This window comes from Microcaecilia unicolor, chromosome 6 (genome assembly GCF_901765095.1).
Source record: "Microcaecilia unicolor chromosome 6, aMicUni1.1, whole genome shotgun sequence".
NCBI lineage: Eukaryota > Metazoa > Chordata > Amphibia > Gymnophiona > Siphonopidae > Microcaecilia > Microcaecilia unicolor.
Genome location: NC_044036.1, coordinates 283,479,352 through 283,623,530, shown reverse-complemented (window position 1 = coordinate 283,623,530; position 144,179 = coordinate 283,479,352). Strand labels below are relative to the sequence as shown.

At 40.5% G+C, this 144,179-nt stretch overlaps 1 protein-coding gene across 2 annotated transcripts; it reads left to right on the top strand.

Annotated features, from left to right (window-relative positions):
* The first annotated feature begins 29,183 nt into the window (after positions 1–29,183).
* Positions 29,184–116,242, top strand: OLFM1 (olfactomedin 1). 2 transcript variants are annotated; one of them, XM_030207657.1, is made up of 6 exons: positions 29,184–29,610; positions 66,918–67,067; positions 78,439–78,594; positions 92,163–92,382; positions 106,240–106,346; positions 114,569–116,242. In XM_030207657.1, the coding sequence occupies exons 1-6, from the start codon at positions 29,545–29,547 to the stop codon at positions 115,241–115,243; spliced, it is 1,374 nt and encodes a 457-aa protein (XP_030063517.1). In that variant the 5' UTR covers positions 29,184–29,544; the 3' UTR covers positions 115,244–116,242. The 2 variants fall into 2 exon arrangements, with proteins under 2 accessions (XP_030063517.1, XP_030063516.1); XM_030207656.1 differs by lacking the exon at positions 29,184–29,610 and adding an exon at positions 63,871–64,502.
* Positions 116,243–144,179: the final 27,937 nt, after the last annotated feature.

The following is a 144,179-nucleotide window of genomic DNA, read 5'->3' as shown; positions in this document are numbered from 1 at the left end:
TCCCGAGCAAAATAAGCCAGATGCCTCAACATTCCCCTTGACCTGGGCGGGAAACAAGATTAAATACTTGGGCACTTATATAACGCAAGATTTATCGAAATTGTACCAAGAGAATATTACTCCATTGCTGGCTACCACAAGCTTGAAACTCAACCAGTGGGAAACCCTACCAATGTCTCTAATGGGTCGTATCTCCCTATATAACATGATGATAGTGCCGAAATGGCTGTATGTTTTCCAAACCCTGCCCTTGTACCTGCGCAAAGAAGATGAACAATCATTAAATAATAAGTTACAACGATTCCTCTGGAGAGGAAAGAAACCTCGTATAGCGATTTCAACATTACAGATACCACGCGAGTTTGGAGGACTCGGGCTGCTGAGCGTACGTCAGTTTTCGGTAGCCTGTGGCATGAGACATATCTCGGACTGGTATAGAACCACCTCAGAGTTTTCGGACACTGAACTAGAAACTGCTTTAATGAATGGAGTACACTTTAGTAGCCTACTACATGGAAAAAGTGGGGAACAATTAGAGATTTTGGACCAATCGCATATACTTCCCACCGCTAAAGCAGTGTGGAGGTGGATTTGCAGATACCACAGATTTTCAAACACCACTACTCCCTTCCTGGCCATATGTGGAAATCCAAAATTTCCCCCTGGGGATTTGCACCGAGCGTTTCGGAACTGGCAAAGTAAAGGCCTAATATATAATATACAGGTCTTAACGGAAGAGGGCAGGGTGAAAGCCTACAAAGACTTACAAAGGCAATATGATTTACCCAACAGAGACTATTTTCACTACATACAACTCAGACACTACATAAATAGCCTGCCTAGGGAACACATCACGGAGGATGTGCAAGAAGAACTGTCATCAGCATATTCACTGCAGGCCCAAAATAGAGTACCAATGAAAATGCACCACAGACATATAAGAGACATGATCATGGAAGTAGACTATCAATTATTGGCTAAAGCATGGAGCTTAGAACTATCAGTCGAGATAACACCCCAAACTCTCACGGATTACATATATTCACTCCAGAGATCCTCAAAATTACTAACATACAGTGAAATGGAATACAAATTTGTGCTACGAACTTATATACCACCAAGGAGGGCATTTCATATGGGGGTTTCCCCAGATGGGGCCTGCCCTAAATGCGCAGCCCCAGGAGTACGTTTAGGCCATATGTTCTGGCACTGCCCAGAAATTCAAAAATTCTGGAGAATGATACAGCAATCCACAACAGCGATGTGGAGGACGACATGGAGAACAGATGCTAAATTACTATTTGGCCAAACTACAACGAGCAGGCCCTGTCCAGTGGGATTTAAGAGCTTTTCATATAGAGCCACAGCAGTGGCAAAGAAAGCGATACTAAGAGAATGGATTACAAATAAATCACCAACGTTACAACAATGGCGAAGTGGTATGATGGATTTCATGAAATTTGAACGACAAATAGCAGAAAGCAACCATGATCCCAGTTTCACAGAGAAAGTTTTTTTCAAAATCTGGCATCCATTCTGGCAGACAATCCCTAAAGGGGGCAGATCTCGAATTCTCAACCTCTAAGAACTGACAGCAAGAGACTAAGACAAAGATGTTGATTAATATCCTCCTAGGGTGGGGTAGTTAGTGGGGGGGTTTTAAGGGGGGGGGGAGGGGGAGGAGTAGAATTAGAATAAGGAAATAATAGAAGAAGTTGTTAAGATTAAGGTTTCAACAGAAGTAAATGTTATGAAGCGAGAGTAGTGGACGCAATTCTAGACATGTTTAGATCAAGTAGAGAAGACTAGTTGTAGAATAGGGAAGGAAGAGTGTGAATTACAGCAGGAAGTAAGACAATAGTGGGGTGTAGCCCACCTGTGAATACTTAAAGCATTATAACTCTAGTAAACAAATTTTGGAATAAATAACATGGTTGGAGCATAAGGTATAATAGGGAGGGGGAGGGGGGGAGAAACTGAGAAAACAAATCTCTACAAATGCAATATGTACAATGATGGTAGTTTCATAAATGACATCGGATTTTGTACGCTATGATAGAAATTGTACCAAGTTTATAATGTTGATTATCAATAAAACAGATTCAAACATAAAACATAGCTATGAGCTTTGCATCCAGTCAGCACATAGTATGCTTCTTCCAATGTCAACACAACACACAGTAAAACATCTTAATATACAGTATAGGAAGTAAGTGGAAGTGGAACATTCAGACACATCATTTAAATTAACAGGAGTTTAGTAAGTGTGACTAACTAAAGGAAAAAAATTACACATAGAGTCATAAGAAGTGTATGTGTCATAAGCAAGTCCTGTTATAGTAAGTGCAGCAAATGTTAGTCCTTGTGTTTATGTGTGACTATCTAGTAACTTGCTTCTTCTATCAAAGGCTTTGGAGAAGAACCAGGCTTTCACCTGCTTCCTGAAGTAAAGGTAGTCTTGCATTAGTCAAAGCCTTTCTTTGAGTACATTCCAGAATGTGGGGGCTACTCGAGAAGGTTTGTTGGTGGATGTCACATTATTTGATTTCCTTTGCAGATGGTGTGGTTTGAGATATCCTTGGGAGGATCTTAGGGACCTTGGAGGTACGTAGAGGGAGAGCCTGTTCATCAAGTATTCTGGCCCATTTCCTTTAAGAGCCTTCAAAATCAGGGATAGACTTTTAATATTTAGCCCTCTAACTGGTAGCCAATAGGGTTCTTGCAGAAACGATGTGATGTGATGTGATCACATCACTCAGAACCTTTTACCAGTCATGCTACAGCACTCTGAATCAATTGGAGCTGGTGCAAACCGTTTTTGGTCACACCAATGTAAAGCGCCTTACATTAATCCAACCTTGATGTTACAGTGTGAACTCTGTGGCAACCCTTGTCTTCTTGATGTATGGCAAGAGACTGTGTAATTGTCATAGATCTTAGAAGCAGCTTCTGAAGGTTGTTTGGATTTGGGGGGATTAGTGTGCTGTTCAAGCTCTTTATAAACCCAGCTGGGCTAGATGTCTTGATCATACCCCCTGATAACAAATTCCACAGCTTAACTGTGCACTGAGTCCAAAACTGCTTCCTCCAGTATCTTTTAAATCTGCTCCCTGCTAATTTCATAGATTGTACCCTAGTTCTAGTACTATTTGCAAGGGTAAATAACTGTTCCTCTATGTCCCTGTTTCACATCACTCAGGATTTGATAAATCTCTACCATTTCCTCTTTCAGTCATCTCTTTTCCAGGCATAAAGGAGCACTTCCATTTCCTTCATCAATTTTGTCACCCTTTTCTGTACCTTTTCTAGTTCTGTTATATATCTTTTGAGATAGAGTCACCAAAACAGCACACAGTACTCAAGGTAAGGTCTTGCCATGGATGAATACAGAGGCATTATGATATTCTCCATTTAATCCTCTACCCCTTTCTAAAGAATTCTTCACATTCTATATGTTTTATGGACTGCTGCACTGAGTTGAAGAGTTCAACTTTTTGTCCAAGCTGCATGCTCTCCAGCAAAACATTTCTTAGTATATAGTGTACAAAATCCTACATATTGCACATGATATTTAGTTTTCATGTAATTGTTTTTTCTCTGCTGTAGAAGTACAAAATACAGATGTTCTACACACAATTATTGGGTTATCTTCTGGAAACAAGAATGAGTAGCTCTAGCATTTGCAATATTAAATTCTTATGGCACTTGATTGTGCCCTGTAACTGCAAGGCTGCTGATGTTGTAGAAGCTACAGATGGGGAGTTTGGGCTCATTGACATTATTGCATGAAATTAAATCAACAAGTTCTTTCTATATTCATATAATGCAACACAAACTGTGCCTAGAGAACTATCCCAGTGGTTTGCAATCCCTTCGAAACCAGAGGATCTGAAGGTTAAGTAAAGACTGGACCATGTGAGGGAAAACTGCAAATGGCAAATAGAGCTTGAATCAGCTTGAAGATGGTCAATACCAATTACAATGCAAATAGAGAAGAATTATGAAGACATTGATGGCAGCATCTTTTAACCGTATCAAACTGACTACTATAATATGATATAACTTGAGTAGATGTGATCCATAGTAAGTGTGTAATTTTATGCAAGCTGTCAAAGAATATGTGCAAAATCTTATCATGTTAAAAAGTCAATTTCTAAATGCTGCCTCAGCATAACCAGTCCTAATACTGTATTCTAGAATCTCATTCTGTTTGAAACAAATACAGATGACTGGATCTGTCCATTCTTCCGAGAACTGGAAAATGATTGATGCTATTCAAGCTTTAGAACAATGAGAAGAACCAGTTGAGAGCAGGAGAAACAATGAAAAGAAATCATTCACACTCAAAGCAGATTCTAATTAAGATGAACACATTTTTTGTTCTAATGTAGAATCATGAACTACTGTTTAACTGATGTCTCTTTCCAAAGTGCTGCTGCAAAGTAAATACTTTTACATTGGTTGATATTTTATAAGAGGCCACATACTTGTGTATACATTCATGTTTTATAAAATGCATGTAATGCCCTTGTATAAGTCATTGGTAAGGCCCCACCTGGAGTATTGTGTTCAGTTTTGGAGGCCGTATCTTGCTAAGGATGCAAAAAGAATTGAAGCGGTGCAAAGAAAAGCTTCGAGAATGGTATGGGATTTGCATTACAAGACGTATGAGGACAGACTTGCTAACCTGAACATGTATAACCTGGAGGAAAGGAGAAACAGGGGTGATATGATACAGACGTTCAAATATTTGAAAGGTATTAATCCGCAAACGAACCTTTTCCGGAGATGGGAAGGTGGTAGAACTAGAGGACATGAATTGAGATTGAAGGGGGGCAGACTCAAGAAAAATGTCAGTAAGTATTTTTTCACGGAGAGAGTGGTGGATACTTGGAATGCCCTCCCGCGGGAGGTGGTGGAGATGAAAACGGTAACAGAATTCAAACATGCGTGGGATAAACATAAAGGAATCCTGTTCAGAAGGAATGGATCCTCAGAAGCTTAGCCAAGATTGGGTGGCGGAGCTGGTGGGGGGAGGCGGGGCTGGTGGTTGGGAGGCGGGGCTAGTGCTGGGCAAGACTTCTACGGTCTGTGCCCTGAAAATGGCAGATACAAATGAAGGTAAGGTATACACAAAAAGTAGCACATATGAGTTTATCTTGTTGGGCAGACTGGATGGACCGTGCAGGTCTTTTTCTGCCGTCATCTACTATGTTACTATCGTTACTACTTTATGTAAGTATTACATTCTGTTCACCAATAAAGAGATTTAAAAAAAAAAAGCTGTGTACATCTCAACTCCATTCCAAATCTCCCCAAACTATACTCCCAAGAATACCAACATAGAGATCACACAAAAGTAGACGTTATCTGCCATGTGCATACTTAGAAGAACCAGTTTCCATGTAAAACATACTTTATATGTGGAAAACGCTTTTCAAAATTAACCTCTTTACCATAGACTACAGCATGGTGATGGCAGAAGGCCTGTATACAGAAGGACATAATAAGGTAGCATGGTTAATCCACTGGAAAGTGTATAAGCACTACAACATGGCTATGCCAGAAAAAACACTGGAATAACAACCTAAACAGGGTAATGGAGAATGAAGAAATTGTGATCAGGTGGGACATTCCCATTACTGAATGAAGACTTCTCACAAAAAGTAGCAGTGCTAATCACCAAAATAAAGTAAGTAATACTCAATACAAATCTTTGTGCAACGTCACTAGTGGTCAATAGATCTTATTATAATATTTGTTCTTACTTCTTCTTATATTTTTTTACTTTATAATAAAAATGGAGGAAAAGAACCAGGCACACCCATTAAAGGGGGGCTGACCACAACCGGGCTGAAGGCCAGCGAAGACAGAAGTGTGGGGGAGGGTACAGGGAGGGCCAGCTAGAGAGCAGAGGTAGTAGTGGGAGGGAAACAAGGGGTAGCAAGGGGAGGGGGCAGGAAAGAAGGGGAGGAGCAAGGGAGGAGGAGAGAGGAATTTGAACTGCACAGGAAGTCCTTTTGAATTTGGAGGCAGGAGAAAAGTCCTCATCAGTAAAAGACTTCCTGCTGCTTCAGTGATCAGCACTCTTTCCGTCAATCAACATTTCTGTTCAATATGAACACCACGGCACCTTTTAACTTAGACCAGTCATCGGCCAAAAAACTTCCTTTAATTTTTGTTCAGTTATTTACTTCTGAAACGATCATCTGTATTTATCAGTGTTACAACTGGCATTTCCCAATACACAATATTGCCTTTATGAACAATCATGCAGCAAGCGGAGAAAATTTATAATTGAAACTGCAACTTAGCTTAGTGAGAAATTCCAGGCCTGGCTTCATCAGGGGATTTTTTCACATTCCTTCTGCAAACAAGAGAATTAAATAATGGCATCAGAGTGTTTTCATTAAAAAGTCACAACAATAAGCAAAACACGAACTTACTTTTTATGCTTCAAACAGAGCTAACACCGTGCTGCAGGGCAATAAAGATCCAAATATGGCAGTCTATAAAGTTGGTTTTTTTTACAACACCGCCAATGACTAATGTAATAGAACTGGGCTAAAACAAGATGCACCAAAGAGTTCTGCATTAGTTTTGCCGTCTGTGTACACTAGCAGGTGGTAATTATTTTTATGGGTGGGGGAGTGCCAGGGGTGGAGAATGGGCATGGATTTGCAAATCAGTTAATGCACGTATATTACCGCCACACTAACCAGTTAGCATGTCCTTAACATGGGAAACCTTAATGCCACCTAAATAGGAGGTGGTAAGTGATCCTGTGATAATTTATTTTACTGGGTGTGCACTAATGAAAACAAATTCAGGGCTCCTTTTACAAAGCGGTGGTAAGCTCAAAGCGGGCTTACCACTCGCTAAAAAGGAAGTACCGCCAGGCTACCACAGCAGCCCAATGGAAGTTCCCACCCCCAGTGTGCCATCATATCTGGTGCTACAAAATATATTTATTTTTGTTTCCAAATATTTTATTAATTTCCAAGAATACAAATAACAGGAAAACAATGATGGAAAAACATAGGAAGCAAGAAACACAACAGGTGGGAAAGGAAAAAAGAGAAAGGAAAGAAGAGAAAAAAGGAGGGGAAAGCATCCAGGTGTTTATCAAATAAGTCCTTTGTACTGGTTTAAGGTGTGGCCTGAATAGTTTGGAGGTAGTTGTCCAAAATAGACCAAATTTTTTTCTTAGATACTATCATCCGACTTTTTGCAGCCATGGCGAGCTCAAACTTCTGATGCTGCAGGACTGTATTCCACCAGAAATGAATATTCAGCAACTGTGCGTTTTTCCAGTTTTGCAAAATATGCCGTTGAGCAATAGTGAGGAGAATGTCCAATAGTTTTGATTGCGGGGAAGTCAAATCAAAAGTTGCATGAACGGACTTAAAAATTACAATTGAATAAGTCAGGTGTGTACCCGGCGGAAATTGGGCAGTGTCGCGCGATGCCCGGTTACTGCCCTATTACCACCGGATTAGTGTGGAAGCCCTTACCACCACTGAATGGGTAGCAGTAAGGGCTCTGCCCCCCTCCTCCCAGAATGGCTGCATGGCAAGTGCTTCACTTGCAGTATGGCCATTTCTTTAGAAAGAGAAAGACCTACTTTTTACCAGCTGCGGTAACTGGGGGCATCAGCGTGCATCAAAAACATATGCTGATGCCAGTGCAAGCTCCCTTTTGTCACATCGTGGTAAAAGAGACCCTCAAATAATACAAAAATGACCTTTTGCCAGCTGTGCTAACAATGGGCTTAGTGTGCGGGAAAGTCCTGTGTAAGAGCAAGCTATGCCCATTTCTTAGTTCAGCTTAGTAAAAGCACCCCTAAATCTCTTAAATCCCATTTCCCAAAATGTCCAAAATAGTATGCAGCACTATAAAAACATGAAAATATAGCAAAACTAAGTCTAAACTATATCCCATAAAAACCCAACACTCACTACCTCACTCTCCCATCTCCATTCTTTAACCATAGAGTGAAAAAAACTACATGAAAACTTGAATATTCCGGATCAGAATTTACCACCATTTTCTCAAGCCTATTACATCCCAGGGAGAGACTTGAATCCTGTGACTGATCAGCCTATAGATGTTTCTCATTTGCTTGAAACTTCCGACACTGAAATGCAACGGCCGCCACTCTTGTGGCGAAAGTTGCAGTATTGCCTGACAGAGATTGGATCTTCCGTCTGTTTTTTCGAAATAAAGCAAAGCCTTTTTTAGGTTTGAATATGTTTCTTTTTCCTGATGTCTCTAAAGAGACTAGACGACGGAGGAAACAATTTTTGCTCCTCAAGCCTGAAGTTTTGCACTTGGGGGGGGGGGTACCTTTTCTTTAAGATAGCCCTGCAAGTGCATAATAAGGCTTGAGGGGAAAAATATGTGTTTACAGAGCCTGCTCATGTCTCAGCGCTTGTAACCTCAGCGAAATTGGAACAGCGTAAATGAAAAGTTGTTAACTCAACCTAACAGAAAATGTCAAATCCTTTATGTTTTCCTTGTTTTTCTATGCTCCCTTTTTCTGAAGTCTTGGACCTTAATTTATGGACTTGAGTATCATTTTTCCTAGTGAAATTTCTTTAATTTCATTTGTTATTGTGATTATTATAATTGATTTCTTTATTGATGGATGCTTTTCAAACAAGATGTTTCTTGTATAATATGTTTAAATCAATAAATTAAAAAAAAACTCAGCAGAAAGTAGCAAAAAATAGATTTCCCCTCTCATCCGCAATTTATTGAGGACAGAACCACGTCATTTTCATCTTACCATAGCTCATCTTATGTTATAGGGGGGGAATAGGATGTCAGCCTCATTATTAATCTTAATCTTAGACTGCATAATCCCCTACAATAGGGTCCAAAGCGGCTAGCAATAAGACAATAAAAAATAACAATTATTATGCATGATCAATAAATGGATAACAAAAACTTTTGAAACAAATGGGATTTCAGATGTTTGTAATAAACCAAATAAGAGGACAGCTGCTTAATCAATGGTGGTAAATTGTTCCAGATCTGAAAAGCTTGATAAGAAAAAGATGATTCAAGCATTTCCTTGTGACAAACTGATTTAAAAAAAGGGAAATTTGGAAGTTGAAGGTCTCTAATCTGGAACCCATATCAAAGGGGAATAATATCAAGTTAGACAATTAGTCAAGAGCCAAATCATTTAAAACTTTAAAAAATAAAACATGTAAGCTGAAAAGTGATTCAAGCTTGTATTGGGAACCAGTGAAGATCAATCAATAGTGCAGAGATATGATCAAACATTTTCTTTTTAAAGATCAATCTAGCCACTGTATTTTGCAAAAAGTGAAGTTTTTCCCAAAATATGGTGGGAAAAATGTCAACTTCTGCAAAAAATACAATGGTTAGAATGATCTTTAAAAGATTCACGACCTTAAGAAATGTTTCAGCTAAAGACTGCATGATGGTGAGTGAAACTAATCAGTTAAAAATAACACAAGGGATGCATTGTACCTGGATTATTTATAATGGTGTGTCTCAGGCAGCATCTGCCACATAAAATGGCAATTTGTACACCAGCATATGTAGGCAGTATAATGCGTATTCAAATCAGAACAAAACATATTTCAAAGGATATATTTAAATATGTGAGCATGGCCTTGGGTAACATTAGTGCCTGTGTGATATTTTTCTTTAGCAGTTAGCTGATGAATGTGTCTCACAGCAGTGCAAAGATGTTCAATTTAAGGAGCATAAGGTGTGATCAATCTACGCCCACCTTTGAAAATTGCATACAAAATAATATTAGTACTGTATAGTCATACATTATGTATAATGCAACACATCATCAGGGTAATTTTCAGTATGTCACCCACTAGCAAGTACTTGGGTACCTTTGCACTCATGTAACATGGATATTTGACTACTTTACATAGCAACTTATTTCCTTCTAGCCCCCAAATCACCACATGAACCCCTGGATTCTATAAAGGTTTTCCCACATTTGGGCAAGGATCCCAGATCTATGTGCAAACTAATTAGCTAATGAATCATTAACAATCAGTTATTACCACTAAGGCCCTAAGTGACTTGACAAGGTCACAAAGAGCTACAATGGGAATCAAACCCTGGTTGCCAGGATCAAAGCCCACTGCACTAACCATTAGGCCACTCCTCAATTATTGACATTACTTGGCACTAATTAGGACTTTCGTATGGATTTACCTATGCATTATTTTATAATACTGTGCATCTAAATTGTCTTGTGCGCAATTCAGAAGCAGTCGTGGCCAGGGAAGGGGCATGGGTGGGTTGGGGCATTCCCAAAATTTAGGTGCAGTGTTATAGAATAGGGTCATTTACATATCAAACTGCCTTTGGTTGAGCGCCAGTATTTACGCCAGGTTTCAACAAGCATAAGTCCTCACGGCCAAAGTTGGGTGCAGGAATCTGCACTAATCCCCGGATTCTATATAGTGCGCCTACAGATCAGCACAAACATTAGCGCATTCTATAACAATGTGCGTAATTTAACAAGCTAATGAGTGCTGATAACAGCATTTAACAAGCAATAATGAACACTAATTGGCACTGATTAGAATTTAGGCACACAATTCGCTAAGCATATTCTGTAATGATATGCGCCGAACTTCTAATCCATGCAGGGAAAAAGGGGTGTGGTTATGGGTGGGGAAATGGGCAGTCCAAAATTTACATCTAGTTACAGAAATTGACCCAGTGCACATAAATCTATGCCCTGGGATTTACACCACATTTTCGTTGGTGTAAATGGATGCACTTAGATTTAGGTGCTAAAATATCAATTAAGCATATTCTATAATCGGTGCCTAAATCTAGGCACCGATTATATAATATGCTTAGTCGGCACTGATTTCAGCACCAATTTTTTAGGTGTCATATAGAGAATCTCTCCCTAAGGGCTGTTCTATAAAGGTTGCTTAGTGCTAAGTGACCTTTATAGAATTGGTGCTTAGGGTGGATCTTCCCAGCACCAAACTTTGGGTGCCATTTATAGAATTCCCCCCCCCCCCCATCCTAATGTCCAGTTTTGAGATGTAGCGTGTTTCTAGAGGGGCCAGTCTAGTTGCTTATCTCTATAGTTGGCCAACTAGATCATACAATTTACCCTTGGAGGTTCTATGTATGAGTACCTCCTTCCATAGGCTAGCAATAATTAACTAATAAGGAGACTAAAGAGATCTTGCTTCCTCCCTACCATGCAGACAGGTCAGAGTAAATGTTTTAGTCCACTTCTGTTTGATATTACCCGATGTCACAAGCAAGCTCCTGAACAAGGCAGCTACAAGTCTACAACTGAAGTGATTTCCCTGAAAAGGGAAGCTGCTAGCCTTCTCTTCCAGCATACAGTCATTACTTGCTGTTTGCCAGCTGGGTAGTTTGCTAGCTGCGTTGCATTACATGTGTGCCCTTGGTAAACCTTTTATACATTAGCTTTTTCACAGTGAACTCAGATAAGGCTTGGAGTATGAAGCTAGCATCTTAGGTGTGATCCACACTGATTTACCTCTTCAAGCAGCAGTTGGAAGGTGTGTGAAATGACATAGACTGCCCTACCATTTGTTCTCTTTACATCTGTGCTATTTTAAAAGCACAAGATCACATTTGTGCCTGTACTAGAAAACATTTTTAGACTGCTAAAATATGTATGCCACATTTTTATTTTTAAAATAACAAGGTGTTGCTTAGCAAGATGTTAAAAGACTCGCACAACACTTGCTAACATGAGGGTTTATTCTTTAAGAAGCAATCTTGGGATAATTGGGGGCTCCTTTTACTAAGCGGCGGTAAGCCCAATGCAAGCTTACTGCTCACTATATAGGAAGTACCGCCGGGCTACCATAGCAGCCCAGCGGTACTTCCAATCCCTAGCACGTTGTCATTTCCGGAGCGACAAAAATGTATTAATTTTTGTAGCACCGGTGTGTACCTAGTGGTAATCAGGCAGTGCTGCATGCTGCCTGGTTACTGCCGGGTTAGCACGGGAGCTCTTACCGCCACCTCAGTGGGTGGCAGTAAGGGCTCCCTCCCGAAATGGCCATGCGGCAAGTGCTTTACTTGCCGCATGGCCATTTCCTGTAGGAAAGCGAGACTTCCCTTTTACCAGCTGTGGTAAAAGGGGACCTCGGTACGTGTGAAAAACATACACTGACGCCAGAGCAGGCCCCTTTAGACGCAGCTTGGTAAAAGGGGTCCTGGGTGCCTACTGGTATCGCCTAGAAATGCCTGATCAGATTGACTTCCCACGTCATTTGAGAAGAACTTGCCCTCTATTATTGGATAAGGTAGGTCTATTTTATGTTTATCAGTAAATTTACTGTATTGTTCGTCCACAAAAATCAAAGTGGTTTACAATAGTATAAATCAAAATTATTAGCAAGAAAACAAATGCATGTAATATAACTTTACCCACATCCTTTTCTTAATCTCATTTCTTCCAATTTTTCCCCCGTCTAGTCCAGCCTAATTATGCTGTCACCTATACACCCTTAATTATTTCTTTGTCCTTGAGATAGTCTAAATCCCTGGTTACTTACTGCACATGTATTAATTTGCTTTTTGAAGTTATTGTAATTTGTGCTATATTCTGTAAATTATTATGTTTTATTCAGTTAGGGGTCCTTTTACTAAGGTGCACTGAAAAATGGCCTGCGGTAGTGTAGGCATGGGTTTTGGGTGCGTATAGAATCATTTTTCAGCGCACCTGTAGAAAAGGCCTTTTTAAAATTTTTGTCGAAAATAGATGTGCGGCAAAATGAAAATTGCTGCATGTCCATTTTGGGTCAGACCTTACCATCAGCCATTGATCTAGTGGTAAAGTCTCATGCGGTAACTGGGTAGTAATGACCTAAGTGCACCAAATGCCGCTTGGCGCGCGTTCGATGTGCATGGCAGAAAATAAACATTATTTTTTGGCTGTGCATATCAGACGCATGGCAAAAATGAAATTACTGCAAGAGCCACATGGTAACTCCATTTTGGTGCACGTTGGGCATGAGTAGATGCTTACATGGCTTAGCAAAAGGGTCCCTTATTGTTTGTTTGTAAGCCACACTGAACTTGGGTCTATTTCAGGCTAATGTGGGGTATAAATGTCATGAATAAATAAATAAATTATGACAGAGGAAAACAAGACAACAAAAATTCCGGTTTGCTGCCTAACTCCCCAGAACCCCCCAGTTGACTCCTACTGGCATTCGGGCTAAATATCACTAAAAGCCAAGGAAAAAGTAGTGGATTTTCAACCAAGACATTTTGTTTCTGTTCTAAGGCACTGTGACAGAGAAGTCCAAAGTGCTGGAGTCAGAAAAATACTGTTTGGTGGGAGTTGTCTAATCTGGTCTTTACCAGAGGAGGGACTGAGAAGTGATTTTGAGACAGAGACTGCAATGCCCTAGTTGGGATAGAAGGAATTAACATATCAGTTAGATAACAAAGTTCTTTGTCAAAAGCCATGTGAGCCAAAACCTGAAGTTCTTAAGCCCTGCATTACATTTTCCTTCAGTGGTATAAACTCCTTTTGCCTAGGGGTAGCCTAGTGGTTAATGCAGCAGACTTTGGTGCTGGGGAACTGGGTTTGATTCCGACTGCAGCTCCTTGTGACTCTGGGTAAGTCACTTAACCCTCCATTGCCCCAGGTGCAAATAAGTACCTGTATATACTATGTAAACCGCTTTGAATGTAGTTGCAAAACCCACATAAAGGTGGTATATCAAGTCCTATTCACCATTCCCCTTTCCCTTTATTGTCCTTCTGGGATGCTGTTTACATATATTGTTAAGCCTAGGGCAGAACATCATGGGACATGCTTCATTTTGTTTTGATTTATTTGAAATTATTTATAGACTCAATCACTGGTTGTTTGAAGTAGTTATACAAGGTTCCTTAATTCTATTTTTCTGTTTTGTTTTCTCCTTGTGTCTTAGGGGGTCTTTTACAAATGCGTGCTAACAATAAACGTACACTAAACGCTAGAGATGCTCATATATTCCTATGGGTGTCTCTAGCATTTAGCATGTGCTAATCATTAGTGTGCACTAAAAATGCTACCACACCTTTGTAAAGGACCCCCTTAGTGCATGCTAAAATAAAGAAATCAAATTTTGTGGTTTTGGAAATCAAATGAAACAGCCAATGCTGTTGGTATTTTCAGAGTTGATTTAAAGGACTCCACATCCCTAGGGCTCCTTCTACCAAGCTGTGGCAAAAGGGTGCCGGCGCTGGCATCGACGCGTGTTTTACATGCACGCTGAAGCCCATTTTTACTGCAGCTGATAAAAGGGAAGCCTCGCCTTCCTGCAGGAAATGGCCATGCGGCGAGTAAAGCACTTGCCGAGCAGTCAGTTCAGGGGGGGGCCCTTACCACCACCCATTGAGGTGGCAGTAAGGGCTGCCGCGTTAACCTGGCGATAACTGGGCAGTACGCAGTGCTTCCTGTATAGCGAGCAGTAAGCCCGCGTTGGGCTTACTGCTACTTTGTAAAAGGAGCCCCTAGTGAAGTCCATCATGAAAGCTTTTTCTCATTTTTGCTCAGTCCCAGAACCTTCAGGTCTTGAGTCGCAGAAGCTCCATTTTCAAGCAGACTCTGGCTGCCCTGGAGTCCTATCTTCTCCTGCCACACTTCTGCAAGTTATTAATAAAGCCCCACCAGTGCACACAGTACTGCATGAGACCGTTTACATGAAAACCTTTTCAGTACACGTTTCAAGACACTTGCTCAAATAACACAGAGATCCTAATCTATAATCTATCATTTTTGAGCTTAATGTGCAAAATGGTATGTAACGGTTATAGAAAATTGACAGTTACACATGTAAGTTTATTGGTAAATTAGGAGCTATTTGGCGCTAAGAACCAATAATAGGAAATAATTGGAATTTGCAGTTCTTCGTTAATGATTTTACAGTTTTTGAATAATGAAGCTCTACATACACTGTATCGTGCCTATGTTACTACATGACTAGACTATTGTAATGTCATCTATGCTGGTTTAACCCTCACCAGCCTTAAATGGCTACAGTCCTTACGGAATACCGCTGCCCTCTTCCTCTGCAGGGCCAGATGTCAAGATTTGGTTACCCCCCTTTTTCTATGCCTACACTGGCTCTTGATACAATTTTGAATTCAGTTCAAGATTTCAGTTTTAACTTTTTAAGGCTCTCTGCAATGGCACTCTGGACTATTTCATATCACTGTACCTTATGTTCCTGCATGACTCCTGCAAACTCTCAATGGTCACAGATTAATATTCCTTTTGCCTTTTCAGGCACATTGGGAAATTATATGATCCTCTGCTTTCTACTTTTTTCATCATACCTTTGCAACAATCTACCCTTAAATTTATGCTCTGAGTCTTCCTTGAAACAATTTAAAATTAACCTAAAGGCACATCTTTTCACTCTAGCCTTTAATCTGGGTTAGCACTATTGACTATTGCAGCAGTTGTGATTAGAATTTAAATTGATAAGGAGGGGCATTTTTGGTATGATAATGTTGGACTTTGGATGTTTTGTGCTGAATGCCCAAAATCCAAATAGGAAGTATGGCCATTTTCAAAACCACAAAACGGCTATCTTTTTTTCAAAAATACCATTTGTAAGAAGATTTTATGCTCAGTGTGTCTATTTTTTTCAGGCCATTTTCAAAAAAAAATGTACAAGTGAAAAATGTAGAAAATCAAGCCATCGAAATGTGGGAGGGGGGCAGCATTTTTAGCAGACTGGTCCCCAGGAGAGCAATGACAAACCCTAGAGGGCACTGCTATGCACTTCATATAAATGCTTCCAGGTACACATATTACTGTTGCTCCCTTGTATGCTCAGCCCTCCAAAACCCACTACCCCCAAAGGTACATCATTACAATAGCCCTTATGGGTGAAGGGGGCACCTATATATGGGTGCAGTGGGTTTCTGGTGAGTTTTGGAGGGCTCACAGTTTTTACCACAAGTGTAACAGGTAGTGGGAGGTATGGGCCTGGGTCCACCTGTCTACAGTGCACTGCATACACCACTACACTACTCCAGGGAACTGCATGCTGCTCTAGTGGACCTGGCTATAACATCTGAGGCTGTCATAGAAGCTGGTGAGTACCATTTTTATTCACATTTTGGGGGGTTGAGAGGGAATCAGTGACCACTGAGGGAGTGAGGGGGGTCATCCTTGAATCCCTCCAGTGGTCATCTGGTCATTTAGGGCACCTTTTATGTCTTATCCTCTATATAATAATTTTTCAATCTGCGTCCCTGGACGGCTGGCTGGCTAGGTTCGTAACCGTATGCAAATGAGCTACTACGTAATTGGCTCACCACCAGTCTTCCCTCCTCTGACGTAATTTTCTCTTTCCGTGAGGGCGGGACACTGAGAGTGAAGGAAAGGGAAGGCTGGAGGCGAGCCGAGCCTGCCGGCGCTGCGACTTGAGGTAAAATAAATGTTTTTAAGGCAGGGCAGCAGGAAGGAAAGGAGGGCTGTTGTGGTAGAAGAGGGCGGACAGGTGAGGGCTGGGGTTGAACTGGAACTTGGGTGCTTAAAAGGGAGGAAGGTGGGGGCTGGGGCGAGTCACTGGACATGTATGGGAGGGGAGGGGAAGGCAGAGGAGAATCGCTAGACATGGATGGGAGGGGAGGGAAGGGGACAATCGCTGGACATGGATGGGAGGGGAGAGCAGAGGGATAATCGCTGGACATGGATGGGAGGGTAGGGGAGAAAGGAGATATCTCTGGACATGGATGAAAGGGAAAAAAAACATCCATGTGGAGCAGAGGGGTAATCTATTGTTTAGAGCAGTGGGCTAGGAACCAGAAGATCCATATTCAAATTCCACCTCAGATGTTTTAGATTTTTTTTTTCTTATACATTGTGAGCCCTCCAGGGACAGAAAAATGCCTACTGCTTCAATAGCCTTCAGGATTGCAGGGTTGTTGTTTTTTTTTAAATACATTCAGGTACTATATTCAGATAAAGTAAGTATTTTTCTGTCTCTGGAAGGCTCTCAATTTAAGAAAAAAAATCACAAAGAACTGAAGAGGAATTTGAATCTGGTCCCCCAGTTCTCAGCCCACTGCAGTAACCATTAACTTTGCATGGAGGTCCATGAACAATGTAAAAAAAAAATAATTAAGGACCATGAACATCCAAAGTTCCTGAACCTATCATAGAGCCTAATATCCCTTGCTAGTTTCACATTCATAGGGAGGGAGGAGGACAACAACCACAGGGGAGGGGGGAGGCTAAGGAGTTGACTTGCCTTAATTTCTCCACTGGAGCACCTTTCTGTAACCTAGATGTGTCAAGTAACAGGTCTAACAATGCCCATCTTTTTTGGACATGGACTTCCATGCAATACAGATGTCTAAATGCTGATTTTCTGACAACCAAAACATGAATACAGCTTGTAAAATAAAGACCATGGCGCAATGGGACGTGCATGGGGGATGGGCATGGGTGGATCATGGCCATGCCTGGCACCTATGTGCTAACACTTAAATTCTATATATGATGCCTTAAGTTGTGCGCACTAATTTGGCCACATGGTAAATTGCACATATAACTTAATTGATTAACAAGCCAATCAGCACTGATAATTGGTACTTAACAACCAATTAGCGGTAGTAATTGGCTTTAATTAGAATTAATGCACACAACTTTCTAAGCGTATTTTATAATGCAGTGCCCATAAATTTTAATGTGCACAATTGAAAAGGGGGCATGCCCATGGGTGTTGAATAGGCAGGTTGTGAGCATATCAAAAAAACTATATGCACTATTATAGAATACACCCGATCTTCATCTAAGTTAGGCGCAAGTATTTAGGTCTGGTTTTAGGTGGCCTATATGGGTGCACCTAAATTCTAGTCATTGGAATGGCATGTGAGCGTATTCTATAAATTATGCCTAACTTTAGGCGTAGTTTATAGAATTATATAAGAGAAGCCATACTGGGACAAACCAATGGTTTAACGGCTCCAATTTTTAAGGCGCCATATATGGAATTTCTCCTTAACATTCTAGAATGCTGTCATTTATGTGCACAATTGCAACATTTAGTTGTGGACATTTACACCAGCCATTGATAGGATGTAATCAGCCACACCTAAATGTTGGTCGAAACGAAAGATGGACGCCCATCTTGTTTCGATAATACGGGTTTCCCCACCCCTTCGCGGGGCTGTCCTGCGAGGACCCCCTCAGGAAAACTTGAGCGCTCCGTTCGATTATGCCCCTCCACGGGGCCTGTTTGCAAAACTCTACTACTCTAAGTAGTCAACGCACATGAGTTGCAAAAATTAGTGTATAGTAACTGTTGAGACATGGCCAGCATCTTCCCATGCAGTTACCACACAGGGCAGACATTTACCGCATGCTACATGTATTGCCTATAGTGCAGCAACAATCGCACTATCAGCAATGCACTAAGGTCTTTTGCCATTAACACCTCCTCCCCCCACCTCCTAGGACCCTCCTCCATGACATTCATAACAAAACCACCTGACATTACACCTACTCTTAACACCTAAAATAGTAGCCCAGCACCCCTCTGGCATCCTTAAGAAAAGCCTAGGGGTTTCCCTGGAGTCTAGTGGGGAGCAGGAGCGATCCCAGTCACTCTGGCTCTGTCAAATACTTGGATTTGAAATGGTGCCTCTGACCACTGTTGGCATGTGTAACCATTCATAGAATGTTGCATGGCTGTGATGCGGCTTTTAACTCCTAACCCTTATTCACTTATTCAGAACCCTTATTTTATTATCCTCACTTTAATATTCCCTTATCTCTTGTTTGTCCTGTTTGTCTGTCCTAATTAGATTGTAAGCTCTGTCGAGCAGGGACTGTCTCTTCATGTTCAAGTGTACAGCGCTGCGTATGTCTAGAAGCGCTATAGAAATGATAAGTAGTAGTGGTAAGGTAAAAGCCCACTTACATTAGTATTCTATAACAGGAATTTGGGTCATAATTACCGATATAGAATTTCTGTTTAGCATGCAGCATCCTAGCACCTAAATTTTGGTGACCCTTTCTGAATTATCCCCACAGAAAGAAAATGAATAGATCAATATGCCCACATATCGTAGCAATGTTATTTCGACACTGATTCTATCTCTTGTATTATATAGTGTACAGGGGCGGTCCACTTCCTCCTCCTGGGTGGAGCCAGCAAGCCTGCGGGGCTCCCAGGGTTCCAGGACAGAATGCTGCTGATACTGGGACTCAGGGCCCAAGTATTTTATTATCAAGGCAATTTCATACCAAAAATCTTAATATAGTCTTCAAAACAAAAGGTACAGCCCTCTTAATATAGTCTTCAAAAGAAAAAGGCACAGTCCTCATAAGATAATCTTCAAAAGAAAAAAAGGTACAATCCAGGTCCCCAAATCCCTCAACAAACGCTCAGGTCCTCAAGACCTCAGATCTTCTATTAGGGCATTAGCTTTCCCTTCCCCCTCCTTCAGAAGGGTTTAGTAAGAGTTCAGCACACTTCCAATATAGCACAACAGTTCATAACAAATCTTCATGGACAGTCTTTGCACATCAAACCAATACCACAAATCACCTGCCTTTTCACTGCACAGAGGGAACCCTGTAAGGAGCAGGGCTGGCAGTTTCTTCCACCTCTTAGCATCATGCCCGGTGTTGCCTCCTCCACTGCCTTCAAATGTTGGGCAGGGCAACCTTTGAATTCTCCCACTCCATGGTAGCTGGCTCCTCTCCCTTAGGCAGCTCTAGTGGCAGGCTACTTCTTTCCTCCACATACTCCATGGAATCTCTCCATTCATCTCCCCTCTCTCTTGGTGACTGAGAGCCTCCAGGAAATCTGCTCTCCCCTTCTTTCAGCTGGGGGGAATTATATACTGATGGCAAAGCCAGGGAAACTGAGCTTCATCCTTCCCTTTCCCTCTAGTGGGGAAGGGAGTAACAGGCTTACCCTGCCTCGAGCCACCATGCCATCTTTTTAGGACTACTCTCTTCTCTCATTCTTGCAAGGACTTCTGGGACCCGTAGTTCTGGGCTCAACTACTTCACTGGGGAATTTCTGGAGCTTGCCTTGTCACAATAGTAGCTGAGGAAACTCACTCATTAGGGTTTTTTTTTTATACAGCATCACATGAGTGCACTGAAAATGAATACATAGCTAGAATCCTGAAGACACACACCAGTGATAACTGAGAGGTTTAGCAATGCTCAATATTAACAGTGGATGCTCAGACCAGTCTCATTGAATTTTAACTGAAACTGTTGAAAAGATAGTGATAATAAATTGAACGGTTAATCATTATAATAGCATGCTTCCTTTCTAGTTCTATGACACCTATTAAGTACATGGTATGCAGTCAAGGATCTGAACATCACAGTCCACATGCTGAAAGCAGGAGGTTCTTGGCATGTGTCTCACTATACTTAAGGTGTACATAGATATTTGCCAATCTGAATATCCCTCAAAATATGATTCCTTCAACCTGGAAGCCTCCTTCCCTAATCAAGGCCCCCAACCTATAAGCATCACCCCCTAATCAAGGTCCCCAACACAGAAGCAACCCCCAATGGAAGGCCCACCACAAAGGAAGCACCCCTTAAATAGCCCAAACCCCCTAGAGCTTATCTTGTAAATCCCTGGTATCTAGTGGAGTGGAGTCCAGGCAGAAGTGATCCTCAGTCATTCCTGCCTTTGCTGGCACCAGGTTCAAAATGGCACAGGTGACTCCTAGCAGTAGTCTCATGGTACTACCACTAAGGGACATGTTGCCAGATAAGGGCCTTTTATACAGCAACATGACCCCTAAAAGTAATATACTCAGACTACTGCTAAGGATTACCAGTGCCATTTTGAACCTGGCACCAATGAGGGCAGGAGCAACTGGAGATCACTCCTGCCCACATCATTCTAGACACCATGGATTTACAAGGTAGGCCCAGGGGGGCTACAGCTAGATTGGGGACCTTGGGCTATTTGAGGGGGGGGGGGTTGGAGAGGGACCTTCTATTGGGATCACTTCTGGGTCAGAGACATTGATTGGAAGGATGCTTCCAGGTCGGGGGCCTTGATTGGGGTTGATGATTCCAGTTTGGTGGTCTTGATGGGGGGCCTTCCAAGTTAGGGGCAAGTATTATGAATATTATCACAGTATTCAATAAACAGTGGTACTGAGCTACCGACGGCTGGTGACTCAGTGATAAATCAACGTGCGGTAAAAGACCAACTTTTACCATACCTTGATAACTGCCTCCCTTATTGTCTTAGAAGGGGCCCATATGTGCTTCACTGAAAATTTTCTTTTCCATGCTGTGCCTTTAGGATCAGTTTTAATGATTTTATTATCCTTTTCAGTAACCCTCCTCTGCATTTTAGAAGTGTGGAGCATGGAGCGGGACCACTTCTGTATGTCGGAAGCGTCAAGCATGAAGCATGAAGCAGGAGTGTCTAGATGATTTACTACAAGGCTACCCATTCATTAAGGTTCTCACAAATGGCTTTGCTTATGTTATCCCCCCCCCCCCTTACAGTTGCATGTCACTTTGTCTAGAAATTCAGGGCCTGATATTTAGCCCTCCAGTGATACGTGGCTTGTAATCTGTTCACGGCCATAGGTTGAATTAACCCCAGGTATTGAATGCCAGGTCATGTCCAGCCTCTGGCATTGAATATCCAGGTTAGTGTTGCAACCCTATATTCAGACCGGTTAACTTGGTGGATAAAGTTAGGACAGCCTATTTGCTGTCCTATCTATCCACTTACTTAACTGATTAGCAGAGTGTATATTGCCTCTAACCGGCAAAGTAGTGGCTTCACCCATACTCCACCGCTGAACCATCCCTAAGCTAGCCAGTTTCTCAATGGCTGGTTAGAGCCACTATTCAGCAGCACCACCCGGTTAAATGCTGCTGAATATTGGCAGGCAGCCAGCTCACTACCTCCTTTGAATGTTGACCCCTCTGTGTATTCCTATTTAGGACCCTGTCTCTGGAACTCACTTCCTTATCTACTTCACCAAGAGGAAAACTCAGAAATGCACCAAAGACCTGGTTTTTTTTATAATCTTTTTTAAACTCTTGAAGTGAATGGTCTGGCAACTGGTCCTTCCTCTTGTTATCCCCCCCCCCCCCCCCCCCCACACACACACACCCAGTTCCTCTCCACCCAATTTATTGTACCATGTCCCTGCTCTTCTAACTTTTTGGTCTTCCATCACGTATTGGTGTTTCCTCTTGCTGTGTTTTTAGTTTTGTAAACTGCTATGATATGCACACCTAAACATCTATAGCAGTAGAGCAAACCTCTGTAATAAACACATACATATTTTTATTTTTGTTACATTTGTACCCCGCGTTTTTCCCACTCATGGCAGGCTCAATGCGGCTTACATGGGGCAATGGAGGGTTAAGTGACTTGCCCAGAGTCACAAGGAGCTGCCTGTGCCTGAAGTGGGAATCGAACTCAGTTCCTCAGTTCCCCAGGACCAAAGTCCACCACCCTAACCACTAGGCCACTCCTCCACGTCCATAGACAGATAGACAGATAGATACACACACACACACAAACACACGCACACACATGTTTTAAAATCACTTGGCTGGGTACTCCAGCAGTGATTAGAAAGGTACCTTATAGGGTGATGGGCTTCTGTATTTGGGTTTTTCCATTTACCTTTTTAACAATCATGTTACTCACTTTCCCCAATCTTCTAACTGCTGCCGTCCATTTTATCTTATTGAATAAGACAGCAGGTGTGGCCTCAGCTGAAAAATCAATTTGGAACGTAATGATCAGAGCACATAATTATCCAGGCTATCATCCAAGAGAACTTGGTTGCCAGTGACTGAGTAGTGAATAAATGACCTTAGGAAGGACATTCGGTTTCTCAGAGACCCGTTATCTCACTGTATCCGGCTCAGACTAATACAGACTTTGTTACCTCTTTCTTTATAGACTCTCAGATGGTGGGCAGAGCAGGAATAAGATGTGGAATGATTTATTTGACAGGCAGCTGCAGATCTATTTCTGAAATGAGCAGGAATCCTGATTAGATAAGCAGCAGGGCTTCTCTATTGTGAATTAACAGCAGGAAACTAGAGCAAATCTAACACAACCTTGTGTTGGTGCATTAAGCCATGTAACTAGCTCTTCAGCCTGCAAACCATCCTGTTCCCAGCACCATCATTCAGTAAGTGGAAGACCGCTGCCTAGTCTCAGATGGAAATATCCAGTTCCCATCCCCATCTTTCCTTGGTATGTGTTGCTGTACAGCAGTGCCTCCCTCCCCCTTTTCTAAACCTTTTGATTGCTTGCTTTCTGGCCACCATATTTACATCTTTTCCTTCTAGTTTCTTTGTTCTTTATTTTATTTTTAGCCTCTGATTAGAGAACTCTGTGCAATCTCCAGGTTATATAACGAGTGGAGGAGTAGCCTAGTGGTTAGTGTGGTGGACTTTGATCCTGGGGAACTGGATTTGATTCGCCTGACATCTGCTTGTGACTCTGGGCAAGTCACTTAATCATCCATTACTCCAGGTACAACTAAGTATCTGTTTATAACATGTAAACTGCTCTGAATGTAATTGCAAAAACCACAGAAAGGTGGTATATCAAGTCCCATTCCCTATCCCCGTCCACTGAATTGCAGGTTATGTTTGCACTGAGGTTATTTAAATTAAAAATTCACCTGGCATAACTCACTAGCCACTGAACGATCCTTATGAAAGGCAGGGAGGAGTCCTGGATGGAGAAACAAATCTTGACTCTGTCACCCACTCCCTGTGCTTTTAGGCAACTCAATTCACTCCCCCAGTTCCTCATTTACTTAACTTGAAGTGGGAGATCACTCCACATTCCCATTGGTCGAGTTCAGTTGCCAGATACATGCTGTCATTCTCCTCACAAATGCTTCATGAAAAATTCAAGCTTGTTGAAAATCCTTTATTTATGAAAAAGACACTGCATAATTCCAAATTATTTATTATGAAACCAGCTGTGCAAATGAATTCTTTAGGGTGCATTTGATCTTTGGGTTTAGTCATGTCAGACACTCAGTCCCAAATTATAATGTTATTGTGCAGTATAAAGGAATAAACTGCTTCATTATTCATGAAAAGGGTGTTATTATAGTTACCATGGTAACTGTCAAATTACATTGTAATTGTCCTACTATATGCCTGAGGAATATAACACTTCTTTAAAAATACATACACTTTATTAAGCAGAAAATAATAATTTTTTTTAGAATGTAAGTACTCTAAATGTAAGTACAACTACATTGGTAACCCGTGGTGTACGGTATACAATACAATGTTTTGACACTGCTTTACCAGACTCTATGTTGTGCTGCTCCCTGGTATTTGAAGCAGGTAGTGACACTGCATACATGGGATTGAGATCTGGCACTAATTGTTGTTTGTGTGGGTAATGAGTACCATAAAATGGTAGCCAGTGCATTTTCAGCAGCAGGCCCGTTATTATGGAATAAGATTCCAAGTCCTATTTGATTTTGCTGCACAATGTTGCGTTTTAAGGTGGTGTTGAAAACCCATTTATTTTTACAGGCCTTTCCTGGTTTTTAAATGTTTGCAGCTCCTAATGTCGATGGTGGGTGGGGAACTCCCTTTCTTTAGGGAGATTATGGGTATTGTTTATGGAGATGAAAATGGTAACGGAATTCAAACATGCGTGGGATAAACATAAAGGAATCCTGTTCAGAAGGAATGGATCCTCAGAAGCTTAGCGGAGATTGGGTGGCAGAGCCGGTGGTGGGAGGCAGGGCTAGTGGTTGGGAGGTGGGGCTAGTGCTGGACAGACTTCTACGGTCTGTGCCCTGAAAATGGCAGATACAAATCAAGGTAAGGTATACACAAAAAGTAGCACATATGAGTTTATCTTGTTGGGCAGACTGGATGGACCGTGCAGGTCTTTTTCTGCCATCATCTACTATGTTACTCACGTTACGTTTGTGTTTTTTGGGGAAGTTAATGCATGTTTTTATTGTAAGCCACGTAATGTTAAATGGAGTATAAGTTTTTAAAACAAATAAAAAAATAATAATACTCTTACATCCAGAAGAGTCTCTCTCATTTTGATGCCAATATCGCAATTATTTGACATGAAGGGGAAATGATTTCTGGGATCTACTGCTGGAGAATTACTGGAAGAGGTACCCACTGTATAACATTGTATAGTGCTGTATTTTCCTCTGGTGTGTGTGTGGGAGGGGGGGGGGGGGGGACTGTGTTTTTTTTTCTTGAGGGAAGAGGTTAGGGGTAAGGGGCCATGGCATGTTGCATGGCGTGCCTTTTTTTAAACATTAACTTTCCTGTCAGTGCCTGAGCCAATCAGCGCTCAGGTACTGACAAGAAAGTGCAGAATACTGAGCAGCTAATTAAAGCTGCAATTAATCAGCATGCTCAATACTCTCAGCATGTTGCGGCAATTTTCCTGCACTAGTTTCTCAGTAGAATTTTATTCTACTGTGAACCTTTGAGCATCAGCCCCTAGGTATATATACACCTCAGACACCTAACCTGTGCAGGTGTTTTTACACCTCAGTCAGCTAATCTGTGCAGGTATATTTACAGCTCAAACAGCTTGCCCTGTGCAGGTGTAATATACTTACACCTCAGTCAACCAATCTCTGCAGGTATATTTATAGCTCAGACAGTACACCTGTACAGGTATATTTACACCTTGGTTACCTAATCTGTGCAGGTAAAATTACACTTCAGACACTTCATGCTGTCTAGGGCCCTGATGTTCAGAAGCAAATGAGGGTGCTAGAAGCTATTACTGCTGGACTAGTGCCCACATTAGTGAGCACGGAATGCTCAGAGGCTGTAGTGCAGAAAACAAGTATGCTAAAGATTAGTGCAAATAGCACGGCAATATAGTGAAACAGATGTTAATAAGGTCATTCCCTATTCCTTCCCAATGCTCAGAGAACAACACACAAAACAAAGTCGCCCTTATCGCTGAAAAAATAACGCCAGCTCAGAGCAGGCATTCGGGCGTTTGAAGAGAGGATTTCTCATGATTCTTTACTTAAAATCTGCTGGTTTATCTTCAATTTGGAAGCAGAAAGAAGCATGTGCAAGCCCCTAAGAGCCAGTAGTTAGAAACAAATGTGTGTGAGTCCAAGCAAACCCGAAAGTGAAAGCACACATTGATGCCTGTTTACTGCATTTAAATACAAGGCTTCCAATTTTTAAAGAATTTGAAAAGCTTATATTTAAAAGCACAGAAAACAGACATCAATGTTTGCTTCATGTTTGGGTTTATCTGGTGCACACGCACAGGAGCTGGGCTTACCACAAAACTCTTCTGTGCACATGCCAAGCACATCCCCCTTGTCATGGAACACCTAGCACCTACCTGGAGATAACCCTGTGGCCACTTAGAGGGTTTGCCCTCAGAACTTCTCAGGTCTGCCTGCACCTGCCGCTTGTGCTCTACATTGGCACCCTCCTCCCACCGACTGGGTTCTACTAGCCTATGGGCGAGTCTCCTACTCTCAAGTCATTGCCTGGTGATTTCTAGATTGCTGGGACCATACTCTCAGGGGTCTCACAGTTCCTAGAAAACACCCACAAACCCAACACACAGTCAGTCCAAGACATCAGAGCTAATAAACTAACAGGTTTATTATCACAGAATTAGAACAGTGAACCATATAAAACAGGTGGAAAAACAACAAGCAATAAGAGGTAACTGAATATGGATCAATATTAAAACTAATACTTGTTACTGCCTGTGTAGCACCTGGGGAGTTTCAGAAAATTAACTGCTCACAAGTCTTGAACAGGGTCTCAGGACAGAGAAGTTTACCCTCTGCTCTCCCCATCTGAGACTGGGGAAAATCTAGTACCTCCTGGCTAGATTTGAAAACAAGGGCCAATCAGAGCCCAGGGCACCAGCTTTGAAAGTATCTGGCCATTGGTACTACAGATTGCCTTTCACCAAGCTTAATCTGAAAAAGAAAAAGTCACTTCTGCAACAGCTTTAAAACACAAAACAAACATCATCTGCTGGCTAATTAGGATAAATACACTTCCTGAAATAAATAATACAGTTCACAGGCTTAAAAACCTACTGCTTCGTCACACCCCTCTTTGCTTTTGCTTTATCAGCACGCATATAATTTGCATACCATTTCCTTTGAGCGTTGGCCAGCTAATTTTCTGTGCTGTTCCAGCAGTATAGTTTCTGCACTGTTGGCTTACTGTGGGAGTTCTGTGCATCGGGCCATAGGTATTTGTACACCTCAGTCAGCTAATCGGTGCAGGTATATTTCACCTCAGATAGCTCACCCTATCTAGGTATATTTAAATCTCAGCTAATCTGTGTAGGTATATTTACACTGTGCCTTTTCTGGCACAGGTACACCTCAGAATGTTATATGACATGTTCCTTTCTGCAGTTCATAACCAGAGTACACATCAAGGACTTGAATCAAACTGTAGTTAATGTTTTATATATTTGGTGGGAATGTGAGTCATCCTATTAACAGTCATTAAGGAGGTAAATTTAATTAAGCCTTTTTTAAAAATCTGTGTGGAAAGCCTTTTTACATATGAAAATTGTGCTGCAAATGAAGGATTACGGTACCATAATCAATAGATTCAGGTTTCATAAGAATATAAGAACATAAGAATAGCCATACTGGGTCAGTCCAATGGTCCATCTAGGCCAGTATCCTGCTTCCAACAGTGGACAATCCAGGTCAAAAGTACCTGGCAGAAACCCAGTAATTAGCAGCATTCCATGCTACCAATCCTGGGGCAAGCAGTGGCTTCTCCCATGTCCATCTCACTAACAGACTATGGACTTTTCCTCCAGGAACTTGTCCAAACCTTTTTTAACTCCAGACATGCTAATCACTGTTACCACATCCTCTGGCAGCAAGTTCCAGAGCTTAGCCATTCTTTGAGTAAAAAAGTATTTCCATGTAATTTCATTGAGTGTCCCTTGGTCTTTGAACTTTTTGAAAGAGTGAAAAATCGGTTCACTTCCACTCATTCTACACCACTCAGGATTTTATAGACCTCAATCATATCCCCCCTCAGCCGTCTTTTTTCCAAGCTGAAGAACCCTAACCTCTTTAGCCTTTCCTCATATGGGAGGAGTCCCGACTCCCATCTCTTTTATCAGTTTGGTCACTCTTCTTTGAATCTTTTTGTAATACTGTATCTTTTTTGAGATCCGGCAACCAGAATTGAACACAATTCAGCCCAAAGGAGCTGGAGGAAAATGAAGGGGAAATTGTTTCCCATTTTACCTCCTCTAATCTCTCTCTCTCTCTCCCCCCCCCCCCCCCCCCTCTCTCTCTCTCTCTCTCTCTCTCTGAATAAATTGATTTGAGGTTGCTATTTTATGTGTCATGCCCCCAAATCATGTTTGCATTGTATGTTGGGATATTTCATGATTGATTTTGTTTCATTAGGTGACTTGTTGGCATCCTATCCAAAATTAAGTCATAATAACTCTAATTAAAAGAGAAATGAAATAAAGATGATTTTTCACATGGGAGGTGGATTTGTCTGCAATACATTCAGGTGTTAGAGGATATGTATATCCACATAAAACACACTTTGGAATACTGTCCAGCCTCTGTAAAACGAAGCATAGGGCATACAAAAGCACATGCACTTCTCCCCTGCTGTGAAAGATACCGCCTATTTCATGTACAGTTGGGATAGGCAGCTTTTCTAGTCCCAGGGATGGGTCTGCACACCTGCATGCATTTTTAACGACGTTTTTGTTATTATTAATATCTTCATATAAAAGCCGATGCTTAAAATACAAGGAAGCAACTGTTGAAATCTCATTTGTTACTGACATCCATTTGGAAGATCTGAGGTTTGAAACTGGTGATAGATTTGCCAGCTACTTGCTGTTTTCGCTTGGAGGAAAGCAACTAAACCTGCTGCAGAAATGTAACAATGAGACTCTTCCTCCCCATTGTCCTGAGACAACAAAGCAATCCAGACAGAGAAATTAGGGCGACCAATCAGAGGACAGTGCCGCCTCTCGGGGTGAGCCGGAAAATAATATCGGGCTGGGTGGGCGGGGCACGGAGGGACCAGTCAGGAGGCGACTTCCAGTGACAGCAGGAAATTAGTCCTGGAAGGGAAAAATTCTCGCTGCTCCCCTTGCCCCTCCCTTTTTAAGCTCGCTGCAGCCTTGCAAGCCGCTGCCTACGATTTTCTGCCCTTTTTCTCTCACTGCCCTTCCTTTTCAAAGCAAACTTTTACCAGCAGAAGCATCATTTTGCGCTCTGCTGAACCCTCTCTTTGCAAATGCTTCTCGATCAGGGGAGCCATTAACAAAAGGAAAAAAAAAAATCCTCCTATCTATCTATACAAGCAGTGAAGAGAGAACCTGGGATACAATAAATATGCTAAGTGAGGCTTTTGCAAAGCAGAGCTCTCGTCTTGCCTTCTCGGGTTGCTGAAAGCTACTGCAAACACTTGAGAGGCAGCCACAGGAGAAGAAAAGAAGAGCTGGGAAAATAAAGAGCAGGAGGGGACCCGTGTGATACCTAGACATGCAACCTACAAGCAAGCTTTTGAGCCTGTTCCTCCTCATTCTGACGGGCACAGAACTCACTCAAGTAGGTTTCCTAATGCCATTTTTCTCTTTTAGTTCCAAGCCCCCTCCCCCTACCCATCCCCCGGGAAACATTCGGTGCCTCCCTTTCTGCTTTCTCTCTCTTCTGTCTGCAATAGAGGTCACTCACCTTGACTTTGGCGAAGACGTGGTGCCCGGTGAGCAGGGTACACATTTTATCCCCAGTCTCCCAAGTCCTGCTAAGCTTGAAATAGTCACCTTCCAAACAGATTATAGCAAGTCTTTCCCTCACTTTTAATTCAAATTTAAGAGGCAGGTGGTGGTAGATTGTAGCTTTTTCTAATATTTATGTTATGAGGACTGTAATATTTCTCTAAGTAAACCAGTAGGGGATAGTGGGGTAGCAGTTCCTGTCTCTGATGTGGTTATTTCTAGATCAGTATCCCTCTGTCTATTCCAGAAGGGTAACAGATTCAGTGTTTCTATAAGACTTCAAATTTAGGACTAACAGAAGCTGTACCGAGGGAGGAAAGGTTTGCTATTGACAAGTTTTGGGTGCGTAGTTTGCATTTAATAAGATGTTTTCATTTCTCTCCCTGTTTCTACTGTTTCCTTTCAGATACTTGCAAAGTCACTTGTAATTTATGTTACTGTGAAATGAGTATTTTTAGTCCAATTTTGCTAATTTTCTGAAATTTTTAAAAATATTCTTTCAGGTTTCTTTTCCAGGGTGTTGAAAACCTATTAGTATTCTGTAGCTTTTTTCGGAGGCAAGTAGGGTTTGGGGGAGGGGGAGTTTGGAGAACTGAAAAACAACGTGAGCCGAGAGAGGGGGAAGGGAAATAGGTTGTTTGGCCACCTTTCATGCACTTGGCATTATAAGTGTGTACAACTTATCTATTGTGTCGCCAGGGAATAGGATATCCAGTAAACATTATACTTCTCTTTCCAGTAATCTACTTCTCTGACAGGCATCAGGGGCAGCTGGTGTAATCAGTTCCCTGCTGATGATGGCTGTAAAAGAAGGTTTTATATCGACAAATAAAGAGGAAAGATCCACTGGTGCTTCCAGCCCTTAACAGCATTCTTTCTTAGGAAGATTAAAGCTCAAACTTTAAAGAGGGACAGGTTCTAAAGAACTTTATTTAGTAGAGTGAGTACCTCTCAGAACGGAGAACTTGAGAATGATAGGTACATAGGGTGCTGGACTAGCTGAGATGCACACAGAGCTGACATTTACAACCAGCCAGTCTCTGGAAGAGTGTGGCCTTATCCTGGGTTGAGGATGCATGATACCTGAAATTTTGCATTACAGTGTTTTTCTCAGTCTTTGGGGCTGTAGCTCTCTCTTTCCTCTCTGCTTCTGCTAACAAAGGGGTGTACGATGATTTTCCTAGCCCATTGGATGTGCACGAGGCACAGTGTAGATGTTTGTCTATCCTGCACCAGCTCGCTGCAACATCCCGCGTGCTATCCTTTCAGCACCACTAGCATAAAATTGCCTTTTCCATCTAAGAATGCTTTTCTTTCTTTCTTATCAATCATAATAACAGCAACCATGAATTTTAGTAGGTGTTTTCAACCAGGGTGCTGAAAATGCAGTTACCTAAGCAAATACATTAAACATTTATAATCAGGTTTCTATCAGATCTTTGATCTTTAAACTTGACGGTAGGAATTTAGCAAATCCAGATAGCCCTGTGGCCAAGCAAGGGTTCAGAAAAAGAACCACAGCCTGGATTATTATGTATCTTAAGAATTTGCACTAGCTAGCAGCAGTCTTAAATGATAAGAGGTTGAGAAGAAGTGATTTATCAAAGCTATTCTGTAGGAGTAAATAGCTAACCAGTTGAACTGCTGAAGTGCCTTTGCTTACCAGTTTCAGCTTTGGTTTTGTCTGTTCTTTTTCCTTCATGGAGGTGAGAGTGGGGGAGTGCCACACCTTGCAGATGCATGAGACACCTCAACAATAATCAGATGGCTTAGTGTCATTCCGTGCCATTTGTGAGTTAATAGCTTGTGCAACTGGGAGCTATCGGCTAAACACTGAAGCAGAATGAATAACCTTCTTTTCTCATTACAATCTAGGAGGGGGATCCCAAAATTTGGGACTCAGCCATAGGCAGCAGAAGATTTTGGGCACAGGGCCATGGCCCTTCCAATTTTATGCCCACACAGCATCAGCAACGAGGGAGATGGGGAGGAGGGAAGAGGGACAGAACTTGCTTTCTTTGGCCTTCCCAAGCACAAAAATATTCTTCTTCCTCCTGGTCTCAACTTCCACTGGTGAGTTCCAAGAAGAAGCAATGTTCTTGCCCATTCAACCAGGAAATACTGGCCTAAAAATCAGGACAAGACAGCTGTTTCATAATCATGTTAAATACTTCTACATTTGTTTATAGCATTAAAGCTATTAAAGTTGCCAGGTTTCACTTTGGACTGACAGTTTGTTTGTGCTCCTTTAGGCTGCAGACAGTTGAATTTGGTCCTTTCTGGACTTAATGTTTATGTTTATAGAGGATGTTCTATACCACCATTGGCAAGGATCACAGTGATTTGTTTTACACATACTCAGTTTATCTCATATTTAACCCAGTTTTACCTATTCAAATTTCCAGCCGGTGGTCACAGATTGTGGCTCTTTGTGAATCCTATTAGCCATGTCTCCTGAGTCTGGTTATCATCATGTCATCATTGTGCAGTATCTGAGAATGCCTCCCCCTCAGAGACTGTGAGTGCCGCCCCCACGGTATTGCCACTCCACTGAATCTAAGACTCAAAGGTAACGTTCAGGAGACCCTCTGCAGTGCCTAAACTTTCCAAGTCTCTTGTTTTTGTTGTTAGATTCATATAAAAGGTTAGAAGCACACTTCATTGCTTTTCTATAGCCCTCAGTTTGTAGTTGTTTTTCATTCCAGTGGTTGTAAAGCAGCACTTCAGAGAGCCAAGCAAAATATCAACTCTTTCACAATTATGTGCACCTCTGGGTAAATAGTGCTGTTTTGTTAGGCTACACACCATTGGGAATCAAACATATGTTTAAGTGAAAAAGAAAAATTAGCTTGTGAGCAAGACTGGATTTACCTCTTCTGCTGGATCACTGACCTAGAAACCTTTTGAACTTGTTTCCTTGTCTCCAGTGCAACTACAGTAAAATATGAAATCCACCACTGGTTCTAACCTAGTACTTTTTAAAAAATTTTAAAATCAAATGACCTCCGGTCTCTTCCAAGGATGTGGTAGCTGAAGGGCTGTCCCTGTCGCCTCTGAGGAAGTGCATAGATATGGTGATTGGGGCACCTTCTCTTCCATAGGGTGGGCCTCTCTCAAAAGTATCACTTAGCTTGAAACAGCAGTGTTTCATTAGACTTACCCCCTAAAAGGCACAAGAAAAGATTAAAGGTGACTCTACAACAAGAGTGGGCAACCTTGGTCCTCGAGGGTCGCAACCCAGTTGGTTTTCAGGATTTCCCCAATGAATATGCATGAGATCTATTTGCATGCACTACCTCCAGTGTATGTAAATATATCTCATGCATATTCACTGGAGGAATCCTGAAAACCCCACTGGGTTGCAGCCCTTGAGGACTGAGATTGCCTACCCCTGTTCTACAATAATCCATATTCACCTCCCTACTCCTGTGCCTTTATGGGGGCAGACAGGGCCATCGAGAGGGGGGGCAGGGGGGACAAAATACCCAGGCCTCCAAGGGGGGCCCAGTGCCAGAGTCCCACCCGCCCTCCATCGTCGACTGTCTGCCACCGGGCCGGGTCCCCTGCATTGAAATCACAGCGCTTCTCACCTCCATGTGAAAGCACTGCAGGCAGCAGGGCAGCAGATTGCCTCCCTTCGGGTCTCCTTCCTTCCCTGTGTCCCGCCCTCATCTGACATAACTTCCATGAGGGCGGGACATAAGGAAGGAAGGAGGGCCGAAGGGAGGTGATCTGCTGCCTGCAGCTCTTTCACATGGAGGTGAGAGGTGCTGTGATTTCAATGCAGAGGGCCCAGCCTGGTGGTGGACGGAGGGGGCGGGTGGAGGGGGGAGCGGTGGTGACCTGGGGGGGGGTGGCCTTGCCCCGGGTCTGGCCCAGTCTCTCAGCGGCCCTGTGGGCAGATCTGATAGGGTACTGCTGATCAGGGTGAGCAGCACTTAGAAGAAAGTGCTACTGGCACAGAGGAAGCAATGTGTCTTTCTACTTAGTGCCTCTAGGCAGCTGCTTACAGTGCCTAGTGGGCAATCTGGAATTTATTGTGAGTTTTGGAGAATTATACTTCAGGAATATCTTTCATTTCCTATGACCTGCTAATGTCAGGAGTTCGAGGCTCAGGGGTGTAAGGCCATAGGGGAGCATAGAAATTAGAAAGGTTATTCTTTCCCTCAAAAAGACACATAATTTAATAGAATAAGCATGCTAGTTGAATTTTGGTTTGCAGTGTTAAATATTGCTTTGAATCCACAGCACACAAGATTTCAGTACTAGAAGCTGTAAAAAGTAGTCAGATTTAAGTTTATAAAGACAAGATTGAAACAGTCTTTCATTCACCCAGACTAAAGATGTATCAATGGGAAAGTCTACAGCTTCCAGTCCAGTTCAATTTTCTTTTAGATTGCAGGAAATGCATTTTAAAGCTTACATGTGCACAGACTCATTTCCATACACACTGGTTCCTATTACTCAGAGATTTTTCTGCTCTTGTTCAGAATTAAGGCTTGATTTACAGAGAATGGGGGAAACCCCTTAGTAAATTCTACCATTCAAATTTCAAAAGGTTGGGTAAAAGGAGCTTTTAGGAAATTGCACACATTTTTGGAGGTGTCCTTGGGACAGGGTTAGGCTGGAGAGGCAACATTTGCATTTTTAAAATTGTGCACATTGTTTTTCAGTGAAAAAGCATCTGCAGAAAAATCAGATGGAAGTGTCTGCAGGTCCTGTTCCCCAAGGCTATTTTGAGAAGAGAAAGCAGGTTCATACTCTGCATATGAGAACTGGTACCATATCTGGGGGTACTTTTATCCATGGACTTTGCAAATACTAGAACTGTTTTGAAAATGACCCCTTTAGCAGGCAGGTTTCAAAACCTGGTCTATCTGAAAATTACTGTCCTCTTTTTGGCCTAAAGTATGCATGGGCTTGTATAGCATGTATACTTTAAACCAGGTTAAAAAGAGTCATTTCTCTAGCTGCAAAAGAGCACACATTTGGGATTTCCAAAAATAGACACTATTTTACATTCACGAACAGCGGTTTAAAGAACATGGTTCCTTTTTGCATGTTTACTACATAATTTTCAGACAGTAAATTTAGGAAGTGCTCTGAAAATTGTTGTTGATAGAGCAGGATTAATACATACACAAAATAGGAACATGCCTAGGGCCTAAATGTTTAGGAGGGGCCCTTTCAGCTGTGTTAATTCAATGGCTTCCAAGACAGCTTTTTGCCCTTGTAAGTTACCTGCTGGTAGAAAGAAGACTGGGGAAGGGGAGGGAGACCAGAGCCACAGCTGCCCACAGAAATCTGTCTGATTTCCCCCTTGCCCCTCAGCATTCATCCTCCAGTCAGTAACAATGCTTTTTACCTGCTGCTTCCTCCTCCATTGGTTTTCCTCTGAAATCAGAACCATGCAACTCCCTGTTTTTTGGAGTTTTAGAATATATTTATATTATGATGGAGGAAATACTTCGTTGGCTATGGCCTGACAAAAGGTTAATCCTACTCTGGGTCTTCAAGTTACAGACTAGCTCCATTAGGTTTTTCAGAACAGATTGAACCACTTCAAATTTCTCCCCGTAGTATAAGTGGGCTGGCAGTTCTTTTTTCCTTAGTAAGGAAAAGGACTGAATTTTGCTTCATGCTTTCCTGAAGAGAGTCAGCTGGGCACCTTCCTTACTCTGATATGCATTGAAAGGCTATAACATATGAATTGCCATGCTGGGACAGACCAATAGTCTGCTCCATCAAATACTTCCTGGCTGCTCAGTCCCAGATCCCTTTGCCTACCTAGTTAATAAATTTAATGGATCTATCCTTCAGAAAATTGTCCAAATTTTTAAAAACTCACAACTTCTGGCAACAAATTCCACAGCTTAATTATGCATCGACTGATTACTTTTGAATATTTGGTTTAGATCTGCTACCAATGAGGTATCTCATAATGCTGGTACTATCTAAAAAGTTAATAGGTAGCAAGCGGATACTTCATTTGGGATACAATATAAGGTTATCAGTGTAAATCATGTTTTATGGGCAAGGAGAATGGTTGCAGAAAATACAATTGCCTAAATTTTTGCCTTGCAACATTCTTGTGTATTGTGCTGCAATTTTCTAGTGGGTTCAGTCTTTAGATCTGTGCATTTAGTCAGACCCCAGCAATTACTGGGGTCCTAATATTCGTTGCTAGATTCGCCTGAAAATTCTGTGCAAAAAAAAATGATGCCTAGGCATATTCTCTATAGTACACCTAAATACTGTAGAATATGCTTAAATTTCTGTGTGGTATATAGACTACACTAAACGCCTCTCCATGTGACCAAATCTAGGGACCCTTATACAAAGGCACAGGAGGGCCTACACGCATGCAGCACGCACCAAATTAGCAGTATCGCCCAACTAGCATGTGAGCTGAGTAGTAATTCCAAATTTTGTGCGTGCTGAATGCCGCAGTAGAAAATTATTTTCTATTTTTTACCACGGGCCATTTACCCAGCAGTAAACAGCAGTTGGTGTGCATTGCATGCTTACTGCATGGGTAGCATGTGAGACGTTACCACTAGGTCAGTGGGTGGCGGTAAGGTCTCAGGCCAAAAATGGACACATGCTGGTTTCAATTTTAGCGCACATCCATTTTTCAGCCCCCTTTAAAAAGGCCCTTTTTCCTAGATGCAGTAAAAAATGGCCCAGCGCGTGCCCAAAAGATGTTCTCACACTGCCGCAGGCCATTTTTACTGTGGCTTAGTAAAAGGACCCCCTAGTTGCAGTTATTTACACCATGTTTTACTTAACGTGAATCCCGACGCCTAAATTAGGTGCAGAGTAGGTATCCTATATAATAATTTGCACCTCCAACGTTCGATGTCTGGATGCCTGGGTTCGTAACATCCATTCCCACTCATTGCCCCACCCTCGTGTCAAAATGTAATGATGTCAGAGGGCGGAACAATGAGAGGGAAGGGAACGCTGGAGGCGAGCTGATGTCAGGAGAGATGTTACGAACGGAACGGAAGCCAGCGCCAGCCAGCCAGAGGACGTTCAGGTACAAATCGAGGGGAGGAGAAAATCGTGGGACATCGAGGGGAGGGAGGGAGGGAGGGAGGGAGGAAGGAAGGAAGGGAAGGGGAGGGGAGGGCAGGGCAGAGGAGAATTGATGGACATGGATGGGATGGGAGGACAGTAGAGGAGAGAATCGCAGAACACGAATGGGAGGGCAGGGAAGAGGAGAATCACTGGACATGGAGGGGAGGGAAGAATCGCTGGACATGGAGGGGAGGGCAAGGGAGAGAGAAAAAAAAGCTTACAGGACAGCCTAGCTAGGGCCCGTTTCATTGTTGAGGAAACGGGCATGGTTCCACTAGTATTCTATAACAATGCACATAGATTTTAGAAACACTCACACCCCACCCATGGCCGCACACCCTTTTCAACTGTATGACTTAGAATTTACATGCACCTCATTACAGAATACACTTAGGGGTATGTTTACTAAGATGTGTTAGTGTTTCTAACACACCTTTAAAGTTAAGGCATGTTAAATGCTAATGTACCTATACATTTCTATGGGCGCATTAGCGTTTAATGCGCATTAACCATTTACGTGTGTTAAAACCACTAATACGCCTTAGTAAACATAGGCATTAGTGAGTTGTGTGTATAAATCTTAATACCAATTAGTGCTGATAATTGCTTGTTAACATCCAATTAACAGCGTTGATTAATTAAACAATTAAGTTAACTGCATGGTTATAGAATACACTTCGATTTCCGGGCGGAAATTAAAGCACAATATGTAGAATCCCTGGAAAAATGTTGAAATACATGGCTCAGTGCATGTCAGTGACAATATAAAAAGCAAACAGAATGTTAGGTATCATTCAGAAAGGAACGCAGAATAAAACTAATAATGCCTCTGGATAGCTCTATGGTGCAAGTGCACCTTTCCTTGGGTTCTATATATGGTACCCAAAATTGCGCACCCAAATTTTGGCTTGCACTCAAGTTGCATGTGCATTTTAATTGAGTAACGAGCCATTAACAAGCTAAAATGGGGCACTAACAACCAATTACTTTAGCTAATTGGCTAACTTACGTGCCATGATTTACACCAGGTATGACAATGTAAATCCTTATGCCCAAAGTTGGATGCGGATCCCAGCGCTATGCACTATTCTATAAGTAACGCACAACTCAGAGCAATGTTTATAGAATAACACTCAGCAATGATGTTTGGTGGCACCCAAATTTGGGCACCATTTACTGAATCTAGTCCCTTGAATATTATGTGCACTTCTGGTCTCAGGAAGGATATAGCTTACCTGTTAGTTTCCTGAACTGTTCCTGACTTCTAGTACTTTTTGAAAAAATAACCGTCCTCTGTTTATCTGTCTTGATCCTTTCATGATCATTTTATACTCCTGTATCATTTCTCTTCTCAGTTGTCTCTTCTCCATGCTAAAGTGCCCTAACCTCTGTAGCTTTTCTTTATAAGAAATCCATTCCACCCCAGTCAGAATTTTTGTTGCCCTCTCTGAACATCTTCTTTTAGGATGTAGCCATCAGAACTGCACTCAGCACTCAAGGTATGGTTGTGCTATCTATATCTGAATAATTCTTAGGGCCCTGTTTATTAAGACACGCTAGCATTTTTAGTGCACACCTAAAATTAGCGTGCGCTAAATGCTAGAGACACCTATATATTCCTATGGTCTTTAACATTTAGCACGCCCTTAGTACAGCTTAGTAAACAGGACCCTTAGATTTGCTTTCTTGACCTCCTTCCTTATCCAATCAGTCGAGTACGGCTCGCGGTCACTGTATGGATGAGTGTTCGCCGTGCCTTCCGATCTCTCACAGTTTCTTTCAGTTGTGCTATATTCATTCCAGTATCTTCCTTGATAGTGTCTATCTAGCAAATTCTTGGGCAGCCTCTTTTTCTTTTGCCACTAACCATTCCAAGCATGATGTCTTTTTCAAGGAACTTGCTTCGCATGATGTGACCAAAATAGGAGAGCTTTTGTTTTACTGCCTTGGTCTCCAGCAATATTTTTGGTTTGATATGTTCCAGAACTGCTTGGTTTGTTATTTTGGCTGTCCATGGGATGCATAACAGTCATCTCCAGCACCATAATTCAAATGCATCAATTTTTCGCCTGTCTGCCTTTCTCAGTGTCCAAGATTCGCAGCCATATGTTGGTATTGGGAAGATGATTGCACCAGTGATGATCCTAGGTCAGCTGTCACCCAGGGCTGATCGCCAATGCACCCCCCCCCCCCCCCCCCGGCGCTATGACACCCCCCCCCCCAGCGCATGACCCCCCCCCCCCCCCGGGTGCATTCTTGCTGCTGGGAGCAGCCGCGCGGCTCTCGGCTCCGCTGGCTCCCTGTTCCCTCTGTCCCGGAACAGGAAGTAACCTGTTCTGGGGCAGAGGGAGCAGGGAAACAGCAGAGCCGACAGGCATGCAGCTGCTGTCTGCACCCCTCCAGCGGTGTGCACCCGGGGCAGACCGCCCCCACTGCCCGCCTTTGCTACGTCGCTGGATTGCACTGACCAATCTATATTTGGTTGCTTTCTTGACCAGCACAGTACATTGAGCTGAGGATTTCAACACATTGTCCAAGGAGCCCCAAGATACTTTCCTAGGTGGTGACTTCTAGTATGGAACCCAACATTTTGTACCTACAATTAGTATTATTTTCTCATATGCACATAATTTTGCTTTCTGAATGAGCCTTTATTCTCCTTCTTTTGAACTGCTCAAGATCAAGCCCGATCACCAGGTCCCAAGTGCTCTCTCTGCCCTGTGACCTGACAGGCCACATTAATTGATGCAGGTGATTTTCAAGTTTTCATCCAAACTATAACTGTATTCATCTCGATTCTTCACTTGTTGAGTCAGAGTGAAATCAGATGGATTAAATTGTAAATCTGTAGCTTATGATACAAGGCAGCACTTCATTTCAGAAACCAATTTACATCTTATTCCAGTACATTCAGCTTTCACATTAAACAGGCAGGTAATTTCCAGGTTCAGGCAGTATGTTTTCCTGAGGTTATCAGTTCTTGTAATCAGTATTAGCACTGTGTATAAAGCACTGCAAAATTAATAGCTGTCAAACAGTATTAGATGTATGAAAAATGCAAGACCTGCTGAAAACAGACGCTAATTTTCCACCGTGAACAATTACACTATAAATTTATGAGACAAAGGGTCATTTCAGTACTTGGTGTCAACCTTCATCTGAACTTAAGTGAGGGAGGGGACAGTATTTATTTTCAAATAAACTCTATTAGACTGTGTCCCAGAACTGATTTGCTGTTTGCTCAAAACACTTCAAAACAGAGTCTATATTTTGAAAACAATGGGAAGGCAAAGCTGCATAAATGTTACAGTACTACTTCCACTATAATAGCTACAAGGAATTCTGACTAACACCTCTTATGCTTAATCATTGAAATTAATAAGGTATAGACATGACTTCTTTTATGGGGTATAAGGGTCTTCCCCTCATCTACTTTATTCTCTGCTTTGCACTAGTACAATTATGCTGTATTTTCCATCAAACGTTGTAAGCCACATAGAGCCTGCCTTGGTGGGATTATGCAGGATATAAATGTTCACAATAAATAAATAAATAATACAAATTTATAAGGGCAAGGCCACTGGAAAGATCTAGTTGCAAAAAAATGTACAATTTCAACACATTGTACACTTTCACCTTTTTTCCTTTGTGCTGAAATTTTCCCCTTTTTATCTATTGGTTATACATTCGGTCCCATTCTAGTGGAGGGCTGGGAAGTCCAGTGCCACAATTTGTAAGGAGAGGGTGGAGCAATTCGAGTCCAGATCAGATATGTAACCACAGAATATCACAAAAAAACCAACCCCCATAGCCCTCTGCAATATTTGTGAAAATGTTTTGCAATTTCCTAGCAGCTCTGCTTGCAGTATGTAATCAGTTCCCCAGGGTTGGAAAACTAGGCCAAAATCATTCTTAGTACAGATTCTCACATTATCAACAGCTGTCAGCAAGGGAGAGAGAAAGGAAATTAGATGAAGACAGAGCATGAAACTGAGAGAATACAGCTATTGTATTTCTTTACATTACAAACATTCAATACTCTTCTGGCAGAGACAAACAGTAAACCTTTATCCAGCAGTCTGAGACACTTCAGCTGTGCTCTAGGTAGCTAACCCTGTCTTGGGAGGTTATAATTATAAAACGGAGTAAATCATTGTAAACCTGGGGCAACAAAAGCTTTACATTGTGAATCTCCATTTCATTTTGAAAGTATTTCTCCTGTCCTGTGCCCCTGATAAATCTTTGAAAATAGAGACCACTGAATGCACTTCTACATTTCAGTTTTGGTTTGAATATGCCACCAGCCTGAGAATTATCTTTTTTAGTCAAACATTTCCACAGTTGTTACAGACTAAAACATACTGATGAACAACATATATTAAATTTAATTCACTTCCTCTGGTTTAATGGATGGAAAATGATTCTTCTCATAAATATTCTAAGACTTAAGTGAATTTAAGTTGCACTGTGTAGGCAAGGGAACAGAGTGTAGCAGAGAGGGCTGACAAGTGTGAAATCTAGACAGATAAGCTGTGGAGATTTCATGCTTTACAGAGTCCTATTTACTGTCATTTCAAGGAATCAGAAAAGATAAAGCAAACAGATTTTCTAAGCTGATTTTTGAGCGATCTCAAAACTTTGCTATAGCATCTCATTATTGCATGGCTGGGCCCACACACAGCTGCTCCTTCTGGGCTTTGACCAGGATGAATGTTGAAGCGCAAATGTGCCCATTGGAATGTGCATCTCTCATACCAGAGGCTGTTGCAAGCTGTATCTGCAAGACCCTGCTTGAAATATTTCTAAGATCCATTTTGTTCCCATTAAATTATGATTTATGGTTTATTAAGCTTAATGTACTGCCTATCCTTGGGCAAAGTACAAAGTAGTTTACAAGTAAAAAAATATATATTTATATATATATTGTAACCAGGGACCTCTAGGTGCAGCCAAGGATAGAACAATCTCCTCCAGCCACAGGCTCCTGGTACAGTCAAGAAATAAATGTCCACCAGCAACTTCAATCTTAAGGACTTTATTCCATGCAGGTTTCTAGTAGACCTGATACACAGTTCCAACAGCCGCATTCACCTTCAATCTTAAGCACATGTAAGCCACCTGAAAGTTTGTGGCACATAGTCCCCTTTAAGCAGTAGGCTATCAGCACATATCAGGATTCAATACAGACTCACAGTCAGCTCCAATCTGGGCTCTTTATCCAGTGCATAATAAACAGTAGTTCAATTCCAAATAGAAGCAGTTCATTCAGTTAATCATCACAGTTAAATCACAAAGCAGCAGTTTCTACTTTCTACTGTCTTTACCTTCAGGAGGGGTTCCATACTTTAGGGATTCCACCCTGCATTAGCTTCACTGGTAGATTCAATACTTTAGGGACCTCTCTTACCCAAGGGTTTTCAGCCTGCAACTGCTTCTCTCCCTTGAGACTCCTTCCCACCTGCCTAATCAATCCCTGGCTTCTGCTACCACAACCAATCATTCTCCTCTCATTAGCTTCCCCCACACCCATACCAGCTGAGTTAAGCATTAGACTAATAATGAGCTCCTGCACACTGGGTTTCCTTTCTCTCTTTCCCCCTACTGGCAGCCAATCTACACGTCCTGCCAGCTTACGCCCATGTCTTCCCTTATTGCAGCTAGGAGTCCAGTCTGGGTTCTTCATCTCACCCCCTGGCTCCTTGCCTGCAATGCTTTCTGGGACTTGTATTTCAGAATGAAACTGCCTTAACCCAACTATCCTGGATGTGACTCCCACTATATATATATATATATATATATATATATATATATATATATATATATATATATATATATATATATATATATATATATATATATATAATTTCAAAAAGAAGGGGTGATACAGAAATACGCTTGAATTCTGGTGCTCTCATTGTGGGTCCGTCTTAGGATGGGGATACGGGGTCATTGGTCATTAAGAGAATGTAGGATTCTAGATGGCACATAGGGGGTGATTAGGAAAGATAGACAGGCAGAGGTATCTGTATGCATGGCTCTATGAGTGAAGGTTAGTATTTTAAACTGATACAGAATGCAATGCGAAGTCAGTGATGCTGAATGAGTAAGGGGGTGACACATTCAAATCTGTTAGCACAAGAGAGGATCCAAACAGCAAGGTTCAGAAGTGTTTGGAGATGGTGGGTAGGATGTTGAGGGAGACCAAAGTAGATTGTGTTACGATATTCCAAGTGTGACATGAGAAGAGTGTAGAGGGAAATTTTATGCAAGTAGGAACATACTGTTCAACATTGCCAAATTACATTTTATATACTTTCTTCAACAATATGTTTTAGTCTGTTACAGTTGTGAAAGTGTTCTCTTAAAAAGATGATGCCTCTGAACTTGATGGTGTTTTAAAACTGAAACATAAATATGGAGGTTCATAATGTATCTCTGCTTGGGGGCGGGGGTGGCGAGTTGGGTTGCTGCTTAGTTATGGGATGAAAGCTAAGAAAACATTAGTCTAAAAAAATAAAAAGGGTAGTTAACCTTTTTCCCCAATAAATCCAGTAATTTACTGCCATGTTTAGCCAGGATTTTCATCACATTTTAAGCGCATTGATTTGTGTTCTGGAATCCTCTGTTATATTGATTCCCAGACTTCTTCCAGAGAACCCACATCTTCAACAAATATCCATGTAAACTTTGATATCTAAAATATGCAAATACATTACATTCTTTATTCATTGTGAACATGATGAAAATCTGAGTGACTGGGAGGTAAAACCTGAGGTTTGGGAACCTTTGCTCTACTGCTGCAAAATCATTTTTGAATACCATCACTCCAAGCAATTTAAACATTATGGGAAGGAGAGCAGGACCAAGGTCAAATTTTTAAAAAAATATTATTTCAGCTTTCTGGAACTATAAAAAGTACCTTGCAAACATTGAAAAGACGGAGTGTAAAGCATGGCCACTGAAGGGAGAGACGATGGGGCAGTGGTTTAGTACACCATGCTATGAGGGATGAGAGGGATGCCAAAGACTACAGAATGAGAAGGGATGAAGGGAGTCATTCTAATAGTGAGCAACAGGTGAAGATGGGATTCCACCATTAGATTTCTGGAAGTGCAGCTATTCAGAATGGTTTTAAGGGTAGCCGCAGTGAGTATACATGACAAATATTTGCATACACTCAAGCAAGCTTGGGACAAATACATAGGATTTCTAAGGAAGAGATAGTAGATGGCATGGATGAGCAGACTGGATAGGCCACATGGTCTTTGCCTTTAATTTTCTGTGTTTCTATTATGCGATGTGGATGGGCATTTTCAATATGACATCTAAATCCACTTTTGGATATTTTAGGAAAAACATCCAAAAATCCAGTAGCGAACATGGCCATTTTAAAAACAGAAAAACATCTAGCATTTTGTTTCAAAAATAGCCATTTACTAGATGTTTTTGTGCTCAATGCATCTATATTTAGGACCATTTTTTAAAAAGTCCAAGGGAAAAATGCAGAAAAACAAGCCATTGGGATTAATGGGACCCACATTCTTAGTAGACTGGCCACACAGACATCCCAGCAGGACAATGGGGCACCCTGGGAGACACTGTAGTGGACTTCACATAAAAGGTCCCAGATACACATCTCACTGTTACCCCCTTGTGTTGTATGGGGAACCCTCCAAACCTCACTAAAACCTACTGGACCCAGCTGTATACCTCTGCATTGACCACTAGGCTACTCCTTGGACATGCTGCTCTAATAGGATTGGCCATTACATCTGAAGCTGTCATTGAGCCTGGCATGTACTGTTTCTTTTATAACTTTGGAGGGTGGGGTCAGTGACCACTGATGGCATAAGGGGGTCATGCAGTAATCCCTCCAGTGGTCATCTGGTCATTTAGGGACCTTTGTGTGACTTAGTCATGAGTGAAATAGGTCTAGAGCAAAACATCTAACTTTTAGCTCTGGACTTTTTTGGTTTGTTCCATTATGGCAGAAAAATGTACAAGTTTTGGGAACACCCAAATTCCACCCCCAATACATTCCCTTGTGATTTGTATGCATTGCAGAGAAAAACATCTCAAATCTGAGTTTTGAAAATCGCAATTTGGACATTTTTTGCAGAAAAACATTTGAATGCCACTTTATGCCATTTTTGAGATGTTTTTCTCTTTATACCATACACATTGGTTATGGATATGCACCTTCAAAGCAGGGTTGAAAGCCACTATTCTAGATTTCATTGTTATGGTCTTTAGTGACTCTGTGATATGCAACTCCAACAGAAGCTTCACAGGGTTAGTCCTGTGCTGTTAATCAGTTTGTCCTGGTGACACCAGTGTCTGCCTTCTTTCAATTTCTCTTTTTTATTGCTTTGTTCATTGGCCTCTTTTTTTTTGTCCCACTTTAGCTTTTACATTATTTTAGAATGAAAAGCTTACAAGTTCTGTGATGACCAACCGCTAAACTCTTCTAAAAAAGGAAGCCACATGAAGTGTGGAGGTGCACTTAATCTCCATGAAACAATATAGAGAGAAAAGGAGAAGAGTGGGGGAAAATAGGCTCTTTCCAATCAATAGGGGAGACATATATTTGAAAAAAGTATAATATTTATTGTAACAGGTTGACTCACCACAGCCTTGTTTCGGCGCCGTAGCACCTTCTTCAGGAGTCTACAAAGCCAAATATAAAACATAAATAAATATAACTATAAATTGTGAACAACAATAATCGTAAAAGAATATTATAGATATAGTATTTACAATTTTATTTGATGCTTTTCTCAATTATAATCTATGCTTTTATAGATGTCTTTTACGTTAATATATCTCTAATATTCTTTTACGAGTATTGTTGTTCACAATTTATAGTTATATTTATTTATGTTTTATATTTGGCTTTGTAGACTCCTGAAGAATGTGCTACGGTGCCGAAACAAGGCTGTGGTGAGTCAACCTGTTTCAATAAATATTATACTTTTTTCAAATATATGTCTCCCCTATTGATTGGAAAGAGCCTACTTTCCCCCACTCTTCTCCTTTTCTCTCAACCTCTAAACTCTCCCATCCTGTGCTATTAAAAATCTCCCTTATGGAGTTAAATTCAGGCATGTCCTTGGAGATCACTACCCTCCCAGGGTAACTGAGTGTGCCCTTCCCAAAGAAGATGCAGTATTTATGAGTTCTGTTCCTTCTCAAACTACTAAATCTGGTAGTCTTTTATCATTCTTGTTCTCTTTTCCACTTTGTTACAAAATTTCAGAATTTGGCACTGTAGGATGAGTAGTCTGAAAGAGAAATGGAGAAGCTTGACCATGTCAGTTGTTATAATTGCTGTCCACATGCTAATCCTGTGCTGGACAGTATTTGAGTTCCATGTGTCTCAATACTACTAGTAATCATTTCTATGGTGCTACTTTGCAGCACTGTACACATTATATGCAGGTACTTTGTCCCTAGAGGGCTCATAATCTAAATTTTTGTACTTGGGGCGATGGAGGGTTAAGTGACTTGCCCAAGGTCATAAAGAGCTGTAGTGGGAATTAAACCCAGGTTACCAGGATCAAAGCCTGCTGCACTAACCATTAGGCCACTTCTTCTCCAGTACTGAATAGTCTCTTCCACTGACTTTATTGCTCATCATAAATATACTACAGTAACATCTAGGAAGTCTTAAAAGGCATTTTTCTCTGCAACAGAATTTGAATCTGAAGCTCAGTAAAACAGGAAGAGAAAACTGAGATACAAGCCTTTGACCCGTGTAGCAGTCATTTTACGAGATTATACAAAGAGAGCCTGGGATCTTCACAGATATGCAGCAAAAAAGCAGCAGATCAGATACATAAGCACAAACAAATAATTTTCGTACCCGTAAAGAGAGGCTGGAATCTGCAAGGTTCCACATTAGGAATCACCGCCCAGGAAAAGGGATAAGGTGCCATTGCTAATGATACATTGAAGCCCTCTGCTCAATGTATGGTGGCAGCTAAGAAATCAAATAGAATGTTAGGAATATTAAGAAAGGAATGGAAAACAAAACTGAGACTACTATAATGCCTTTGTATCACTCCATGGAGTGAGTGCACCTCGAATATTGTGTGCAATTTTGGTCACCACATCTCCAAAAAAGATAACACGGAATTAGAAAAGGTATAGAAAAGAGCAACAAAAATGATAAAGGGGATGGGATAGTGCCCCCATGAGGAGAGGTTAAAGCAGCGGCTCCTCAGCTTGGAGAAGAGAAGGATGAGGGAAGATATGATAGAGGTGTATAAAATACTGAGTGGAGTGGAACGGGTAGACATGACTTGCTTGTCTACCCTTTCCAAAAATACAAGGACTAGGAGGCATACAATGAAGCTACTAAGTAGTAAATTTTAAACAAATCGGAGAAAATATTTCTTCATTCAATGTGTAGTTAAACTCTGGAATTCATTGCCAGAGAATGTGGTAAAAGTGGTTAGCATAGTGGGTTTAAAAAAAGATTTGGATAGCTTCCTAAAGAAAAAGTCCATAAGCCATTATTAAGATGAACTTGGGAAAATCCACTGCTTATTTCTGGGATAAGCAGCATAAAATCTGTTTTACTCTTTTTGGATCTTGCCAGGTACTTGTGACCTGGATTGGCCACTGCTTGAAGCAGGATACTGGGCTTGATGGACCTTTGATCTGTCCCAGTATGGCGACATTTGTCATATATTCATATGTTCCTATGCTCCTTTCTTGCTGCAATCCTACTCTCTCTTTTCGGGTGTAATAAATATGTATTTTTATGTGTTTCTGTGTTTGATTTGCTCCTTTTTTGCTGCATCAGTTCATGGCCATCAGCTGTTCAAAATTGGCAAATTCCTAAATATAACGTGCTCTGATACCTGGGCATAACTCTGACCCCTATAACACCATCTAAATCTGTTATGTTTTTCTAAGTGCCAGAACCCAACTTCTGCCCCCTAGTAATGGATTCCACAGCTTAATAACAATATGAATCATTTTATAGCACTACTGGATGTATGTAATGGTGATAAGAATTTAGATACAGGCAGCATGGTTTTACTTGAGATAGGACTTGTCAAACAAATCTGAATAATTTCTTTGACTGGATGACCGTACAATTGGATTGAGGGAGAGCACAGGCAGCCCCATTTTGGACAGGTTGTTGAAGTAGGAATGGAGACACAAAGGTCAGTGTATATCAAGCTGCCCCAGTATTTTAGAACAGAATCTGTTAACATAGAACCTGTTCTGAAATACAGGAGAAATAGACATATATATATGCCAAGTGCGTGCAGCATAAACATCCATTGTAGAAATATAAACATACATAATACTGGCAGGTTCAAAAGCAGCAAAATATATGTTTATAACATCATCATAAGCTGAAAATATAATTTACCAGTAGAAAAAAAACACAAAAGCAGCACATAACCAGTTATGTAGTACAATGGGAACATAACTGGTAATGTGTCAGCACATAACCAATTATTTTTGTGACCGTAGAATCATAACCGGTTATTATCCTGACACTGTCACATTGACTGGTTTCCCTTGCCAATTTAGCATTTGGGAGAGGGGATAAAAACCACAGGGGAATTAAGGAGGCAATTCCCCCCTAATCCCTCCAGTGAGTGTTGCTCAATAGCAGCTGTTTCCAAAATCCCAAACATGCTTGGTAGCAGGTATAACTCCTGACCTTGATCTTTTAGAATATAGATATTTAATCCCCTTCTGAAATGGGGAATAAACATCTATGAACTTGCCATTCTCTTGTCCCACTCAAAACACACCCAGACCATGCTCCTTTTGCCATTTGCATGCATGTGGGTTTGATATGTGCATATCCTGGCTTTGAAAACGGGGACTTAGATGTTTATGCAAGATCAATATTTAAGTGCTGGTTTATGCACATATTAAATGCAAACAGGGCTTGTTAAATGAGGGCTTAAATGTAATATATGTAGATTTTTAGCAAAACCTTGGGCATGGTTCCACATCGGTGAGATAAATAAACCGAGAACCCTTGGTATGGGCCCTAAAGTGACTGACTGGTTAGAAACTGGTCTAGTGGAAGGTGACAGAGGGTAGTGGTAAAAGGAGCTCACTCTGAGGAAAGGGATGTTGGTAGTAGTGTGCCACAAGGGTAGGTTTTTGTTCCATTTAATTTTAACATTTGTGAAAGCAATATTGCGGAAGGGCTGTCTGATAAAGTTTGTCTCTTTGTGGATGATACCAAAATTTGCAGCTGGGTAATGGCATGGATAACATGATCTAGCAAAGTTTGAGGAATGGTCCAGATTTTGGCAGTTAAGATTTAATGCTAAAAAAATGCAAGGTCATGCATATGGGCTGCATAAACAGAGGGAACAGTGCAGTATAGGGTTTGAAGTACTTCTGTGCATGAAAGAGGAGTGGTACATGGGGCTGATCATATCTGATTACTTAAAGTGGGCCAAACAGAAAAGGTGATGACAATGGCCAGAAGGATGCTGGGATGCATAGGGAGAGGAATGGCTAGTAAAGAAAAAAAGGTGATTATACCTCCGTACAGTGCGTTTTTACTAGCAAAAAAGGTGCCGGTACTCAAATGCTAGACCACCCTTCAGGGGTGGGGTGATCACTGAGGGACCCACCCCACAACAGCCAGACCCCCTGCAACCAATCACAGAATCTATGACAAGGCAGAATTGGTGTGTACAGCCTGAGCTCTTTCATTAAAACTTGGGGTCCATAGGTCAATTTTAGCAGACAATGGAAAAGGTGCCGGTACTCAGTACCCCCAAGTACCCCCTCAAAAAAAGCCCTGCCTCTGTATAAGTGTCTAGCAAGACCCCAGTAATAGTACTGTATACAATTCAGATCACTCCTTCAGAAAGATATAAACAGGATGGAGCTAGTCCAGTGGGCAGCTGCTAAAATGGTCAGTGGTCTTTGTCAAAAAGCATGTGGGGACAGACTTAAAGATCTCAATATGTATACTTGGAAGAAAGGTGGGAGAGGGGAGATATGATAAAGATGTTTAATTTCCCCAGTGGCATAAATGCACAGGATAAAAATCTCTTTCAATTGAAAGGAAGCTCTGGAATGAGGGGGCATAGGATAAAGGTGAAAGGTGATGGACTCAGGAGTAACCTAAGAAAATACATCTTTATGGAAAAGGTGGTGGGTGCATGCAACAGCCTCCTGGTGGAGGTGACAGAGACAAAGACTGAATCTGAATTTAAGTAAACTTGGGACAAGTACATATGATCTCTAAGGGAAAGGAAGGGTTAATAAATGGTACAGTATGTATGGGCAGACTGGGATAGGCAATATGGTCTTTATATGCCATCATTTTCTGTGTTTCCATGTGTCTCTGCCCCAGAGATTACAATCTTAGTGCCAGGGTCATAAGGAGTGTCATAGCTCTGTATTGGGACTTACTTCTTGAGATCAGTTCTTCACTTTTTCTCTTATCTTCGGTGAATGTTACCTGATTCTGTTTTTGTTCTTCACTTTCAGAGCTTCACTGACCTCTAGCTGGTCTAGTGCTGTTAAAATCTTATACACTGAAGAAACACTTGTGTCCAGGGAGCTCAATCAGCTTCTTGTTGCTTATAACAAACTGACCCTTATGTAATATATTTGTAGCTCAATTAATATGCTAAAGACTCATGAAAATATTATTGTTTTGAGTCGCATTACAGTTTGTTGAAGACCGGTGTTGCTTAAACCTAAACCTACATTAGATATCCTCTGTCTGATTATCAATATGAATGGTCTGAGTTTTGGTCATAAGCAAGTGCCACTTTCTCTGATTACTTATGTTTCTCATTTCTAAATCTTTGCATGTGGCAAGAGCCCTATTCAGTACAGATGCTTTTCTATAGGCAAAGTAGTACAATACATACTTCTGAACAACGTCTGTGTGTGCCAAAAGCTGTACAGCTAAGAATTCTGCTTTCTAGTGATGGATACCATGAATAGATCATATTGAGCTCATTCTATATATGGCACCAAAAAAATTGGCATGAAAAAGTGCTGTTCTATAAGTCACATTTAAAGTTAGGCACGGTTTATAGAATAGCGCTTATGCCCGGGAATTGTGCCTAACTTTAGGTATGGCCATTTGCACCACTGAAACATGGTGCAAATGTACATGCCTATATTAGGTGTATATCCTCAATCTATAACAATGTATGTTAGTTTTAGGAATGCCTTCATTATTCTCATCACCATCCCATTTCCGCATCCCCTTTTTCAGATTGTGCATAAATTTTAAGTGTGGATCCCGTGCCTAAATTTACATGAGTAAATACCAATTAAGTCAAATTACTGCCAATAATACTTGTTAAAAAGTCAATTACTGGTACTAAATTAGCTCATTATTCAATTAAATTGTGTGTGCAAATTGGACACACACCCAAATTTATGCACACAATTTTTGGCAACTTTTATAGAATTAGGGAGATGCTTTATGCTCTGAATTATTGGAAAAGTAGATTGAAAATGGTGCAAAAACATTACTTATTTAATCCTTCCTAAACAAAGATTAAATAGGAAATACAGTGCAATCCACTTAAGTGCAAGGGTCTGAGACCAAAGAAATACATGCAGTTAACCGGAGCATGCACTTAACCATTGTGACCCAAAGAAGCTTGACATCTGATAAACATATGTACAGTACTGTTTATTATATGTACAGTATACAGTCTCCGTTAATTGACGTTATACAGTCTCCGTTAACTGACGTTAGGCTTACTTGAAGTAATCAGTCATAGTCCTCTGTACACTCTTGTGTCTGTGAGTTCCATAGACTATGTCTGCCAGATGGTAAAAACTCTTATAGCACTGACATCCAGTGGCATCCAGATAGGCCCGCATGGTGTTGAGACTCTCCAGTACTCTTGCAAAAGTGACAGGAGGTTGTTGAATTTCGTCAGCATGTGCCTTGCTTCTCATTTCATCATCTGTTTCATCATCAGCCGTTCCCTGCATGTAGGCGCATATCTTGACATCAGTGCTGTCATCAGCTGTTTGTAGATCATAATCAACAGCTACGTAGTGATGAAACTCCTCTTCAGTAGCACCGGCTGGGATGTCAATAGCCTGTTCATCTGACGCGTTTGCAACAGCTGCATCTGTTTCGTCCCTCTCCACATCCCTAACAAAGCTTGCCCACTTGTAGCAGTTCACAGTGGTTGCCTGTGTAACATGATTCCAGGCTTATTTTTGCATATGTAGGGAATCCAATAGTGATAGATTATGATCCAGTTCAACAGCACGTTTATTCTTGCCTGTCTGGTCATCCATAACGCTCATCAGACGACGTAGCACAAGAGCCCGATAATGTTGTTTGAAATTGGCTATTATGCACTGATCCATAGGTTGGATCAGAGAGATAGTGTTTGGTGGCAGGAAGACCACCTTGACGTTAGACAGCCTGACATCATCACTGTGTGCAGCACAATTATCATAAAGCAACAACATCTGACGCTTTTGTGCCTGCATTCTAGTATCTAACTTCTTTAGCCACTACTTCCAAATTTCCCCAGTCATCCATGAATTTGCGTAAGCCTCGTATGACACAGGAAGTTGCTTAACATTCTTGAAGCAATGGGGCTATTTGCTCTTTCCAATGATGAGTGTTTCCAACTTCTCACTCCCATCCATATTGCAGCAAAGGAGGATCGTTAGTCGGACCTTCGACGTTTTACTTCCTGTAGTTTTGGCTTGTTTGAATGCAAGTGTTCCATCAGGAATTGCTCGCCAGTAGAGACCGTTTTCATCAGCATTGAAAATGTCACAAGGTGCAAACTCATTCAAGATGGTAGGAAGAACTGAAACAACCCAATTTTCAGCACCAAAGTCATCGGCATCTTGTTTTTCACCATGCTGATTCTTGAATTTTATGTTGTTCCTCTCCTTCCATCTTTCCAACCATCCAACAGTGGCTTTGAATTCAGTTAGTCCAAGACTTTCAGCTCACTGATTAGCTTTCTCCATAAGCAGTGGACCACTGACAAGAAACTGTCTGTTCCTGACTTGAGAAAACCACCGAAGAAGAGCATCTTTTACCTCCTCAGCTTTTCCCGCCCGTTTTCATTTCCGTTGTGGATTTGTATTGCTTTGCCAGCCTTCCAGAAGCTGGTCTTTCTGCTTCAAGATGCGTGAAATTTGACTGGGATTGACACCATATTCTTTAGCAATCGATGCTTGACTATCCACCTTATAATTGAAAGAGAAAAACGCCTAGATTTTGACCCAAATTGGGAGATAGACGTTTATCTCACAAAAACGAATAAATCGGTATAATGGAAAGCCGATTTTGGACGTTTTCAACTGCACTCCATCGCGGAAGCGTACAAAGTTGATGGGGGCGTGTTGGAGGCGTGGCGAAGGTGGAACTGGGGCATGGTTATTGGCCGAGGAGAGATGGGCGCCTTTCGCCGATAATGGAAAAAAAGTATGCGTTTGTAGCTAGAATTTAGGGCACTTTTCCTGGACCCTGTTTTTTCACAAATAAGGCCCCAAAAAGTGCCCTAAATGACCAGATTACCACCAGAGGGAATCGGGGATGACCTCCCCTGACTCCCCCAGTGGTCACTAACCCCATCCCACCACAAAACATGATGTTTCACAACTTTTTATTTTCACCCTCAAATGTCATACCCACCTCCCTGGCAGCAGTATGCAGGTCCCTGGAGCAGTTGTTAGGGGGTGCAGTGGACTTCAGGCAGGTGGACCCAGGCCCATCTCCCCCCTACCTGTTACAATTGTGCTGCTTAATGCTTAGTCGTCCAACCCCCCCAAACCCACTGTACCCACATGTAGGTGCCCCCCTTCAACCCTTAGGGCTATAGTAATGGTGTAGACTTGTGGGCATTGGGGTTTGAGGGGGATTTGGGGGGCTCAACACACAAGGGGAGGGTACTATGCACCTGGGAGCTCTTTTATCTTTTTTTTTGTTTTTGTAAAAGTGTCCCCTAGGGTGCCCGGTTGGTGTCCTGGCATGTGAGGGGGACCAGTGCACTATGAATCCTGGCCCCTCCCACAAACAAATATTTGGATTTATTCATTTTTGAGCTGGGCGCTTTCATTTTCCATTATCACTGAAAAACAAAAACGCCCAGCTCACAAATTGTCGAATAAAACATGGATGTCTATTTTTTTTTAAAATACGGTTCGGTCCGCCCTTTCACGGACCCGTTCTCGGAGATAAACACCCATGGAGATAGACGTTTTTGTTCAATTATGCCCCTCTTTGTTTGTTTTCTAATTTTTTAAGAACTTCTATTCGTTCAGCCAGCGTTAAAGTCTTACAGTTGTGTGACGACGACTCCAGTGTACACTCTAACAACATTCTTTCGCTTCTACCTGTGGCAGTTAACCAACAAGATTTCAAATTTACCGCCCCTTTGTCACACGCCAATCAGCTTCCAAATTCCGCGCGTGCCTTTATGCGGAGTCTTTCCTGCAGAGGAGCGGTCTTAAACCATGCATATAAGCAAATCTTGCACTTATCAGTGGTGCACTAAACCAAAGTTTGTCCCCATAGAAATTGATGGCTCCAAAAACAGGACCGAAGTACGGCATGCAGTTAAACAAAGCATGCACTTATCCGAAGTGCACTTAAATGGAGTGCACTGTATTATAAATTCACGTAGACAGCTTCCTTACAGAGCCTTCTCTTTCCCAACATTGTATTTAATTTAAGTTATGTACTATTTAGCTTAGATTGGAAAGCGAAAAGAATATTGGTTTGATTGGTATGATCTATCTTATAGCTTAGATTTTATCACTTAAATAAACGATAAAGAAAATCTGTAATGTCTTGCCTGGAAAATCCTTGGTAATATTTAGAGTGTGAACTGCAGACCCTAAACAAATCACTTGCCTACATGTAACAGTATTTTTGAAAGCATGGCTATCAGATGACTTCTCGAACTTCAGCATTTACACTGAAACCTTCTTAAAGTGAGATTCTATTTAAGAATCTCAGTATGTAAGAGGATTTCTTGTGGCAAGTTTTTCTCCTAGTGTATGTTTGACAGCAAAAGAAAGATATTTTGCCAGGATTTAAGAACATGCATGCTCAGTGCCTTCAGGAGGGTGTGACCAGGACAACTGTTCTAGGCTACCACTCTCCAAGTCAGCCTGAAGCCGAAGAGGGTATAGGCGGCTATTGGTTTTTGGAGACCCTCCCCAAATTTCTGCCCTGGACTCCAGCATGTAACATTGGCCCTGAGTGCAATGCAGGACAGATGAGCCGTGTGTGCACACTCAGGACAAAATTCTATTTATGGTGCCAAAAGTCAGCACTGAAATTAATGAGTGCTAAGAAGCATTCTATAAATGGAACTCCAAGTTGGCCACCATTTAAAGAATAGCGCCTAGTGCCAGGATCCACACCTAACTTGTAGGTGTGAGGATTTACACCAACAGGTGTAAATCCCCACGCCTAAATTAGACACAGATTGGGCTCCGCCCATGCTCCACCCATGACCCTCCTTGGCCATGCCCCCCTATTCAGAGGCATCCACTATAATGTACGCTCAAATCTTTATAGAATGTGCCTAGCAAAATGCACACGCAAATTCTATTTGTTGCTCATTAGTGCTGATAATTGATTATTAGCACCCAATTATCAGCACTAATTGGTTTGTTATTCAAATTTCCATAGGCAATTTTGAGCACTGTATATAGAATCCAGGGGTGAATGCATGAATTTAACAATGCTTTTATCTTAAGAGGGATACACAACAGAATGGTGAATAATATTTTTTCATTGTCTGTTTCACTCCTTTGTACATGCAATTTTTCAGATAACTTGACAATATAATTTGATGTAAAATTACGCTGCACATCCATAACAGTTTTATAAAGTATAATGTGATTTCTGATGTTCACAGACTAAACAGACCCTTGATTTAACATCTCATCTGAAAGACATATCAATATATACCAGCAATGACAAATTAGCTCATTTCATACTTGTAATTAAATTGTAGACAAATGACATGCGGGCCTCTCTTACTAAACAGCACTAGTAAATATGCTTAGCGTGCCCTAACACGGGACTTTCCTGTGCCCTAAAGCCCATTTCTAGTACAGCCGTAAAATAGGCATTTTTCTGTTTGTTGACTATCTGACTGTGCACTAATGCTAGCATTAGCACATGGCCATTAAAAAAAAAAATAGTGCGGGAGCATTTGCCAGCTTCTATGCGGGAGGTATTAAGACTCCCATGTTCTGGACACACTAACCAGTTAGCACACCGGTAAAATCAGTGCACTAGCTGAATAGTTCATCCATGCCCATTCTCTGCCCCTGATACACTCCCTGCCAAAATATTTTTCAAAATAAATACTGCTCACTAAGGGGGGGGGGGGGGGGTCTTTTACTAAGCCACGGTAGCACTTTTAGTGCATGCTAATGATTAGCATGTGCTAAACGCTAGAGATACCCATAGAGGGGCATAATAGAACGGTGCCGGCGAAATAGATTGCCGGTGATCTATTTTGGCAGCGCCACAAACAGCTGACCGGAACCGTATTATCAAAAAAGATGGCAGGCCGTCTTTCCTTTCGATAATACGGTTTGGACCGGCCAAATGCCAGAGTTCGCCGGGTTTGAGATGGCCGCTTTTGTTTTTCAGCAATAATGGAAACTAAAAGCGGCCATCTCAACCCCAGCTAAATCCAAGGCATTTGGTCATGGGAGGAGCCAGCATTTGTAGTGCACTGGTCCCCCTGACATTCCAGGACACCAACCGGGCACCCTAGGGGGCACTTCTAAAAATTAAAAAAATATATACAAATAGCTCCCAGGTCCATAGCTCCCTTACCTTGGGTGCTGAGCCCCCCAAATCCCCCCAAAACCCACTCCCCACAACTCTACACCATTACCATAGACCTTATGGGTGAAGGGGGGCACCTATATGTGGGTTCAGTGGGTTTTTGGGGGGGGTTGGAGGACTCAACACTTACCACCACAAGTGTAATAGGTAGTGGGGGGATGGGCCTGGGTCCACTTGCCTGAGGTCCACTGCAACCAACAAAAACTGTTCCAGGGACCATACTGCTGTCAGGGAGCTGGGTATGACATTTGAGGCTGGCATACAGGCTGGCAAAAAAGGTTTTTATTTTTATAGTGTGGGAGGGGGTTAGTGACCACTGGGAGAGTATGGGGAGGTCATCCCCCATTCCCTCCAGTGGTCATCTGGTGAGTTGGGGCACCTTTTTGAGGCTTGGTCGTGAAAATAAAAGGCCAAGTAAAACCGGCGAAATACTAATTAACGCTGCTTTTGTTTTTCCCATTATGCACTGAAGCCGGCCATCTGTTAGCCACGCCCATGCCCACCCATGTCCCGCCTTCGCTACACCGCCGACGTGCCCCCTAGAGCTTTCGCTGACTCGGCGACGGGAAAGCGGTGATGGTGTCAAAAAAGGGGGTTTCCATTATACCATTTTGAGAGATCGCCGGCCATCTCCCAATTTGTGTAGGAAGATCACTGGTGATCCCTTTCGAAAATAAGCCTGATAGGGGTATATGGGCGTCTCTAGCGTTAGCACGTGCTAAAATTGCTACCAGAGCTTATTAAAAGACCTCCCTTACTTTTTGCAGCTGCCAAAACATAACTCTTCCTCCTTTCTGATTCCATAATGTGTCTGTCACACATGATCTCTACCATGATATCACTATCCATTTCGCCAGCACGGTGCTATGTAAGCCACATTGAGCCTGCAAATAGGTGGGAAAATGTGGGATACAAATGCAACAAATAAATAAATAAATAAATAAATAAATAAATAAATAAATAAAAACTGACATAGAACACTGCAGCACATTCTGCATTAGGCCATTTTTCTGCATTAAGCACATGTTAATATTTTATGCAGCTCATTAAAAGGGACTCATAGCCCCTTATTTTAGGAACATATTCATGTGTAAATAGCAACATTTGCATGGTATAGTCATATATCTGTAAATACCAATTTCAGAAAGCTGTTATTTACATATGGAGACCCACAACGTGAAGAGATTACAAGGGGGTGTGGTTTGGGCGTGGCTTAGGTGGAGTAAAATCTACATGTGTATTCCCCATTATACAAAGAGAATACATGTGTATGGGGAAAATGTCCACATATGGGCTCTACATCAGCTCAGGCATGCATAGTTTTTTTTAAGTGCTTGTTTTGTCCAGGGCTTTACATGAGGGATTAACGGAGGTGGGGCATTCTCCTTAATCCTATGTAGTTTATGCCACAGCCAAAATGGAACCAAGTTAAAATTGTGGCCAACTTACTTAATTGGTGGCACTTATACATGTAGGTTTGTAAAATGGAGTAGCTAAACATGGAAGTGGGACCACTTACAAGGAGAATTTGCAAAATCACCACTTCCACATGCAAGGGCCAACATCTCCATGTGACTTCTTTTGGGTTCTTGCTGTTCATTTTTTCAACACCTGTAGTTGCAAAATGGCGAATTCTGCTGCACGCACCAGGAAATGCAGGTGTACTCCTGCAAGTGTTGTAGAAAAGGTTCAGTGTTAGCGGAGCCTTTCCTCAATTCCCACCAGAACTGAGCACATCCCACCTGGATGCCTCAATTCTAATCTCAATGTTTTATGCAAATGGGGTTCATAAGTTACATTTAGAAATGTTTCATCAAAATGAGATGTGCTATTTTAGTATCTCTAGTGACCTTCAGAACAGCTATATTTTTTGAACATGTAGGAATGCCAAGAAACCTTAGGGAAAGTTCAGTACTTCAGGGAATTGGCTGTAACTCTCTTGTCCTTGATAAGCCCTCCAGTGTCCCATTTAGTGTTATTTTTTGGCATCCTTATGATGAAGAATTGGTAACTGGTTAGAAGTTAGGAAAAAAACAGTAGACTTAAATAATCAGTTTTCCCTATGAAATGGGTAAATAATGGAGTGCCCCAGGGATCTGCACTGAGACCAATGGTGTTTAATTTATTAATGATCTGGAAAAGTGAGCAAGCAATGAAATGCTCAAATTTTGAAGACAACACAAAAACATTTAAATGAGTTAAAACACCAGCAGACACTGGTGAACTGCAAAAGATACTTCCAGGATGGGGTAACACTAGATGGCAAATGAAATTTAATGTGGATACAAGTCAAGGGGGAGGGAAAGACATCTTAAATAGCAAGTTAAATACTGTTAGCAATATTTTGGTTATAACATATATTGTCCCAAGACTGTCATATTTAACTGCCTATATATAGTTGGCAGGATGACAAAATTCCAACCAGTCTTTAAGCATGAATAACTATAATCTACATACAGTGGTGGGTGTGGCTCTGACAGTCTTGTTGGGCAGACTAGATTGACCATGCAGGTTTTTATCTGTCGTCATTTGCTGTGTTATGGTATATTCATTTATTTATTTATGATGACATTTCTACCCCGCATTTTCCTAAGCAAGCTCAGGCTCAATGCAGCTTACATAACAAATTAAGAAGAAGCATTACAAGACAATTAATATTAATACAAGAATACAACTATTTAAAAAATGTATGTGAGCAAAGTGATGCATATAGGGAAAATGATTCTAAAGGTAAGTGCCTTTTAAAATTACCCAGGAATATATGTCTATTAAACTAGTGCTCAGAAAACATAGGGGTCATTTTACTAAAGGGCATTAAGCCTTTAATGCTAACAGGTGACAAAATAGCATGTTAATGCTTTTTGCAGTATTTTGCCTGTTTTCACACTTTACTGATTTTTAAGAAATATTTTTTGTAAGGAATGTATCATGGATGGAGAGTGGGTGGTCCCACATTATCCAGCTAGTATGTTATCATTAGTGTGCACTAACCTCCAGATTCTATATAGCACAACAAGTCAATCAGCACCAATAATTGCCAATTAATAATCAATTATTGACACTAATTGGCATTAATTAAAATTTATGTGCACAGCTGTCTAAGCATATCCTATAATATGATGCATGTAAATTCTAAGTTGCATAGTTGAAAAGGGGGCATGGCCTTTGGCATGGAATGCGCAGATAATGGGCATTTCTAAAATGTATGCGTATTGTTATAGAGTACACTCAGTCCATGCCTAATTTAGGTGTCAGCATTTACACCAAGTTTTGCTTGGCATAACTGCCTGAGACTAAATTTAGTCATGCAGATGGGCAGCCTAAATTTACAGAATACGCCTAGGTATGTTTTTTTTCAGTGCTGATTTTTTTAGGAATGATATATAGAATCCAGTCCTATCTGGATAACACAGAGTTAATATGGCTGCAGTTAGTGCTTCCTAAAAAATGTTATGTTCATGCAGGGTCTAGAACATGGGAAAGTTCTGCATTAATCCTCGTTAAGCCTAGAGTTTTCCACAGCTTAGTAAAACTATCTCGTAGTGCTTCTTATTATGCAATCTGGGGGTAATACTGTAGAGGTTATTTTTCATGCATAAAGCTGGTTTACCTCTTTGTGCATGTGTATGCCAGTATCCAGGTGTAAAGTGATGCTTATAAAAATTATCCTGTGCATGCTTTTAATTGACTCTGGTTTAGGTGCATTCAGGGGTAGAATTTGGTCACAGCGCAAGTGGCATTATGATTTACACATACTCCTTATAAAATGTGTGTGTACAAATATATGTGGTTTCATTACAGCTATGATTTCTGCAGTTTTTATAAGGCAAATTTATACATAGACCCAAAACAGGTACCCACATGGCATCCCCACCTAAGTGGCCTGTTATACAATTAACCTCCAGTTGAGTAAGAATCCCTGGGAATGGACAATGAGTGGTGGGGAAGATGGGGTTAGATTAGCAATTATGTCCATATCAAACCACTCTTGTAGAAAATGTTTTGAATGTAATATTTATGGACTATTATAAAGGAGAGCTCATACATCCCTCACAGAACAAATTGCAGTCTCCCAAATTTAATCATTGGTACAGTTTCTGCTTCACTTCATCACACCTTTTAAACAAGCTATGAAGTGAAGCAGACACTGGACTGATGATTATATTTGAGAGTTATGAGTGAAATATAATCTCCCATTTATGATGGTCCATTAATATTAAATTCAACACATTTTCTAATTGAATTCATGAGTGTTATGTTTTGTTCATGACAGATCTCTCATATTATTTGGATACTGTCGGTGGCTCTGTGAGATATTTCATAAGATACCACATATGAACCGTTACTTACTGGCACATACATATACAGAGTTACTCCTGCCTAAGAACAGGTGCAACATTGTTCAGGAACTTCTGGGGAAGTAATTTTTTAAAAAGACACATAGGTACAATATATGTGTCATGACCACTTAAGACACCCTTTTATAGAATTATCCTCCAAATGTACACAGTGTTGCTTTCCAAATTATGAATCACAGTGCCAGAAATGGATCTTGAAGTCATTTTGGATGATATTGTGAAATCTTCACCTATATGCAGTAGTGTTCAACAAAGCAAATACATTATCAGGAAACACTTAGGGGTCCTTTTATGAAGCTGCAGCAAAAGGGGGCCTATGCTGGCATCAGCGCATGTTTTTGACACACGCTCAGTGGGTAAAAGGCAGGTTTTTAAACAAGAAATGGATGTACAGCAAGTGAAGCACTTGATGCAGGCCCATTTTGAGTGGGAGCACCTACCACCACCCATTGAGGTGGCAGTATGGTCTTCCGCGCTACCCCAGGATTAACTGGGCAGCATGCGGCATTGCCCAATTATTGCCGGGTACACACCAGCACTACAAAAATAAAAAATGGCATGCATTGGGGGTGGGAACTACTGCCGGGCTGCTGTGGTAGCCCAGCGGTACTTCCCTTTTAGCGAGCGGTAAGCTGGTGTTGGGTTTACCACCGCTTTGTAAAAGGGCCCCTTAGAAAGGAATGGAGAATAAAATTAAGACTATGAAATGCCTTTGTATAGATCTATACTCGGAGTATAGTATGGAATTCTGGTTACCCTATCAAAAAAAGGGATACAACAAAACTTGAAGTATAAAGAATGACAACCAAAATGGTAAAAGGGATAGAATGGCTTCTTTATGAAGAAAGACTAAACAGGTTAGGATTCTTCAGCTTAGAGAGAGGATATGATGGAAGTTTATAAAATCATGAGTGGTTTAAAATGGATACTAGGACTAGAGAACATTCCATGAAACAGGTCATGTACAACAGGTAGCAGATTTTTTTAAAAAGTTGGAACTGCTGTGGAATTTATTGACAAAAGATATGGTTATGGCATCTAATAAAGCAAACAGGGGTTTAAACAAATCTCCATAAACAACTATTAGCCAAGTACACCTTGGAAAGCAACCACCTAACTCTGGGAGAAGGCACAGAGAATAGATCCGGTAAGACAAGTCTTTAAGTTCTTATGGATAACTGCAGTACCAATTTCCATAGGAAGATGGCACTAGAAGCCATCAGTTGGGAGGAAGTCTGGGATGCTATAGAATTTTATTTCAGTGTTCTTGGGAAAAAAACACAGCCTTAGCATTTATGCAGTGGTAGAGTGAATACTATTACCCTTTTAAATATGTATGTATAGATAGATAGATAGATAGTGTAATGCTCTTACCAATGGAATGTCTTGTAACAATGGTCCAAATAGAAACCACTGACATTATAACAACATTAAGGTCAACATTTTAAATCAAATTTACCTTCAGGCATTAAGTTTAGTATCTTAAGACCAAAGATGTTTTTCATGTCAATGTTACAAGTTTGTTTCCCCTTTATCCCCATGTGCTAGGAGCAGAATGAATAACATGCCTCCCATCTAGCCTGTACAGATTACTTCTGTAGCCCAAAGGTTATAATTTATGTACTTAACTTACATTTCTTAGGAACATAGAACTGTCCATTGAGCCCAGCATCCTGCCTCCAACAGAGGCCAATCCCCTTTACCAGGGAAAACATGGTAAAGCTCAAAGAATAGATTTATTCTCTGGGTTTACTCCCAGGACTGAGTGGTAGCTTTCCAAAGTGTACTTAGTTGTTTATGGAGAGTTCATCTAGGTATTTGTCTAAACCTCTTTTAGTTACTATCCATTGGGGATCTTTAAATGTTGGTTTGGGATTGCAAGTGAAAACTATAATGAAAGGACATGTGATGATGAGTGTCTGAAATTTAAAATCTGTGAGAAATTTCATTAACCACAGAGAAAATCTGCTTTAATCTGGAATTAGTATATTTAATAGTGGAAACAATACATAATTTTATTTGAACTATTTTAACTGGGAATGTGGTTTATGGTAGATATTTAATCATGCCCATAATACATGTAACTCCCTAAACCCTTGTTTGTCCTGCTTGTCTTGAAGAGACTTTAAGCTCTGTCAAACAGGGACTGTTTCTTATGTGTCTGTGTACAGCAGAATCGTAGGCAGGTCTAGGAGCCCTATAAGTGCCAGTAATAATGTATTTCAAGAATTGATTTAGCACCAGGTTAATTGGTGACGAGGAGGGGGAAGAATTTTGAATTGGTTTTCCAGAGATTGATATTGTGATTAGGCCATGATATGAATAATTTGTAGAAACGTTCTGCAAAACTTACTGGGGGAGAGAGTAACTCCTGGGCTCCTTCCTCCATGCACGCAACTTTGTTATGCCTTTATTTTCTGACAAGGCAAAACTCCCTCTGGAAATAGTCGGATCCTGGAATAAATTACTTGCCTCAGAGCCCTTTACAAAAAAAGTAACAACAAAGTACATCTTATGGTCTTATGCAAAGTATTTGATTCGCCTATAGGTATCAGATGCGCTCTTCCCTTGTTATTAAAATTGTCTTCGGTAAACAGATCACTTTCAGCTGGTAAAAATGCCTCAGGCCGGTAGATCTAAATAAACAGTAAGTCCTGCAAACTCCCAGTGCTGTTCCTCTGAGATCCTGAAAGTGGGAGGGGGGCGTTCTGTGGCTTGGGGAAAATGGGTCGTCAGCTTGCGTTTTCTCGTACCAACGCTTGGTCCCTCCTCTCTCCACCTTACCCATTTCACAGCGCATCCCAGTCAGTAGCAGGCATGTCAAACGCGCTGCTAAAAGGGGCACTGCAGGGATCGGCAGCCTGGGATCCTATCGCCAGCCAGAAGAGAGGGGTTTTTTTCTTTAGAAAAGGGAAACACTTGTCGTAAACACGATCCTTTGTTTCTGGTGCTGGGCTCAGGTGCTGCATGAACAGCTCTTTAGACCCGAGGACGGAATGTACTCTGCTTCTCGGCTGCTGCTTTTTCTGTGCGGTTACTGGTACTGCTGCAGTTGTCAAGTGGGGACTTCTGTCATTAGATTTAAATGGTGAGGCGGGTGTGCTTGTAAAAAGAAACTGAGCGTGCCAGCCTCCAGCCTTTTACACACACACACACACACATACATACAAGCAAACATCATGTCTAAGAAGCGATCGACTGTGCTCGATGGGGGGAAGTTGCAGCTGGTATTTCTAAGCACCGTGGAGCCCCGGGCAAGTTGTGTCGCCTGCTCAGAATGAAGGGTTGGTGGATCGGATCCAAGCAGAGATGTCGGTGCCTTTACTTAAAATTGGGGTTATACTGAGTACCATGGCCATGATCACCAACTGGATGTCGCAGACTCTGCCATCCCTGGTGGGGCTTAATACTACCAAGTTAACAGCGGCCAACACCGGTACCTTGGACAGAAGCACAGGAGTAAGTGCCTTTTGTTTAAATGTAGCCTTTTTGTGACCTGGAGATAAACCTTGAAAAGGGGTTGGAGGTGGTATCAAAGGTTCAGTAAATACTGGGGCAAGAAGCATTGTTCGTCCCAATACTGTGCAGAATCTATTTTTCTCTTTTCTCAACCCAGCTAATGTGAAATATTTATGTTTTGTAGGCTTGCAAAAACAATTCAATAATGTTCTTATTAGTGCAGAGGTACTTTGCAAAAAAAAAAAAAAACCTGTTTAAATGGCATCCTTCTTTCTCAACTTAATGACAGTGGAAGGGAGACTATCAAGGGCACGGCAACATATGCTTCAGAGAATTCAAGTGCACTTCTGGATTTCCGGAGTCCAGGGGACTGAGAGGTCTGAGAGAGAGAAAAAAAAAAAGTATGAGAAACCTTGGTTGACCTGAAAATTGTAGCCACAGTGGCATAAGGATTAATTGTGAAGTGACATGTTAATATCATTAAGGTGCTTCCCTCCGCCCCACCCCCTTTTCGACTGAGTGTTTGTGGGTCAATCAAACATCTTTGATTTCTCATTAAATAGATTGTCACGCAGGACCTACTAGGAGCTGAGTTACTGCTCTCATTTGCATAGCTGTGTGAAAACATGGCCCGACACCAGGAAAGAGCACTATGGAACAAAGATTGGTCATTGCTGAGGGACAAGGGGCTCAGTACAAGTACAACGCTTGTGCTCTGCTAATTCTCTTCTAAAAGCTGTAAGATCCTACCGGCTGCTCCTGGCAAGACCCAGTCCTGTCTTTTACAGACCAACCTGTTAGGCACAAGTTTGAAAATGTCGTTTAAAAATGCGACCATTAGTTTGCCGGGTACAAAACAAATGCTGTAATTTCTGCTTCCGAGGATGTCTGTTTTTAAATGGTTAGGATTTGTAGTAGAAATGTTCAGTGTACCCAAGGAATCATAATTTGCTTTGTTTAACTGTAATTCATACAAAATCAGGTCTATTGTTTTATTTGGAAAAATAAAGACAGTTGCATTTAGTCCTCATGATCCTGGATTTTCCAAAAGGTTTTGTTTTCTGGATTTGCTCCACTATCTTTGTTTGGATGAAGACACTAGACTGGACGACTAATAGTTAATGATCTTTCTCTGTGTGTGTATGTGTGTGTGTATGTATATACACACACACACACACACACATATATATATATATATATATATATATATATGTGTGTGTGTGTGTGTGTATATGTGTGTGTGTGTGTGTATGTATATATATATATATATATATATATATGTGTGTGTGTGTGTGTGTGTGTGTATGTATGTATGTATACACACACACACACACACACACACACATACATACATACATACATACATACATACATACATACTGCCTCCAGATTCAGTAGGAAAAATATATTTTTAATGTAATGCTCTGTGTTTACCTGCGTTTACGTTTTCTTAGGCTGAAAGCATGCCTGCATGGTAGGGCACAGGAATAACCATAGCACTGATGTGACCTGAATATCAGTTGAAATGCTCTTGAATACAGGATGCTGGAGGAAAAATCTTTCGTACATGAATTTAACATATAGTGTATGTGCTGAAATGCTTTTCATTGTTTATAGTATTAGCCTGTGATTTTTTTTAATTTAGTTGTAAAATTCTTATCCTACTATGAATTGCTACTGCACATTTTTAGAGAACTACAACGACTACAAAATATTGACTTTGTTAAGGACAGTTTGGAATTTTGGTATAAGTGACCGATAAAGCCCGACCTTAAAAAAAAAAAAATACTTGTATTCAGCACCTCGGACAAGGCTCCAGCTTGCATTGATCGCTGCTCTTCTAATGGAGTGAGGAGGCAATTGTATATCGTTACCACAGAAGCTCTGATTTTTATGTACTATCAAGTGCGGCTTAGCTTAATATCATCTTTGTATTAGGTTTCAACTCTTTCTCGGATCTGTTATGAACTTGATTTAAGTAATGGCATGCAGCCTTATGCCCTTTCCTTCATCATGCCCTTCAACTAGTGCTTATACTGAAGCAATACATAAATAATTTATTAGTCTTCCTTAATCATTATTTCTTTGCTTAATGTCCAGCTCCATCCTGCCCTTCCGTTCCGCTTCCAGTCTTGCACATTTACTGGCCCATCCTTTATGCTGTGCAATGATTTAATTCTTCTCTACATTTCGGTGATCCTCTGATTTTGTAATGCTGTTTGCCTCCTCTTTTTTTGATTTTCCACAACGTTATTTATGATTAGTTCATAAATCTTTAACTGAACTTTGACCTACCATGCCTAATTTTCACTTCTTTAAGCCTTCCTTAATTATTGCTACTTTAAAAAAACTATTTAGGAAACAATCCTTTTTTGCCAATTTAATCCACTTTTTCTCACTTCCATTTATCACTAGGTGTTGCCAATGAACCCAGAGGAGAGCTGGCAGGTGTACAGCTCTGCCCAGGACAGTGAGGGGCGCTGTATATGCACAGTGGTGGCACCCCAGCAAACAATGTGCTCTCGTGATGCCAGGACAAAACAGCTCAGACAGCTGTTGGAAAAGGTAACTAGTTCGGCCTCCTGAAATATGATGAAATCTAAGCTGTAATGTCACAAAACACAAAAGGGTACTAATTTGGAACATTTCTATGAACACATTTCCAAATCAGCCCTGAAGACAGAGAATAATATAATTAAAAGGAGATGTTATCCTCATTTGACTTTCTTAATGAATTTTTAAACTTGCCTTCAGCACTTTTAAGTTGTATAATGAGTTGTACATGACCTGTGTAATGAGTTGTCCATTGCTTATGTGTACAGTTATAATACTGGCAATCCACAGACCTTCAAGTGTCCTATGGAATGGAGCAACAACCCACTGTGTTTCCATTGAAGCTAATGGAGTCAATCCTGTTTGCCCTGCCAAACAAAAATAGCTGGTTTTGCGTGTGAGTGTGTGTATGTGTGTGTGTGTGTGTGTGTGTGTGTGTACGTGTGCACTTGCACATGTGTGTGTGTGTGTGTTTGTCTACCTTATTCAAATAGATATACAAACAGACAGATGCACATACACACATATGAAATTCCCCAAACGTTCACGATCATTCCATAATACCATCTCTCTTTCTCTACCTTTCCTCCCCATCTCATCTCTCCATCACTGTATCCCAACCTTCCATCATGTTTTTACTTCCATTATCTTTCTCATAGCATCCATATCCTTCTCACCCTCCCTTCCCAATCTACATCACTTTTCTATTTATTCTTCCATCTTCCCATCTATTATGCCTCCTTTCCACACTCCATCTCTTTCTCGCTTTCAAAATTCATTTCCCCTCCCCTTTCATTTCCCCTTTTTGCATTGTTATTCATCCTTGGAAAAATAAGGCTTGTCTACGGGCATTCACCTAGCCAGAGGCTGTCTGTGCTTCTATTACCCTTTGCTATTGTAGGTGCTACTATCCTGCAGTCCTGTTGCCTCCAAACTAGATTCTGCCACTGGGTGAACATGAGCTGATGATATCATATAGCCCCCTGGCTGGCTGCTAGTGCTAATGCTTCATGTAAGCACTATTTTCACAGCTACTGCTTTAAAAACTGGCACACAAACCTTTTTTTTTTAATTTTTGTTTGTTTGCAGAGTGTGTGTTGGATTTTTTTTAAGGGCAATTTTTGTAAATTTGAATGATTGGTAAGCATTTGTAGCATAAAGTTGCATAATATTATTTTCTTTACTAATGATATCAGATTGATTTTAATAGTTTGCCATTCTGAGGTATTGGATGTTCCTCTATGCCATCAAATCTATAATGCTTGCATGGGATATATAACATTTCATATAAAGAGGCAGAAATAAGTTATTTTGATTAGGGCAAGTTTGAATTATCCTTAGACATCCTAGCATATAAATAGCAGCTTGGGCCTTACACATGACTTCAGCTCTATTTATTTATTTTTCTATTCAGTTATATATGTAAACTGCATTTCCAGTCTACACTATTCAATGTACAACAGTAATGAAATACATCAACAATAACAATAAAAATAAACAAAACAATATGTTCAGTCTAGCTAGTCCACAAACCCAACCACTACATTTGGGCTAGGCTTCTACTTCTTGGGCAGGTCAGGATTGTATATGTTATAGAGCATGGCTGTCCAACCTTGGTCCTCGAGAGCAGCAATCCAGTTGAGTTTTCAGGATTTTCCCAATGAATTTGCAAGAGACCTATTGCATGCACTGCCTCCATTGTATGCAAATAGATATTATGCATATCTGGTGAGGGCCAAAATTGGACATCTCTGCTGTAGAGGCAACATTCACAGTGCCTTGGGAGTGGGGCTAAAGAATCCTGCCATTGCAGAATGTTGACACCTATTGACCAGACCTCGTGCCCACAACTGCAAGGTTGTCTCTCTCCCTCCTCCCTTCCCTGAGAATTGTGGCTGTAATTATGAAGCTAAGTGTGTTGGGAAAGGGATAAAAAAAATAGGGGAAAACTCCCTGGGTTGTGATTAAAGGCCATCTCTCATTAAGCTGGAAGCTCAAAGGAGTAAGAAGAACCTTTCAGGCCTAAAATGAAAAATAAGGGCTGACTAGTTAACCATCATCTTTGGGGCAAGTTGGTTTTAAGAGTGGTTTCCTCTTGGAAAGTTATTACAATAATAATTGTGATATACAGGATATGCACTACAAGGTGTGTTTGTCAAACTGTAATAAGATGTGATATTGCACATTATGAATCACTAGGCCCCACTGAGATTAACGGAGGCTATTTGTTAGTAATTATAAGGATTTATTAGAATTTGAACCTGAAATCTCACAGATCAGTGACCAGAGAAGCACAGCTTAGCCACAGAGTCACTTAGCCCTCCACTGCCCCAGGTATAAAAACTTAGATTATGAGCCCTTTAGAGGCAGAGGAATTACCTGCATATAATATGTACAGCACTGTGTATGTCTAGTAGCACTATAGAAATGATTGGTAGTAGCAGTAGTGTCTACAGTCCTAGGAATTGTGGCCATGAGTGGCAGAAGGAAAAAGTCTCCCCCCCCCCCCCCCCCAAGGAGACCCATGGACCAGAAAAAGCTGTGCCTTTGTATAAGGTAGTTCAGCTAAACACACACTTGCTGGTTCAATAGTTTTTGGTGGACCTGTCCTATGCCTAGTGCCATTCTAGGTCCTAGCACTGCTTCAGTGAAAGTTCTTTTCTACTTCCTCCACCTTTGTTTCCTGCTTTACTTTCGGGTCCTATTTCACACTTGATTTCCGGGCATTTCCTACTCTACCTGTGGTTCCAGTCCTGCAATTGACTCCTACTTCATGTTTGGTTCCTAATCCTGCTTGGGTTCTGCCATGCTTGACTCTCCCCATGGCTTCTCTAACCATGCTTTTGCCCAGGGGAGGCCCTCACAACACTATGTATTAATGTGCAACAGCATGCATTAGTGCAATTTGATAAATAGGCCCCTACGTCTGTCAAGTTTACATTTCAAGGACAATTCTATAATCCAGTCTAGGCAACTGCCTTTAAGTGCCCCTTGTGTGAATAAAGTTTTAGAAACTGATATTCAAAAGTGTTTAAATAGGCAGGAGAGGCTTCTGCCCAGATAAAGTCTACTGATCTGACCATCTGGCAATATTCAACATTTAAGCAGTTAATGCCACTGAACGTTGCCTGTGACTTTCCAGGCACTGTCTGGTTAATGCCGGGGTGGTCCAGAGGTAGAGCTGGAACTTAGCTAGTTAATGGTGATATTCAGTCTGTTAACTGATTAAGTGGAAAAGGTTAGGACAGCAAAATAAAGCTGTCCTAACTTAATCCACTGAGCTAATTGGGCACCAGTTTGAATATAGGCAGATGCCCAGTTAACTTCTGGGTGACTAAAGATACCTGGATATCCAATGCCAGAGCCCAGACATGGCCCAGCATTTTATACCTGGATTAATTCAGCCTGCAGCTTTCTACCCCTTAGAATGCTAGCACCTATGCATGTCTGCACACATACCTGTGAAAGTGACAGCAGGATGCCTAAGTGTTATTCTGCAAAAACCCACTTACATAGCATATATTTACAAGGGGGCGGGGCTCTCACATATGTAAATTACAGAATACTGTTTAGTGCCTCCCTGCTGCATTTAGGCATCCACAGTAATGCCAGCTCTATGGCTGGTTTAACTGTGGGTGCCTAACATTAGGCATGCCATATCCTGTTGTGCTAGTATTCTTTACAAGCACCCAGGTGCCTTTTATTGAATAGTCTACCACATGGTGCAGATCACCTAAATGGAGTCACCCAGTTGTAGACGTGCCCACATACCCCCAGATTCTAAATAGTGTGCCTAACGTACTGTGCTGAAATCCAAGTGTATCCTGTAATAATGCACATAGCTTAATTGGCTTAACAAGCGAATCAGTGTTGTTAACAGCACTTAACAAGCAATAATGAGCACTAATTGGCAATAATTAGAATTTATGCACACAACTCCCTAAGCATACTCTGTAATGCACTGCATCTAAATTGTAGTGCTTGCAGGCAAAAAGAGGCGTGGTTATGGGTGGGGGTAATGGGCATTTTTTGGGTGTTCCAAAATTTATGCACATTATTATAAAATATGGCCCTCTGTGTCGGAATTTATACCACATTGTCATTGGTGTAAATGGATGCTCGTAGTTTTAAGTGCTAGGATATTGACTAAGTGTATTCTATATGCTACGCCTAAAAGTAGGCACCACTTATAGAATCCACTTAGGCAGAAATGTTTTCCATGCAGATATTTTAAGCATCATATGTAGAAACTGCCCATAGTGGTTCAGTCCTCATCAGGCAACTGCCCCTAACAAAAGTAATTTATTCCTCAAGTGCATCTCTCACCTAGGCATATAGCACTCAAGATGAGTTACAAAATTATTTTAAAATTACAAAACAGAGCTTTATATTAAAACCTAGTAGACCCAAAATATCTTAAATGGTCAGGATGTGAAAATAACTGATACAAAGCGGACTTGAGAGCAAATAAATAGTAAGTAGCAAACTCTGATGCAATCTTAATGTTTGGATATTGCATCTGTATCATGGAGAAGCAGCATAAATCCAGAAGTAAACAGTCAATGTGATTTTTGCCCAAACAGAAGTCTCCAGTGACCTAATCACATTCCAGTTGGCTCCAGGAATGGGCTTGTTTCCTAGGAATACTGCACCATATGACAGCAGCCATGGCAACAAGATGCCAAAAAGAGGGTAGGGTAGGGAATCATATTCTTCATGGCTCAAAGAAAGAAACCAAAAATTCAGGTACATTTCTCATTTCATCTCTGACTAATTACCCACCAATGAGTAATTTCCAAACAGCTATAGAGAACATATGGTGTTCTCCTTAAAACACAGCTTTACAAAAGTACCTGCTGTCCTTAGAAAGCATCACTGAAATCAAATGATTGTAGGACTAATAGAACGTAAAGGAGCTCATTTTCAAAATATAAAAACATCCAAAAAGCAGCACAAAGTGGCAGATGGACATTTTTTTGCCAAAATGTTCAAATCACTTTTTTCATAACCCATTTCAAGATGGTTTTCTATGCAGTTCACATAAAGTGTGTCTAAATCACAAGGGGGGGGAGGGGGCAGGATTTGGGTGTTCCCAAAACGTGGACATTTTTCTGTCATAATGGAACAAAGTTAGATGTTTTGGTCTAGACCCTTTTTCAATCATTACTAAGTCACAAAAAGATGCCCTAGATGACCAAATGACCACTGGAGGGATTACTGCATGACCCCCCTTATTCTTCCAGTGGTCACTGACCCCCTCCCACCCAACCCCCCCACCCCCAAAAATGTGAAAGAAACAGTGCATACCAGCCTCTATGACAGCTTCAGATGTTATTGTTATCCCTATTAGAGCAGCAAGCAGGTCCCAGGAGTAGCCTAGTGGTTGAAGCAGTGTGCTGTAGAGAAGGGACCTAGGCCTATATCCCACTCTAACTGTTACACTTGTGATGCAATGTGTGAGCCCTCCAAAACTCACCAAAAACCTACTGTATTCACATATAGGTGACACCTTCAGACATAAGGGCTATTGTAGTGGTATACAGTTGAGTATAGTAGGTTTGTGGAGGGTTTTGAAGGGCTCCCCATACAACATAAGTAGGGAAACAGTGAGATGTGTACCTGAAACCTTTTATGTGACGTCCACTGCAGTGCCCCACTGCTCTTCTGGGATTGTCTGTGTGGCCAGTCTACTAAAGCTGACCCCCCAAACATCCCAATGGCTTGTTTGTTTTTGGATGCTTTTTTTTCTCAATTGGTCCAAAAAAATAGACACACTGAGCAGAAAAACATCTAGCAAATCACCATTTTTGAAACAAAAGGTTGGACATTGTTCTGGTTTGAAAATGGCCATGTTTACTACTGGATTTTTGGTTGTTTTCCTCAAAGCATCCAAAATCTGATGCCCTCAAAACCTTATATCTGTGAAAAGAATCCAACTAGACAGTGTTAGATTCTGAGGAATTAGATTTGCTACAGGTCACAGTCCATGATATAAGGAGCAGTGCCAGCCATGAAAATTCCCAAGTACTCAAGCAACACCACCATCAAGTAACACTTCTCCATTGGGGGGTAATTTTTTTTACCCCCCAATGTAAAACGTTGCCTATAAAATTACCCCACATGTAATTAGTTGTAAGTGATTTTGGAGTAGGTGTGTTTGGGCTGTGTTTTTGGTGGAGCACAGATGGAGTCACAAATGTTTGCATATACTTTATCCATGAATATTGAAACCTGCTCCCGAGCAAGTGTATGTATCCATAGTTTCATTTTAGTCATATTTTACCCCTTAATCAACAAAAAATGCTAAAAGTTGGGCATGCAAATTTGGGTGTGTGCCCAATTTGCATACACATTTTAAATGAACAATGAGCTAATTAGCACCAATAATTGGCTTTTTAACAAACAATTATTGGCACTAATTAGATTAAATTAACATGTACACATGTAAATTTAGGCACAGGATCCACACCTAACTTTTATGTGTGAGTCAGAAAAAAGAGTGCGGAAATGGGAGGGCCATAGGTGGGTTGGGGCAGATCGGGGTTGTGACTTTTAGTTATACGCATAATTATAGAATAAAGGGGCTCCATGTCAAAATATAGGCGTGGGAAATTGCATCACATTTTTGTTGGTGCAAATGGCCATGCCTAAATGTAGGCATGATCCCTGGGTTTAAGTGCTATTCTATAAACCATGTCTAAATGTAGGCGTGGTTTATGAAATACCGCTATGCACTTTTTTCTTACCAATTTTAAGGCACTACTTTTAGAATTCCCTCCTCTCTGCAGCTTTTGTGAGGTAATTTTATAAAGACATGTTAATGCCATGTGTCTTTATAAAATAGGCCTAAAATAGGCTCCTACTTGCCCTACTAATCTAATTCAGCTTTTTTGAGGACTTGATAAACTGTCTTACATCCTAATAAGAGGATACATATATATAGCATTAAGTAATATGAAAAAGAAAAATAGTTACAAAATATCAATAAAGAAAATAAAAGTACAATGAATTCAGAATTGGTGCAACTCATATATCACTGATATATGAGTTGCACCAATGTATTTGGTGCAATTGTATCACTGATACAATTAAATCCTATTCTCCATTTCTTTAATAAATGCATTGGCTATCTCTGCTTCATAAGCTGGAAAGATAAACATCTCCAAATGCCTTTAAAAATAAAAACACATTTTCAATGCAGCTGAAAAACGCGGTCGACTAGTCTTGACATGTAAGGATTGTAGAACAGAAATCCATTCTAGGGGCCTGTAACAAGAAATAGCAATATGCTTGGTCATATCTAAACAACATTTTGATGGTGGTGGATTCAAGTATTGGGATCAAGCTGAAAAATATGTATGAAATGGAACAAAAGTCTAAAAGATAAGAAGGATTGCCTATAAGAAAAGCCTTGTGTAGAAAAAAAATCATAAAACAGATCCTGAATAAAAGTCTTTAATGCTGATATAGTACGATCAAACCTTGGCAACCTGTTATAAAATTTCTCTCATAGCTAGAAGAAAACAGACAAAAATTATTGGCTACAGGTAGCAGTTTGCTATTCTTTTGGTTTGCATGGAAACAGAGAAGTATCAGTTTGCCCAGTTTGTTTATTTATATCTTTCTTACTGCACTGTCACATGTTTTTCTCTGTATGTGGTCTTCTACCTCCTTTTCTCCTTCAGGCTAGATTTATTGGTGCATGCTAATGCCTTTAATAAGACTTGCATTAAGAGAATGCACATCAGTGGCTTATAGTAAATCTAGCCCTTTATATCTGTTCTACATGCTTGAATTCTGCCAATTGTTTTACATAAGAAAGGGGATAGGATTTGATCTATTGCCTTTTTGTGGCTAAAACCAAAGTGATTTATAATTAGCTACTTATTTTGTACTTGGAATAATGGAGGGTTAAGTGTCTTGGGCAGAGTCACAAGAAGCTGCAGTGGGAATCTGAACCCACTTCCCCATGGTCTCAGGGCACTGCCCTAACCACTAGGCCACTCCTCCACTCTATAAGAGCACTGGTTCATCTAACCCAGTAGCCTGTTTCCAATAGTGGCCAATCCAGATTACAAGTACCTGGAAGAAACCCAAAATTCTTTTTCACAGAGAGAATGGTCGATGCCTGGAGTACCCTCCTGAGGAAGGTGGTGGAGAAATATATGGTGATGGAAAGGCATGGGATGAACACAGAGGATCTCTAATTAGAAATATGAATGGTATATAAAAAAGCAAAATGTAAATGGTTGCATGTGTTTTTGCATGTTGACTGACTGTGAAGAACTAAGGCCGGTGCTGGGCAGGTTTGTATGGTCCCATATATGGTAATCTTGTTTAGGATGGGCTGGAGAGGGCTTTGACAGAAACTCCAATAATTTGGAATGTGAGGACAGTGTTGGGCAGAGTTTTATGGTCTGTGTCCTGCAATTGACAAGATGGATTTGGATAGGTTGGAGTGGGCTTCAATGGTAACTTCAGTAGTTGGAACCTAAGGACAAGGCTGGGCATACTTCAATGGTCTATGTCCTAGAAATGCCAAAGACATACAATGATCAAGTATTTTAAATCACATTCATGGTTGGATTAATCATGACTTGATAATGAGTGTGCTTGTTAGGCAGATTGGATAGACAGTTCAGGTCTTTATCTGCATCATTTATTATGTTGCTATGTTACTATTCCATGCTATCAATCCCAGGGCAAGTAGTGGTTTACCCATGTCCTCCGGGAAATTGTCCAAACTTTTTTTAAACCCAGATATGCTAACCGCTGTTACCACATCCCCTGGCAATGAGTTCCAGAGCTTAACTATTCCTTGAGTGAAAGAATATTTCCTCCTATTTGTTTTATAAGTATGTCCATGTAACTTCATTGAGTGTCCCCTAGCATTTGTACTTTTAGAAAGAGTAAAAAATTGATTCACTTTTACCACTACTCAGAATTGTGTAGACCTCAATCATCTCCTCTCATCCGTCTCTTTTCCAGGCTGAAGAGCTCTAACCTCTTTAGACTTTCCTCATATGAGAGGAGTTTCATCCCCTTTATCATTTTGATCACTCTTCTTTAACCTTTTAATTTTTCTAATTCTTCTATAACCTATGCTGGAAGTCTGTTCCAAGCATCCACCACTCCTTAGTAAAAACAATGGTTTCTCACATAATGCTTGAGTTTCCCTCCCACAGGTTTCGATCTCAAAAAGAAAGACCTACAGAGGGAGAATTGAATGTGTGCATACATGTGCACACACACACACACACACACACATTGATGGTTGTGTAGTAAATCACTTTGAGGCCCTTTTACTAAGCCTCAGTAGGCAATCACAAGTGCCTAATAGCTTAAAAGGACTTACCATGGGACATTCTCAGGCATCCTGCGGTAAGTTTGACATATATATAGGCAAACCACATGCAAAAGAATTTTTACATTTTTATGTTGAGGGGGCATGTAGGGTGCGAAGAGTGAGTATTTCTGTGCTAATCAGTTAGTGCTTCTATATTACTGTGCTAACTGATTACAGTAGGGTTAGCATGTGAGCCATTAAATTGGTGGCGGTAAGTTCTCACACACTAATTTTTGTTAATGGCCAAATGCTAATCACTTGGACACAAAAAGGCACTGATGAGTTCCACACAGTCTCAGAAAACAAAACCAAAAAAGTGGAAAAAGCTAATCAAAATGTCCAGGATGACCAAAGTTTATTCTTGAAAAGAAATGCTGATAGAGCAACCCAACACAGGCCATGTTTCAAAAAAACACAGTCTTCATCAGGGTATCTGTCAAATCAGCATACAGTATGTTGTCATTTTGGAATTGCCATAGCAGCATTCTTATGAAGATGCAGCGTAGCCAAGCGCTCCAAGGGAACCCCTCATGAAGACTGTGTTTGTCGAAACACGGCCCATGTTGGGTTTTTTCTATCAGCATTTCTTTTGAAGACTAAACTTTGGTCATCCTGGACATTTTGGTTGGCTTTTTCCACATTAGCACTTGGCCATTAATTAAGAAAACAGAAAATTGGCCATTTTCTCGGTGCAGAAAAATGGCCTTAGCATGTAGGAAACACCCACCTAAGGGAGCACTAAGGCCAGCTTTTCCTGCAGCTTGGTGAAAGGACCACTTTGAGTCTGTCCAAGTTTATATGAGGGACTAGACAACAACAAAAATGCAAAAATCAGTGAAAGTCTCAAATTAATAATCAGTCTTTCCTTAATACACAAAAGATCATTATGATTATTTAAATATTTGTTGCAGAATCTATTTTTTCTGTATTTCTGTATTCTCCATCCCTATCAGTATTCTATATATTCTCCTTCTGTAACATGTCATGGGGAGGAGTATATACACCATAGTCTTTCTATCTTCAAAAGGCATAAATTATCTTTGTTATCCTGGTGAGCACAAGTTGGATAATGAAACATAATAAATATTCTGCAGAGGGAATATTTGACTTTCATATTTGGAGTCATTTGTAAACAGATGGTACATGCTTCTTACAAACTCATAAAAGACTAGAAAATGGGTGGGCACCTAAAAATTGACACCTGCTGCCTAAAGCTCAGAAAAAATAACTTTATAAAAGCTATATTGAAAAAGAAAGCAAAACTAAAATGAGAAATGCAAGAAAAAAAAATCCAAACAAAATTAAAAGCAAAAGAAGTAATAACAACACATTTTAAAAAAGAGAACATGGATAAAAAAATCTTCAGCTTTAAAATAGTTGACTGATGCATAAGTTTTCTAGATATATTTTTAATCTAGCACACATGCATATTTCATCCAAAGGGTTATATTTATACTAGATTATTTATCAAGCGTTTCTGTGAATCATTAAAATGTTACACCTTGGTTAAAACAAATGTGATTTGTTGTTGAATATATAATTTAGTTGATGGGCAAAGGAATGGGAATGTCACTGGGGCCATAGCCCTACCAATATTTTTCTCAATAGAGCATCAGATAGATTTTGGGGAGGGGCCAGAGATTGGTCTGTTTGGTTCCTCCAACCAAAAAGGTGTTCTACTGCCTCTGATTTTATTAACTATTCTCTCATCAGATATAGTTGTTTCAAATCAGAATACAGACATACACTTTTGTTAAATAACAAAATGCTCCCATGGACTTTATAAATTCTTGAGAAGTAGGCAAAGGGAGCAGTATGGCTAAGTGTGAGTGTCTGATGTGTCTGGAAAGTTCAGCAGGGAAAATGATTTATGAACAAGTAAATAATTCATCAACTCTGAGTTTCTGGGTAGAATGTATAAAAGTCAGTAATCTTTGCATTATTGTGGAAAAAGTGATGGGATCTCTCAGCGTTTTAGTGCTATTTTGGCAAATGTTCATGTTAAAACTGTTTCCTCAAACTTGTCTTTTTTTAAAGGTGCAAAACATGTCCCAGTCAATAGAGGTGCTGGACAGGCGAACTCAAAGAGACTTACAATATGTAGAGAAGATGGAAAACCAAATGAAGGGATTAGAGACCAAATTCAAGCAAGTTGAAGAAAACCACAGGCAACACCAGGCAAGGCAGTTTAAGGTGTGTGAGATTTCCTTAATATCTTATTTGTATTAACTTGCTTTTGTAATAGGAAAACAATGGGGTAGATCAGAGGTCCTCAAACCCACTCCTCGAGGTCCACAACCCAGCCTGGTTTTCAGGATTTCTACAATGAATATTTATGAGATCTCTTTGCACTCACTGCTCCCATTGCATGTAGATAGATCTCATACATATTCATTGTGGAAATCCTGAAAACCAGGCTGGATCGTGGACCTTGAGGACTTGATTTGAGGATCCCTGGTGTAGATAGTCAATGGGTTGTCCCTGGATATTCAGTAGCAATTAACCACACAGTGCTGCTGAATATCCTTTCTGACCACCATTAATGCTGGGGCAGTCCTTGGGGCAGAGTCAGGGAGAAGCCAGTACCCATATAGCTAACTTGGCAGTCAGGTCCACGGGAAAGGCAGTCTTATCTTTGCCTGCTAGGCTATATATAACTTCTAGCACTGAATATCACCTGGCTTATGCATAACTTCCAGGTCAGCAGCTGACCCAAATATTCAATTCTGGTGCCTAAACATGATCCTGGCATTAAGTGCCCAGGTTAGATTCAGCCTGCAGCCGTTGGCACTTTAAAACCACCCACTGCAGTGGAACATTGAGAGACATGTTGAGAAGAGCTAATTACAATAGCAGGTGGAAAGGGGTACTATGCGAGAGATTTGGAATGAAATATTGGACTGGCTTCGCAAATACAACAGAACTCTTTTGTATATACATACCCTCTTAAAACCTTAAAAATAGTTTTATAATAGAAACTGCACTATCTAATAGTCATGATAGAGTCTAAAGGGCCTGTTTACTAAAGTGTGTGAATTAGGGGCCCTTTTACTAAGCAGCGGTAAGCACACAATGGGCTTACTATGCGCCAATCTGGAAGTACCACGCTCCATTTCCGGCACTACAAATATATGTCCTATTTTTGTAGCACTAGAACTTAACTGGTTATCTCAAAAAAGATATAGCATAATTAGGAAAGGTATAGAAAAGGGTAACAAAAATGATAAAGGGGGTGGAATGACTTCCTTATGAGGATAGGCTAAAGCAACTATGGTTCATCAGCTTGGAGAAGAGATATTGAAGTGAGGTGTATGTTAGAGGTCTATAAAATACTGAGTGGAGTGGAATTGGTAGACCTGAATCACTTGTTTACTCTTTCCAAAAATACTAGGAATAGGGGGCACACAATGAAGCTACTAAGTAATAAATTTAAAACAAACCAGAGAAAATACTTCTTTAGTCAAAATGTAGTTAAACTCTGGAATTCATTGCCAGAGAATGTAGTAAAAGCAGTTAATTTAGCAGGGTTTTAAAAAAGGTTTGAATAATTTCCTTGGAGAAAAGTTCATAAGTCATTATTAAGGTGGACTTGGGAAAATGCACTGCTTATTTCTAGGATAAGTAGCATAAAATCTGTTCTTCTCTTTTGGGATCTCGCCAGGTACTTGTGACCTGGATTGGCCACTGTTGAAAACAGGATACTGGGCTTGATGGACCTTCAGTCTGTTCCAGTATGGCAATGCTTGTGTTCTCTATGTTCTTATGTTAATTAGATGCCATTGAGTGTAGTTTATTATATTTCTGCAAATAACCATGGTACAATGCAGTCTGCAAGACAACTTAGGTTACATGGCTTATAATATTTCTTGGTACATTGAGTCAAGATGGCATCCCGCTGATAGAAAGGAACTCACTTTATTTTACACCTTTCTTTTTATTGATATCTTTCCAAACATAGACGCAAAAGGGGTCGTTTTATGAAGGTTTTCTGCAATTTTTACACACAGAAAGGCCTTTTATAAAATCTCCCCACTGTATAAGTGCGTATAAGCAAATGTGCTCACAAGATGGTTTATTCATATAAATGCACCACTGCAGCAATTCTCTAAGCTGCATGTGAGTCCTCCACCTGTGTTCCTACCAGTGGGGGTGGTGCCTCAAAATCATATCTTAAATCATGAGCTGCAGGTAGGTCTGTAGGACTTCCAGATGACCTGCCAGCCCCTAGAGATTGAAAGCACAATTTAGAAGCATTGTTCACACTGGCAGAAACATGTCAGAAGATACACAGCTTAGAGGGAGTATCGTGTCACATGTAAGCATTCCCCAAGGTAGGGGTGGAGTTGTGATGAATCTGCATATTTTCTAAAATACACAAATACTACTTAAAGTACATGCATACATTTACATCTACTTCAGAGCAGGTGGAAATGTGTATGATGCCATTTAACTGCTGTTGGCGCTGGTTCTGGGTGTGTTACCTTTAGAAAAGAGGCTTAAAATGGGCACCTTTATGGGCTTCTCATATAGGGCCCCTGTTATAAAATGAGATCCATAAATTGTACCATACCATATCATACCAATGAAATAAAGCAGGTAATTGTTATTGTCAAAAACATAAACATCCTTCTAAATCCATACCAAAGAATCACTGAGACAAAGTAGGTGCAGTAATAATAATCAAATCTATGTTGTTTGAATGTTCTTCCAGGCTGTCTTTTACAGTATCATTTGTATTGTACTGACATATGTCATATGATTGTTCTACAGTGCTGTTAAATGTTAATATTTCTGATACTTTTTCCATGTTAGTCCTATTACTAGGTTTCAATTTGTCATTTCCAAATTGCTGTCAACAAAATTGTAAATTATATGTTAAACTGTACCTACTATTCACCGCCTTAGGTGAGTCTCTTCATAAAGGTGATTAATAAATTCCAATAAATAAATATATGATACATATATCAAAGACACTAATCACAGCAAAGGGAGGAATATTTTCTCATAAGTTGTATTCCACTACCTTGATCCATCCCATTTGCGTCAGTCACACCTACAGGCACTCCAGCAAATACAAACACAGGTAAATCGATTTATCAGGAAAAAATCTGTAGCTGATTGGTTTCGTGAAAATATATTTAATATTATGAAAATGGACACTTCACAATCAAATATCAGCCCCATATCAAATATATATGTATACCCAGGATTTAATTGTATGAAAATGGACCATCATATGACAAAGGACCTATTCTCCAACTGAACATAGTCCCCAGTCCTGTTACTACAAAGTCCAAAGTGAAGCATGCACCATTAATTTAAAAAAATCAAAACATTTTACCTTTAACACTTAATTCAAATAGGTCATCAAAAGCACTAATCACTCGACATGATATCATGCTTTGATAATTCTGTATCAGGGATGAATTGGCGACAGATCTACTGTTAATGTTTGTTCTTCTTTCTCTTTATTCCTACAAAACACAAAGATGTCCTCTGTCATATATTGGTCCACTTTCACACAATTGAATCCTGGGCATATATGTATATTTGATGTGGGGCTGTTATTTGATTGTGAGCTGCCTATTTCTGACCAGACCACTGGCTTTGGATCTTGTGGGATGCTTTTGAAAATGAACATAGCATAGATGAGGAAACTGCATATGTAAAAATGCATATGTACATGCATGTCAGGAGCACAGGTCTCCTCGCCGCAGCTGCAGAAACCCACACTTTGCTTTTGATGGGCTCATGTGTCTACAGTTCTCATTTCCTTTTCTTGCTGCTGATTGCTGCTTAAGCAACGGAGAACCCCACTGCAGGATTTCTGCTGGGGCTCCTCATTAGACAGGGCTGACATTATTGCTTTAAGGGGAAGCTAGCATTGCTCCTTTAGGAAATTTTTACTTGGCACAATGCTAGCTGCACCAGCAGCAGGCTGAAGACTAGACCAGCAGAGTGGCAGGATACAGAGCACAGCTTTGCTACAAGAGAAAAGGGAATATAGGCAGCCATCTGGTGACATTATCTTGCTTATCTGTGAGGATAGCCAGTTTTGGGGAGAGTGGTTATAACACCCCCCCCCCCCCCCCCCGATTTTCATTTTCAGAGTGGAGGGTTGTTTCTCAGTGTTTCCAATCATAACTGAAAACCAGAGGCCCTGTTTATAAGTATTAATAATTCTCCCTACACAAAAAAAATGCCAATTTCTATGCTTTCTGTTGTAAAATGTTCAGATAGTTGCCACTGCTGCCTCTACCGAGCTGGTATCTAAGGGGACCTTGTCACATGTTTCAGCATCGGAATCTGGTGAAGAAATATCATCTGAAGACTCATTCTTTGTTTTTCCCAGTGAAGATGTTTTTAAAAACCCTCCAGACATGACATATCTTTGTTAAAAACCAAGGGCCCTGTTTACTATGTTAGCGCATGCTAATTTTTAACACGTGGTAAAAATGTTAGTTCGTCTATAGCATGGCTTAGTAAACAGGGCCCCAAGTTTGCAGTGCCATTTGCATATAAGGGAAAATTTTCCTCCAATCACAAAATAAGGGGGCTATTCTATAGCTGGACTAATGCATAGAAAGCACATATAGATTTTCTCCGTGAGGGTACCAGTGAATTCTTGAAATATGTTTGGATAATAAACAGCTTTTATTGATCACCTTGGAAATTGTGTTTGACATCATCCATTCTCGTGTACTACATTCGTTTACTTGTGGAAAGTTTTGCTTTCCTGTTTTGCTTCAAGTCACTTAACCCTCCATTGCCTCAGGTAACCACAGAAAGGCAGTATATCCAATTCCATCCCCTTGCCCTCTGCACAGTCTGGATAAAAATACCTGTGTACATGCTGTTGCACATAACTTTATGCACAAATCAGGCACCCAGTTCAGTAAAATCCTGTTTCTTCAGAAATGCGTTTGGGAAATACAGCTAAAAATGTCCATATGATACAACCCAATATTATTACACACAGAAGGCAATTGTAGAACTATCTGTAAAAACAGATGTGGCCAGTATCTCCCTAATTCTATAACTGGGTGCCAGCATTTATAAGCCATTTGTGTGTGTGTCAGTGGCCTGGGTGGTGAGCCCTTGGACCATCACTGGGTTTCCAACTTGGAGGTCAGGAGGCCCAGACAAGTCACATGCAGAAGCAGGGCTGCAGGCAGCAATGCTGGGCTGCACTGTGGACTGAAACACAAAGGCTGGAATAGGAGACCCAGTGGCAAGGCTGGAACAGGAGGCCCAGTGGCAAGGCTGGAACTGGTTTCACTGAGACAAGGCTGGAACTGGAAGTACTGAGGCAAGGCTGGAACTGGAGACTCTGAGACATGGCGGGAACTGGAGACACTATGGCAGGGCTGGAACTGGAGATTCTGAGGCAAGGCAGGAACTAGAAATCTTCCATTCATCACCCTCACGGATACAAATCAGGTTGTAGGCACTTCAGAGGTCCAGTTTAGTAAAGATACATGCCCCTTGAAGTGGTCGAACAACTCCATAACTAGAGGAATCGGATACTTGTTCTTAACGGTAATGGCGTTCAGTCCATGATAATCTATACATGGACGCAGGAGGCCATCCTTTTTCCCCACAAAGAAGAATCCTGCCCTGGCGGGGGAAGTGGAAGGATGGATTAAACCCTTATGAAGATTGTCTGCAATGTAGGCCGACAGGTTTCAGGGATGGGCAACGGGTAAACCCTCCCTCTGGGAGCATCTTCCCAGGTACGCAATCAATGGAACAATCATATTTGTGATGAGGAGGGAGGGTCTCAGCTTGCCTTTTAGAGAAGACATTGGCATAAGCTCTGTAGACTGGGGGGGGGGGGGGTAGCCTGGCTAGCATCGGTGTTTCAGTAATGGTGATAGCAATGGCTGAAGGTAGCACTGAATTGAGGCAATGATGTTGGCAGGGCACACTCCAAGCAGAGTGCTCCCCTTTTCCCCAGTCAATCCGTGGATTATGTTTTTCAAGCCAAGGAAGTCCTAGAATAAAGGTATTAACCTCAGTTTGAAGGACATACAAGGAAATGGCTTTTCTGTGGAGGGCTCCAATCCTCAGGCATAGAGGCACCATTCTGGCTTTAATATGCCCATGAATGTTCCCATATACTGAGGAGTCTGGTATATGCTTGGGGAGTTCTAGAATTGGACTAACACCTCATCGATAAAGTTCCCTCTGGCTCCAGAATCAATGAAGGCCTCAGTGGTGGGTGATGCCTGGTCCAGTTCTAGAATAGCGGGAACTCGAAATTGTTTACAGGGAATCTGTACATGTAGGCTTAACTCCATTTCCCCAGCCAGGGCTAGGCCTAATGGTTTCCCAGTTTTTAGGGGGCACTTATGAGCATAGTGGTCCTTCTCCCCACAATACAGACATAGGCCCAGGGACCAGTGTCACTGTTTTTCTTGGTCTGAGAGGGTAGATCAGTCCACCTGCATGGGTTCTTTGGCCTCAGCAGGTGCAGAAGTCTTAGATAGTGTGTGGGGAGCATGCAGAAAACTGGGTGCCAAGTGGACTCTGGTGAAAGGGCTGCCTCTCCTTTGCCTATTCCTGAAACCAGATGTCTACCCTGGTACACACAAGAATAAAATCATCCAATGTTGTGGGAAGATCCTGACCAGCTCATCTTTGATTTGGGGGCGACAAGCCTGGCCAGAACACAGCAACATATTTCCACTTCAGCTCAGAGGACAACATCCTGAACTGAATGGCATGAGGCACCCAAAGTTTGCAAGCCTTGTCACAAGTTGAGCAGTTCAGAGGCCACCGAAGAGGTCTTCCCTAGGTCCTCAAAAATCCTTTGAAAGTGTCCCAAGAACTGTTTAGTACCATGTTATTTCACTCCCAGATAGGAAAAGCCCAGGCAAGGGCTGGACTTGAGAGAAGTAAGTTGACATATATGCTACTTGAGCCCTGTCAGCAACAAAGTCCCATGCCTGTAGTTCAAATATTATTTGGCACTTATTGAGGAAACCCTTGCAGGTCTTTGGGTTCCCATTGTACTGAGAGGGAGGTGCCACACAAACCCACAATATGGCTGCTGTAACTACTGGAGCTTATCCAGAGCTAGTTGCCATGGGAGAAGGACTTGCAGCCTGGGGAGCCACAGGGTTCTGAAGATAGTCCATCCGGAGGGTTAAATCATGAACTGCCCCAGATAGCTATTGAAGCTGCAGAGACAACTGCTGAAGGAGCTGCAGGGCTGGTGACTCAGTTGAATTCATGGCCTTCACAACCTGTCAATGGCCTTGGTGGTGAGCCCTTGGACTGCCACCGGGTTCCCAACCCGGAGGTCAGGAGGCCCAGACAAACAGCAGATGAGTCAAATGCAGAAGCAGGACTGCAGGCAGGAACACTGGGCTGAACTGTGGACTTGAACACAAAGGCTGGAATAGGAGGCCCAGTGGCAAGACAAACTGGAAACACTGAGTCAAGGTTGAAGCTGAAAGCACTGAGGCGAGGCAGTAACTGGAGATGTTGCAGCAGGGCTGGAACTGGAAACTCTGAGGCAAGGCAGGAAGTGGAGACTCTGAGGCAAGGCAGGAACTAGAGACACTCAGGCAAGGCAGGAACTGGAGATACTGTAGCAGAGCTGGAACTGGAAACTCTGAGGCAAGGCAGAAACTGGAGATACTGTGGCAGAGCTGGAACTGGAAACCCTGAGGCAAGGCAGAAACTGGAGATACTGTGGCAGAGCTGGAACTGGAAACCCTGAGGCAAGGCAGGAACTGGAGACCCTGAGGCAAGACAGGAACTGGAGACACTGCTCTGAGGCAAGGCAGAAACTGGAGATACTGCACAGAAGCAGAAGTCCTCATTGCGAAGGCCCCGAAGGAACACTGGGGTCTTCTTCAAATACCACAGGGCAGGAAGTCATGCATCCTTGCCGGGGTTTCCCAGCATCGCTGCCACAAAGCATAAACAGCGGCTGTTCAGCGAGCGTGCATCCTAGGGGGTCTGATGTCCAGAAGCACCATGCAGCTGGACGCCAGAGGTGGCCGCACCACCTACCAGACCCAACTTCGTACTGATAAGTCAGGGGGTACAGAAATTTTGCAGATAAGAGTACACTTAGCCACTAAAGTGCCAGTAGGGCACCTAAGTGCTGTTCTGCAACAGCGGCATAAGTGACATACTCTAGGATTCTATGTATGGTGCCCAAAATTGGACATGCAAATTTGGGTGCATGCCCAATATGTATACACAATTTAATTGAGTAAGGAGCCAATGACTAGCAATAATTGAATGCTAACAACCAATTATTGTAGTAAATTGACTCCAGCTAGGATTTGCACATACATGTTGCTAAGCACTACCCTATAAATATACTTGCAAATCTGTTAGTGTGCAACTGAAAAGGGGACATGGCCATGGAAGAGCTGTAGGTGAGTCAGGGGCATAGAATTTGGAGGATCCATGACTAACTTACATGTAAAGATTTACACTAGGTTTCAGCTGGTGTAAATCTTCATGCCCAAAGTTAGGCATGGATCCTGATGCTATGCGCTATAAACGGCATCCAACTCGTAGTACTGTTTATAGAGTGGCACTCAGTGTGCATTTTTTCAGTGCCAAATTGAGGAGCCATTTACTGAATATAGTCCAATATGTGTAAAAATGTGGTGATCGTAACAAGGTAAAATACCCCTATACATTCCCTGTTAAAATTGTTGCTTATACATGCAGCAGCAAGCACATATGTATATTTTTTCCAGACCAGATATAAATAGACATCGTGCATGTCTGCCCATTTATACATGTATACTTTGCACTTTACAAAATATTTGTGCAAACCTCAATCTTGTGTTCAGATTGTCCCCAGAAACTTTATAAAAATATAAAAGTATATGTAGGCTAGCTCCCTACATATAGATTTATTTCAGAATTGTGGAGGGGCATTTTCGAAAGAAATGTCCAAGCTGGGACGAAACAATATATTGTATTCAGCATAAGTCTGAAAAAATACAAATAGCTATCTAGGAGGCAATTCTATAAATTGGTATCTCCATTTAGGCATGTGGATGCTGACGGCTGGATACTAATTCTATAATGGCATCTGTACTCTAATATGCCATTGTAGATAGTTTAAGTTGATATGAGTATGCCTAAAATTAGGCACAACCATTTATGCCATGTCAGAAGTAGGAGTAAATGGGTGCACCTTCATTTGCCAAGTGATGTGCATAACTGATAGTATTCTATAAGTTGCACATGTCGCTTGAAGATACACCCATAGCCCATCCATTCTCCACCCATGTAGATGATTCTCATGCAGTTACGTGCTATAGCACATAGGTGTCACTTTATGCAATAGCACCTAGAACACAATTGTGCATATAAATACCAATTATTGGCTCCTATGATGCATGTAAGAGGGTGCATACATCTAGGTGCCAGTTTTTAAATTTACCTCCCTAATGACTGGCAGGTTGTCAGAAGATGCGGTGTTATAGATTGAGTAGGAGTCTGCAGTGTAAGACTTCTTATTTCTGGTTTCAGATCCCACACCTGGACCTCTGTTGCTTCCTGTATTTCAGGTGACCTTTCATCACACATCAGAAAACAAACAGCAGACCAACAAATGTAGAAAAATGGCAAGGACTTTAATTCAACTAATATACACTTATGCCTGACATGGCCACGTTTCACCAAAAGGCTGTGTCAGAGGCAAAACTGTGGGACAAAATAACAAAAGTATAATCACATACTAAAAATCAATTTAAAAGTTAAAAATAAGACATAAATAAATAAAATCATATTGCAAACTTGCCTATATAAAACATGCAAAAGCATACAACTACATAAGATAAATCATATAAAAGTCATATAAGAACCATGCAGAACTATGCCAGATGTGCAGAGGGATTGGCGTGTGAGAAGTGGGCAAAATATTGCATCAAATTAGAAAAAAGTGAAACAGGCTTGTGAGGCAACTAGTGCAAAATGATGATTGTACATAACTAGAGAAGTAAAAACCAAAAGCACACTTCTCTCTAGAGAAACAGGGTGAATTCCAAAGCAATTGCCAAATCAGTTTATATGAATATCATGAAAACATCTAAAACTAGGTATTCAAAAAGAAATATCAAAAAAGTTTGTCAGAGCCTTGCAGCAAGTCCTTCAGAGTTTTTCTAGCAAATCAACCAAACTTTGGGCCCCCTTCTCTATACCTCACTAGTGATTCCTGCGTAGCAAATGAGATGAAACCCATTTGAATTGAATGAGCTGTATTGCATTTGCTGTGCCGGAATCACTAGCATGGTTTAGTAAAAGGGGCCCTTTGTTTCCAAAGGTTTATATATATGGTGGGCAGGTCAAAGGTCACGTATCTCTAAAAACTGAAAATAACAAAATATATATTTTATATTTTTGCAAGTCCTTTTCAGGGTTTTTTAGTTTTAATTTTTAGAGATTTGTGACCTTTGACCTGCCCACCATATATATATATATATATATATATATATATATATATATATATATATATATAAACATTTGGAAACAAAAGGCCCCTTATAGCACTTTTACCAAGCGTGGTAAAAAGTGGTCCATAGTAGGGTTGGCGACTGGAATTGCTGTGCACCATGGCCACTCTTTACTGTGGTGGGAAAAAGATATTTTTGGGATTGGAGTCATTAATGGCTATGTGATAATATCAAAATTAGCATGTGCTATTTACTGCCTGAGCCCTTACCACCACTTACTTAGTAGACAGGGCTCATGTGCTAACCCAGCAGCAATCGGGCAGCGCTCAACAATGTACCCGTACTGCCCGATCACCACCGAAAATGTCTACTCCCCCCCCCCCCCCCATGCTAGAAAATAAAATTTATTTTCTAGTGTGGTAAATGGCACTTGGCAAACTCATATCTACCTCTGGGTGCCTGAGCGTGCTCGGTGGTAGTTCTGTTTTGCCGTAATCTATCCATGCAGTAGCCCTACTGCTACTTGGTAAAATGGCCCTAAATTTGAATAATTTTCTAGAAAAATTCTGGAGGACATGCTGCAAGGCTGTGAGTTACTTTTCTGGTTGTTCTTTTTTAATAACTAGTTTTACATGTTTTCATGATGCTTATTAAACAGATTTGGCAATGATTTATCTATCCACCTTATAATCGAAAGAGAAAAACGCCCATATTTCGACCTAAATCAGGAGATGGACGTCTTTCTCTCGTGGGCGCCCAAATCTGAATAATCGAAAGCTGATTTTGGGCGTCTTCAACTGCACTCCGTCGCAGGAACGAATAAAGTTGATGGGGGCATGTTGGAAGCGTGGTGAAGGCGGAACTGGGGCGTGGTTATCGGCCAAGGAGAGATGGGCATCTGATTTTGGGTCACTTTTTTTACCCTTTTTTTCACGAACAAGTCCTAAAAAAGTGCCCCAACTGACCAGATGACCACTGGAGGGAATCGGGGATCACCTGCCCTGACTCCCCCAGTGGTCACTAACCCCCTCCCACCAAACAAAACCCACTTTACAAACTTTTTTTCCCAGCCTGTATGCCAGCCTCAAATTCCGTACCCACCTCCATGACAGCAGAATGTGTTCTATCCTCTGACAGCCTTTCCCTGGTTCTGATGTGGGTCTCGGGTGAGTGTGACACCTTTTCTGTTAAGGGTACTGCAGAGTCACATCAGCAATGCATTGTGGTGGGTGTAGGGTATTGGGCTCCGTGATTCCACTAGCTTGTGTTAAATGCTCACAATGTTGGTAGTTGGTAGGCTATACTCCCATGGTGCTTTTCCCTCTGCTTACTGGGTCAGAGTGTGCCCTGTTTTGTTTCCGGTAGTCCATGAGGTAGTGGCCATTTTTTAAAGCCAGTTTTAGATCCTGTTCATGTGTTAGCCATGTTATAGCACTTAGTTCTTACCTTGAATGTTGCTGAAAGAGGGCATTGTACAGCATTCTGCCAGCTCGGACCTACTGCGAGACTTGTTGCCAGTGGGGCACAACCTCTGATCTGCAGTTAACTGTGAGTAAACGTGCTTATTCAAATAAAGGACGTTTTCAGTGAGATTAGTCTTCAGGTGTCAACTGCTGTGCCAAGGTTATACACCAGCAACAAGCCCTGTCCCTGGAGCACTTTTAGTGGGCACTGCAGTGCACTTCAGGCAGGCAGACCCAGGCCCATCCCCCCCACACCTGTAACACTTGTGGTGGTAAATGGGAGGCCTCTGAAACCCACTGTACCCACATGTAGTTGCCCCCTTCACCCCTAAGAGCTATGGCAGTGTTGTACATTTGTCCCTCCCACGACCAAATGGCTTGGATTAGAATGTTTCTGAGCTGGACGTTTTTATTTTCCATAATCGCAAAAAAAAAAAAAAAAATGCCCAGCTCAGAAAGGACCAAATCCATGGCATTTGGTCCGTCCAAACCGTATTTTCGAAACAAAAGATGGACGCCCATTTTTTTTTCAAAAATACGGTCTGTCCCGCTTCTTCACGTACCCGTTTTCGGACATAGACGCCCATGGAGATGGGCGTTCGCGTTCGATTATGCCCCTCTATATGTAACTTTATGCTTTTGAGTGTTTTATATAGGCAAGTTGTATTATGATTTTATTTATTTATAAGTCTTTTTTATTTTTAAATTGACACATACTCTATGTGTGTACATACATTCCAGCTCCACACCTGGGAATGCCTACTGTGGCAAACATATCCGTGTATACATACATTTCTGTATGGTAAAAAGGCTTCATGTGCTCAAAAGTCTTACTATAATGATCTCCCTTCTGTAGTTATGAGTGGAAAAGAAACTTGGTCAGTGGTAGCCATTGTTACTATACCTACCATGACACACCTCAGTGATTCACATACACCACAAATGGAGTGATATAACATAGTATGCCATGGTAAAAGCAAAATGCCTGCTTTCCAAGAAAGGACCAGTAAGAAGGAAACAGCATATCTGAATGTTTGTTTCAAGGACCAAAAAGCTGCTTTCAGCATAATACACTTTCCAGGGGGGCAGGATTTTGTTAAAATTGAATCATAAATTTCTGTTTTTTTAAAATGTAGAGGCACAATCTATTACACAATGCTGCCAGGATATATTTTAAAATAACCATTAAAGTATTTTCTTTCTGCTAACTCCAGCATTAATTTAAAGGTTTGTTTGATACTCATAACTGTATTTGTATATGAATGATTGTATATGTAAGGCAGGCTTAGTGAGCTACCTCCTCAACGGTATTTCATTTTCTTGCTTACAGGGCTAACTTAAAAGAGTTTTTTCAAACCTGCAGTGACTGAAGAGGCAGTTCACTCCCATGTAACCATGAAAGAGAGCCACAGAGCTTTTGTTTAACTTTTTTTGCACCATGCACATTTTCAAAAACAATTCTTCTTTTTCATTTTCAAAATAGCAACCATATCACTAAGGAACCTTGAAAACAACCGAGATCTCCTTTGCATGCAACTGTATGAGCATTTCATGAATAGATTGTCTCTCTTGTCAGTTCATTTTTTTTAAACAAACAAACAAAAAAAGAAAAATATTTGTGTATGTGATCAAAAGCATGTAACCTTAAGATGTTGCATTCAAAAATGATCAATAAAAGCCTTTCCCAAATATTATGGTGTATTGTAGATTGTTTCATAAATGCATTTTCTGCTGCATCATTTCGACAAAGGGTTTTGAGGGAGGTACGCACATTTGCACTCACATAGATAGCTGCCAAAAAAAGGCAAGGTAATGCAGATTTTTGCACGCATGGCACTGAACCAAGCTTATTTTAACCTTGCAGGCAATAAAAGCGAAAATGGAGGAACTTAGGCCTTTGATACCAGTGTTGGAAGAGTACAAAGCCGATGCAAAATTGGTATTGCAGTTTAAAGAGGAGGTCCAGAATCTGACGTCAGTTCTAAACGAGCTTCAGGAGGAGATTGGCGCCTATGACTACGAGGAGCTTCAGAGCAGAGTGTCAAATCTTGAAGAAAGGCTCCGTGCCTGCATGCAAAAATTAGGTAGGCTCAGAGAAACTTTGTTGGTGCTAGTTAGCTACCCATTAGCAATATAAAATACATATGACACCTATAGTCAGTGGTACTGATGTGAGTGACACCAAAGGAAGCTTCAGATACATGAAATATACAGAGACACTTGCAGTCAGTCTGATAAAATGGACAGCTAAAATGTAACTCACACTACATGTATAGGCTGTGGTGTTTGAAATTAACAGCCAGTTACCACTGTGAAATAAATACAGCATATCTTGATAGTGGTTAAATAGTATCTCATCACTTAGAAGCTGCATTTATGTGAAAGGTGCTAAATATGGCTGTAAGTAGATATGCTGAAATAAACAGCTCCTTACAGTGAGTTGCAGTAGTGTTAATGCAGGATAATTGTAGAGCTGTACTGACAGCTCCTTTAAAGCAAATTCCAGCTATGTTAATACCATACAGGACAATACACGTAGGGCTCTGTTTACTAAGGTGCGCTAGAGTTTTTAGTGCACGCTAAAATTAGTGCATGTTAAATGCTAGAGACACCCATATATTCCTATGGGTGTCCCTAGCATTAGAATGTGCTAAAAACGCTAGCACGCCTATAGCCTGGCTTAGTACACAGGGCCCCTAGTAATGTTGAAACAGACACTTGGTAGTGCTGAAATGGACAGCTCCATATAACAAAGTTCAGTTGTAAGTTATTGGCACCCTGTGTTGTTGCCTTTTAATGTATGTTATTGCTATTTAACTCATTTTTAGTAAACAGCGCTCATGACGCTAATGGGGCCCATGCTGAATAATGTATGTTAATACATTAACACAGGTTAGTAAATCAAGACCTCAATATATTATGAGGGTTATTTTATAGTGTTCTAAGGGCAACATAGGTGCCCACGTATCATAATAAGACAGACTCTCAGCTTCAGGCTAAATAAACAGAATTGCTCATGCAGAAATTTACCACTGCCCCAAAGAAGGTGTCCGTTTTTGCATGTACTCTATCCACATACACACATTTTTATAAAATATGTGTGTATATTTCAACTCTGCCTCCACTCTATTCAAACTACATATATAGAAATGCCTACATACAGATTGCATAAAGTAGGCACACAATTCTGTTTGAAAACTTTTGGATCATAAAATTTTCTAAAAGTCCCTTTTTGTGTGCTGAAAATTGGACAGTTCCTTACTGCCAGGTCTAGCTATGTTCATAGTAGTATATGACTATATTATTTGGTGCTGAAATGGACAGCTCGAAACTCACAATGGCCATTATTTTAGAAACATATCATATACACATGTAAACAACAGCTTCTGAAAGCCACTTTTTACATGTATAGATAAATTCCATGCAGAGATTTCAAGGGGCTGTGGTTTGGATGTTGCTTGGGTGAGACTAAAATGTGCAAGTATACAAAGGGAATATGCATGTCTAGGGAAAAATTTACACATTGTGCTTTACACCAGCTCAAAGGCACACATTGGTTCTTTAACAATACTTATTTTGGTTAGGGCTTCATACAAAGGACTAAGGGAGTTATCATCTTTAATCCTATGTAGTTTACTTCTTCCACCAAAATGAAATCAAATTAAAATTTCAGCCTCACTACTTAATTGGCAGTACTTATATTTGTAGGTTGGAAAAATGGGGCAGCTACACATGAAAATGGTACCATTTATGATTAAAAGTTGTGAAATCAACAACTTCATGTAGAAGTTGCTGGGCCCATACCACCTATTTTTCAGCATGCATATTTACAAAATGGCTGCTTCTGCTTCACGTGCTGGCAAATGCATATGCACTCCTGCAGGGGCAAATCCTTTTCAGAAATACCACTGGAATTCAGCACATTCCAAACTGCACATCTCAGTTCTGACCTCCACATTCTATGTAAAATAGGGTTCCATGTATGTAGCACACATGTACATTGTGAAAAAATGGTTCCCTTTCCTTGAGAACGCTCCATACAATTGCCCATATATTAGCCATGATCATGTCCAAAACTGGTACAAATAAGCTACAAATTTAATTTCTTGTAAATTATTTTAAACGCAAATACACAACCCTAATTTAAATGCATTTAGGTCTTCTGGGAAGTAGTTTTCCATCATCTCCAACATCTCTGTATTATATAACATACATACCCATGATATTCAGCCAGTGAAAATCAGCATTCTTTTAATGCTTACTATTGCTGGCAAAATTAGCCCCCAATATTCAGTGCCAGGCTATGTATGGGCACTGGAAATAAATGTTGGGGGACTAAATGTTGGTGGACTGGGTGCTAGACCTTATGTAGGCCCTGTCTGAATATTGGGCCAGGACCCACATATATATTTTTTTTAATTTAAGTCTATCTGAGGTCTTTACAGGGCCCCCTCAACATAGCCCACTTCACCTGCACATGGACAGCCTACCTGTATCCCTGATAGTCCAGCAGTGGTCATGGGAGGGAAGTAGCACAGCCCCTTTGCTCCTGCCTTTTGCATTGCCCTTTCAAAATGGTTGCTGTGACCTCTCACTGTATTTCATGTAGTATGGCAAGTTGCAACTAGTGGTCATGGCAGCCATTTTGGAAGGGAACCACAAGAGGCAGTAGTGAGGGGGCTGCACTCCTGCCTCCAACATCCACCACTGGACCACCAGTAATACAGGTAGGCCCAAGTGGGCCTACTGGATAGCTGGGAGGTTGAGACCAGAGACATTCCAGAGGGCAAGGGACATTGGGCCTTCTTGATGACTTCAAGCTAGGGAAAGAGGCTTTCTCATAGCGGTGGGAGGAGGCTCAGAGGACCAGATTTTAAAGAAAAAGTGGGTGCTGGTACTGAATATTTCTGGCACCCACATAACCCTGGGCTCCTTTCCAGTGTCAACCCCACTGCTGCTGTGACATGCCCATTTGTTTGGTTGAGCGGTCTGTGGGGATATTCAGTGGGAAGTGATTTAATTAGGCAGGAAAAGCTCCTGCCCACTTAAATCACTTTGAAAATCATATAGATAGAGGATTGTTTTAGAGATGTCACTCATAAACATTTAAACTAGTTTGAGAGTCCTTCCAGATGTTTATTCATAAAAGAATCAGGATACCATATTTACCCAATTCAAATGAAATGCATAAACCTCCAGATTCTGTAAAGGTTGCCCAAATTTGGGCACAGATTGAATAAGCTAATTAGGCACTAAAAGTCAATTATTTAAATTAATTGACACTTAATTGGCAGTAATTAGGAGTTACATGCCTATGCCCTATTCTATGACATATGTGCCTAAATTTCATAGCAGCAACTCAAAAGGGGGCATAGCCATGGGAGGGGCATGTCATCATTGTGCAGATACAACACAAACTAATTAGAGCTAATACCATCCATGATACACTTGTTTTGCATAGTGCAAATAATTCTATATTAATTAAAGCATTATTTTAAAGGGAACCCTTTTTCATAACAGAGGTAGTCCCAGAAATTAGGTGCAGTGTTACAGAATACTTTGATTTCTGTGCCTAGCTGCCATTAGTTGGGCATGAGCATTTACACCAGCTTTTGACAGGTGTAAGTGTTTGCACCCAAAGTGTAGAAAGTGTGCCAAGCTGCTATTCTGTAAAGGGTGATCTGTGCAGAGTGCCCTTCCCAGAATATTATCTTAGGGACCCTTTTACTAAGCTATGTAAGTGTCTGTGCACACCCAATGTGCGTCAAAATGAAGTTACCACCCAGCTACCACGTGGCTCTTGCGGTAAATTCATTTTTGGTGTGCATCCAATATGCACATCTGAAAAATAATTTTTATTTTCGGATGCACGTATCGGACACGCACCAAGTGGAATTTGATGCACATAGGTTGTTACCGCCCGGTTACTGCGTGAGACTTTACCACAAGGTCAATGGCTGGTGGTGAAGTCTCAGACTCAAAATGGATGCGCGCCAATTTTGATTTTGCCATACGTCCATTTTTGGCAAAAAAAGTTTTTAAAGGCCTTTTTTACAGGCATGCTGAAAAATCGATCAGCGCACACCCAAAACCCATGCCTACACTACCGCAAGTCCCTTAGTGCAAATCATAATGACACCTAACATTTACTGAATCTGGCCCATAATGTATTCAACTAGTACAGTGTATTTCAAGTCAACTCTGGAGTACTTCCTTCCAGTCAGGTTTTCAGCATATCCACAATGAATATGCCTGAATATGATTTGCCTATAGTGGAAACAATGTATGCAGATCAAGTTCATGCATATTCATTGTGGATATCCTGAAATCCTGACTGGCAAGGAGGTACTCCAGGACTGACTTGGGAAACACTGAACAAGAAAACTAAGTACAGTGTGGCTGCTTTCATACCATAAGCAAAGGGAGGAATCTTCAAAACACATCAGTGTATATACGCAAGGAGACAGCAGCTATCCACAAAGAATATTCAGATATTCAAAACAAGACTAATCTGCAAAATTCAGTCACCATGAAAACCAGCCCAGGCTTGAAAAACCATGCTTTGTGGTGTACCTTGTCCCCACAGTATTAGAAACTTGATTTGCGATGGATCTTTTTTATGATAAGATATAGTATGATAAAGTAAAATGATAAGTTAGTAAAAAGGCATTGATCTGCATTACAAATTATGCTTTAATTAATATAGAATTATTCCCACTTTGTAAAATGAGTGCATCAAGAGCATTGTTAGCTCTAATTAGTTTGTGCTGTATCCACACAGTGATATGATATATTACAATAGTGACATAGTATTGCAAACACTCACAACTCCCTTGTATGAGCTCTTCTCTGCGTTTCCAGATCTAAAATCTGTTTCCTTAAAAATCACAATGGTAACCTTCTGGATAAAAGAGGAGGAAACAACACATATCTTTTTGAATTAGCATATTTCTGTTTTCCCTACTCTTTTGTGAAATAAGACTCGTTTTTTTGTTTCTTTTGTTTTGGTGGCCTTTTGAACGCAGAGCGGAAGCTCAAATCCCAGGCTAGCCGGGAGGTAGAGACTCTGCTACTCTGATCTTGGTGCTTTTTTAGCTGGATTAAAGGTTCCCCTAATTAAATTTTTTATACCGCTTTACCTGGGGTAAAGATTCATGCTGTTATGAGTGTGGTCACATGCTCTTCCATATGAGTTAGAGGTTATTCCAGTTAAAGCTTGGACACCCTGTTTCTTAAAGCTGAGCAGTGGCGTTCCTGGGAGGGGGGCTGGCACCCGGGGCAGATCGCCGATGCGCCCCGCCCCCCGGGTGCAGCGCCCCCCCCCCCCCCCCCGATGCAGCACGCCCCCCCCCTGGCTAAAGGACACCTATGTGAAGGAACCCCCCCGCCGGGTGCACGCCGCTGGGGGGGGGTGCCACGCGCACCTGTACTCCGTTGTTCCATTCTTCTTCTCTGCCTCAGAACAGGAAGTAATCTGTTCCAGGGCAGAGAAGAAGCATGGAACAACAGAGGACAGGCGTGTGCGGCACCCCCCCAGTGGCGTGCACCCGGGGCAGACTGCACCCAAGGCCCCCTCTAGGAACGCCACTGAAGCTGAGTTCATGTTGGCATGGGATTAGACATGCTCCAAACTAAAATGAATTCTATTGCAGCTACCTAACTGCTTTTTGTTTTGTAAACAACCAAATTTATAAAATAATTAGAAACAAATAATAATTTTTCAGTTGTTACTGATATTGGGCAGTAGTTTCTTCTGCTGCCTGTGCTTTTCAGTGCTTATTAAACTATTTAAAGCCTTTGGCAACCAGAGAAATGTTTAGCGATGCCTGCGTGGGAATGAAGTACACCAAGTAGAGAGGATAAGAAGGAAGATAAAAGCCCATATTTATGACATGATCTGTGGCCTCTGGAATTCTTAACCTATCAGAACATGAAAGGCTAACTCTTCAAGAGCCTATGGCTTATTGTTTTACACCAGGAAAATAATTTCTTAACACCAATACCTTTTATACTTTTCTTTCAAGTTGATAGCATGTCTCTTGACCATAGAAAAAGAAGTAATCAATAGCAGCTGGATCAGTTGTTTGTTTTCTTTGTGTTGAAAGGCCACTGTTTATATAAGGGAATTTAAATTCTATTAATTCTTGCTAGCACAGTGGATCAGTGGAATACCTTAAACTAGAGAGCAGACTTAATATAGCATCTCCTCTGAGGACCATCCCCCAGACTCTATAACAAAAGTATAAATCAAATTAACATCTCCAAATAAACATCAGTCCTCCTGGCTCATTCCATAATTTCAGTCCCCAAACTTTAAAAGTTGACATTTGATACTAATCTAATCTGATGACTTTAAACAAAGATCACGTGCAGTCCAAAATAAAACTTTTTTGTGAGAAAAGTGCTCAGAAATAACACATGTGGAGGGGCATAATCGAATGGAGCCAGCCATCTATAGGAGCAGCCATCTGTAATGACGACCCCGTAAAGCAGCGTACCCAACGTTATTATCAAACCAAGATGGCCGGCCATCTTTTGTTTCGATAATACGGTTGGGGCCGGCCAAATCTCAACATTTGGGCCACCCTTAGAGATCGCCGGCGTTAGAGATGGCCGCCATTGGTTTTCGCCGATAATGGAAACTAATGGCGGCCATCTCAAACCTGGCCAAATTCAAGCCATTTGGTCATGGGAGGAGCCAGCATTTGTAGTGCACTGGTCCCCCTCACATGCCAGAACACCAACCGGACACCCTAGGGGGCACTGCAGTGGACTTCACAAATTGATCCCAGGTGCATAGCTCCCTTACCTTGGGTGCTGAGCCCCCCACCCCCCAAACCCCACTACCCACAACTGTACAACACTACCATAGCCCTTAAAGGGTACCAGGGGCACCTAGATGTGGGTACAGTGGGTTTTGGGTGGGTTTTGGAGGGCTCCCATTTACCACCACAAGTGTAACAGGTAGGGGGGATGGACCTGGGTCCGCCTACCTGAAGTGCATTGCAGTACCCACTAAAAACTGCTCCAGGGACCTGCATACTGCTGTGATGGAGCCGAGTATGACATTTGAGGCTGGCATAGAGGCTGGCAAAAAATGTGTTTTTTTGGGTGGGAGGGGGTTGGTGACCACTGGGAGAGTAAGGGGAGGTGATCCTCGATTCCCTCCAGTGGTCATCTGGTCAATTCGGGCACCTTTTCAAGGCTTGGTCGTGAACAAAAAGGGACCAAGTAAAGCTGGCGAAATGCTCATCAGGGCCGACCTTCTTTTTTCCATTATCGGCCGAGGCCAGCCATCTCTTAACCACGCCCCTGTCCCACCTTCGGTGCACTGCTGACACGCCCCCTTGAACTTTGGCCATCCCTGCGACGGAAAGCAGTTGAAGCCGGCCAAAATCGGCTTTTGATTATACTGATTTTGCCGGCCTTAAGAGAAGGCCGGCCATCTCCCGATTTGTGTCGGAAGATGGCCGCCCTTCCCCTTCGAAAATAAGCAGGATAGGCACCCTTATCTCAGTCATCTTCCAAATAGCATATTATAGTCTCACGAATCTTGAAATATAACACAGTCCAGCAGGATAGAGCATAAAAATACTTAGCTTGATATATAGTACTTAGCTTAATATATGGCAGATGATAATGAAAAAGGTGAGATCAAAAAGTGTCTCAGTGTAAAGCAGATGTTAACTTGAATATAATTGAAAATGCCACAACCAGGATCTAGGTTTTGCCAAAAACTTGGCTTCTTCAGTGGGGTCTAATAATCCAAACTGAAAAGCAAAAAATAAAAAATTATAAATAGCAAAAGCCAAAAATATATATCAAAAATTATATATCAAAAAATCAACAGAGCTACCAGGCTAGGAAACTGCACCCAACTCTAGCCAGATCAACTGACAAAAAACGCACAGCCTTGATTTGGTATAAACAATATAAATGACATCAGCAAATCCAACAGACCTATCAGCACAAACCTCACACCAAAACTCAAAATAGATTGGCCCAAATGAAGGCACATCTAAAAGATTTTTATTAGAGGACCCCAAGGCTCTAACCGGTGGATGCAATCAGAGGTGAAGCCAAATTATACCATACTTTAAAAACCAATAAAATAATTTTTAAAACAATTCTATGTTTTATGGGAAGCCAGCGAAGGCCTTTCAATATTGGAGTTATATACATATACTGAGAATAATTGAAATGAACATGAGCAGAGGTTTTTTGAGCAACCTGTAGTGCCTTTAATAGATCTCCATTCAAACCCAATAGAAGGCCAATGCAGTAGTCAAAGCATTACATATTATGCTCTGAATAATCATTCTAAATTTAGAAAGGGTAAGCAAATCTCACACTTATGTGAATAGGGCACTTGGCATGGATCACTGTTTATAGAATATGAGTTTTGCATGGATCTTTCTGACCCCTAAATTTGGACATCATTTACTGAATCTGGCCCTTTATGTTTTCTTAATTTAATACACTGCAAGCTCAGTCTGAAGTGAAAAGTTTGAAGTGTCTATTCCAGTAAACTGGAACACAACTGTGTGCTCACTGAACATATCAGTGTTAGGAGAACAGGAGAATATTGTGGCCCTGGTCAAACAACAGGGGAACATGATTGGAAACCTAATATTCAGGTAGATAATAGAAGATGCATATATAGAGACACTGAGCTGATAGTGTGCATACCCACAATGTTATATTGAAATGGTTTCTGCTTATTTCTTGAAAGACTGATCATTTTGGGGAGGATTTCATTATTATTTCAATAAGTGGGCCTCTTTTGATTCCCTGGGATTAGTCCTTCTTCAATGGAAATACACGAGTATTGCATATATGAAACAGATCTGCTGCATACTTGAATAATGTTCTGTGTGTCACAAGCATGTAGCACATGTATTCCCATGTGAATTAGATCACACATGAAATGTTTATTTGTTCTGGCCTAGAGCCTCGTATAAATTGCCCACATCATAAATCCCCTGGGCTCCAGTGCAGATGGAGTCATGGTAGAAAATTAGACAAAAAGCCATGCATTCAGTGAACTTGAACAAGAAAAGAGATCCAATGAGTCTACTTTGCTTTGCCTTGCTTTCTGCTTTTTGCTGCTTGGCGATCCAAAGGGGATGGTGTGATGGAATCATCAACAAAATAAAACCCTCAAGAATATTTGTAGCACTGTCAGCAGCATTGTGAAATAAAATTTGCACCAGTTCTAACCATGTGGATCTATACCTTTTCCCTAGTATCTAGTTGAATCATTATACCCACTTGACTCATTTTGCACCAACCACATACACAATTTGTTGATGAAGGTTTTGAAAATACGTGAACAGAACTCCAGACACTACTTTACTCCATCTTTCTCCAAAGACAATTTAAAATGTTAAAAGACCAATGGCTCATCTAGCTCAGTATCCTGCTTCCAACAGGGGCTAATCCAGACTACAAGTATCTGACAGAATCCCAAAGAGTCACAAGATTCCATGTACCAATCCTGGCTTTTCCCATATCTATCTTAATATCATATTATGGACTTTCCCTCCAGAAACTTGTCCACGCCTCTTTTAAACCCAATATGCTAACTGCTGTTACCATATCCTCTGGCAATGAGTTCCAGAGCTTAACTATTCATTGAGTGACACATATTTTCTGTCATTTGTTTTAAAAGCATTATGTAACTCAAGGGGTGTCCCCTAGTTTTTGTACTTTTTGGAAGAATAAACAATGTATTCATTTTTACCCATTCTACTCCACTCAGGATTTTGTAGACCTTTATCATATATCCCCTCAGTCAACTTTTTTTTTCCAAGCTGAAGGGCCCTAACCTCTCAAGCCTTTCATCATATGAGAGGAGTTCATTTCCTTAATCATTTTGGTTGTCCTTCTTTGAATGTTTTCTAATTCCGCCATATTTTATTTTGAGATATGGTGACCAGAATTGCACACAATACTCAAGGTGAGGTTGCACTATGGAGCAATACAGAGCAGTTATAATATTCTTTGTCTTATTTTCTATCCCTTTCCTTCAAATTCCTAGCAGTTTGTTTGCTTTTTTAGCCACCACATCACAGTGCAGAAGATTTCAACACATCTACAATGACATCTAGATCTTTTTCTTGGATGGTGACTCCTAATGTGGAACCTAGCATCAAATAGTTATGATTTGGATTATTCTCCCCAATGTCCTTCACTTTGCATTTGTCCACATTATATTTCATCTGCCATTTGGATGCCCAGTTTTCCTATTTCCTAGGGTCCTCCTGTAATTTCTCACAGCCTGCGTGCAATTTAACAACTTTCAAGAGTTTTGTGTCATCTGCAAATTTGATCACCTCACTCGTCATTCTGATTTCCAGATAAGTTATTAATATGTTAAATAGCACTGGACCCAGTACAGATACCAGGGGCACTCCACTATTTACCTTCCTCCATTGATAGCAATGGTCATTTAAACCTACCCACAGTTTTTTTTATATTTTAACCAGTTCTCAATCCACAACAGAGCATTGACTCCTATCCCATGGTGTTTTAATTTTCTCAGGAGTCTTTCATGAGGGGCTTTGTCGAATGCTTTCTGAAAATCTAGATAAACTACATCAACCAGCTCACCTTTATCTACATGTTTATTCATTCCTTCAAAGAAATGAAGCAAATTGGTGAGGCAAGATTTCCATTGGCTGAATCCAAGTTGACTCTGTCGCATTACACCATGGAGCTCTTTTACTAAGCTGCAGTATGCATTAACGTATGCTTACTGCAAGGTAAAAAGCACTACCTTGGGGCATGCTCAGGCTCCTGTGGTAGTTTTGGGATTGGCATATGCTTCCCACATACTAAAAAATAGAATTTATTTTTTAGCACTGGGGACAAGGGGCATGCACTGCGCTAATCAGCTAGCACAGCTAACCAATTAGGAGGAGATTCTATATATGGCGCCTAAAAAATCAGTGCTGGAATCAGTGCTGACTATGTATATTCTATAATCAAGGCACCGATTATAGAATACGCAGAGTTCATATTTCAGCGCCAAAATCTATGTGCATCCATTTACATCAATGATAACATGGCGTAAATCCCAGTGTGTAGATTTAGGCACACTGGACTATATTCTATAACTAGGCATGGAAATTTTGGAATGCCCACAAAGTGCCCATTTCCCTGCCTATAACCATGCCCCTTTTTGCCTGCATGCTTTAGAATTTCAGCACATTGTTATAGAATATGCTTAGCGAGTTGTGCACCTAAATTCTAATCAGTGCCAATTAGTGCTCATTATTGCTTTTTAAGTGTTGTTATCAGCACTCATTAGCTTGTTACATTATGCACATTTTTATAGAATCTGCACCGATTTCAGTGCCGATCTTTAGGCGCACTGTATAAAATCCAGGGGTTAGTGTGTGGTTAGCACGTGAGCCCTTACTGCCTAAAAAATAGGTGTTGGTAAGTGTTCACATGCTAATAGTCACGTGCTAATGGGGAAATCAGTATGTGGCCATTAATAGGAAAAATAGAGTTGTGGCCATTTTACCACCATGCTAAAAGTGGCCTCAGCACGCATGAAAGACCCATTTTTAGTGCAGCTTAGTAAATGGGCCCCATGTTTGTCTATGTGTTCAGTAATTTTATTCTTTATACTAGTTTCTAACATTTTGCCCAGCACTGACATCAGGCTTACTGGTCTGTAATTTCTCAGATCACCCCTGGAACCTTTCTTAAAAATTGGTGTTACATTGACCACACTCCACTCTTCAGGTACTACGAACAAAGAAAAAATGTGACTTTCCTTCAAGTCTATTGTGAAGAGGTCTCATACCTTCATTGAAGTAAACTGAATCCTGTACAGGCTTAGATTCATTTTTTTTTTTTTTGCCTTTGGACTAGCATAAGAATTATCAACAGATGAGTATTTGAGACCACACAACTTTCATGTGCTTCGTTGTCTTTGGATAACATTTTGTTTGTCCAATTAAAGGTGCCCTAAAGTCTAAAAAAAAAAAGTGTGTACTAAATAGAATACTGAGATCCTGATTCACCAAGGTCTTTTCCTCTAAGTACAGAAATATTTGTAAGGAATCCCTCATTCTGTAGTTTGGCAAGAATCACCAAAATTAGACATCACTGAAATTGTTGAAGGTTGGTGTGAGTAGTGCAATTACCCTAAATGTTTCATTCTGCTCCTTTGAGTTTCCAGCTCAATCAGAATTAACCCCTCTTTGGGTTTCTGATCCCTGAGGCTTTGTTCACCAAACCATAGATTTTTCTAGCACCATTTTTAACTCTTTCATGCCTGTCCTCCAGCCCAGCCATATCAATGGCTGTTCTCATCCAGGAGTCCCTTATAGAACATAATACATCTGTACCTTGAGGCTGACCACTGTTGTGTGGTAACTGGACTTCCAAGCTACCTGGGGAATGTGAATGCTATTTCTGCAATATCCCAAGCCCTAACTGGCTATTATTGTGAATATTGTTAGCAGAATAACCCTACGGGCAATGCATCATTCAAGTTCAGTATTATACATTCATTACTTGCTTCCCTGAATTTACAAAATCCACTGACTGCATTCTCTTTATTCTTTTACCGTAGCTATCATGAACTACACGAAAGGAAACACTATTTTTGTTTTTCTTTTTAGAAAATGTACCTCTAATATAGGTTGTATATTAGAATAATGATTCCCAAACCTGTCTTCATAGATGTGCCCAGCAAATTGAGAGTTCAGGATATTTACACTGAATATATATATATATATAGCCTGCTTCCACTGTAAAGCCTGGTTATAGATACATATCTCATGCATATTCTCTGTGTGTATCCCAAGGAGCTTGGGGTCCTTGAGAACAGTTTTGAGAACTAATGTAGTAGACATTAAAATCTTCAAAAGATCTGAATGAGAGGAATTGCTTTCTATTTTCATTCTCCCTGATCCTAGCTTTGTTGCATTATAGAGCTTCCCTGAACAAATATGTTGGAATTAAAACCCAAGTGTGATGCAGAATAACTAGCTTACTTTTATGGTATAACAGAGTTCATATGGCAGGTCAGAACATAACAGTTTTTTCTTCAGTAACATATGATTGGAAGGTTTTCCTTAACTATCTCATATATTTGCTAATCTTGACTTATATAAACACCTGCCCACATTCATAGGCATGTGATGGATGGGCTTTGTGTATGTATAGAATTCATGCATAGTTTAAGGCCTGAAAATGTTCCTTCAAGGGATGAATATTTGAAGTCCGCTGAGCAGTTAAAGATAAGAGTAATAGGTAAACCAAGATACTCAGCCACATTTACCTAGTTAATTTTGCAAATGAATATCTGGCTCAATCTGTTTGCTCAAAATTTGAGTGGATACATTTAGGAAAGCCACTTGTGTGGGCAAATTTAATCAGTCATCATTTAATATTGTGCTATCTACATTTTTAAAACTCAGTCAAATATGCCTTAAGCTGGCCCCTGCTTTGGGAGGTTCATGGTTTTACTTGCACATATCCAGCCAATTAGAGTGCACGATTTTTGACTGGTTGGATTTTCAGTTGGGTATAATCTTTAGATTTGACCACCAGATTTTACAGTTTCACTCCAACTGTCATCTAGCTTCATTGCTATTCACAGCCAATAGCCTTAGTCAGCAGTGCTAATTTTTCAGTTTGTTTTCTAGGGGCACCTCAATAAGGAAAATTGTAATTAAAGGGAATGAAGCAAACAGCTGTTAGTTGTTCTCAGTATAATTGCATCAAATTAACAAAGCATTTCAGCTTTAGATCTAGGTTTGTCATAGCAGTGGCATCTGTGAGACTTAATATGCTGTAAGTGCCTCTGGAAGTAAGAGTTGGCTGTTAGCCTCAGAAGGTTCTGACAATCACAGAGTGCTCTGAGAAAAACCTCCCAAATCCTGAACTGTGTTGCTCATCCTAACTGCCTTGTTTTGCAGCTTGTGGCAAATTGACAGGAATAAGTGACCCAGTTACCATTAAAACCTCAGGCTCTAGGTTTGGGTCCTGGATGACAGACCCAGTGGCACCAGAGGGTGATGACAGGGTAAGCTGATTACAATTTTGTATTTGAACACCGAGTATCATTTCTGTGTATTTATGGATGAGGTAATGTATCCTCTTCATCCAATGCTTTTAAGGTCTGGAGAAAAGCCTGGAGTCAGTCCCTGCTTATGGATTCTTTTATAAAGGTGCGCTAACAGATTTAGCGAGTGCTCATGATTAGCATACACTAAATGATAAGACGCCCATTGGAATATAATGGGCCTCTTATCACTTACTGCATGCTAATCATTATTGCGTGCTAAATCCATTAGGTCACCTTAGTAAAAGGACACCTTAATGTCACGTGAATTCTGACTTAGCTCCTTTGATTGTTATTCTGCCTACACACACTCCAAGAATAAACTCTTTTCTTTAGCAGAGGTAACACTGACCCTTAAGATTGTACCAAATGTTCTGTTATTATTATTAGTATCAGAGGAAACAATAATATTACAATATGCCAAGGGGCAAATGTAAGAAGCATTTTCATCACAGACACAAAAAACCTTCAGTGCATCAGTTCCTAAGTTTCAAGTAATTGTAATATGCACTGATGCATTGGAGACTCTATACTGACACTGAGCTCTACATTATTTAGATCAGTTTTAGAAGAAAGAGACTTTCTGAGATCCAGCATGGTGTAAATATATAACAAATCCTTTACATGTAGACAGTTTCATATGATAAGCAGAGTTAAAATAATATGAAATGTAGGGATATTAGCAAGAACAGTTCGCTTGTATAACTCCAGCTCCAATAGCTTTTCCTCCTATCATCTGGCAGTGTTGAAGAATGAATACAAAATTTTCAAAGATTCGGTAAACCAGTCAATATTTTTCTATCTTATTCTCAGTAAATATACATCATGTCTCTCAACTTTTTCTTCAAGATATTCATACCATTCATATATTCTTATTCGAAAGTGAGCTAAGTGATGTTCACCGCCCACCACCCTTGCAGGCTTAACGTGGCGATATATACAAACATCAAACTCTTCATCGGTACACCATTCCATCTATGAATTTTTATAAATTTTTATTCTTAAATTTTAATCAAATTACTTATCTTATTTGTTTCATCGGACTGAGGGGTATTACTGTCCGACATGCATGTTTCACTCAAACAAGCGAGCTGTCTCAAGGACCTACCCCCAGTAGTCTTATTAGCGCCAGCTCTACAGAACATTTCCTGGCGCTAATAAGACTACTGGGGGTAGGTCCTTGAGACAGCTCGCTTGTTTGAGTGAAACATGCATGTCGGACAGTAATACCCCTCAGTCCGATGAAACAAATAAGATAAGTAATTTGATTAAAATTTAAGAATAAAAATTTATAAAAATTCATAGATGGAATGGTGTACCGATGAAGAGTTTGATGTTTGTATATATCGCCATGTAAAGCCTGCAAGGGTGGTGGGCGGTGAACATCACTGAGCTCACTTTCGAATAAGAATATATGAATGGTATGAATATCTTGAAACATAGTAACATAGTAGATGACGGCAGAAAAAGACCTGCACGGTCCACCCAGCCTGCCCAACAAGATAAACTCACATGTGCCATTTTTTGTGTATACCTTACCTTGATTTGTACCTGTCTTTTTCAGGGCACAGACCGTATAAGTCTGCCCAGCACTATCCCCACCTCCCAACCACCTGCCCCGCCACCCACCACTGGCTCTGGCACAGACCGTATAAGTCTGCCCTTCACTATCCCCACCTCCCAACCACCAGCCCTGCCTCCCACTGCCGGCTAAGCTTCTGGGGATCCCTTCTTTATATTTACTGAGAACAAGGTAGAAAAATATTGACTGGTTTACCGAATCTTTGAAAATTTAGGATACTGAACCAGTTTAAAACTATATACTTAAGAATTTTTGCCAATTATTGAGTGTGAAGAATGAATACAGGCATATTTCATCCCTTCACGGTCTTTGTAAATTACTATTTTTTTCTTTATTTTCCTCTTTTCAAATCCATGGCATCCAATTTTGATTAGAGGAAGGCTGGCCAACTGTTAGCTAAAAACTCAATCTAATTTCCTGCTAAAGGGAGCATGCCTTTAGATGTCTGTAGTAGGCAAATGGAAATAATCTGATGAAAAGCCCTTCTTTTACCAGTATTTACATCACTGCCTTTTATAAGCCAAAATCCAACACCTCTGTTCTGTTGTGCCTGAAGCTCTCATGAACACAAAAGAGTACCCTGAGTTCAAAAGAGCATCATCACAACAGAAAAAACAGTGACAAAATGCAGCAATGCCCTATGTCATTTTAAGAGTTGTTGCATTTTAAGATCGTGCATTTTCCAGTACAGACCAGAAAAAAGTTACAGATTTCTCAGGCAATCCCTTGAGTTGTTCACGGCCATCTGTTACTTTCTCGTGTTGTGCAATAGAGGACTACAGAAGACTGCAGTAACTCTCCAGAGTAAAATAATGGCTCGCATGTGACCTTCAGCCTAACACACAAAACATTACTGTAGTAAATTTCACCTTCAGGCAACTGGGCTCTACGTTTTTGGTGCTTCTGAAACATATTACTCACAACAAAATATATTGTTGATGTCAGGTTATACTAAAAATCTCTTTTATCATCATTTTTTGTTTATTCAAATTTAATATACCGTCTTATATGTGAAGCATGCCAAAGGCAGGGAATAATATATAAAATAAAGTGAAAAGTGAGAAGAACTCCATAAAATCGAACAGTAAAGATTACAGTTTCACAAGCAATCTAACGATTGATGTTCAATCTTTATTTGGGCTCAGGAATTCTTGGCATATCAGTCATAACCTCTGACATCCAATAAACAAAGAGATATAATTCCAGGGGCCATTTGGGTACTTTCCAGCCCAATTGGTCAGTGAATGCAATCTGAAAAAAAGTACGTTTTAAGGGCTGACTGAAACTGTGTATAGGAGGGTTCAACACATATAGAAAGGGGTTAAAGTAGTCCAAAGTAAGGGTGCTAAGAAAAAGAAAGCACTGTATCTGGTGGATTTACGGCAAGCTCAAGAATGACCAGGGAGCACAAACCTGTAATCGTTTATAGAATGAAGAAAATGAGTCAGAACATAGGGAACTGTGAGAGTATGTAGAGCTCTATGGGCAAGTGTCAGTATTTTGAATTTAATTCTAAACTCAACAGGTAGACAAGGTAACCTGAGAAGTAATGGTGTGGGATGATTGCATCATTTAGATTGGCATAGAGCAACATTTTCCAAGTCCTAGAGTACCCCTTGCTATTTAGGTTTTCAGGATATCTACAATGAATATGCATGAACCTGATTTGCATATACTGCCTCCATTATATGCAAATCTCTTTCATGCATATTCATTGTAGATATCCTGAAAAACTGACTGACAAGGGCTATTCCAGAATCAGACTTGGGAAACACTGGCATAGAGCACGAGCTGCCATGTTTAGTAAGATTTGCTCTCATAAGTTCATATTTAGGCAGTCTTGCATTTGATCCTTATTTAGGGGCCCTTTTACTAAGCCACATAGGCCCCTACACGTGCCCGATGCACGTCAATTTTGAGTTAACACCCGTCTACCGCATGGCCCTTGCATTTTTTTCATTTTTGATGCGCTTCCACTACACACTCCAGAAAATAATTTTTTATTTTTTGGCGTGTGGCAAAAACCAGGCGGTAATCATCATTCTACACGCGTAGATGATTACCACATGGTTACTGTGTGAAACCTTACCACTAAGTCAATGACTGGCAGTAAGGTCTCAGACCCAAAATGGACACACGGCAATTTTCATTTTGCCGCACGTCCATTTTGGCAAAAAGTTTTAAAAGACATTTTTTTCAGGTGCGTTAAAAAATGATTCTGCACACGCCCAAAGCACACGTCTACACTACTGCAGGTCATTTTTCAGTGCACCTTAGTAAAAAGACTCCTTAGTATCTATCTGTATCCTATGGCAATTATACCATTCATGTGCTCCTTAATCAACTCCACATAGGTTTTGCAGAAAGGGTAGGAGGATGTGAGTGTACATAAGACAAGTGGGTGTGTATAATGCGCATGCTATTGGCATGCATGTGATAGGCAAAAGCTTGAAATGAAATATAATTATTTCAGATTCCTTAAAATGTGACTGGCCGCTCCAGTATTTATTTTATGATTTAAATGTTTTATTGGCATAGAGTAATACATGTCTATTTGATAGAAAAAGAACAATGAAGAATTTAAAAAAAAATCAAGCTTTTCACATTATTGGCTTGCTAATATGCAAATATTGTATTATAACCAATCTTCCCAATACCATCAAATCCAAATAAAAAATTCTCATCTTTAATAATTTGCTTTTTGTTTCTATCAAGTTCTCCCAACAATTATTTAGTTGGAAGTCTGTCATGTTAATTTATAAATGCAGTCCATACAGCCTCCACTACCTCTATATATTTACGATAAAATCAGCTTTTATTTTGTACATTTCTGTATATTCCTTCAGGATTATTTTGTGGTAAGGAAACATATCTATGTTCTCAGTCTCTCATTTTTTCTTGTCTATGTTTCTTAACTAAATTGTATTCCCCATGGAGAAGGGACTGTCTCTGATATGTATCTGAGAGCAGAAAAACTGTAGAAGCAGCCATGGAAAATATAAAAGCAAAAATGTTTTATTATGAAGAATCCATTTAAAATTACACCTGACATAGTTGTGTTTTGCCCTGCAAGGACAACATCAAGCGCAAAACCTAACCTTATGGTGTTTTTGATTTACTTCACCAAAAGGCATAACAGTGTTTGGAGGTGCTATTATGCCTTTTGGTGAAGTGAATCAAAAACACCATAAGGTTCGATTTTGCCCCTGATACAGCCCTTGCAGGGTGAAACACAGTTGTGTCAGGCATAATTTTAATTGAATTCTTCATAATAAATTTTTTGGGGTTTATATCCACCATGTCTGCTTCGATTGTTTCTCTCCATTTGGAGCTAGCAGACCGCCTGCATGTTTGTTTGTTTTTATATGTATTTGTACAGCACTGTATACAACTTGTAGTACTATAGAAAAGTAGTAACATTAGTTGTAATAAGGTAATTCATTGCTGCAACCTATATTTTTTTGCATTAAGTAGGCTTTAATAAAGGTGTGTTGATTAACTATGTTGCATGATGATGCAGTAGCCTGGCCCTCAAATAGAGAACAATGGGTGTAGTTATCAGTACAGATTATTTATTTATTTATTTATTTATTTATTTGTTTATTTATGTTGACATTTATACCCCACATTATCCCAAACATACTTGAGTTCAATGTGACTTACAATAAATAAAACAACAGACAAGGTTTACAATACCATGAACAGAATATCAAATAAAAGCAGAGTGACATAAAATAAGATACAAATAAAAACTAAATAATAAACCTTTGATGGACAGTTATAATCTAATACTCTCCATCAATGGGTAGAAACCTCTCAAAGAGGAAAGTATTTTGCAAAATACCAAGTAATCAGGCTGACCCTTGATTGCTGTTAGCAGTGAGTTCCACCACTTAGCACCTTGGTATCGAAAGTCGGCGGAGTGAACGGACTTATAGCGCACTCTCTTGCAATCTGGAAGATGAAGTCTAAGGTAGTCCCTAGAACCAGATGTTATATTGCATAGGAGAATAGTTGCTAAGGGCTGCATGTAATCCAGTATCATGCCATATAATATTTGAAAGACAAAAACACATAATTTAAAAATAATCCTGGCTTTAATGGGCAGCCAGTGCACTTTGCTTATTAATGTAGTGGCTGTATCAAAACACAATACCTTGAGGACAAGCCTAGCTGCTGTATTTGGGACCATTTGTAGCCATTTTAGGACACCTTCCTTATATCCAGCATAGATGGAATTGCAGTAATTGAACTGAGTTAAAACCAAGGATTGAACTGGAAGTCTAAAGATGTCAGGCGAGAAATATGATCTGATTCTCCTCAGCTTCCAAAGAGACCTGGATGATTTTTTTCACTACTGAGGAAACCTGAGGCTCGAACCTGAGGTGACTGTCAATTAATACACCCAGTACCTTAAGCATAGTGTCTAGGAGGTAGGATGTGTTGTCAATGGTAAAATTATTATATACAGTAGAGTCAAAGGGGTTGGTTACCACAAGAAATTTAGTCTTATCGCTAACTTATATTTAAATTCAGAAACCCAGGATTCCAACAAATCAAGACAAAGCCTATTCTTAGAGACAATTTCTGGAAGACCAGTCTTGAAAGAGATATAGATTGTGACATCATCCACATAAATGAAAGTGTAGAACCCTGCTGCCTCCAGTCTTTCACCTAACGGAGCCATCATAACATTAAACAGGATTGAAGATAGCGTCAAGCCCTGTGGCACTCCGTAGTCAGGGTGCGAATTATAGGATCTGGGAGTTGATGTTTGTTAGCAACCAGAAAGAAGACATTGAAAGTAGGTTTTCAGAACTAAGGGACCCTTTTACTAAAGCATGTCAAGCCCACCGCAGACTTGCCAAGCAGCAACCCAGTACTAACATCAGGCCAACACGGTTGCAGTGGTAGTTCTACCCCCAACATGTGGCATTTGTGGCGCTGCTGAAAGTTTTGTAAACTTAATACTGCTGGGTTAATGTGGGATCCCTTACCACCAACTCAATGGGTGGCAGTAACTGCTCCTCCTGAAATGGCTGCACAGCAAGTATGAACTTTCCGCTCGGCCATTTCTTTTTTGGCCTTTTTACCCGCTGCAATAAAAGGGGCCCAGCACATGGCAAAAATAGCTTCCACTGCTAGCGCAGGGCCCCTTTTACCACAGCTTAGTACCTGTGCCAAACAAGACAATGCTTTCCAAACTGAGTATAAAGCATGGCAAGGAACGTATCACACACGTGTAGCATTCAGTTTTATCTCCGGCATTCTCATCGTTTCTGTGGAAGTCGAATTTCCTGTAGTGCTATAAGATGCTTTTAAACCTAATTACACTTGTACTTAGAATATTATTTCCTCCCAAGCGTCTCTGTCTATAATTTGTCTAAGTGCAATTAGCAAGTGGCTCTGAAACACATAAGAAGTATGCAGAGAGTTCTTTTCAATGTGGTTTTTCAGAGCTCTCATTAAAACTCGGTGCCAAAAATACTGGGGGCATCTGGTCAATCAGATTTCTACACTGACCAGTCACCTCAAGTTTAATTATTTTAAACTGTATACAGTGGCCTCAGGTTTTGCAAAATTTCTGAAATGGCTGTCTATGAATAGATTCAACCTATGCCATGTTTTCTACAGTTATATGACAGATCTGCAGGTCAACTCAGGGGGATATTTAATTTTCTTCTGATGAGATTTTACTCCTCTGTTTGAGTATTTGCTCATCTCCAAATTTCAGAGAATTGAAACCAGCATGTTTTTTTATGAGGAGGACCGGTAACATTTTATTCTATGGTACAAAATGCCTCATGGTGGGAGATCCATTGAAGTCTGTTTTCTAAAGAGCATTAAAATCAGTTGTTAATTCACATTAATGCAAAGTTTTAACATAGGCATTATCTGTTGATTTAACACCTGCTTTACAAAAGGGCATAATGCCTTTGATAAATCCAGCATTAAAACTGGTTTCAGCTTTTAATGCTGATGTGTTACAGCTGCTAGTAATGCATTGGTTTTTATGCTCACTGCTAACATATTAGAGGTCATGTTACTCCTCATGAGAGCTCCTATCCTGCTCTAACCCCAAGTCAAAATCAAGGGCCTCCCGCCATGACTTTGAGCAGCCCTTATCATAAGTAAAAACAAAATTTAAGACTGCCATGTCCTGCTCAACCTTTCATGTTTTTTCTTCCTCTCTCCTCCCCAGCCAGGTAACTACTTGCCAACCCCATCTATAGATATCCCACAGATGATGAGGGTAGGAGAGAGGATCCTCCTCCTCCTACCTTGCCAACTCCAAAATTAAAAATGGCTTCATGTGGGCCTGTGAGTCAGCAGGGTAGTATGGAAGTTGCCTTTTCCCCTGTCTTCATTAACGGTTGGCTATCTGTTGATTGTATAAGTGCTGGGATACCTATGGGTGGAGGGGGGGGAAGAGAGAGAGAGGGAGAGGGGGGAATGCATCCTAATCCATTATCCTTCCTTCCTCAACTCATATCTGAGTCTCTTATGCCATGACAGACTGGGGTCATTTAAAAAAGAAAAGCTATATCATTTTTGTCCTTGCCACATCCTTCACTGATAAAAGTATTTGTTATTCACCTAGGTTTGGTACATGGATGGATATCACAACAATCGTTTTGTCCGAGAGTACAAATCCATGTCTGATTTTATGAACACGGATAACTTCACCTCTCACCGCCTCCCTCATCCTTGGTCTGGAACAGGCCAAGTAGTCTACAATGGTTCAATTTACTTTAATAAGTTTCAAAGCCACATTATCATCAGATTTGACTTGAAGACAGAGACGATACTGAAGACTCGCAGCCTGGACTATGCAGGCTACAATAATATGTACCACTATGCTTGGGGTGGACATTCAGACATCGATATCATGGTGGATGAAAATGGCTTGTGGGTTGTCTATGCCACCAATCAAAATGCAGGCAATATTGTCATCAGCAAGTTAGATCCCAACACCTTGCAGATTCTCCAGAGCTGGAGCACTGGCTACCCAAAACGCAGTGCCGGTGAGGCCTTTATCATCTGTGGGACCCTCTACGTCACCAATGGTTACTCAGGAGGAACAAAAGTCCATTACGCATATCAGACCAACACTTCCACCTATGAGTACATTGACATCCCATTTCAGAACAAATATTCTCACCTTTCCATGTTGGACTATAACCCCAAGGACAGGGCCCTGTATGCCTGGAACAATGGGCACCAAGTTCTGTACAATGTCACCCTTTTCCATGTTATCCGGTCAGATGAGTTGTAGTCGATGCTGTCCAGAGACTGGTGATTACAAGCATAACAATATGAGGCAAACATTTATAAAATATAAATAAATACCAGCTGCCAAAACACAGAGCAACATTGTTACAAATATATGAAAACATCAGCAATCCATGTTTTTAGAGAATCAACAAGACCCATATTATAGACTGACAAAGCAAAACTACAGAATCATGAACCTAAAAAAGCAGCTGGAACTGCACTTAAAATAGACAAAAACATTAATTTTATGGTAGCAAATTCTCATACTAAAGATATAAGGCAATGACTGTTGGGCAGGCACCTCTTGTGGGAGAAAGGATTTCACTCTTTGGATTTGCATGATCATTTTCCTGCACTATGATCAGCCATCAAGGGGTGTGATTATTCTAATGGAAAAATACTAAACTGACCTAGAGGCTATACTTGAGATCCAGTGAAACTATCTCCAATGAGTTTCACATGCATTCTCTCACAATGGCTGTTTCTCTTCTCTGTGTTTTGTCTCTTAGATTATGCTGAGGGCCAAAGTAGCTCATGGATCCGTGTCTTAGTAAACTATTAAACACAATGGCTTAAGTATGTTACTATGAGTAGGAAGAGTTGTTGTGACCATATTGTTTGACCTTATGTATTCAGCAAATATATTGTATAATGTAAGTCTCTTATTTACCAGAGGCTCTTGGTGGCATATGTCCATCCAATTAGTGCACTGAATGTTGTACATGCAATGGAGTAGTTTGGATTTATAAATGATGGCATTTGTTTCTAAAAAGATAATAAAAATCAGTGTTCACTCTTACATGAAGGTAACCAATTTCATGTTGATAACAATAGAATAATGAAATGTTCTCTTCACTGTTACAATATCTTATTAGCATCATGAGACAATGAAAATGGTTTTGTGGAAACAGTGTAGTGCATCAGTTTCCTCTCAAATGTTGCATAGAATGGAAATATGAAGGATATTAGAATTTTTTTAAACAGATGAAAACTTTGTACTATTCACAGTTATCTAAAGAACAATAAAGTATTAGGATACTTCCATGTTTTCAAATATTTCTGTGTTGTTATATCAGAATGTCAAGACTGTGGCAAATAAAACAGAATATTTACTTTGGGGTGGGGTGAAGACTTCAGTTTACATTATTGAAGGTTGTTTCTTTCAGGATATGGCTGTACTACTCATTAATTTAATATGGGTGAAAAGGTCCTCACAATTCAAATGAACAAAGAACAGGAAATGTCAATGTTCCATCTCTAACACTCTCGCCTGATACAATTCTCTGTCACCAAGTCAAATAAATTGATAAGATTTCTTTGACTAGAGGTAGGTCTAGATGTGTACTTGGATTTCAACAAGGTTCTTGACAACTTATATATAAAACTGTGTACCCTTGGTATGTATCCTAAAGTGACAAATTGGTTAGAAACTTATTGACTGGGAGTAGGGGCAGCCCAAGGGAATCTGACACCTAGGTGAACCTTCAGCAATACACTCCTCTGGTGGCAACTTAAGGTCCTTCCCTCTCATATCCACCATCTCCCCTTTCCTACTCCTGTGTCCACTTTCACCCCTTCTCTACCTCTCCCCCAGTATCCAGCCTCTCGTTCCCTACCACCTTCAAGTATCCAGTCTCTCCCCTTCCCTTCCCTTCCCTTCCCTCCATCCTCTGAGGTGTCCAATACCTCCCATTCCATTCCATACTCCCTCCAAGGCAGCACAATTTGATGGGAAACATAAGTGCAGCAGGGAGCAGGACATGGCAGGTCTTGAGACATGTGGTTGATCAAGGCCTCCCACTAGGTCTTATTGAACCATGGTAACTGCTGCACCCCCACCCCCACCAACAGCAACAACAACAACAACAACAAATTATGCTCCTTTAGACTGTCAGGTTGGCCTTGAATGAGGACAAGTCACTTAACCCTCCATTGCCCCATGTAAGCCCCATTGAGCCTGCCATGAGTGGGAAAGCGTGGGGTACAAATGTAACAAAAAAAAAAAGCTGACAAAAGACAGTGGTAAATACAGCTCAGACTGATGAAAGGGACATTGTTACTTGAATGCCACAAGAATAGGTCCTTGCTCCAGTTCATTGTAACATTTTTGCAAGTGGTATTGTGAAAGGGCTCTCATGAAAGGTTTGCTTCTTTGTGGATAATAGAAAACCTGCAACAAGATAGACACCTGAGGCGGGATCTAGTAAAGAAGATGATAGTGTTTCTGAGGCTTCATTTTTAGAACTGTATGCAATTCTGAAGACCTTATGTTCAAATGGTTAAATCTGAATGATATCAGTCCAGACAGGTTAAGGTAGAAGACTAAAATTTTTAGTTGAGACCATGATATACACATAGGCAAAGGCATAGTATGGGTAGAGACAGAGTTATGATAGAGGTGCATATTTTATAAAAATAAGGGCTATGGGCCTTATTTTGTAAAGGTTATGCTCCTAAAATTTATGCTCCAATTTATGAGCACAATTTATGCTCATAAATGTAAAATCAAAAGAAAAAAAAACAGATCAAAATAATGCTGCCAGTCAACATAGCATTGTGAAGTTTGCTGAGTAAGCTTGGGAAGCACTTATGTAAGGTGGTTGTAGGACTACTTTTAGGGGTTCACTTTGCTTTTTACCCCTAATAGTTTTTTTTACCCCTGACGCAGCCTGAGGGCGAAACGTGGCCACGTAGGGTAACTTGTAATAAACCACTTCTTCTGTTACCCTCCTGTTCTATTTTTTTGTCTTTTTTGATCTGCTTTTTTTCTTTTGATTTGCCATTTCTGTGGCAGATCTTTGCCTTTTTTTTGTTTCTGTCTGCTCATAAATGTATGCACCTAAATTACAAGCATAATCTATTTTGGAGCATAGAGTATGCTCGTAAATTCAGGAGCATAAATTTTAGAAGCGTAAATTTAGGAGCATAAACTTTATAGAATAAGGCCCTTTATGTGTAAAGTAAATGTTTGTGTTAGCATTTGCATATTAATGGACTTGGTTCAGGAAGTCTATTGTATAAAGATACACTAGTACCTATCTTATCTTTATAAACCGGGTATCATTTTGAACATTCCACTCAGGCATCCAGTTATAAAATTATCCCCTAAATGCTGGTGATCCAAAATACAAGGCATGCAAAGGTATCATTGTGTTCAATCTAACTCTGTTCTTAAACTTCCATGTTAGAAATTCCTGCAGACTCTTTCCCTTGGTTTTGATCCTTTAACAAGCATGGAATTTGTTGAATACGGACTGCAAACTGATCATCAGTCTAGTTCTAGCCTTAGTCTGTGAACATTAACTGTGTATGCATCATTGCTATCGGCCCTTATTGACGTATGATATCTCCTTTCCTAAATGCATTCTACAAGGATATCATGACAACAGCAATGCGCTACAAGGACATCTGGTGAGCCACAATAAAACTTGTTTGCAAGGTCATACTATCATTCCATTACTCAGCACTCCTAGAACACAATGTTCAACATCTGCTCTAAAATAAATGGATCTGTGCATATCATCATGTTACTATGTTCCTTCTAAATACAGAGCAGGACTTGCAGTTCTTATAACAAATTTGAAAAAATAAACTTATAGGCAGTTTATTTAATGATAACTCAAATAAAGATTCTTGGGTGGTATTAAGTTTGGGTAAGCTTTAAGTAAAGCTTAGAAATAAAAGTTTTTTTTTAATTTGGCTTATATTAGAACTTAAAGCACTGTAGTATTAAGGCAGCTTAGATTACTTCTATGTGCTTTATTAATAATTATCATGATGTTTATTTATTTGTTGAATTACACCTCTTCCTAGCAAAGATGCATGGAAAACAATTTACTGAGGGGTTCTTTTACTAAGCCGCGGTAAAAAGTGGCCTGCAGTAATGTGAGCTCATCTTTTCATCAGGCGCTAGACCATTTTTTACCGTGTCTAGGAAAAAGGGACTTTTTTAAGGGGCTGGAAAATAGAAGTGCGCTAAAATTGAAATCAACACGCATTCATTTTCGGCTTGAGACCTTACCACTACCCATTGACCTAGCGATAAGGTCTCACGCACTACCTGCATGGTAAACATGTAGCGCGTGCCAGCTGCTGTTTACCACCGGGTAAGTGGTCTGCGGTAGGAAATAGAAAATTATTTTCTACCACAAGATTCGGCACATGCAAAATTCAGAATTACCGCCCAGCTCATAAGTACATAAGTAATGCCACACTGGGAAAAGACTAAGGGTCCATCGAGCCCAGCATCCTGTCCACGACAGCGGCCAATCCAGGCCAAGGGCACCTGGCAAGCTTCCCAAACGTACAAACATTCTATACATGTTATTCCTGGAATTGTGGATTTTTCCCAAGTCCATTTAGTAGCGGTTTATAGACTTGTCCTTTAGGAAACCGTCTAACCCCTTTTTAAACTCTGCCAAACTAACCACCATCACCACGTTCTCCGGCAACAAATTCCAGAGTTTAATTATGCGTTGGGTGAAGAAACATTTTCTCCAATTTGTTTTAAATTTACTACAATATAGTTTCATCGCATACCCCCTAGTCCTAGTATTTTTGGAAAGCGTGAACAGACGCTTCACATCCACCTGTTCCACTCCACTCATTATTTTATATACCTCTATCATGTCTCCCCTCAGCTGTCTCTTCTCCAAGCTGAAAAGCCCTAGCCTCCTTAGTCTTTCTTCATAGGGAAGTCGTCCCATTCCCGCTATCATTTTAGTTCATGCGCTATCTGGGCGGAACTGCCGATTTGGCGCATGCTGTACACACATAGGTCCTCTTGCACCTTTGTAAAAGGGCCTTTGAGTTTCCATTCAAAAATGTTGACAATGTTCACAAATTACATTGGAAATAAGACCCAAGGATTCACTTCCTATTTTATTTATTTATTTATTTATTTATTTATTTTATTGCATTTGTATCCCACATTTTCCCACCTTTTTGCGGGTTCAGTGTGGCTTACAATATGAATTAAATGTTGGAAATACAATTTGTTACAGATTGGTTATGGATTACATTTTGCAGAATTATGCGAAACAATTGAAGTGTCGTTAAGGAATGTAACACTGGAGCATAAACATTGAAACATTGGAAGGAAACAATGGGAGCTTAGAGGGCGATAAAAAGGCATACTCAAAAACTACAGAAAATATTGTCTTTGTAGTAGAAGGCCTCTTTTTCTCAATTTAGATGTCTAAGTCAGGATGTGCTTAGTTCCATCAATATTTTACAAACAGCTATACCAAACATGGGGCCTTTTGTAAAATACATACAGGTGCATGTATATGTGCCAGCATGCACAGCAGGCCCAGCCATTTTACATATATGCTGTTTGCACAGAAAATAAGCAGCACAAATCCAGCACTTCCATATGCAGCAGTGATTATGAGAATGGAAGAGTAGCCTAATGGTTAGTGCAGGGAGCAGTGATCCTGGGGAACAAGGTTCAATTACCACTGCAAGTCACTTTGGGGGTCTTTTATGTAGGTGCACTGGCGTTTTTAGCGTGCGTTAAAAATAGGCATGCACTAAACACTAAAGACGCCAATGTATTCCTTTGGGCGTCTTTAGCGTTTAGTGCATACTTATTTTTAACATGCGCTAAAAATGACAGCATGCCTACGTAAAAGACCCCCATAACCCTCCATTGTCACAGGTAAAAAAAAAATCACCTTAGATTATGAGCCCCCTAGGGACAGAGAACGTACCTGCAGATAATGTATATAGCACTGTGTACATCTAGTAGTGCTATATAAATGATTAGTAGTAATATTATGCACCTGCCATGTGCACATGGTACTGCTTCCTTATGGAACTGTCCAATTTTACAAACCTAGACATGTAAGTGTTTCCTACTAAGGCAGGAAGATATCAACATGGGCTACCATTAAGACGTGCTATTTTAGTATTAATCCCACTTATTACTAACTAGGGGGTCCTTTTACAAAGGTTATTACTAATGTTTTTAGTGTATGCTAAAAATAAGCATGTGCTAAACATTAGAGATGCCCATATATTTCTATGGGTATCTCTAGCATTTAACATTCACTAATCACAGTGGCTCAGGCCCACCCAGTAGCAGCACACCTATGATGTGGCTGGAAGGGATTGCCAAGCCTCATCAGCTGAAAACTCCCAACAACTGTCCCTCCTGCATACCTTGTAAATAACAGACCTTCGCCCGCAGCAAGCAGCAACGGATACATACTGCTCACACTGGCCCCACAGCCTTCCCTCTGATGTATTCCCGTGTATGCGGAAACAGGAAGTTGTGTCAGTGGGAAAGCTGTGGAGCCAGCAGTGTGTATTAGTTGCTGCTCGCTGCTGGTGAAAATCTGCTATTTAAAAGATATGCAGGACAGGGGGGATGTTTGAGAGAACATATGGCATGCAAGTGAGAGAAGGAGAGATCAAATCACCTGTAGGATGGGGCGGGGTTCTTCTGCCCATCCATCTTGGGCCCAGGCCCACCCAAAATTGAGTGTCTGGCTACGCCCCTGGTTAATCATTAGCGTGCCTTTATAAAAGGACCCCTAGGTTTCATTGTATAAAATGGGCCCTGGGCTAAAACAGCACATGTTAGTGGTAAAATAACCTATCTTGATGGTAGACCACTTTGATAACAATGCCCCTAAGTATTGAGGCTGCATTTTTTACTTTTCTTCATTTTGGAGGTGGAAATAAACAATAAGGATCCTTGTATAAAACTTTTGCTGAAATGAGCTTCTTCTTTTTTTTTTAATTCAAGGCACACATTGAGCTGGTGTAAAATCTGATGGAAAGTTATTCCCATACTTGTGCATTCCCTTTGTGAAATGGGGAATATACATGTAAATTGTATTCCTGCCCAAAACATTTCCTCTTGAAATCTCTGTATAACATGAATCTCCATTTAAAAAAAGGGACTTTCTAAAATCACCATATGCATATGTATGCAATTTACATATGGATATGCTTCTAATATACCCCGAGGGGCATAGTTATCATTGTGAGCTACCATTAAGACATGTTATTTTACCACTAACTCATGCTTTTTTAACACAGATCCCATTTTGAGACCTATTTACTAATAACTGAGGTTCACAATAACAGAACACATCTTAATAGTAGTCCATGTTGATAACTTTCTCCCTAAGTGTGTTAAGAAGGTTGTGTAACTTTGTAAGTCTAAGTGCTTTGAAAATATGCTTCTGTATTAGATAACCAGAGAGCTAGAAATCTTTCCTTTTGGGCAGGTGAATGGGATTGAGGGAAAGAAAGATGTTAAGGCTGAAGTTACGGTGAAAAGTGGAATTCTACTTGTATAATAACTGTACAATAGTTGAAACACTAGAAACTCTCCACATCCTTCCCCTCCCCCCCCCCCCCCCCCCCCCCACACACACACACACACAGATCCCTTTTATTCCAGGTCATTGCATGAATAAATAATAGCCTCTGAGCCCAGAGTCTTACTTTGCCATTTTTTAATGACTTAGAGAGACCCTTTGCTGGGAATAAAGCAATCAGTGCATGCTGGACACAATCCAATCTCCATTCTAACTCTGCAATAATGAATCAATAAGACAGGACTGGGGATGATGTTCTCAAAGCTTACAAAATGGCTGGAAAAATCAAACATTATGATTTCTCACACAGCATCAGTCATTGCAAACAGCTTTAACAGTATTTGATATTGCTGTAGGTTTTTTTCTACTATCATTTATTTTATATTATGTTTTATTTATGTAAAAGATTCATATCCCATGCTATCTGCTATTCTGTCTGGTGGGAAGGGATTTATCTTCAAGGCCTAGGTGTAGATTTCCTTCTTCACCATAAACACTCAGAGACAGATATGGGGTGCTCCAGCAAACTTTACTTGACTTATGCTTTGAGGTAGTCTTTCTTCCTTAAGGATGTACAGCATCAAATAAACACGGTCTAGTCACACATCTTACATTTCTTTTCATCAGTTGTCTGTGATCCCCTTCTCAGTCAGTTCTTTCAAGTTAGTGGCTTCCCAATTGCTGAGCAAATCTATTCCCTTTAGACTGAAACATCACAGAGTTTTTCCTCAGCTCTAGAATCCTCTTCTACACTGGCTCTCTCCAACTGGGAATTTCTTCCCCACAATGCTTTCTCCTGTAACTAAGCTCTTTTCTCTTTCTTGTCCCTTGGCTTATGACTCAAACTGTCATCACTCTTCTCTTCAGCAAAGATGGACAAGACCTTTGTCTTTCACATACACTTCACACAAGACACTAACTTTAAACTCAAGGGAGGATTCACAATGGGCACAAATTAATTAGGCCCAAAGGATGAGTTGTAACTAAAGTACTGGTTCTTTTGCCAACAAAACAAAGCAGCCACTGCCTTATGGTAGGGGTCTCTGGCTTCTATAGGAGGAGGCATAGCCATTGCACCATCCCCTTAGTGGATGTTGTAACTGCATATATTCGTCTTCTCTATACTAAGTTGGTATAGTCATGAAACCAATCCTGAAAGAATCCTTAAACTTATATTTGGATTAACTTAATACATTTTCTTGATTAGGTTTTAGGAGCATATTGATATATTAGGGAATCCACACATCAGAGATACTACTGTGCATAGATTAATTGGCACATTGAAAAAAGTAACATAAGTACATTGACATCAAAACTGAAAGCTTTGGACATTTGATAGGAGGTAGGGGGATGGTGCAATGATGGATTAGTATATAGTGCAATAACAGGTGAAGCACCTCATGTGGCATGCACTTTATTTACACTGAGCACCATAAATTAAAAAAATTATAATATGTAAAATTTAAATTTAAAAATAATTTTAAAAAGATTAAGGTTAATATGAATATTTGTTTACTGGTGACAAGATAACAGCATTTGGAGTTCAAACCAGTATTGTTGCATAGAGCCCAGATTTATTTTTTAGGCCTAATATTAGTTGCCAAGTTATAGAATGAGGGGGATGGTGTTTATCATATATATGTTATTTGAGTCAATTTTCATGCTGCCTAATATGATATATCATTTGTACCTGCTGGCATTTCTCTTATTTTTATATTTATTCTACAGTGCTTTTTAATGTGCATTATTTCTGATACGTTATCATGTTACTCTTATTTCTAGAATTCAATTTGCCATCTCCAAGATTACTTCATTGATTACATTTATGCTTATGTCTGATCATTTCAGAATTGTTATGCTATTAACAAAATTGTAAGTTTTATGTCAAGCTATGCCTCTGTACACTGCCTTGGGTGAATCTCTTCATAAAGGGGGTTAGTAAATCACAATTAATACATAAGTAAATAAATAAATATATGTCTCTTGAATAGGATACACTCAGGCCCCGATGCTCAAAACTCAAGCACTGTTCCGAATAGCGCCGTAAAAATACCGCCAGAACAGCACAGAAGAACAACACCCTAATTCTCAGTGTTAATGAGATGGAAATAGAGCTTTGAGCATTAGGGAGTTCAGCGGGAGGATTGTGCTTTGGTGCAGGAACATTGTGCTGGAGAATGCGCAGAAGAGTTCCATGATAAGCTAGGCTCCTATGCACATACATCTAGTAAAACCCAGATGCAAAGCACACATTGGTATCTGTTTTCTGTGGCTTAAATGTAAGTGTTTATTTAAATGTTTTTTTGCTTGGATGCTTATATTTAGATACAGGAAGCAGACACCAATATGTGCTTTCGCTTGGGTCTACTGTTTGTCACAACCAATGCTTAAATTTTGCACGGGCTTCCTTCTGCTTCCAAAGGCAATCAAACCCAGCAGATTTTGCAGAAAGAAGCATGAGAATCATGAGAAATCCTTTCCTCCCAACACCCTAATGCCTGATCCAATCTGGCATTACTTTTTGCAGCGGTAAGGCTGTTTTGTTTTGAGTGCTCTTTTCTGAGCATTGGGGAAGAATACAAAATGACCTCATTTACATGAGCTTCACTACATTTGCATGTTAATCTGCACTAGTGCCTGGTGTACTCCTTGCTTCCTGTGCTACGCCCCTCTGAATATTCTGCGCAGGTAAATATAGGCACTGGTATGGCACTAATGGCCTCTAGCACCTGTGTTTACTTTTGAGCATTGGTAGGGTTACCATATGGCTCCAGAAAAAGGAGGACACATTGATCCAGTCCGGATTTTGCTTCCATTGAAAGCAATGGAAGTAAAACCCAGACTGGCTCAATCTGTCCTCCTTTTTCTGGAGCCATATGGTAACCCTAAGCATTGGGGCCTATGTTAGGCCATATTATCCACACATCAGCCCTTTAGCTGTTGCTCATTTATTGGGCATAAGACACAATTCTTTCTACAATTCTTATTTTGCATTGCATTGGATAAGTAGCATAGTTGTCCCTAGACAATGGACCTACCCATATATGGTACATACTGTGCCAGTGATTCTCAACACAGTCCCAGGAGTTATCCAGTCAATTGGGTTTTTAGGATATTCACAGTGAGTATGCATGACATAGATTTGAATACAGTAGAGGCAGTGCATTCAAATCTGTTTCATGCATATATATTGTGGATAGCCTTGAAGCCAGACTGGTTGGACAGGCCCCAAGGACTGGGTTAAGAGCCTTTGGTCTACAGTATTGCTCAACTTTTTCTCCATTTGGTTTCCTGGTCCTGAATTGACTTGGCCATATCCTAAAAAAGAACCTAAGTGGTCTCATAAAATCCTTTACAACATTAATCTGGATAATTCTTCATTAGTTTTTAAAAACTATCAGTCTTTATAAAGAATGTAGATTTTTCAAGGATTGGTGTGTGTGTGTGGATATACATATATCTCTTATTGCATGGCTACAGTTAAAAGCTATTTTTATCACCCCTCTGCAGCTCCAAGACCCCTGAAGCCATGGGAAATGAGAGCATAAATCTACTATCTGCTATAATTTATAGTCTTCTGGTCAGGTTCCACTACTGAGTTGCCTCCTTTAATTAATTTCCAGACCAGCCTTATCTCAGTTCAGTGCAGTTTGTCTCATTTAGGGATTCTCTACTTCTTCTTTTTGTTAAATTGGCTGTGGCACACCATAATAAAAAAAGAAAAATGATGGTTATGAAGAGTCTTTCAAAGTGGATGACATTACCTAAAGAGAGGCTCCTCTAGAAGGAGACATTCAATTAAATGCTTATTGCTTTGCTGCACCTTCAAGCACTAAATTGGAATCCCGGTAGTGGGGCTAAGGGTGTTGAACTGTTGCCATGGAGTCATTTCCTGGGGTCCTGACGTGCATCCATGGTCTTCTATATCTGCCCAAGACACAGCATTCATTTGGTTTCACCTTACAAAGGAACCATAAAAGAAACGTGTAGAATTTGAAATGGAAGTTATTGAGTAGCAGGCAACATAAGTTTCTGGCTAGGCTGCCATATTTTGAAGATGCCTAATACTTGATCCAGAGAACATCCTGCTCCTACTCGCTGTAGGGCTATATGCCAGTGCTGCTTGAAAGACACACTGCTGTGGTCCTTTGGCCCAACCTCTCTCCTAGTCTTCTGATATCTAAGGGGTCTCCTTGCTTTCTAAGTTTGCTGTGGAATAAGACAAGGATTGGAAAAAAATAAGCCAGTTGAATGTGTAATTGCAGTCTAGTTCTGTGATTGTGTATGTACAGTGAAGAATTTCCCTTCAAAATCTTCTACCATTAACCATCTCTTCTACTGTCACACTGAAGCTCAGCTTCAGAGCTAGTATTGATTTATGGTTGTTGCTGGAATGGTGACAACATTTGCTGGTTACAAAGGAATCCAAGGGTCAATATTTCTCAAAGCACTGATGACAATAATGGTGTAGCTGAGGCTGCCACAGACCTCGACAAATTAGATTATGACTCTTCCAACTTCTGCCAGTGATGTTGGGCATTCAATCGTTATGTGTCAGTGCAGTTCTTGATACACATAACCATAAAATAATAGGCTCAAACACAAAATATATTTCATTTTTTACAGTCTACTCTAAAAAAAATTTTTTTTAGCTAAACAAAATCACATAGCTAGGGCTAGCTATTTTAGCTAAATCAATTACTGCTGTTCATCTAATGAAATGTCTGATATGCCTCCAAGATAAAATAGCAAGCTATATTTTGTGAGATATTGAGATTCCTGCTATCTGGTGAAAGCGTGAAGCTGCAGTGGGATTTTACCAGGATGAGCTCAGTCTGTCCCGTATGATATGGAGATGTCATATCATGTTACACTTGCCTCTTATCCCATTGGTTTCATTTGATTTGATTTTCCTTGCCCTTTGCAATGCAACAGAGCAGGTCATATTTCTAATATGGGCAACACATTTTAGATAGAGTGTAGAAATTGGAATTGAGATTTCAAGGTCGGGTGGTGTCCATTTCCGGTAGTATTTTTAGAAAAGAGTCTGCCCACATAGGATTTTATTCTAAAATTATAGCTACGTCATGCAGGGTTCCACGTTAGGAGTCACCGACCAAGAAAGGGATCTGGGTGTCATCAATGATGGTACGTTGAAACCTTCTGCTTAGTGTGCTTCTGCGGCTAAGAAAGCAAATAGAATGTTAGGTATTATTAGGAAAGGAATGGAAAACAAAAATGAGGACATTATAATGTCTTTGTATCCATCCATGGTGCGACCACACCTTGAATATTATGTTCAATTCTGGTCGCTGCATCTCAAAAAAACATATAGTGGAATTAGAAAAGGTGCAGAGAAGGGCGACAAAAATGATAAAAGGGATGGGGTGACTTCCCTATGAGGAAAGGCTAAAGTGGCTTGGACTCTTCAGCTTGGAACTGAGGGGAGATATGATAGAAGTCTATAAAATAATGAGTGGAGTGGAAAGGGTAGACGTGAAGCATCTGTTTACTCTTTCCAAAAATACTAGGACTAGGGGGCATTCAATGAAGCTACAAAGTAGTAAATTTAAAACTAATCTGAAAAACCTTTCTTCACTCAACGAGTAATTAAACTCTGGAATTTGTTCAATGGGCCAGGAAAAGGGCCTGCGCTAAAACTGAAACAGCGTGTGCCTATTTACGGCCTGAGCCCTTAACACCACCCATTGATCTAGTGGTAAGGGCTTTACATGTGGACAAACCTTTCTAGAAAGATGCTCTTAATATCACAGTATCTTACAGCATATACTATAGCTCACTAACAATAACGACGTTATGAGTGTATGTGTATCTGCCTATATATATATATAAACTTATGTGAGCAAAAAGGTCTTCACACTTCTTGCAGAATAGAAATTTCATACATAGGAACCTTCTAATATTCTTTCAATATATTTTTACATGAGAAATAAAATACAGCTCTTGGAACTCTATGGCTCCAGAAATATTAACTGAGCCATCAATCAAATGCTGGCCCATGGGAGGGTGAACTAAGAATAGTGCATTTGCAGTTACCAGGAATCATTGCTCTCATAATATATTGCATTCTGCATATATGGAAAGATCTAGATGGCATTGACTGCCTCTCAATATTAGGAAACACAGAAGGCAAAACTGCTATTTGATCACTTACCTTGAATTAAATCCCTTTTAAGGGAATGGATAATACATCTGTAACAAACATCAGGGTGAAGAATCATGGAAAAGAATATGGTATCATTTTTTACCATACAGTCCTTAGTTCAGTCATCATACACTGCACTATGCACAATGGTAGCAGTTGAAGAACGGCATGCAGTCATTTGCCAGCTGCTGTCAAACATAGCAGCCAGTGATATCAAGTTGGTAGCTATCCAGCTTCAAGCTGGTCCCACATATCCTATAAGCAGAGCATGCTAGATTAAGAGGTTTCATTATTGTACAACGTTTTCCTAAGGGCGGAGAATTTTTAGAATATTTGTGATGGAGGCAGTGTTGTGATCTGACCTAGGGAGACTTTTGCTCGGTCCTGAAGCACTGTGGCCCCTGTAGTGCTGAATGCAAGTGGAGAATGCAGGACTGCAAATAACATTTGGACTGGCCAAATATATCCCTCCAGAAATTGTGTCATACAATTAATCACTGCCATCATTACACAGATCACTGAAATGCAATACTTAGAAATAAGAGTTTCAGTGTAGAAGGTATACACAATAAAAACAAAGGGACGTGCTACTTACATATATGAGTTTTGACAATCCCATCACCTTCCTTTGCTGGTGGTTGTCTCACTAAAGCTGTAATAGCAGAAAGTTACTACTACTACTATTTAGTATTTCTATAGCGCTACAAGGCGTACGCAGCGCTGCACAAACATAGAAGAAAGACAGTTCTGCTGTGGAATGGAACAAGGCTGAGCTGTCATTCTCCTGAAAAACAGCCAGTTCTCTTCAGTATCATTGATGGCAATTCCTACACCAGATGCAATGAGGAACAAGACTATGATTTGTCGAGGACATCTAGGATGTGGATTTTCTGCTTGAAGCCAAAGATAGATGAATGGCTAACAAAAGTGTCAGAAGAAAAGTGGCTTTAAATTGGTGAAGTCATGGTCACTAGATACATGATAAAGTGTGACACAATGGATTGTTTCTGCTCGGATAACAACCTGGAAATCTCACAGGAAATGTTGATGCCAACACTTCATTGGGCACTGACTGGAGCACCAGTCAAAACGAGGATCTTTATTTTCAAATGTTCCATCAAACCTCCAAAATATGGCAGCATTCCTCTCAAAGCACTTAAATCTGACTGGCTTTAGCTAAGCCTAATATAAAGCTATTCAAGTATTTAACAATTCCAATCTCCTTCCTCCCAGTTCATTCCCTGCATAATTTGTTCAATGACTGGCAACTGTGCAAGTGACAACTATGTAATGACAGACAATCTGGATTCCAACTAATAATCCAGGCATGTTGACAGAGCTAGGCAACTTAGATGTGATAGAAAAAAACATTTAATAGGAAGATAACCAGAACATTAGGTGACAGACAAAGAGTATTAGGCAATAATGCATGGTGGGAGATAGATTGTCCTATGTCTCGCATTTCATATCTCCATTATTTTAATGTGCAGTACACTATTTTTATATGTCTTTGTGCTGACAAATCATTTTTTTTATTAACAGATAAACTGAGGCACTCTAAGCCTGACTGTGGCAGTTGCCATCCTGATATATTAGGACATGCTTGCCAGATTTCTATCCATTAACAGAACCCTGTTAAATCATCAACAGATGCGGAGCAAAATGCATTTTAGATATATATTTAAATTGAGATTTATCCTTTCTACAACAATGCTTAGTGAGAGACAAAATAAATATATACATGAACATAAAACTAAAGGTACTGGGCATACATGGCCACCATAACCATTAGGGAGACTATGCAACTGCCTAGAGTGGCAGCTTCTTGGAGTCAGCAAACAGGAGCTGCAGTCGAAGCAAAACAATAGGTCCTGATAGCCACACAAACTCAAAGAACCATCAATGGACAAGTTTCTAATTGCCCATTTACTCAGGGAAATTGTTTTTGGAAATTGCCCTTATGAATGCATGTGTGTGTGTGTGTAAACTTTTTATGAGTTTCTGGAGTCCAATGGATTGTAGCATGTTTAACTAGAGGCTGTTTTTTTTTTTCAAACAAATCTGATTAATTTCTTTGACTGGATGACCAGAAAGTTAAACTGAGGGAAAGCACTGGATATGGTGTACTTAAATTTTAGCACAGCCTTTGACACAGTTCCACATAGATGACTTTGAGTGACCTCATATGGGCCCTAAAGTGACTGACTAGGTTAGGAACTGGTTGAGTGGAAGGTAAGAGAGGGTAGTGGTAAAAAGATTTTACTCTGAGGAAAGGGATATTACCAGTGGTGTGTTGCAAGATTGGTTCGCTGGGTCTAGAATTTGGTAGCTAAAATTTAATAAACTGCACACTTGGGTATCTATATTTTTCTGTTTCTGTTTAACAAACTCTTCCAAATAAATAAGAAACTTTTACTTATTTTCATTTAGTCTTTTATTTGCTTCCTTTATTATTAAATATTCCAAACTTTCTCCATTACCAAAATATGATCATTATACATTCTGTTCTTTGCACTTCAATAAAAATATTGTCTTCTTTTCTTTTTAACAAACTTCATGTTAACAGATTGAGTCCTGTGATATCCTGTGTTATGGGTTAATGTGTTGTTTCTGAATCCTTGAAAACACTGATAAAAGAGGCAAATGATAGGAAAAAGCTTCATACACCCATTGCTCTACTCGGTATTCACACCGGAATCAATGTAATAACTTGGAGCAGTGCGGTAAAAAGTAATCATGAGTTTAAAAAACCTCTCGCTGTGTTGGCCTCAAAAGGGTATCAACAAAGCTAAACAGTACAATTTAATTCAAAAAATGACTTATCAGTGCTGTCAGCTGTGGGCTGTTGCGCTGCTACTTTTCACAGGGTGAGGTCTCGATGGACCCGTTTCGCGTAGGCTTTATCAAGAGTCCTCACAATCAACCCCAGAAAAATAACGTCCTACGGCATGCCGGCATGAGGACTCTTGATAAAGCCTACGCGAAACGGGTCCATCAAGACCTCACCCCGTGAAAAGTAGCAGCGCAACAGCCCACAGCTGACAGCACAGATAAGTCATTTTTTGAATTAAATTGTACTGTTTAGCTTTGTTGATACCCTTTTGAGGCCAACACAGCGAGAGGTTTTTTAAGCTCATGATTACTTTTTACCGCACTGCTTCAAGTTATTACATTGATTCCGGTGTGAATACCGAGTAGAGCAACGGGTGTATGAAGCTTTTTCCTCTCATTTGCCTCTTTTATCAGTGTTTTCATTTCAGTGTGTTTTTAATTCATGTTATGTTTAGTAATGGCAACTTTGCCTATTGCTCTCTCTCTCTCTATTAAAACAGCTGCTTGTGATTATACTGGATGTTATCTGGGAAGCTTTGTAAGATTTGTCTAAAATATTAATTCCTCAAAGGAATGCTTTAAATTCACAGTTCCATTTGTTGGAGGAAAGAATGAAAAAAAAAAACTGTTCTCAATTGACTCCAAAAGTGGAGCTATTACATGAGAATTTGGTGAAAGACAATTTGAATGTAAGAACAAAGGTGGAAAATTTGAAGTACATTTCTTGAGCATCTAACCTAAGATTTCTGAACTTTCCTAAGCTTGCAATTGTTTCTCCTCATGATATGTTTAAGAGATACATTACAGAAGTTTTGGGAGTTGCTCCTGAGTTGGTTCCATCTGTTATTTGAATATATTATTTACCTGCCTTTGAGACGCAAGATGAACAAGTTCATGAAGAATTGTTGGTTGAAATGGATATTTCGGATGTTTCTAATATGCAATTCCATCTACTATGTTAGTGACTTTTGCTTTACTCTCAGATAAGAGATGACTCTTAGGATTTTTTTTTTTTTGCTATAATGATAAGACTTTTCTAAATCTGAGAAATAAAAATTTCCCAGATGTTCCAAGAGAAACTCAAGAAAAGAGAAAATAATTTATTTTGTTAAAACCTGGGGTGTTATATTTGGGTGCTTTATTTTTCTTGAAGTTTCCTTGTAAATGTATTCTTTGATTCAGCTCATTACCCAGTTTTCTAGCTTCAAATTAATACGTTTAAATATACCCCCTGTTTACTAAGCTATGTTAGTGGCTGCCACTCAGCAATGCTGACACAGTCCAAATGAATGGGCTGTGTCAGCATTAGCACAGTTCCAGCCACTAGCACAGCTTAGTAAACAGAGGGAATAGTTAAATCTCACAATTCTTCAATAATTTTCCCTCTTTTTTTATATTGATATCAACATCTATTTTTATTTGTAATTTTCTTCAGTTTGTCACCCTAAATATTGTGGACTTGTGCTTGACCTATTATTATTTTTTTTATTATATTATATTTTTTCTTTATACAGAGAGCTTTTCTGTCCAAGAGTGTTCTTGATTGTATTTTTCAAATTCTTATAAATAAACAATTTTTAAAATTGAAACGGGACAGACTTAGGAGTAATCTAAGGAAATACTTCTTCATGGAAAAGGTGGTAAATTCGTGGAACGGCCTCCCAGTGGAAGTGGTGGAGATGAAAGCAGTATTTGAATTCAAGAGATATTGGGACAAGTACATAGGATCTCTAAGGGAGCAAAAGGGAGAGTAGATGGCATGGATGGGCAGACAGGATAGGCCATATGGTCTTTATCTGCCTTTATTTTTCTGTTTCTATGTTTCTGTTAACACAAGTCCTAATTATTCTTAATGAGACTATTTACTATCCAAGTGCTGAACTTGCATTAACACACATTCAAAACTCTAGTTTGCTTCTTTTTCTGAATCACATGATATATTGTTTGAACACATCAATTAGCTAAAAGAAAAAAAACAAAAACCACCATTCTGAGACAGTTGAAACTTTGCATACATCTCGAATGATTGGATTTTGCACCAGGCATCATCTGATATTGAACTGAAGAGGCCTTGATCTCTATGTTAATAGGATATATTTAATGTAGTGACAAACCCTAAGGACCCCGGACTTTTAAATAAATGTTTAGCTTATTTTTCCCAATCTTTTAAGTACTGCTGTTAAAAAATAGGGCCTCCATGTTTGTTTTCACCGTGTCTCATTGCTCTGAATGATTCATCAAGTTTATTTCTGTTTTTAAAGTGTGTATGAATCAACAGCTTGCCAAAGCACAAATGGGTATTTGCTAGGAAACAGGACATCTCAAGGGTTTTGCCTTCACGTGCAAAAGATAACATCATCCCGCCTTCTGGGAGAAGTCAAACAGCTCAGGGTGCCATCTTTTAAGAGGAGGCAGCTTGTTTGGTGAAATACTTCTATATCCTGATCACTCTATAATGAAACACACAATTAAATAACAGCATTAATAATTTTAATTTATATAGATCCCAATATATGTTACAGTGTAGTATATTTGCGAGGTTCCAGGAAGTTGCTCCATTCTTTCAGCTATTTTAAATGAAGCATTTCACAGTAATTAATCTCCTTTGTGGTCAGATCTTATTGAGATTTGATTACCATCTAAACCACTTCATCAGCCTTTGAGGGAAACTATCCAACTTTTGCTAAGCCATCATACATTTCTGTGACAAAAACTTTAATAGGATCTTTTTAGTCCTATAATAGTAGGTCTGGCCTTTCTTCCTGGCTCTGATCAGGTTCACTAGGCCGAGATGAAAGCAATGGTCAGACACAGACAGGGCTGCAAACAAATTATTCAATGTCAATTCATATGAGAGGGAAGTTGACTACATTCATTGGTGTTGAATAGAAATTGAGCAAGTTGGCGTAAGGAGAGCCACCTCAGAGAGTACCTGAGAGTTACCATTTCTTGGGAGGGGGTGAAATATTGCCACAAAGGTGTTCTAATAATTTCTGTCTGAAATGTTCTGTTTTCATGAAGCACAGCAGCCTCTTTGATGCTTATTCAAATAGACCATCTCTCAGGTGCTTCTGCATTCAGTCTGGTAGAGACAGGAAATTGATACTTTCTACTAAATGAATCGTATCTTATCTTGGGGGACTTATTACCCACCTAATCCCTTAATAAGGTTCAAAGCGGGGTAACATAAGAAATTACTGGTACAGTAGCCAGGAAGTACAGTCTATATAATCATCACTAAAATGAAGAGAAAAACCTATTACAAACATTTAGGAACTTCGAAAATGAAGAGCGGTTCTCATTAGGCAAGTCATTCCAGAGTTTCAATGATACATATGGAAGTGAATTTAATACTAACAATTTATATTTAACACTGTTAACAGAAGGAAATCCCAAAAGCAGATAATTACGCTTATGACGTTCTATAAATAAACCCAACAAATTAACCAAAGGGACCAATCCTTTGGGACAATGGCCTTCTAAGGGTTTGAAAATCAGACACACCACCTTAAAATGTATTGAAGCCTGCACTGGGAGCCAGTGCAGTTCTCTAAACATTGGAGAAACATGGTCAAACTTAGACTTACAATAGATCAGCCTTGCAGTGGTATTCTGAGTAAACTAAATCATATTCCCCCAATATTCAGTGCTATTTAACCTGCCAGAAAGGTTGCTGACCGGTTAAATAGCGCTTAACTGGCTATCCGCCAATATTCAGTGGGGGATATCCAGCTATCCCCCACTGAATATCCCAGGCTAGTGGCCAGCAGGTAGCTGGTTATATTGCCTAATATAACTGGCTATCCACCTATTTTTAAAGCCGATTTAGCAGCCATATTTGGCTGCATGAAAAGGTGGGATATCTTTTGCTGGTTTAAAGATAACTGGCTAAGTCTGAATATTGACTGAGGCGGTTATCTTTAAACTGGCCAAAAATAAACCAGATATTCAATGCTAGTCACCAGAAACAACCCGGCATTGAATATCCAGGCTCAGCGCTGACCACGGGAATTAGGCAGTCTAATTCCTGCAGTCTGAACATCAGCCCCTATGTACTAATTTAGTAGAAATGCCTAAATAAAGAGAATTGCAATAGTCAATTAGTGACAAAATCGACAGCTGGACAATGCTTTTATGATGATCAGGGAAAAAACATGAATGTGCTAAGCGTAATTGTTTTAATTTTAAAAAAGCTTTCCTGACCAAACTGTTAACCTGAGGCTCCGTGATTGGTTCATTTAAGGAATAATATTTGTAAGTGCATGCCACTAGCTCAGTGCAGTTCTCAGAATGTGGACTCTATTATCCTCCTATTAGTTTGGGTAGATATCCTTTTATTGAAATGTTCTGTTAACAAATTGTCAATGCAGTGAAGCATGGAGTCACTAGCCCGGTCTGCTGACTTTATTGATTGTTGATTACCTTGAGGTGCAGTATGTGGCAATAAAATATCTTGTCTATTACAAACTGACTTAGATGAAATGAATAATTTCATTGACTAACGAATTAAGCAATACAAGTTTGTAACATATGGCATCATTTATGTGAATTCATATCCTCAAAATGCTTACTAGCTGATAAAGTAAAATCATAAAAATTTATGGCTCAGGGCAAAAATAGTAAAGATCCCATTTTTTAGGAGCTGTCTAAAACTGTGTAGTGGCATCTATCATAGTCTTGAGTGTCTGCTAGAGGAGTGAGCAGTGAAGATGGCTCAAAAGGTCATCGGACTGAAACATGTATTACTTGCCTATGTTGGTTTTGTTGTTGGCAATCCATTCGACTGTATCAAAAGGTTTGGCTACATGAAAATGCTTGGAAGTAAGAAATCCCTATACATCCTACTAAGGAAGCTTTGTTTAAAAAATAAACAATTGGGAGAAATGAAGAAATTCAGTCTTCTACATTTTGGGAGCCATAATGCATGCTGAAAGAATTTTAGTCTCTAATCTCCACGCAAAGGTTAATTGAGGTTTTGGAGTTGGTATACTAAAATGAACTCCTTTAGGGCCTCTTTTACTAAATCGTGCTAGTGATTCCCATGCAACAAATGTGATGCAGCCCATTCAAAATGAATTGGCTTTGGTGTATTTGACACGCAAGGAATCGCTAGCATGGTGTACTTTTCTGCCCGGGAGGCATAGAAAGTGAGCCCTAAGTCCTAGTCCATGAGGACTATAGACAGCCAACAAACCCCTGGGTTCTTCACCACAACTAACTGCTGTTGAGCCCCCAGATTCAGGCAGCCAGTGGGACTAGTCCTCAACCAGGAAATGTCACTGTCCAAAGGCAGATGGTACAGGACAAGGGCAGGCCACCGAAGACATGGTCAGGAATCAGAGATAGTAGCCAGGCAGCTCTGGTCACGAAACTAGCAGCAGGGTCAGAAGTCAGCATTTAGCAGTCAAGCAGCTCTGGTCACAGCAGATACCGGCAGCAGGGTCAACAGTCAGCATTTAGCCAAGCAGCTCAAGTCACAGCAGACACTGGCAGCAGGGTCAGAAGTCAGCATTGCAGCCAAACAGCTCCAGTCATAGCAGATACTAGTCACAGAGATACTGGCAGTTATTGCCGAAGCCCCAAGGAAGCCGTGGAGCCAGAAGAAAAAGGCGCGCACTGCTGACATCATCACAGGCTGACTTATCAAGACGTGCAAGGACAGAACCCCCCTCCCGCACCATGGAAACGGACTAGCAGAAGCCGCGCCACCACGTTCCCTGCCCAGCCACGCCACTGAGAGTGAGGACTCCATGCCCCCACCTGCCACCGGACATTCCCTGAAGCGTCCCCAACGCGCTTCCAGGTAGGGGTGCGACACACAGTTTAATAAAAGAGGCCCTTAATGATGAATTCTACAACTATACACATGAAGGAGCAAAGCAACACCCTACTACAACAATAATGACATAGAAAGAGGAGACAATGAACAGAAAAGTATAGAATGAAAAACTGATCAGCACACAGATACACACACAGCATATTGCTTGGCAAAAACCCCTACATTTATTTTCAGAGTTATTGTGAATCAAGACAGTCAAAGCTCATAAGGTTTCCCACCAATAGGGAGGACACTTTTATGATAGGGTGCCTGGCAGGGAAGGCACACAGCATATATATTAAGCCTATTTTATATAGACAACATAACATTCCTGAGGCAGGAGTATATTATCCCACTTTTCATCTTTAACACTGAGCACCCAAAAATACCTTATTCAGAATACAGGGAATCTTAGGGCTAGATTTACTAAATGGTGCAACCAAATTAATGTGTACTAATGCCATTAACATGTGTTATTAAAAAAGAGGTCCCACTGCCTAAAAGGGGCCCTGCAGTAAATAACATATTAAAATGCATTAGCATGCAGCAGCACCGTATTGCCTTTTAGTGAAACTAGCCTTTCAAGAATCAGATCAGGATCACAGAATAATTCTATAACTAGGTAATTCTGTTTAGTCGCTTCAATGCCATGCAGTGAGAACCTATTCTATAATGGCATCTAGGTGCCCAGATTCAGTTATACAATACTAGTGTAACCAGCCATTGGTACACCTTACATTTAGTCATATGGGGCCAGATTCTAGTAGCACTATACAAATGATAGATAATAGTAGTAGTAGTAGTAGTAAAATCTAGGCACATGCAAATCATGTGGTATTCTATAAGCTGTGTCTACATTCAGATGCGGTTTATAGAATAGTACATAGGCCAGGTAGTCATGCCTAGACTTAGGTGCAGCCATGTACACCAGTGAAAAGCTGATGTACATGCCTGCACCTAAATCTAGGCGTGCTCTCCCAAATTCTATAACCACATGCATAGATGTGATTGATGACCTAACATGCCCTCACTCCTCCCATGACTGTGCCCCTTTTTTGACTGCATGCGTGGGAATTTACCTATGCCACTTTTTAGAATGCACCTAAAAAGAAGTGTGTATAAATTTCAATCATGCTTAACTAGCCGTTAAGCCCGTTAAAATGGGTGAGTATTGGTATGTTTTATTTTGATGTGTAACTCCCTCCCTCCCTCCCAGCTGCAAGGCACCCCCACCCTCCCTCCTTCCCTGCCAGCTCCAAGGCCCTCTGTCCCTCCCTCCCAGCTCCAATGCCCAGTCCCTCCCCCTCCCCACCTCTCCAAGGCCCCCTGCCCTCCCTCCCAGTTCCAAGGGCCCCCCTCCGTCCCTCCCTCCCAGCCAGCTCAAAGGCTCCCCTCTGTCCATCTCTCCCAGCTCCAAGGCCCCCCTCCTTCTGACCTCCCATGTCCAGCATCCTCCCTGCTTCCCTCCCAGCTCCAAGGCCCCCTCCCCTCCCCCTCTGCCCTCCCAGCTCTAAGGCCCCCTCCCCTCCCAGCTCCAAGGCCCACCCTCCTCCCAGCCAGCTGCAAGGCTCCCCTCCATCCATCCCTCCCAGCTCCAAGGCCTCCCTCCTTCTGAGACCTCCCATGTCCAGCATTTCTCCTGCCCTCCCCTCCCCCCAAGGTCACCACTGCCCCTTCCCCCCAAGGTCGCCGCCACCACTACCCCCCTCCCGGGGTCACCGCCACCGCTACCCCACCCAGGGTTGCCGCTACCGCTACCCCCCTCCACTCGGGCTGGACCCTCTCTTCCCCATTAAACTTACAGCACCAAAACCGCAGCAGGCAGATCAGCTCTCATCAGCCTTCCTTCCCTGCCTGTGTCCCGCCCTCATGTGACGTAACATCGACGTAGGCGGGACTCAGGCAGGGAAGGAAGGCCAACGGGAGCTGATTTGCCTGCTTCGGTTTCGGCACTGTAAGTTCAATGGAGAAGAGAGGGCCCGGCCCGGGTGGAGGGGGTCCTGCGGCGACGTCGGGGGGTGCGGCTGTGACCCCGGGGGGGGGAGCGGTAGCGGCGACCTCAGGGGGGGAGCGATAGCGACCTCGGCAGTTCTCTTCTCAGTGCAGTAGTTTCCCTCTCTGTTCCATCATCACGTCTTGGGTCAGAGAGGGAAGTCTCTACTGCGCATTTGCAAGTGAGTCGGTCACTTGCCATTTATATGTTTGATTAGCATGAATAATTGATCAGTATTGGTCAAGTTATCAAGACTAATTGTCTCATTACTTAATTTTCTGGTGCATATAAATGGCCACACACACAAATTTACATGCACTACTCAGTGCGCCATATATAGAATCCAGGGATAGTGTCCAGAAGTGTAATTAGGTAGGGCGCAAGGGGAGCAGCTGCTCCCCCAAATGGATTTTGGATGAAATGGTGCTTATGCAGATCAGCCCTTCAGCTTTTCATCGGCACCTATTTTACATAAGGTCTGCTCCTCCTGACATCAAAACCTGGATACACTTCTGACTGGTGCCAGATTCAGTAAATGGCACCAAATAGTAGGCACCAGAAAAAATTCACACTCAGAAACTATACTATATAAGGTGCTCCAGGCTGAGCATTCTTTATAGAATACTGCTTAGCGTGTATTCTAGTGCCCAACTTTGGGTACAAGGACTTACACCAACTGATAGCTAGTGTAAATCCTGGCACATAATTCAGGCGCTCTGCCCCCAAACTATGAAACACCTCTAACCCGCCCATGCCCCTCCCATAGCCACACCCCCTTTTGGGTTGCATGAAAGAAGATTTGATGCAAATCTTTATAAAATCGTGTCAAGTCAGATCTGCACATAAAGCCAAATTACAGCCAATTTATGTCAATAATTGATTGTTAACAGACAATTATTGATTATTAATGGCTCATTAACCCTAGAACGCATATTGGGGGCCTTTTAGGCCCCCATGCTTACATTTTTGCTATTATCTGCAAAATTACTTTAGTTAGAATTTTGAAACTCAAGGTATTACTCAAGTATGTCATTGTTGATAATATCCAGTTGTTCATATAATTTTTTTTCATAGGCATTATGGTGTAACAATGTTTGTTTGGTGAAAACTACATCTGTACGAATTGGGGGCCTTTTAGGCCCCCGCTGTTTTTATCATGTTCTCAGAAGTGTTTGTGTCTCAAGTTACTTTATTTGTACTCAGTAATGCTGGTGGAGGGGCCAGGGTGTGGATAATAACATGTGAGGATGTCATGTGATTTTTGGAGGGAGTGATAAGGCCATGACATCACCTCAGGTCCTCTGAACACTGAGGACAGTATACACTGTGAGCTAATTGCTGAAGGACCTGTGATAAGATAAGCTGTTGAGAGGAAATCTGTTTCATTTTCTAACATCTAGTCAGCAATGGCACAGTCTTCCTCCAAGTGTCTGACTGACCAAGAGATTGAAGCGATTATGTTTCAAAGCGATGATGAAAGTGAACTATCTTTGTCTGATGAAGAATATCTGCCACCAGCTAATCAAACATCCTCATCCAGTGATTCTTCTGATGATGAAGAAGTGAATCTAGTGGATCCTCAAGAAGTGATAAGTAGAACATCCAAAACGAATGTTTTTTGGGACAGTAATCCTACATTAGTCGGACGTACTCCAATACACAATATTGTGAGACAGGCTCAAGAAGCTGTGGGAAGTCCCAGTTACTTTACCCCTAAAGATGTATTCTGTACTTATTTTTCTGACAATATTGCAGAAGAGGTCCTATTATGTTCAAACCTAGAAGGAAGACGTATCGCTTCAGCAAAAAATAAGTCCTGGAAAAATATCTCAAAAGAGGAACTTTATGCATATATTGGACTTTTCCTGCTGGCAGGGAGTCAAAAATCGTATGATGTCCCAATACGAGAATTATTTCTGGACCCACTTTCTGATCCATACTATAAGGCGACAATGTCAGTGGGCAGATATGAGGAAATTAGAAGGATCATTCTCTTTGATGATAAGCGAACTCGTGCAGCGAGGTTTGAAACAGACAAATTAGCCCCTATCAGTTATATCTGGAACATATTTATCAAAAATTGCACAAAACTTTACAATCCTAGTACTAATGTTACTGTAGATGAGCAACTTGTACCGTTCAGAGGACGCTGCAAATTCATACAATACATGCCCAGCAAGCCAGCCAAGTACGGTATAAAAATCTTCTGGATGTGTGATTCTGCAAATTATTATGGCATAAATGGCGTAATCTACTGTGGCAAAGAGGTTGGTGCACCAGTACAGAAGGATCTGGGGTCTGAAATAGTCAAAACTCTTGCTGTTCCAATATTCAATTCAGGTAGAAACATCACCATGGACAATTATTTCACCAATGTTGAACTAGGCAATTTTCTGCTTGCAAAAGCTATTACACTTGTTGGTACTATAAAGCAAAACAGACGAGAAATTCCAGCAGCACTCAAACACAATCGTCAGCGAGCACTTTATGAGAGTGTCTTTGGATTCAATAACAAAGCGACTTTGGTATCTTACAAGGCAAAGAAGGAGAAATCTGTAATTTTACTCAGTACCATGCATCACGATTGCAGTGTTGACAGCAATAACCAAAAATTGAAACCAGAAATCATCCTGCATTACAATGCAACAAAAGGAGGTGTAGATAAAATGGATGAGATGGTGGGAGAATATTCGTGTAAGAGGCAAACAAAACGATGGCCTGTAGTACTATTTTCAAATATGCTTGATGTAGCAGCCCTAAATTCATTCATTATTTATACAGAAACTCATCCTGAATTTCATGCACAGAGGAAGGACAGGAGACGCTTATTCTTGAAGGACCTTTGTCATGAACTTGTAATACCTCACATGATAGAGCGAAGCGACTTGAAATGCTTGCCAAAGAAAACTAAAGAAGCAATGAAACGGTGTGGCGTACAGTTTCAGATTACTCCAGAGCCAGGAGAAAGAAAACGAAAGCGTTGTTTCATGTGTCCAAGAAACATAGAGAGGAAAACTGAGCGATATTGTTCCACTTGTAAGGAAACTGTTTGCAAAGAACACTCTTCTGAAAAAATAACATGTCAGAATTGTTTGGAAGACTAATATAATAGAAAAGAAAGTTAGAATAAAAATGTAGCTGCAGCTAGTTTGCTATAGATTTCTATGCATTTTTGTGTGTTTTCATGTCTTTGCGTGAAATTTGGGAAAAAAAGATTTTTTGGTGTTTTCTGTGAAAAATTATAATTAAAATGTTGTCCACTATTCATATTTTATTGAGCAATTTTGAAATAAACTTGTGAAAGTTATTTAAGTGTGTTTTTCTACATTATGTGCATGGGGGCCTAAAAGGCCCCCATGACGTTAATATGTATATATTTAACGTCATGCGTTCTAGGGTTAATTTTTTTATAAAGATCTCACAATCATGTGCACTTTGAGGTACCCAAATTTAGGCACCAATTATAAAATCCAGTGGATGCAGTTGCACCATCTATAGCCCTGGCGTAACTACATGTGCACACATGCAGTATTTTCTAACTTACATATGTAACTGGAAGGTACATCGATGTCCATCCACATGTATGCCCCCTTTGCAGTTGTTTTCTACTGTGTAGTACTTGTGCTTGCAGAACGGTGCTTATGGTGCTTGCACATGTAAGTGATAATGTTTGCTGAATTTATTCACACACAGGGGTGCATTACAGTGTGTGCCTAGTTATAGAATTGCTCTTTGAGTGCACAGACATTTTGATGCATTGTTTTGACAATTGTATTCAAATGAGTTTTTTCATTACTGATTTTCTGGTCTATTAGTAATTCCCTTCTTTCTATACTCATTTCATTTCTATTCCCCACAGGCTTTGGAGGCTTAAACAGTGGAAATGAAGAACCAGGCAGAGAACCAGAGCTACCATTGTGAGCTACTATTAAGAAGTGTTATTTTACTGTTAACCCCAGTTATTAGTACCTAGGTCTTATTGCATAACATGAGACCTGTACTAAAACAGCACAAACTAGTGGTAAAATAATACATCTTAACAGTAGCTCACATTGATAATGGCCCCCTTATTGTGAAGAGTTTCCGTCTCTGGTAACCAGAGCTGATATAGTGATGTTACAATGCCTCATTCCACCAATGCCTAAGAGCCAACTCCATCAGTGATGTCACAATGGCTTGATTGTCCTATAATTGGGCTACATTTTATTATATATAACAGCGATTTTGATCTCTAGAGACATTTCTTTTTTCTTTAATTAATGGAGGAAGTTAAATTGTGCTTCCATTAAGACAGTTTATTTTACTGTTAATCCTAGTTATTACTAACTAGGTCTCATTGCATAAAAAGGAACCTATGCTAAAATAAAATTACTTAATGGTACAATAACATGTATTAACAGGAGCCCATATTGATAACTATGTCCCACAGTCTATCAAATAGATTCTATTTTAGAGGCTGTATGAAAACAAGAAAGCATATTTGTAGTATAAAGAGCCAAAGTGGAAGCTTTTTCTCCTGCTCTTCACTAATTTATGAATTATGGAAAACATTTTCTATACTGGTTACTTTCATGTACTTAAATAAAACTTCATCAAACATATATGAAAGACAAATATTAGTGAAAAAAAATCAACTCTAGAAGGTCTTTCCTCCAGTACCCAGATATCATACGTACTGAAAGAAAAACCAGACTGCAAACTTATGTAAAGCATATGAAAACCTACATAAACCATTTTGCAGACCCAGGAATGTAACAGCAACCCTCTGCAAACCTAGGTAAATATGACATACAGGAG

What these genes read in the sequence shown, in the direction of transcription:
- OLFM1 (XM_030207656.1), top strand. Translation starts at nt 64,353, where the DNA reads ATGTCGGTGCCTTTACTTAAAATTGGGGTTATACTGAGTACCATGGCC. An exon ending in TCAGACAGCTGTTGGAAAAG is followed by an intron (nt 67,068 to 78,438) that starts GTAACTAGTTCG and finishes CTTTTTTTAAAG; the next exon opens with GTGCAAAACATGTCCCAGTC. An exon ending in ACCAGGCAAGGCAGTTTAAG is followed by an intron (nt 78,595 to 92,162) that starts GTGTGTGAGATT and finishes TTAACCTTGCAG; the next exon opens with GCAATAAAAGCGAAAATGGA.